Source organism: Cryptomeria japonica, chromosome 8 (genome assembly GCF_030272615.1).
Source record: "Cryptomeria japonica chromosome 8, Sugi_1.0, whole genome shotgun sequence".
NCBI classification, from domain to species: Eukaryota; Viridiplantae; Streptophyta; class Pinopsida; order Cupressales; family Cupressaceae; genus Cryptomeria; species Cryptomeria japonica.
The window spans coordinates 78254962-78399140 of NC_081412.1; the positions used below are offsets into that span (position 1 = coordinate 78254962).

At 37.0% G+C, this 144179-nt stretch overlaps 1 protein-coding gene across 3 annotated transcripts; it reads left to right on the plus strand.

Annotated features, from left to right (window-relative positions):
- The first annotated feature begins 32706 nt into the window (after positions 1 to 32706).
- On the plus strand, positions 32707 to 83590 carry LOC131046345 (nudix hydrolase 23, chloroplastic). 3 transcript variants are annotated; one of them, XM_057980070.2, is made up of 7 exons: positions 32707 to 33208; positions 40560 to 40691; positions 68146 to 68222; positions 69194 to 69329; positions 69454 to 69594; positions 70429 to 70487; positions 82917 to 83590. In XM_057980070.2, the coding sequence occupies exons 1-7, from the start codon at positions 32960 to 32962 to the stop codon at positions 82975 to 82977; spliced, it is 855 nt and encodes a 284-aa protein (XP_057836053.1). In that variant the 5' UTR covers positions 32707 to 32959; the 3' UTR covers positions 82978 to 83590. The 3 variants fall into 3 exon arrangements, with proteins under 3 accessions (XP_057836053.1, XP_057836051.1, XP_057836052.1); XM_057980068.2 differs by lacking the exon at positions 82917 to 83590 and adding an exon at positions 82434 to 82673; XM_057980069.2 differs by lacking the exons at positions 40560 to 40691; positions 82917 to 83590 and adding an exon at positions 82434 to 82690.
- Positions 83591 to 144179: the final 60589 nt, after the last annotated feature.

Here is a 144179-nt window from a genome sequence, read left to right on the forward strand (position 1 = left end):
TTCACAAATGTTTACAAGGAAGCTAACTCGTGTGTTGACTGGGCAGCCAACTTGGCCTGCCAATATGAGAAAATCATTACCATTAATGGGGAGAGTAAACTTGCATGTGAGGCAAAATCCTTGTTCGAACTGGACCGTATCTAGATGAGGCAACGTGGCATCATTAATCATAATTCTTAATGCTTTTCCCCCTTTTTCGATGAAGGTTTACAGCGGCGGTGTTGTGTATTTATTTAATAGTCTATCATATTAACAGGGCACGGATTCTGGGTTGTTTTTGAGAGCAATAATAGAAACCAGAGAGGAAATATTAGAGGAGAGATTAAGAATTCCAGTGAATTTGAGGGAAAAATTGGAGGGAACAAAAAGATGTTTGAACCAACTTCATGTTCGGATTGGAAGAAGAACAAAGAGGTTTGGGAGATTCTACAAGAGGGGGGCTTAAGTGTTTTCATGGAGAGGCTCTGTGGTAAAGACCCAACAATTACCAAGCATTTTATAAAGAATTGGAAGAATCGCAAAGTTCTGGTGGGCACTTAGATGATGATGGTGGACGGAGATATCATTGCAGAAGCTACGGGGATGGTGAAAGATGGTATTAAGTTTTATAGAGATCGAAGTGTCTCTAATAAGGCAGCAGATATATTTCCTATCACGGATGATGAAAAGAAGAAAATGGTCAAGGTGGATAACTCCTACCACTCCCCCAAGTGTATTTGTAGGCCATGGAGGTTCATGTTGTTTGCTACCATAACCTACATTACTCTAGATAGAAGATTCACGAGGGCTTACGGGCACCATTTCATGTTGCTCAACCACTTCCGCCATGGTGAAAAGGTAAGCCTGCCCTATTATTTAGCTTATTCCATGGATCACACCATTAAAGAAATGCAAAAAGACCCTCAGGGGGACCATGCTCTTCATCATGGTCTTATGGTTTTAGTTTACAAATTGTTGAAAGGGAAATCCATAGAGAAACAAATTAGAGGTAAAAATACCAGGGATGATGACATGAAAACTGAGTATAGTGGTTTCAACTTTGACTCGGAAACTGAAGGTGAGTCAGAGGATCTTAGAAAAAAGGGGAGGAATAAGGGGGAAAGAAAGAGGATTTTTGTTGATTCTGATCTCTCGGACTCCGAGGATGATTCCTTTGAGGAGAAATTCATCAAAAGCAAGAAAGGAAAGGGAATGGGAAAACAAACCCAAAGGAACAAGAATACCAATAGGGGAGCTAACAAGGTTAAAAAATAGATTTTGATAGCTTCTGATGAGGATGCAGAGGAGGAAAAAAATGACAATATGAAAGGTAAGGAGGAGGATGAGATTTTGAATGTGGATCGTGGTGAGGACATGAGTACTCAAGGATTGCATAATAAGGGCCAAGAGAATAAAAGGGGAAATCCTAGTGACTATCATGGGGATAATGATAGTATTAAGGGATTTTGTGATACTATCAGCAAAATTGTGAAATATATCAGCAAGCTGAAGAATGATATTAATGATAAAAAAATGCTACGATAGGCGAGAAGCCTCTTTCTGAAAAATGTTAAAGAATTAATGGTTGCGATCAACAATGTTGAAGTTATTGAGGCCATGGTCGGTAAAATTATTGAAACATAAAAAAAGGTTAAGGAAATAGAAGGGAATAGAGAGGTGAACGGGCTGGAAACTACCATGAACAACCTGGTCAATAGAGTCGACAAGATGGAATTAATTGTGAAGAGGATTGCTGAACAAAATTTCTAGATTCTTAAGGCCTCTGTGGATAATATGAATATTTTCATTAACAGATTTGATAACATTAAAGACAAAGAGGGCGACAAGGACCAGATGGAGAAAAAATTTATGAGAAGAGAACTAGGGCCAACACTAGGAATCAAGGTGATATCAAGGGACAAGAGCTGGATGAATTGAAGACCTCTGCGGACAACATGAAGCAGATGGTGTTTCATGCAAAATATATTATGAAAAATATTTAGTTGTCTTGGTCTTTGTCTTTGTCTTTGTGTTGTCTTTTTGCTATCCTTTTGCTGTCTTTGAGCGACTATGTGTTTTGAGTTCCCTTTTTGGTTTGGATGGGAACTGTTTTTTGTTTGGGTGATCAGGCACAATTTTTTTTTGCTTTAATACTTTTTCTATTTCCTGATATGTAAAAAGGTTCGGGTTCCTTTCAAAACCATGTTTTTACTTAATCAAAACATCACACATACAAGAATGAGGGTTCTTAATACAACATAACCCGGTTAACCAAGGTCTCCATTACAAGAATATCAACAACATCAATCTTGCACATATAAAAATCTGAAACATAACAAGAGCCATAAAGCCAATATTTAAATCAAGAGCCTCATGAAACTAAATATACATATAAGCAAGGAGAGGTATAAATCCTCTTGTATAGTCAAATCATAGATCACCTCTACAGCAAGGCACTGGTCCTCTCACTGGAGGAACACATATATCCTTCGCAACAAGGAACACTCATCTTGCTGGAGCAAATATGACATAAACCTCAACAACAAGGTATAAATTCCTCTTGTCGGAGCTAAAACAATAATAAAATAGCCAAAACTAAACTGTAATCCACTCTGAGAATCACAAGGAAATCATCAAATGCATTTGGTATAAGGGCAGAACATAAAACCAACCCAGAAAGCTAAAACCATAAAAAAATTACCATTAGCAGGGAAGTTTAGCGCATCCATAGGAAAGAGTAGTGTATAGAGAACTTCTTTTAGTGCATAGAGAACTTCTTTTAGTGCATCCATGCCAAAGTCTAAAAATAGAAGATAGAGCAAAATGGTGCATATAACACATATAGTGGCACATACAACGCCTAGAATAGTGCATGGGCCTCAACTTTTAGTGCATACAAATCGTCTTTTAGTGTATACGACTTGAATTTTGTAGTTCATCCAAGACAGAGACTAAAAACTCAGGAAAAATGGAACTTAGACAATTTCGATTTATCCAAAAATCTACCAAGACTTAGACATAGCTTCGAATCGACCCAAAAAGGGACGCAAAAATCATTATAATTCCAAGAACATATCAAATAGCAAAATGAAACTCAAAACATAGGAGATTTCACCATTAGAATATGAGCACTACTCACAACAATACTCAGAAAGTCCAAACTCAACAAATACTAACAAAACTCTCAGGCTATGCTCTGCAGAAGATTCAATAGAGGCCAATACAATCTTTGAAAGCACAAATTTGAATCAACAAGAAATCCAAATCCAGCACGATATACACAAAGAAATCACTAAGTCGTTCCCGATAATTTACCAAACAAATATACAAATTGATCTCCAACTATGTAGTATAACTATTCCAATATTCTATTTCAATTTTATTTCTCCCATTCTCGCAAACAATAAACACAGGCACAAAGAATACATTTCTTTTCCAGAAAATAAAATGTACAAAGTGAAAACAACCTAGAACTTGGAGTGATGGTAAAATGTAAATTGAAGTAGAGAAATCCCAAATCAAAATCCAGCAAGTTTCAACAATCCAACCAAGCTCCAAAATGAAACCAAAATCTCCAACAACATTCCAAATTCTCAAAGAAGCCAACCTCCACAATGCACAGGAGAAAAACAATAAATAAAATTTGCATCCCAAACTATAGGAAAATTCCAGCCAATCAGAATATTGTTGTAAAGCGGAAAATTGCTGTCGAACCCTAGTTGGTCTCCCCTCTTCTAACTCCGAGGAGAGAGAAGGGAGGTTCGCTAGGATTTGATGGGTTTTCACTTAGGGGGAAGACTTTACATTCAAAAGAGGGGTTGAAACTCATAAGATCCAATCCCACACAAGGTAAGATTGGATGCTAGATGAATTTCAAGGGTTTGGAAAGCAAAGCTACCCTCTTTTGTAAAGAATGTTGATTAAGGAAATTAAGCTAAGGATGCATAGAAAGTCATAAAGATTCGCTTATAAACTGAGTTTAGGTTATAGGATGAAGCTGCGGACCTGGAATTAGCAGTAAAATGTCGATACGGCGCTGTCCTGCAAATTTGAGAAAAAGTTGTCGGGACGATGGCGCCCGGCGCCACGGTCCTCCGAAAAATCCGCGAAACGAAGGGGGATCGGTTCGTCTCTGCACAAGGATTCCAGATCTTCAATCTCAGCTGCGTACCTGCAACCTACACACAGAAAAGCAAAGACGATGGGGGGTTAGGGATTAGGGGTTTGCCTTTAGGTCAAACCCCGGTTTTGGAATTAACCAAGAAATGAGCAAGAGCTGTAAATGTAAATGACTGTAATGTAAAACAAGTACTAATACCTTGTTCTAAGGATGTTGGTATCCTTATGTGCAAAGGTTCAGATGTTGTATGTTGTAGTATGTAGCATGTAATAAGTGATCTCCTCTTCAATGGTTGAATCCTTGACTTGAATGCAACACTTAGCCTTGAATGGAGACTTGAAATGATCAATTGCTTGAATGCTTGAATGCTTGAGTATAGTTTCCACGCCTTTTCCATCATATCGAATGAGAGAGGAAAATGTAGTTTATATACTTGTCATTTAGGGCTGATAGACTGATTTTCCCGACCTTAGGCCGACCAGGGAAGTATATTTCCAAATTGCAATCAAAAAGACCCGATATCACTTAGGAAACCGGGCCCAAAATAGGACCCAGGGACCAGGGCGCTGGGCGCCTTGGTCCTGAGGGGGGCGCCCTGGTCCTGAGGGACCAGGGCGCTGGGCGCTCTGGTCCCACCTCCGGGACAGCGGGGTGCAAAGGAGGTTCAGGCCAGGGTGCATGAAAAATGCAGTTTTCAGTGTCGTGAGCAAGTTTTGGGGTCTCCATTCAGGTTGCGTGTTGCATCGCCATCGTGAAGACCGAAATGCAGTCGAAATTGCAAGTGTCGCAATTTTAGGATGCTACATTTAGCCCCCACTTTAGCGGGAGTATGTATGCTCATACTTCCGGTAAAGTACAAGGAAACAACATTGAAAGACTTTCACCACGTCAAGGAGGCAAGACACACCAAGCCCCCAGTGGACTAAGGATCTTACAACCTCGATTGACAAAGTAAAAGGGAAGATCACGAGGGAGAACCATGACTGTCAGTAGTAAGGTTCCCTCACTATGAGTCATGCAAAAGAAATACCAAAAATTTTCAAGACAAAGCTAAGTTCGCCAAGAAATTTTCAAGTATCGTGAAGGGATAGATAGGGTGTATGCCCCCCTACGTTAAAGCGATCGCACACGCCTCAACGGGGGTGATTGTTTTAACGTAGTGATACACATAGAAAATGAGAAAGGAAAGGAGCACGTTATCGCAAAGATTTAGCCCCCAAGTATGAGATAAACCTAAGGATAATGAACACAAACACAAAGCACGAGGTGACTTCGCTTTCCTCGGGGTCAGTATGCTGTATGATAAGTCATGTATATATCATATGTATGTATGCATAATTGTTCTTCATTCCCCAATCAAGGAAGGTCACCTAGAAGAAGGGAACACATGTGTCTTTTGAGTCAACATGAGAGAGACCAAAGAGATCTCAATGCTTTGCATCGTCCTCAAGTAGACAACACTAAGGACAACAAATAGAAGAATGAGAATAACATATAGAAGAAGTAACAAAAGAGAGGGGGAGAGAATCTGCCATGCTAATGTAACTAGTCTAGCACGTCATCTACCCCCCGATCTTGCTGATCAATGTTTCGGGAAGGCAGGGAACACGCTAGAGGAGGAACATCCAACACCGCAGATGGAGCTATCACAAGATCCAAACAAGGGCTATGTTCATGTTCCGAGCCACATTGTTCTTGTCTAGGAGCTAGGATAAGTGCTTTAGAAAATTCATTAGATAAATGGTTATCAACATCAACAAGTTCATATTCACTATCAGAAGCAAGAGGAGTAACATTATCATCATGAATAACATTTTCATCTATATCATCATCAAGATTTATAAAAATAGGATCTTTAACTCGCACAGGATCAAGACCATCATGCATCTTATGTTTAGGAGATTTAGGCTCAATATCCGGCTGAGGAGAAAATGGAATAATGCTTGTTGAAGGTGTTTTTGGAGATTGTAAATTTTGAGAAGCAGCTGCTTGAGCCCTAAGACGACGCTTTCGTCGGCGTTCACGTGCAGAACGATTATGTCTAGTCTTAGTAGGAAGTGGAGCAGATTGAGGAGGAGGAATGTTCTCATCCTTAGCACTTGGGTGTTTAGGTTGTGGTCTCTTCGGTTGAATAATAGGAGAAGAAGAAGGTCTCTTCTCTCTATAAAAGGCAGGAGGAGGAACTGCTCCATATAAAGGAGGAATTTTTGGTTTAGGGAGAAGACCAAGTCCATCATGACGAGGAGGTACATATCTACTCTTAAAAGATTTATTAGGCATAGACATAGTTACATCCATGGGGACGGGTTGGGCATCTTCTTGGGGAAAGACATTAGTTTTGTCTTTCAAAGGAAGAATTTCCTTCTCAAGAATGATAGGAATGTCAAGTTTAGGTGTTCTAGGTTCACTTAAAGATAGGATCATATCTGTTTTCCACTTTTGATAAGATTTGAAAAGATGATCACTTCACGGGGGAAGAGATTGGAATTGTTTAGGCCAAAAGTAATCAATAGGAACACTAGAGGTTCTTTCAGCTGGTTTAAAGAGACTATGATTGACAGTAACAACTTCACCATTATGGGGAAATTTCAAACACTTATGTATAGGAGAAGCAATAGCCTTCATGGAAGATAGCCAAGGATAGCCAAGCTTCACACGAAATTGTTCGGAAGAAGGAATAATAGCAAAGTTCACATCAAGGGATTTATTATGGACCTCAATAGGCAATGTAATAGAACCAATTGCAGGAGAAGAAAATGCATCAAATAGTTTCACAATCACATCTGTTTTGTCATATATCACTTGATTCAATTGCAAAGTAAAAAGAAATTCTTCAGTAATAACATTAATCATGCATGAAGGATCAATAAGCACTCCACGGCAAGGTGTATTTTTGACTTTTGCAACTATGTATAAAGGACCATCAGGTGCTCTAATGGTTTCACTAGAATCAAATGTGATGGAAGGTTCTTTAGGGATTTCTTGCTGCTCTACAAAGTTAATCACATTCGGAGTCATAGACACAAGACCATCAGATGAAAGAGAGGAATCATTAGCCTCAATTGCATTAGAGGTATGAGAAGGCAATGGATCAGTAAAAATCTGAAGATTTTGGTTAGGAGGAGCTACAGATGTGTTGCCTTTATCATTCACTCCAGAAACAGAGATAGTATTATTATCAATCAAATCCTGAATTTTACCCTTTAAAGAAAAACATTTTTCAGTATCATGACCAGGCTGATGATGAAAATGACAAAAAGCTTTGTGATCAAAATAAGGGGAAGTAATTTTTGCAGGATCAATTTGTCTTATAGGAGGAAGAGTAAGCACATTTTGTCCCAATAACTTATTCATAATATCATGCAATGATTCATTCAAAGGAGTATACTTTCTTTCTTTCCTGAAAAATTTAGAAATAGGAGGCACACCTGATGCTGCATTCACATTGTTGTTGATGATGTTTTCATTGAATTTGATGGAATCTCTGTTCGGTTTAAACTTCCCAAATGGTTGTTGACTGCTATCACCCTTATCACTCGGAGCCATAGGATGTGATTGTTCCATTTGACTCACAGTCAGTTGATAATTGTGAAGAGTGGCACACAACTGTTGGAAAGAAGTAAACTCAGAAAACAGAAGTTTGTCTCGAATATCTTTTTGCAAATTAGAAATAAAGATTCTTTGAATATCATTATCAGGCACTGGAAAAGAAATTTGAGCATACAAATGCTTATATCTACCAATGAAATCAGTCACTTTTTCTTTAACACCTTGTTTACAATGCATTAAATCAATCAAAGTAACTTTAGGACTTATATTGTTTTGAAATTGTTGAATGAAAGCATTTGCAAGTTGTTCGAAAGAAGTAATAGAATAAGAAGGCAATGAGCAATACCATTGTAGGGCTTTGTCTCTTAATGTTCTAGTGAATAGTTTCGCAAGCAACCTTGGGTCGTAAGCAAAATCAGTACAAATTGTTTGAAAAGTCTTAACATGTGTTAGAGGATCTCCTTTACCATTATAAAGCTCCAGATGCGGGATTTCAACATGTTTAGGAGGGATAGCTCGAACAATGTCAAGAGAAAGTGGGCTCGCAACATCAAATGTGGGCACACTAAACTTAGATTGATTCATAGAGGCAATTTGTTGCTGTAAAGAAGAGACAGTTTGTGCAAGATTGTTAATGGTCGCTTCAGTCGAAGAATTCATATTAGGTGTGTTAGATTGAGATGGAGGTGTTATGTTATTGAAAGAAGGTAGAGAATAAGGTGGTGGGACCCTATGATAGTCAACCATAGGGGATGATTGGATAGGAGGAACACTACAAGGAGGAATGGAATGGTTAAATGAATTGCCCCCTTGCGTCATGTTCATTTGTGAAGATGTAATAGGAACACTCATTGAAGGAATGTACGAAGAAGTTGGATTGAATGAAGGAAGAGGATTACCTGAAGAAGGAGGATTGCCCCCATGACTGGTAATCACAGGAGGAATGTCTTGTATAGAAGTAGCCATGATGTTTGATGTAAAGGTAGGTATACTAGCAATAGGAGTGGTCAAAGGAACTTGTGTAGGAGGTTGTGTATAACCTAAGGATTCAGCACAACTCTTCATAGGCATCACATTCGAATCCACAATGTGTGCAATACCACGCAAAACATCAATTCCATTCTTATCACTTTGAAGCATGCGTTTTAGACCCTCAATTAAAGGAAGAGCTTGACTATCGGGATACTCATGAGACATCCACTGGTGAAAATCGTCAAATTGGTTATCCAATTTGGAAAGTTGTTCAACGGAAACTTCATGGAGAGCTTCTTCATCATTCGGAGGATTAGAGGAATTACCCATGTCCTCGTTAAAAAGGCTACTCAAATTAGGTTCCATCTCCTCGGTAGTTAAACCTTGGAAAGACTTAATTCTACGGCTTCGTCTAACGGGAATAGTGTAAGTAGGACTTGTTGTAAAACTCATGCACTAGAGAGAGAGAAAAGATTTTGAATTTAGAGGTAGCAATTTTCAGTAAAAACAGCCAATCTTCCAGATTTAAGCTGTTAAATGCAATCACAACAGTCTCTCGAAATTTCGAAAAAAATGTTCGGGACCGTGGCGCTCGGAGTGCAACACGGTCCTTGCAACTTTTTTCGAAATTTGCAGGGATGAAAGGTATGATGATTTTAGAGCTAATCTGAAAAAATTGAGGGATTTTACGATCTGTAGATAGGCCAAATTAAAGTTGCAATCTCAAAATTGAACCCTATCAAGATTGTCGAAAAATGCAAAATTTGAATTTTGAAAAAGAGAGGGAAACTGAAATTTTGAATTTTATGATTTTAGAGGGAATGTCAAAAGCAGTGCAAGTTTTGAATTTTAAAAATTGACTCAATTTCACACAAAATTCAATTTTGAAAGCGGAAATCAAGGTTGTTGTAATTAAGCACTTAATTTCAAAAGTCACAAATTGCAAGATTTTGAATAAAGCACTGAAATTTCGAATGAATGCAAACACACTTTTCAGATTTAGGACAGTAAGAACACAATTTTGACACAAAATTTCAATTTCAATGATTTTTGAATGATTAGAAGCCTTAAACCAAGCAATCACAAGACCAACTTTGACTGTAATTTTGAAAGTGTTATAATTGACAAAATCAGCCAAAATTCTGGATTTTAGCAGGAAAATACAGCAAGATCTCGCTCCCAAAATTTTGGAAAAAATGTCGGGGACGATGGCGCTCGGAGTGCAACATGGTCCTCGCAACTTTTTTCCAAATTTTCAGGGATGAAAGATATTGTGATTTTATTACAGAATCCAAAGTTACAGCTGATTTGGAGATGTTTTGATCGGTCAAATTGTCGGACAAAGGTTGAATTAAGAGGGTTTCAAAAATTAGGGTTTTGACATTTAACCACTTAATTTTCAAAATTAAAGGACAGATATGAATTGATAATTTATAATAGAAAAGCAGATCTGAAGCAAGCATTAATAATTAAACATTTCACAAGCTTAATTTTCAAAAAGAAATTTTAGGGTTTTTATGCAATCACCTCTAAAATTTTGCAAAAGATCAAACATGGAAATGTAATCAAGGAATCAATTTTCAGATCTAAGCATGAAAAATCAGAAAGGATGTTCACGTCGGGTTCACCAAAATGTAAAGCGGAAAATCGCTGTCGAACCCTAGTTGGTCTCCCCTCTTCTAACTCCGAGGAGAGAGAAGGGAGGTTCGCTAGGATTCGATGGGTTTTCACTTAGGGGGAAGACTTTACATTCAAAAGAGGGGTTGAAACTCATAAGATCCAATCCCACACAAGGTAAGATTGGATGCTAGATGAATTTCAAGGGTTTGGAAAGCAAAGCTACCCTCTTTTGTAAAGAATGTTGATTAAGGAAATTAAGTTAAGGATGCATAGAAAGTCATAAAGATTCGCTTATAAACTGAGTTTAGGTTATAGGATGAAGCTGCGGACCTGGAATTAGCAGTAAAATGTCGATACGGCGCTGTCCTGCAAATTTGAGAAAAAGCTGTCGGGACGATGGCGCCCGGCGCCACGGTCCTCCGAAAAATCCGCAAAACGAAGGGGGATCGGTTCGTCTCTGCACAAGGATTCCAGATCTTCAATCTCAGCCGCGTACCTGCAACCTACACACAGAAAAGCGAAGACGATGGGGGGTTAGGGATTAGGGGTTTGCCTTTAGGTCAAACCCCGGTTTTGGAATTAACCAAGAAATGAGCAAGAGCTGTAAATGTAAATGACTGTAATGTAAAACAAGTACTAATACCTTGTTCTAAGGATGTTGGTATCCTTATGTGCGAAGGTTCAGATGTTGTATGTTGTAGTATGTAGCATGTAATAAGTGATCTCCTCTTCAATGGTTGAATCCTTGACTTGAATGCAACACTTAGCCTTGAATGGAGACTTGAAATGATCAATTGCTTGAATGCTTGAATGCTTGAGTATAGTTTCCACGCCTTTTCCATCATATCGAATGAGAGAGGAAAATGTCGTTTATATACTTGTCATTTAGGGCTGATAGACTGATTTTCCCGACCTTAGGCCGACCAGGGAAGTATATTTCCAAATTGCAATCAAAAAGACTCGATATCACTTAGGAAACCGGGCCCAAAATAGGACCCAGGGACCAGGGCGCTGGGCGCCATGGTCCTGGAGGACCAGGGCGCTGGGCGCCTTGGTCCTGAGGGACCAGGGCGCTGGGCGCCCTGGTCCTGAGGGACCAGGGCGCTGGGCACTCTGGTCCCACCTCCGGGACAGCGGGGTGCAAAGGAGGTTCAGGCCAGGGTGCATGAAAAATGCAGTTTTCAGTGTCGTGAGCAAGTTTTGGGGTCTCCATTCAGGTTGCGTGTTGCGTCGCCATCGTGAAGACCGAAATGCAGTCGAAATTGCAAGTGTCGCAATTTTAGGACGCTACAATTGTATAAAAATATATTTCATACCAACCTACCCAAAAACCAAGGTAAAATATATAAAATATTATTTAAATATCTTACCCCAATATCCAATAAACACCGATCAAAAAAATAAATTTCCAATAAACACTTAAATCAATGAATAAATATTAGTAAATTTCCCAATAAATAATTAAATAAGAAACTATACTTTAATTTAATTTGTTTAAAACTATATGAATCAATTATTAATTTAAATTTATTATTATAAACTAGATGAGCCAGTTAATTAGTTTATTAATAATTAAATAGCCAATAATCATAACACCTCAAGACAACTCAACAAGGGGTAATACCACACGACGCTATATGATGACTCAACTCAAGATACTAGACTAACAAGGATATCAACTTAAATCTAGAGTGTATAATGAGATTTCATGTCACCTTCGATCAACCTACCATTGGGATGAAGACACGCTTAGACTTGTGAAGCTAGGTGGAGTCGATGTCTAGTACTTACAAACCTGTCACCACAAATACACGTACAACAACATATACCATAACATATATTATGAAATAGACATACAAGTGAAGGGGAATCACAATGTCATATTGTGCTCATGAATGAGTGGTATGACATCGTCCCTATCACAAACATAGTGGAAGATAGTCACAACAATCAAGCACTATCATGGTCACCATCATATCCAATATAATCATGAAATAGGGTTAGTATAAGGTAAGCTACCATTGAATAAATAAAGTAGACTAAGCTATATTAATAAGATCTATTGATGCACAAAAGACAAGATGCAGCAGGGAGAGACACTACATGGTGAATGTTTTATTGTAGAATTAAGATTGTTTGTGGTTGGATCTTTGTGGTTTTACAATAGTTTTTCATCATTATTTTCACCTCACACACACACACACACACACACATATTTACCATTCGAACCAATAGCAATTATCAAGAAGTCGACCTGGAGAAGATGTAATGTGTATTTTGCCATCAGACTGAAAACAATCAAATCCACCAATGCAAAATACAAAATCATCAGGTAGAGATCTTAATACTATCGGCTTCATCATATAGAATAATTTTATTCATTCCACACACTACCACATATCCACAAACACCTTTAAGGGAAAGGTCATTATACATTAACCCTAAATCCAGACCAAAATGTATTCTCCATTTACTCTAGAAACACATAATGATACCCTTATTTGACCTTTTGAATATATTTAGATAGATTCTGATTATCTTGATAATTTCTTATACATATACATATGAACTGAGCTTAATCCAAACCAAGTTGAGTATCACTGGACTACTTTTGGACTTGAGGTTTGACATCAATGACAAGCTGAGGGAATATTTGCAACAATCTCCCCATTTTTCATTGATGGCAACACTATGCCAACAAAACTCAAAAACAGGACATCTTTGAAAAATGTCTCCCAAAATATCTTCCAAAGTCTCTTCCCCTTTGACAATAATGACAAAGGGTGCACTTTTCACCGAACTCTCTCCCCCTAAGGACAATATCCTATCAATAGAAATATTAGAGAAAATATGTACACACCAAAGAAAGAAAGAAATATACCATTGATGTTCAAAGATTTTGTAAGGAAGGAGGAATTATATCTAAATATTGACAAATTTTAATGCTCGCCAGGAAAAAATCCAGTCAACTTCAATCGACGCTAATATTTTAATTTGACTTTCCATTTCGAGAATAAATTATTTTGCAACATTATAGTCTACCAAAACTAAAATAGATGCACATAGATTTTGCGAGTCTTTTAGAATTTTCACCACACTAGTGAGATGCATATCCATAATGTCTCGCAATCTATAGAATTCTTTCTTCACTAGATCTCTTTGGCTTACCAAGTCATTCAATTGTTTGTATAGCTCTTCAATTTCTATTCTTCTATTAGAGTCCTCATCATTTTTTAGATCAATGCCTTTGCATAACTCTAGGATTTTAGCCACAAATGATTCAATTTCCTTTGGAATTTGGCTGGTGGACTTAGGCCATGTATGACAAAATATATAAACTTGGATCACAATGTCCACACTCTATTCAAGCTTTGCAGTGCAATCCTTTACGCAATTATGTGTCTCTGCACACTTATTCTTTAACCACATCAGACAGTTAACTATCAATTTCTTTTCTAAGGCTTTCAAAATTTCCATCTCAAGGCTTGAAGAATGTCCTTCAGTCACTTGAACAACAATTTTAATTGATCTTCATCAATGAAGGAACCATCAATTTGCACACATGGAAGTTTCTCATGGAGAAAATTCAACATATCTTCGACTAACTCTTTAGACACATAATTCTTCTTTGTTGATTCCAAGTGTAGAATACTACTTAGCTCAAGTGTTTGTCAAGGGGATGATTTCCCCAAATCTAATCTTCCTTGAGTAACAGGTACCTGCAGTACCTCAAATGAAATTTCTAGTTCAACGACCACCTTTAGTTTTGTTGTTTTAGGCATGATAAGAGGTTCCTTTATACATGCTTCTTTTGTCTCTTTTCCTTTTTCAAACTGAACATCTTCCAAACCTTTCTCATCCTTTCTCTTCCCTTTGTTTGTAACAAACATCCAATTTACCCTATAACATGCTTATTTTAGTATCCTCTTCGATATTTTCATCCTTATAAGTATCCACTAGTGTTTCCATGGATCACCAGGAACAATCTCTGGAATACCAACATTTACATTATGTTGTTCTGCTTCACCCATCAGCTCTTCATCTATAGTAAACACTTGTTCAAAATGAACTTCACTATCCAAAACTATTGTAGGTTGATATTTATCAATGTTTTATTTTCCTTCTTCCTCCAACACATGGAAATTTCCACTAGTTTCACCGAAACACAAATTTTTACTTTCATTCTCTGAAGGAGCGGATAAGGACTTCACAACCTCCAAAGAAACTTCAGTTGCAATATCATTAGTTTGTCTGATAAATCATTTGATGTCATTCAGGTCTCCACCCATTATTAGATTTACTCTCTCCTTTTTGCAAAATCTAGCATTGAGAGCTAATTGGATTTTGCTTCTTACATCCTTAGACAAAGGGTTGCAAACTTTATCAATAGTAGCAATCTAAATATCATTTTATTTTTGTGTAGCCTTGTTTCTCTTCTTTGTCAATGCCTCATACAAGCTATTAGGAACATAGTCTTGAATATGACATAAGTTTTGATTACATATAATCAAATATCTTACCATTGCATTCTCAATCACTTCTTTATTTGTAGGTTGAGCCTCATCATGGATGTCTACGACATATTTTATAGATTCATTTTTATACATAGAATTAACAAGACTATCCACATTAAAATATGGTTCTACCTTTTGTTCATTTTTCTTTCCACATTTCTTTTGACTCAACTTCTTATGAGCACTCTTCTTTTGTTCAATGGTAGATTGGACTCTAGTCTTCTTGGCAGAGGGGCAACATCTTTTTCTTCAATGTCATCCATTTTAGTCCTTTTAGTCCTTAGATTAATAGAAATTTTTTATTTCTTTGCTTCTTCATCAGTATTGCTACCAACCTCTTCAACATCTTGAATGTTAAATTTTCTTTGACGTTTTCCTTTCTTCCTTGGTGTCTTCCTTTCACTAGATGCAGATAAGGAATGAGTTTAAGAGGAACTCTGTATCACCTAGGGTAGTGAAGATGTTGATCTAGTCAACCTCTATGCACAGATGTCTGCAACTCTAGGGAGCCCTAGGTTATTGAATACTTTCTTCATCCTCTTATCAAGTCTCTTTTTGGACCTTTTCTTCCCTCAAGATTGATTTCAACTCTTCTATAGTCCCAAAGCAAGGTTCATTAGGATCCTTGTCCAATTTGATAATCTCAAAAAATTTAGACTCTGCCAATTCTTCAGAGACATCATAAGGTAATTTTGGAATCCAGACAATTATTGGTTCAACAACCATGATATAACAATTGTCGCAGCTAACTAAGAAGGTAAAAGTCTCATTATATCTCACAACCAAATCTAAAGGAAACCTATATCTTTCTTACATTTTGGCTTTGAAGTTTACAAACCATCCACCAAATGTTCTTCTAAAAGATTGATCATTAAAACCCTTAACATACAATCCTATCTATGCTTCGACAAGTGAGGATTTATCCCAAACATAGTTATCCCTTTCGAGAAGCTCATTTTGATACATGAACGCAAGACAAATTATCAAAGAACCTAACTTGAATGGGTGCTTACTTTTTCTCATTTTCTCTAGATTTTCCATTAACTATTCAAGCAACAGTTTGCATAAGTGAAATTGTTCTCCGCACAACCATTTGAAAAGTAGTGTGAATGGTGATCACAGTCGCGGTACCTTCACAATTTTGGAAGTAAATCTTGTATGAAAGTGTCTAAGTGGTGAAATATTTAACTCCAGGGTTAGGAATATCTTCAACTATCATGGCTCTTCCATCCCACTTAGTACTTGTAGTTCAATTACCATATTATTCTTCACAATCCTTTTTGTCAAAACGATGCCCTTTTCGCATAAGCCAGTCAATGGCCTAATGATATTTTTTATGATATTACAGGGTTTATCTATATACATTGTAACTTTGTGAATTCTGTTTAAAATAACCCTTACCCAATCGACGTCATAAGTAAAATAGGAAACACCCTCCAAACTCTTAACCCTAACCCTACAATATTCTTGTATTCACTTTTGAGAGAAATTCCATCACTTTCAAACATTTTCACCCAGAGGTCATTAAAAATTGCATAACTCACCTCTCCAATTTCTACATGAATGTTTGCTTTAACATCTTTTATATAAAAGAAATGAATTGGCACACTTGAAAACACACCTTCCTTATCCTTGACTATTGCGACAAATGGATATGGCTTCAAAACTGGTCACGACTTGAGATCGGTGTTAACAACAACTAGAATAGACATTGTGCTTGCAACTAGGGTTTTCTTATAACACTTTTCACTCACAAAATGTACACCAACTCTTCTTTGTACAAGAGTTCTCCAAATTGTCAATTTGCAATTTAGCAAAAATAAGTTTGAAAAGTCCAATAAATTCAACTTTTCGTTGTATTGTTAGTCATAAATACGCCAAAGCCAGTTGTGGATCAATCAATTCATTTGTAATCCACAAAAAATGATTCTTTGAACACTTAAATGTTGAAAACTCTTTAGTGTCAAAATGCACAGGGGGTTCGTATAATATTATTTCAAATCTCCCCCTTAGACCTTGTTGTCTGATTAGTTTCTAGAAGAGGTCTCAACACCCTCAATTGGTGTGGATCCTTCTTCTATCTTTTCTTCAATCTTTTCCTCTGATTTCTTTACCCAAGTCATCTTCATTTTTTCTCTTTCTTGATTTATGCCAATCTTCTTTGTCAGACCATGTGTTCTACTTCTGTAATATTTCGCAATGTGACTTACCTTGTTAGAATTATAGCATACCAGACCTCTCTGAGACTTGCCACCATTCATTTTTTCATTTATGAACCTTCATTTTGACATACATTCAACAACTTTGTGCCCAAATGTATTGCAAGCATAAAAAACTCCATTGAAAGACTTAACATTTCTTATGTTTTTGTATCCATTCCTCATCATCCTATTTCTGCATTCTACAACCTTATGCGGGCCAAAATTATTGCAAGAGAAACATCTTATGCTAATTGATCGATTCTTGATTTGACTTCTACATTCACCAACTCTATATCAAAATCTATTGCATGAAAAATAATTGTCATTAAATAAATACCTGGATCCAACCTGGGGAAATCTTCTATCATTCTTCTTGTTGTTCTTTCAGACCATAATGAAGTTAGTATCCTCAATCTTTTCTTTTCCTTTGGAAAACTCACCTTTCTCAAAACCAAGTCCATCCTTTCCATTATTTTGAGCACTGAGCATGGCATCAAGTACTTCACTTCCACCTTTCAACTTTAGATCTCTGTCAATTTACTCTTTTGCCTCTTTTAATTTTTTCCTAAGTTTGTGCACTTCTTTTTCAAGTTTGGAACATTCTTTTTTTTTGTTGTTCAATTTTGTGTCAAGATCATCCATTACTTTTCTTCCATCATCAAGCAACTTTCCCAAATGGGCATTCTTGTCGTCAGCCTTCTTGCACATGAATCTACTTTCATCTATATTCGTCAAAGTGGATCTCAATTCTCCTTCCATATCGACAACACCTTCAACTTCCTAGTAATGATCATGATTTTTAGTATCCATATCAATAAGTGTCCAAATCTCAGATCTACCTCAACAGTTCTCTTTCGGAATCAAAGCTCTAATACAAATTTTTGAACACACAATAGGACTGAGAGGGGGGTGAATTAGTCCAAAACTTCAAAAATAATTTAAATATAAACAACACTCTCTAACTTAGCATCAACACATTAATTATCAACACATAAACATCAACCATCAACACATGAACACTAGATTTACGTGGAAAATCCAAATTGGGAAAAACCACAGTGAGAATCTAACTCACAATATGTAATAAGTATTTACAATGAATATGGCTTTCTTCCTAAAAGCTCACTACTCCGTACTTTCAAACTAAGGTGCACAACCTTAGGCAAGATACAAAAGAGGACTTTCTCAACTAAAGATCACTCCTTCTGGATAAGATACAAACTATTGTTTAGATACAATGTGAGAAAATAGTTTGAACTACAAGAGAAAAACATCTATCAGAATTTAGATAAAAATTCACAAGTCAAGCTCTCATTTAACTGATTTGTAACATTTTTGGATCTTTGTTTAACTTTTGCTTTGATTCAAATTCGCACTTTATGCATTTCTTTATCACAACAACATTTCACACACTCTATAAATTTAACAATTCCAACATATATTGAAACACCATACAAACTAATAACAATTATCAAGAAGTTGGCCTGAAGAAGATGTAATGCATGTTTTGCCACTGGACTGAAAATAATCGATTCCGGCAATGTGGAACACACAATCATTGTGTAGAGATCTTAATACTGTCGACTTCATCATATAGAATAATTCTATTCATTCCACACACTACTGCATATCCATAAACACCTTAAGGGAAAGGTCGCTATACCTGAACTCTTAATATGAACCAAAATATATTCTCCATATACTTCGAAAACATATCATGGTACCCTTATTTGACCTTTTGAACATCTTTAGATTTATTTTGATTATCCAGACAATATTTGAGACATATTGACACAGTCAAGGTGGGGAGATCCAATGAAGGACATTCCCGCCTTGCATCTCATAACACAAAACACCGTACAAGATACCGACATAACACAAAACACTATGCAAGATACCTGCAACCGGTAATAGATCACAAGATATAACCGGTAAGAAACCCTAACCGATAGAAGGAACACAAGATATAACTGGTAACAAATAAATCCATCATTATAATCATTTAAAGAATTACATAAGCCTTCAACGGCTACACATGTTGGACTGCAGCCCAGGATTATAAAACAATCCATACACCACAAATCTAAGATCCATAGATCTTCTGCTCGACAAATAAGCCTCTGGTAACAGTTTGCACTGTTCTGCACTGATCCAAACTTCAATCCTCCCAAACCATAATCTTTCCAGAAAATACATCTTCTCTCGATCTCTACTTTCTCCGACCTCCATCCTGCAAAATGAATCTCCAAACTTTCCCTTTATACCATCTGCAAGCAATAACAACTCGATCAAGTTGGCCAAAGACCAACTAGTTCATGATGAAACATGCAAACGATAACATGCCGGCCCAAATCACCAAGAACATCTTCAAATGCATAAAACTTCACGCGATTCTCCTGGAACATCGGACAAGGCCCAAAACAACATCACTCAGTGATCCACAAGTTACGAGAACCACCCACAACCCAATTCATCTTCATTCCATACACTGCAAAACCAACGAGTAAGAACATACCAATATCAGGCCAATACCAGGATTGATGTCTCACCGGGATCAAATCCAAGGTGCCAGTTTGAACTACTTCGGTGCTCCTACATCAGATTCTCGGGTTTAATCAAAAAGTGAGTCCCATCACTTGATCTGGTTTGGTGATCTGCCAATAGGTACTTGCAACTACCTCAGGGGTTCGATGGTCTGACTATAGATTCCAGTTGCCTCTCCTCAGCAATCTATTGGTCCAACCTGTAGCCTTCCTTGGTCCAATGATATGTTCAAGTCTCCACCCACTAACTGCCTCAAGCTCAAGTTCTAGGTTGGGCGGTCTTCTTGCAAGCCTTGCACTGTCTCACGTTCGGTGATCTGAACAACTCTACATGCTGCCTCAACTTCCTTTCCAACCAACCGATACATAACCAGGTCTTCTCTGATCAACAAGTTCACAAACCAGCTCTGATACCACTTGACACAGTCAAGGTAGGGAGATCCAATTAAGGACATCCCCGCCTTGCAACTCATAACACAAAATATCATGCAAGATACTGGCATAACACAAAACACTATGCAAGATACCAACAACCGGTAATAGATAACAAGATATAACCAGTAAGCAACCCTAACCGATAGAAGGAACACAAGATATAACCAGTAACAAATAAATCCATCATTACAATCATTTAAAGAATTACATAAGCCTCCAATGGTTACACATGATGGACCGCAACCTAGGATTACAAAACAATCCATACAACACAAATCTAAGATCCGTAGATCTTTTTCTCGACAAATAAGCCTTCGATAACAATCTGCACTATTTTGTACTGATCCAGAATTCAGTCCCCCCAGACCAGAATCTTTCCGAAAACTACATCTTCGCTCGGTCTCTACTTTCTCCGACCTCCGTCCTACAAAATGAATCTCTAAACTTTCCCTTTATACCATATGCAAGGAATAACAACTCAATCAAGTCGACCAAATACCGACTGGTTCATGATGAAACATGCAAATGATAACATGTCGGCTCAAATCACCAAGAACATCTTCAAATGCATTAAAATTCACGTGGTCCTCTAGGAACATTGGACAAGGCCCAAAACAACATCGCTCAACGATCCGCAAGTTACAGGAACCACCCGCAACTTGATTCATCTTTGTTCCATACACTGCAAAACCAACCGGTAAGAACATACCAATACTGGGCCAATGTCGAGATCGATGTTTCACTAGGATAAAATCCAAGGTGCTAGTTTGAACTACTTCGGTGCTCCTGCATCACATTTATACATGAATTGTGCTTAATCCAAACCAATATGAGTATCACTGGACTACTTCCGGACCAGATGATTGACATTAATGACAAGTTGAGGGCATATTTGCAACAACTCATTCATGATATTATTATCCTCAAGGCAATGGTCGAGCTGAGTCTAGAAATAAAAAATTGGTATCAATTATGAAATTGATAGTGGATTAAAATCATATGAATTTGCACAAAAAGTTGAATGAGGCTCTATGGGTAGATAGAACCATGCCTAAAAGAGAAATTGGGATATCGCCTTTCATGTTAGTATATGGCATTGGTTCAACTCTACCTCTACCATTGGAGTTGTCAGCCTCTAAGTTACCAACTGTAGTAGAAGAACAACAATTCAAAGACTCATTGAAAAAAATAGTTATGTATTTAACCAAAATTAAAGAGTGGATGGAGGACATGATAGATAGAATCACACTCCATCAAGAAAATGTGAAGAAAATATTTGATAAAAAGGCCAGATTGTTGATGTGTTTTTAATACAATGTTACACAGAACAAAATTCTAGTATCTTATCCTGTCTTGAGCAAAATCTTCTCTTATGTTAGACTTTGCGATCATACGAGGTGACTCCAAGGTTCTGATAGTCAGGTGTTGACCTTATACGTGGATAGACTCAGTGATTGTGATGTGATTTGCTGGAATCACAATGGGACTTAAGTTAATACTTGAATGTTTGAATGCTAATGGAAGGCAGGAATTTACTTGACTTTAAAAAAATGAGCAAAACGATAAAGGGTTTAGCAAGCTAATCTAATCCTAGAATGTAAGGACTATTGACAACTTAGTGAAATTGGACTAGACTTTGATTTGCCATGCAAAGAAACAACTCCACAAAGTCTAGCGTGATCTTCTAGGTGATAAAAATGATGTTCAAATTACTACTAATGGCATAGAAACCATTAATGAAATGCATATCAATGAGTGATTATCTATCAAAGTTAAGCTTCCATCCATCTAACCAACATGAAAATAAATGAGAAGTAGAGATCATGTAAATGTTGAATCAACACATGAAGTTCACCACATCTTCAATGAAAATAGTATGTTTCTTGCAATAAAGTCTTAGCAACAATCTCCTTTTCTCCCACTCTACTCTAGTTGCTATCTAACTATTGACTATTGACTATTAACTGCTACTGAACTATTAACTATTAACCTTTACAAATGAGAAAATTGAGCCTTATATATATATATATATATATATATATACAATGAGTGGCTCAAATTGATTCATGTCTAATGGACAAGATTACAAGATGAAAACCCTAATTAGGGTTTGTTACACCCATTACATAGTATTTAATGCTTGACCAATGATAAATTTACAAAAAAAGAACACATCCTTCCTTGACTGATTGACTAATAAATGACAAGGGTAGCTACATTGACCTTTGTGCCTATATGTGGTAGTTATATGCCTTGTTTGATGAGTTAGGTGCATTAAATCTAGATGCCTTAACTTAGAATGATGTGTGAATTTGAGTTGGTGATGACTGGGCGTCACCTCAACTAGTTGCACACCTTGTAACTCATGACAAGTGTTTACTCTTCCATGATGTTGATTTTGATCTTGCGATGATGAATATTCATTCTTCCCTTGCAGTGTTGGTGAGTTTTGGGGTGTTTATCATGTGGGATAATCAACTTCCCTTTCTTATCTTGATATCTTCTTTTCTAGAATCTTCTCTCTCACATTGTTGTCTTTGTGTTTGATTCCTCGATCCTACTTCTTGCATTAGACCTTGATGCTACTTGTAGCCAACTCCTTCATCTGATCATCTGCACCAATAAACAAGATAACATAAAACATGACTGATACACATAGATTTCATACATTTTGAGTTCTTTAATCTGATATGTCTTCCTAACGAAGTTTTGATTTGTTTACCTCACGTCTGATTTTGCAATGTTGTAAGGCCTAATTCTGATTTGTTTTCCCTTAGTCATGGATTCTAGGGGTCATTGAAAATGTGTGAAGGCAAGTCAAAGATTTTAGCACCAACTAGCAGTCATCTTGAAGAAGTTCATGAATCTTACTTCCTACTGGAAGTATTCATAGATAGATTGAGTTTTTTATATACCACTAGTAGTGACCAAAAGAAGTGGTAAATTTGGAGTGCTACTAGCAGTGGTCATATAAGGTTGTGGATTTAAGCTCAACTGGAAGTCAAGCAAATGAGGTTGTGTTTTTCACTTCCAATTGGAAGTGTTGTTTGCTTCCTTACTCATTCACATCCTTTCACCAACTTAATCATCTTTTACTTGATCTTTGAAATCAGTTCCCTCTTGCAACATAAAAATCATCTACATGTCCTTATGTAGGGTTTTATATGCTCATTGGAAGTCACCAAGGAAGTTCGTGGATTTAGGATCCAACTGGAAGTCATCATCCAACGGATCAAATATTTGAACATGCACTAGAAGTGATAGCAATGAGGTTGGGGATTTTACCATGAAGTGGAAGTGGTCAGCAAGTCATGGTTTTAGTGTGCAAGTTGAAGTGGTCAAGAGGTAGGTCAAAGATTTTGGGGGCAAGTGGAAGTGACTCCAAAGCATGAGTATAACCTACTCATTTAGCATTTCAAGGACTTTCCACTCATTCTTAGCAACTTCATCAATCTAGGACAACAATAACCTTCAAAACCTTAAGCATTCACCTAAATCAACATTCAACTCACCAAAATAAGGATTCATTCTTCCCGATCAGACTTTTTATAGGCAACTAGAAGTGCTTGAAGAGGCTAGTTAGACTTTTGACCATAAACTAGAAGTGACTATGAGATGGTTGGAGATTTTGGGGTCAACTAGAAGTGACAATGAAGTAGGTCGGGGATTTGAAGGGTCACTAGAAGTGACTTGATTTCTTCCATCTTGTTGTTTTATTGACTTACTTCATTCATCTCAAGGGCTTTTATTTAATCGACAAGGTTTATTCAGCATTGTTTATGCCCTGATTACCTCTCCTCAAGCATTCCACTTAGTTTGACAACTCTCCGCACTTAGACTCAGCGATTATATCCTTGATCTTGAAGGCATATGATACTAATGATCAAAATGAAAGGATCATCACAAATTGCTCATTGCCAAGGCCTTGAGAGCTAAATTGACCTCATCCGAACTTACATAGAGAGACATGACTTGATCACTTCTTGACAAACTGAGCCATTGCACCTCCTACAAGTAAAAGGTTAATAGCTAAAGACACTACCAGGCGACTAAACTAAGACAACTAACCTAGAAAGTGAAAAAGTGGGGGTCCGGGGTCCCCATTTGCAATGGGGTGATGTGTGAAAATGTCACAACACAAACCAAGGAAGTTCATGGAAGGAGACATGGTGTTATTATGGGATACAAAAAAGAACCTAATGGCGCCCACAACAATTTTAATTTTGTATGGAAAGGCCCCTTCTGATGGTCTTGAAAAGTATTGAGAGGGGGAGGGGGGTGAATCAATGACACCAAAACAAGCACAACTTTAAACACTGACCGATAGATGAACTTGACTAAGAATTTGAACAAAATACATGCTATCCAAAATGAAATAACAACATCCACATAAATTAGAACATCCACCATAACATAAGTGTTTATACGTGGAAAACCCAAATAGGTAAAAACCACGGTGAGATAGAACTCACAAGTTAACTATCTGTAGTAATAGAAAACTGACCGGTTAAGGTCTTACAAAGTGCTTTGTTAGGAGTGAATCTTGTTAGAGATCCCAAGCTTGATTAGAAGCTTATAACCTGTTAAGAGTAACCTTGCTAGAGGATTTTAGAATCCAAACTAATGGATCACCTTGTTAGAGGATTTGTACAATGAAGCTTGTTAGAGCTTACCCAGTTAGGGGATTCGATTATGTTGTAATGATTAGAAAACAACAAGAAAGATTTGATCTATTCTGAGTAGCACAAGACTTGCTTGATCAGATCATTCTAAGAACATTCAACACTGCTCTCCATCTAAACACTTATCACTCTTCAGCAAAAGTATTTGCATAGATCACCTCTTCTATTTCAGTTCTCTCCTCATCATTAAAAATGATTCACTAAGATTTCTTTAAATAGACATACAAATCTTATGTCGGCCATAGGAACACAATTTCCTAGGTGCAGTGTATCTAGACATTTTAAACATAACTCATCACAAAAATGACTGCCAAACAAACGGTGCTAGTAACTCATCACAAAAATGGATACCAGTTAAAACAGTCAATACCTGTTGGACCACAATATGTGAACCGTTGTCCTAGAATCTTCCACTTGATCTTCATCTTCAACTTTATCTTCATTTTGATGCCGACTTAATGTAATCACAGGTTATCTCTTAGGCACATACCGGTTGACACAGAGTACCGGTTAGAGATAGACCTTAAACATACCAGTTAACAGTGTAAATCAATGAAGTTACACCGGTAGTCAATGCAATCATATGTGTGTGAGAGAGTGTTTCATCAATGACAACAAGTGATGAATACATGATAATCATCATCAAGCCAACACCTTCAAGATAACTCGGGTGTGTGAAAGAAATGCATTTAAATTAGCCTATCCTGATGGAACAATTCTTCCACTTCCATATAATGGGCAAGATTTGAAACTATATCAAATGTAAAGCATGTATCCCCTATTTTTTTACTATAGTTGTTTAGATGGTTTGTTTTAGTTTTGGTTCATGTTCCATTTTTGGTGTGTGTTGGTCCCTTTCCATTTCATTCCTAGACTATGTGGCCCTATATTATTAACCAGAGATCTTGAGTTCTTACTGCATCCTTGTCACTCTTGGTCCACAATGAAAGCCAGATGTTACCATAGTTTTTCTCCCCATGTTCAAAACCATTGCCTCAAGATCATTTATTTTAGCTAAATGAAGGCTTGGAAGTCTTAAGTTCTCAAAGTAATGTGTCTTTGTTCTTAAGAAGTCCTTGTAAACATTTAATACTTAGTTATTTTTGTGTTTAGTTATACTTTGCACATAGTTTCGAAACCATTGTTAGACCTCGACATGGTTTTCACGACTATTTCGAAGCCCAACAAAGTTGTGTCTTCACCTTTGCTTTCTTTTTAAAATTTTTGAGCCTTCATTGCCTTTTCCATTTAGTTTTAAAAGTGTTATCATACTTTGACGGGGTTTACACAACCTACCCAGAGCTTGATGAAGCCTTTGTATTAGTCTTGTCTTATCTTTTCAAAGATTTTAAGTCTTCGCCAACTTTTGTCTATGGTTTCAAAACCACCGTCGGAGCCCAATGTGGTTCTCACAACTTGTCTAGTGCCTGACAAGTCTTTTTTCTTGGAAAATATTTAAAATAATCAAATTTATTTTCTTTCCTAAAGTGGAAGATATAAGATAGGTTTTGAAATAATGGTTGGAGGCCATCGATGTTTTCACAACCTAGTGCTTCTATGAAGGATTTCTTCATTATAAATTTTTTAAATTGAAGGAAAGAAGAAAGAAGGAAATTCACTTCTAAGGTGATGAATATTGGAAGTTTCAAGACCAATGTTGGGGGCTAACAAGGTTTCCATAACCTTGCTAGATTTTGACAATAAATTCACAACTAAAAGAAAAGAAAAGTGAAGAAGAGAATAAAGGATGCATTAAAGTGGGAAAGGAAGAGGTTCTAACAACCTCATTGGTAGATAACATAATTTTTGTAACTTGACCGGTAGCTAGTTCCCAACAAAGAGATTCAACTTCAAACTATTTAAAGAGGACATAATTAAAAGGCAAAGAAAGAAGGTGGTTCTAAAACCTTTGTTGGACCCTTATAAAGTTCCTATAACTCCCTCATTCCTAGTGGGCAGGTGATGTGGTCACATACGCCAATATCATGGAATTTAATTGGAGTATAATCCAAGCCTTGGCAAACTATGAAGATTGCTCATATGTTTAGTACCTAATTTGTTGGCAATATTATGTAGGAGGTTTAATCTTTGTTGGAGCTTTTTTTTAAAGCTTTTGTGAACTACCTGAAAAGGTATATGCATTCCGATGTGGACATTGACCACAAGGTACAAAGCGTTTCATGAGAGCCTTCACCTTTGCCAGAACCTTTTGATAGCTCGCATGAGGATGTGAAGGAGGAAAACATGGATGATGTGTACAATGTCTACACAAAAGGAGAAATATGCCATGTGCTTGCTTTTCCCTGTGGTGTGCAAAGTTGACACATGACAACATGACACATTGCACTAGGAATTTGAGTCTTTGGGCAAGAAAGAAGATGCGTAGGCCCAACACATTGTAGCCTCCACATGAGTCAAAGAGATAAATGCTATTCTAAAGCTCATAATTCCCTAACATGTTCAAATAAATCTACGACTTGCATTCATTGTGCAATTGTGCAAGATCATAAAGGTGATTAAATTGCATGGTGCACAACTATGCACAAGAGGATCTTGATGCAAGTAATTTCTCACTAAGTTGAAAGTGATCAATGGTGAAAATGCATTGCACATGTGCATAAGATCAAAGAGCTACCCAAGTTGTACAACACACACTAGCACACAAAGCAAATATAAGAAACACTTTCCCTTCTCGTAATGGTGCACAAAGTTGCCACGTGGTGTACAATGATGTAATGTTCTAGGAATCTGAGTCTTCGGGCTTTAAAGGAGGTGTACAATTTTGATACATGCCAACTTATACAAAGGAATTATAAGGTCTATGTTTTATTATTTTGATGATTCTTTAAAAGATTCAGTTTCAAGAATGTTAAGTAGTTATGTATCTAGACATTATAAATACTAGGTTGATAGACTAATGAAGGGCCCAAATCTTTGATTCCCATTCCACTTAAATGTAAGAGTGAGAATCAATCAAAAGGAAGATCGATAAAAAATTGCTATTCATTTGGAATGAATATTATTATCTATGTGTATTAAGCGTTGATTAATTTTTCTTTGCTATTCATATTAAATGTATGAGTTTAAGTGTCACACTTATGAATAATAAATATAACTATGATGTTGTGCCTGTGGGGGTCTTTGGGAGTTAGGATTTCTACTGGCACGTACATAAGCTCTATGCATGGCTACATTTCAGTGGTTGATCCACTCGATCCTCCGTATTTTGCACAAATACCATGCCCTCTCCCTACGATTTAGGTGTAGATCGTAAGAAAAATTCTATGGCTATGAATGGTGGCTTAGTGGGTGAATGGCGACACACTAGAGCAGGATCTTTGAATGGTGAGATAGCTGTGGGAGGTTCGTTTTCCTTTGATTTGCTAGGATCAGGTGTGTACTATGTTGGGGTTAAGGTCGAGAATCATCAAATGAAGGTTGCAGTTCGCTTTGGGATTCTGGCTAGGGCTTGTGGAGCAAACATTGATCAAGGGTTCTCATCTAGTTTGACATGGCCTACTTCCAATACAAACAAGGTTCATCCTGTGGCCCTTCCTATTAAAGATATCCTAAATGTGGAGTTGGGCAAGGAATTTTTAAAGGAGGTGAATGAAAGTGAAAGTGTGGGCTTTTCTTTTCTTTTTTCTATTTTCTTTCTTTCTTTCTTTTTTTTTTTTGCCAAACATGGACTGATTGTGAGATTCAAAGGTTACTAGTCGAGTTTGGTTTATTTGCATCAATGGATCTTAGACACCTGGTGTCCTATTCTTTTTGGTGATTTACAAATTTACCCCTATGAGCGGGGTTTCTTTGTTGTGGTTTTCAATAAAGTCAAGGATTGCTGCAAGATCTTGCATGATTATCAATGGAATTGCAACAAGCACTTGCTAATGGTGAAACTATGGCATGCCTCCTTTGACCTAACTACTAAAGTTTTCTTTGTTATTCTGATTTGGGTAAGATTGTCAAATCTTCCTCTTCAATTCTAGTTGGATTCTTGTTTTGAAGCCATCGAAAATTCTTTGGGAAAATTATTGTGGATTGATGAAGGTTCTACAAAATATCTTCACACCACCTACGCCCGCATTTTGGTTGATATAGAAATATCTAAAAACCTCCTTGTTGAGATCTCCCTCAACACCAAATTTGGTTATTGGAATCAAATTTTAGATTGTGAAGGTATATCTTTCCATTGTCACAATGTTACAAAAATAGGCACATAGCTATTCAGTGTGCTAAGAAGAGGCATGGCAACAAGGCTACTTGGTGGAAGGATGTATCCCCTCACCATTATTTAGTAGAAAAAGACGAGCCTAGTGTTGAAGGTCATGCTGACATGGAGGCCTCTAAGAAGATATCTAGAGATGTTCCCCATAATTTGTGACCAAATAGGCTCCAGTCCACTCCCCAGACTCCTACTGCCCCTCCTTTGCCAAAAAAGGATTAGGTCAAGATAATATCATCTCTTGGTAAAAGGATTAGATGAGAATGATCAGAGGGATTTGATTAATTACCCTCTTGAAGGGAAACACAGTGTTAAAGCTGGAATGAAGAAAGATCTAGAAGAGGGAGAGTAGTCAAATAAATCCATAATTATTTTGGATGAGGGCATGGGAGAATTAGCTAAAAAACCAATGGAGAACCAGATTCTCGAGGATTCTAAGAAAAATTAGACACTAGTTCAAAGGAAAAAGAAGAAAAATGAAATTAGCTTTAACATGCTTCTTCTCTCACATTCCAAGAATGGAGTGAAATGTCAGAGCTAATTGTCTTTTTTTTGTTATCCCCCAACTTTGTCTCCTTTCTCTTCCCATTTGATGGGGATCCAAATTTGGTTTTTTGGGGTGTCTTGCTTTGGGGATGAGGTTCCCCCTTTGTGGCCTCACCTAGTACAGGCTAGGCTAAATTTTCTTGTTCTTTGTCATATAATTTAAAGGGTGTTGCCCCATATGCAACTATTAATCTAATAAAAAGAAAATCTATGAGTTTAAGTGAACATATGAATACTGTTACATCTTTGTGAGTGAAGTATTCATTTAAAGAAATACTTTTTTCCTTCAAGAGTGTAGTAAAATATATTTTAATCCTAAGTTGCCTGCTCACATTGATATTGCAATCTATGCATTAGTATCAATAGTGATTCATTTTAGAAGATTGAAAGGTCTTTGAGTCTTGAAGTTAGTAGTTTGTTTCAATACTTCATTTCAATTTTATTTTTCACATTTGTTGCATAAGTGTTGCATAAGTGTTAGATTCTTTTCCTACTTTTTGGTTAAAAGTAGATCTATTTTTAAATATTCAAAATATCAAAAAAATCAATCTTATGAAGGGAGTTGTACCTTTACAAAATTAAAGGGGAAACTAATTCATAGTTTACCTAACTATTGTTAGCAATTTTGACTTTGTTTTTTGGGACAAAAAATATATAATAATTTATTATTTCTAAAGGGACAAATCTATTAACTAACAAGAAGGAAGAAATTGAAATTGAAACACAAGCTATAAAGAAAGAAGATAACATATTTCAAGTAATAATTAAAGATGTACAATAAATAATAAAAATTAATATAAAAATTCTAATTGCAAATAAAATACTCAATAAGAGCAAGATGAAATTGATATTGTCAAATGATACAAGGGCATTCAATAAAAATGAGTGTAATTTTGAAGTAGTCTTTAGTCGAGTTCAAAAGGTTAGGTAAGCTTTGTGATTCTATTTCGATTGACATCTAAGTAAAGTATTTATCTTTTGATGTTGATATTTTATAAGAAAACGAAACTTTCTCATTAGATGTTGCTATAAAGAAGACTTTCAAGGACATGGTTTCAAAATAATTGTTTAAAAGACATCAACAATGGTAACACTATTGCAAAAATAAGCAATATGTCTATTGCTTTACTTACTTTTCAAAAATAAGTTTTTAATTTCTATAAGAGACTTGAAGAAATTAATGGTACCTTAATGACACGAAAGATTCACCTTAACAATATGACAATTCCAAATGGAAAGGCTTCTACTAAAGGGATAGCTAATTTCAAGATTTATATAACCAAAGTTGCTATTACTCAGTCAAAAGTTCCTATGGATGACATAGTTAGTAATCAAAGTGTGGCAACGGATAAAGATGTATCTTCATAATAATAAATGTAACATTTGATGTTTATTTTTGTAAAGTATCTTTTGTAAGTTATTTTTATAAATAGAAAGTGAACTTCATTCAAACCAATAAAAGGAAAAAGAATATAATTTATTTTTAATATATCTTTTTTGAATGAGTCACACAAACAAGTTATATTTGTACAATTATATAATGTAAGTAGGGTGTAAAGGAATGATCTTTCATTTTTTCTTTGTTTCTAGTATTCTTCTTCTTTTAGAGTTATTACTCTTTCATTTTTCCTTCATTGAAGAGTTCTTTTCACACATTCTAAAGAAAATTATTGGAGAAGACTTTGTGCTCTCATATTTTGGAATGACAAGAATATAGATGAGCTTTGGGTCATAGGTTCTAAAGCGTTGTGTATTTTTCTTATGATAAATTGTAGGAACATATTGAAATTTTCTTTATAATTTTGTAAATTTCATTTTTCTCTTTACATGTTGGAATTTGAATGGTAATTGTTTAGATCTTGATCTTAATCTTCTATGTAGATGTTATTTTTTGTTATATTCAAGCAATATTTAGTAGATATATCTTAGATTTATATATTTTAAAACTATTTTCTATCCCATCTACTTCAAGGGTGAAAAACTTTGTGTTCATACTCTTCTAGTTGAAAACTTAGATTTTCCTTTCCTTCTAGTTTAATTTGTACACTTTTCCTACAACTAATATGATTGGACACTAATAATGTAGATGTGAGGGTTAGAAGCAACTCAACAATTTCAATTTGTGACTATTGATTTTCTCTTTTGTTAGTTAATATGCTATGTTAACTCTAATTAAAATAAAACTAAAATTTGAAATGATGATTATATCGTAGAGAGACTTATGCAAGTTTTACTAACATTTAGGATGAATATGCACTTGTAAAATTTCTCCTCTCGTGTAGCTTTGTCTTATGTGCTTATTGAATTCTCTAATCCATTGACATGTGTTTGTACCAACATTTGAAAGCTAGGTTGTGTTGGAAAACATATTTGGGGACTATTATAAACATAGGGAGGACTTCTAGACCTTGATAATAGTTAAGCTCCTATGGTAGTCTACAATATTGAAAACACATCATGCATATGATGATGATGACATATGTAAAAGTGCAAGTGATGATGTTAATGCTTGATGTAAATACTTGACAATACTCTAGATTGTTGATACTTGATTATTTGATCATTAGATTAACCCAAGAGATGAGTGTAAATACAAGTCCTTGGTTGCTCAATTTGAAGTAAATAACATAATGATAATTGTGGTGATATCTAGATTTCGAGAAAGGCTTCCCCAAAAATAGGGAAAATGTTTTTTAATCCTAAAGACTAAACCATACAACAATATTTTTTTGAGGGACAATCTTTTTCTAACAATGTAAACATAGGGGAAACACTTAAACTACAAGTAAGAATGATTAAATTGATTTATAACAACAATTATTGATACGTAATGAAATAAGATTCAAAATACAATTCACATAATTAAATATAAAAATTACATATAATTTAAACCAATTAATTCTTTTTTTTTTTTGATCCATAAAAGGCCAAGGCCAAAGAATTTTATTAATTTAAAAATAGATAGATTTACATTTACACCTCCATTCGGTGTGGGCATCGGTAGGGAAGAATAAACCAATTAATTCTTATTTAATAGAAAAATTATTATTATTTTATGATATAAAATATAAAAATATATATTAACAAATATATAATATTTATTATAATATAAAAAATATCAAAATAATAAATAATAATTTTAAAAAACAAATTAAAGATTACATAAAAATCAAATAATTCATAATTACTAATTAAAATTTATATCTATATATTTGGAAAATAATATTTCCTTCCAAATTTTAATAATAAAAATAGATTATATACACATTAATCATTTGACAACTCATAAGTACGAAACAAAAATTCGTTATCTCCACAAGAAATTCTTAAAACATTTGGACAGTCATCCAAAAACAAAATAAACTCCAAACGTATTCTTCCATATCTTAAGAGTTTTCCTTCCAATACCTACTCCAAACGTACTCCATAAACGCTCATGTAATCCGTGTGCACAAGAAATTCAGCAATGGCCCAAATAAACAGAAGATTGTAAATTCAAATACTTTTTAACAGTTAATTCAGCCTTCAGGGTGAAATATGGGAGGAGCCCGGGACCCTGTGAATTGAAAGCTAATGGAATGCAAGATGATTAATGTGACAGTGATTAGAGGGTGGTGCATTGCAGCAAAACCCTTGAAATCTTTTTTACTCCAACACAAGCCCACAAGACCAATTCATTCGCTTACCCTTTCTATTTATCCTTTGCAAAAGCTGAACCCCTTAATGGAGAGCAGGACCAGAAGATCTTTAAACACTTCCACTCATAGCTCTCTTTCTAAATCAGAAGCAGAGACATCTTCCACCGCTGTGCAGTCGTCTACCGTAAGTTTGACACATTTATCGCACTGGTTTTCTTGGTCACTGATTTTTTTTCGCACAAATAGCAGAGTTTTTTAGTGTTATAAATCGATATTAGTGCTTTTCTTTTAATTGGGTATGCATCTCATTTTGGGGATAAAATGAGGCTTCACTTTGAAAGTCCAATTTGCTTTGAACAATCGAGTTCATTTCATTCGTTTTTTAACAGAATCGTATTGGTTTTCTTGGTAATTTGGGTGGTCCGTAATATCTCGACTAATTACTTAGCCCAACAATCATTATTGAGATTTTCTTGGTGAATTTGGCTATGTCGAAGAGCTTCGGCAAATAATCTAGCTTGAGAGATCTTTTTCTGCGTTTTTCTCTGTAATTTTGGTAATGCAGAAGACCTTCTGCAAATTATTTATCTTGAGAAATCTGTTGCGGTCATTTTCTTTGTCAGGTTGGTTACCAATTTTTTAATATTAATTTTCTTTGTCAGGTTGGTTACCAATTTTTTAATATTAATTTTATTTGGGACTTACGAAACTATTGCAGGGATTTCCATTTTCATTCTGTTTCTTGGGTTTATGATTTAATTTCATTACCGTTGCATAGATTTTCTTGGTTTATTTATTTGTTTATTAGTGTATTTGGTAAATCCCTCAATTCATTGGATGTAACCTTTGTCTTAGATGGTAATATCGTGGAGCATCTCTTCTGCCAAATATGAATGGGATATCCACCCTACCCTGTCGGTTCTGTGATGTTTTTAATTTAAAAAGTATTAAGTTGAAAAGAGATTTTCTTAGCCAATTTATTTATGCATTGCTAAATTTCCCAGTTCTTCTGAGGTAATTCATGACTTAGATGTTATGACTCAGAGGCATCTCTTTGTTTAAAATGAAATAGGACTTGCTTCTGCTACTTTTGGGGTAGCCTTTGTGTATTAGATATTACTACCCTTTTCATTTGGGGTAGCCTTTTTGGTGTAGATGCTATCATGCTACTACTCAGGTGTTATCTCTTCCATCATAGATGCCTGGGACTTGCATTCTACCTTGTCTATTTCGTGATGTTTATAATTAAATAAATTGTGGTTTGGATGGTATGAGTCATGACTGGAGTTGTCTGCGTGATGTCATATGCCCAGGGCCCCAGAGCATTGGATGTGGAGTTTTTCCCAATTCATGTGTCAAACCTGGAGCGTTGGTTTGAAATCTCATTTGCCTTTATCACTTAGAGCTCACTCTTACAATTATATTGCTTCCTGGTCGGTTTGCTGACTGTTTTTTCCCTTTTACTTTTTTTTTCAACTTATGTAGTTTTATAATGTAATACTGCAGTGGTTTCCAAAGTAAATTGGCTATAAAGAAAAATAAAAGAAAGAATTTATTGAACCTTACAATGATTTTCTTGGATAAATTATTAATTTATTAGGTAAGTTCATCTTTCTTTTGGGTCAATCTTTCGCGTATGACTGAGGAGAATCTCTTCTGTCAAAGTCACCTTGAACTTAGACCCAGCTTTGTCTGTTGGTATGGATCACAGCCAATGTGTTGAATCAGAATGTGGTATTTTACACCATTTCAATATTTTATCATGTCTATGGGGTTTGAACCTGGGGCTATACTTTGTAAGCCCATTTTCGTGTAGTGCTTTAGCTGAATGTCTGTTGCAGTTATTTTCTTCATCAATTTGTCAATAAGTCGTAAACTAGTAGAGTCTTACAAATATATTGCAGGGATTTTCTTGTTTGATTTTTTTAATATATTTTTAATTCTTATTTTAAGCTTCAAAATTTAGACTTATGGATCTACATCAGTGATTGCTTGGTTAATCCGTTCATTTATTTATTTTATGAAAATTTGGATTTGCTTTTAAGTTTTAAATTGCGGTACTCTACGTAGATGCCACATTAAAGGGGGTTTCCCTAAGGAGTTTGCCTTCTATTACAGCTATTTTCATGGTCAATTTATTTACGATCTTTTATTTTGAAATTTATATTTATTTATAAATTTTAAGTTGCAACCTTAGTCTTAGATGCTACGATTAAGGAGTATTTCCCTTGAACGTGTTGCTTCTATTGTGACAATTTTATGCTTCTATTTATTTACTATCTTATTTCAAAATTTGAAGTTAGCTATAATTTTGAAATGTGACTTTTGGCTTAGCTGCAACTGCTGAAGGGTATACATTCTATCAAATTCACTTAGGCACCTTCTATTGCAGTGATTTCCTTGGACATATTTTTCATGATTTTAAATTTAAATTTATTTATTTTTTATATTTTTTGAACTGCAAATCTTTTGTTTAGATGCCAAAATGTAGTAGCTTAATGTAGTGTCATAAATTGTACTTCTTTAATTACGAGTCCAATTTCACACTCCGCCAAGCACTTATTTTAATTTTCCCATTCCTCTATACATTATAGGACCTTTTCTAACATTAAATTCATATTTAATTCAAGAATATGAGTTCTATTTTACTTTAATACATCAACACTCTATACGGGCCCTTATTTTAAGTGTGGCCTTTATCTTATATCATTTTAAGCTTATATGGACCCTATCTCATTTTAAAATTCAATGCACTTCCAACGCTTTTTGGCTAAACTTTTGGGAGGATAATGCGTCGGCCTTGCTATTTCCAGATCTATCCTTGATAAGTGAAAATGATTATTTTAAGTTAGCCAAAAGGTGAATTTACCTTGAGAACCCTAGATAAGACATTATCCTTGATTCATTTCATCATCTCATTATTATCTCATTCTTACAATCTAAGAGCTATCATTCCAATTCAAGAGCATATACGAGTTGAAGGAGCAGCAAACTACAACAAGGCATCTTAAATTATGTTTTCATGATGACTTTATGATGGATTTATTATTGTATCAACACATGAACTTATCCTAAGAGAATTCCATCATCAATTGAATGTATAATCGTTTCAATTAAGCATTTCCATTCAAACATTTCATTTCAGATTTCTATTTCCTAATCGTTATTGTTGTAGGGTTAATTCCAGCTTGAGGTTTGACTCAGGGAAGCCCCTATACAGCCCAACACCATTTTTCTCTCCTTTTGTGCAAATCCAGGCTTGAAAACAGGTTACAAGTTCAGATTGAGAGTACTTGATAAGAGTATAGACAAAGATAGAGGCATCAAGACAAAGTTTAGCATGAAAGAGGAGGACTAGGGTACCTAGCTCCATAGTATTCTTGGACTAGGGCACCTAGTGCCATAGTCCATGTGTTTTGACCTGAAAGTTGACTAGGAGGAAGATTGGAAGCTCTTGAGTTCAGTTGGATCCTTGTTCTACACCTGGACAACTGTTGGGACTATGGCGCCTAGCACCATAGTTCACCCATTTTGAGCTCAGATTTCTATGACAGGTTCCTCTCTGCATCCACTTTCTAGATCTGGGTTTGTTTTTTGATTACCAGTTATGTATTTGCTTGTTTATGTTGATTATTACCATTTTGCACTATTTAGTCTAGTTCTTCGCATCTATCTTATCCAATCAATTCAAATCAACAAAAGATGACAATCAACTCAATGTGCCCAGCCCTACCAAGGGTTTGTAGTTGGGCCTATTGGTTGTTCTCCATTGTAATTGATGGGATTGGGTTGGATTCCTAGTTTGCATGCTAGACTAGTGAGCCCCATTTTCCCTACATTACATTTTGGTGGATCTGACATGTCTTACCCTTGCATATTTCTGATTTTTAGTTTTAGATCTGATTTCTTGCATGCCATTTTCAGATTTAGATGCATTCGTTCATTACTTATGTACTTGCATTGCTTCATTAATCAAATCGTTGCTTCATTAATTGCATATATTATGGTTTAGAAATCAAGTTTTGCTTAATGACATTGCTTGTTTCATTGCATTAGACATCATAAACGAAAAAAAGGCTATTTTAAAATCTTTTCATGTTGCAATTTTTTTTTGGGTGACTATCCTGAACCCCATTCCATGACATCCCATTTTGAGATGAAGTGTTAGCCTTCGGCTAACTAGTCTTTGCATTGTGTTTTTCCTAGTAGTACTAAAATGAATAAATGTGATGCATGTGATGTTGCTTTTTGTTAGAATTGTTTGCCGTTGCACCAAAAGCTCGAACTATCAATGTCGATACAAATGCTAGATTCAACCCAACCCAACGACAGATGTAACTTGACCCACGGGAGGTGGTTAAGCCATGTCACGAGTCCCCAAGGAGGTGCTGACCACCAAGTCAACGATCTCCCCCTCAGCATCGACTGAGCCTTCAACATCTACTGAAGGGAGACTCGAACCTGTGACCCAAGGCTTTGATACCAATTGTTGGAATCGTTTGCCGTTGTGCTAAAAGCTCAAACTATCAATGCCCGATACAAACACTAGATTTAACCTGACCCATGAGAGGCGGATAAGCCATGTTACGAGTCCCCAAGGAGGTGTTGACCACCAAGTCGACAACTTTAGCCTCTCTTATATCACCTTACACCTCTCCTAGAGTTTCTCTCCCCAATGAGGATATTTTAGTGCAAGAAGATATTTTTAATACTTCTCTCCTTGGTGATTGAAAGTGTGCAACTTCACTAAGAATCCACTTTTCCTAGCAATAGGGAAGGTGTGTATTCTTGATCTCCTTCCCCTTTCTTAATTTCAAAGATGTCATCAGGTAGATGTCTTTAGGTAACGTTCTCTTCCTCCCTCTTCGATGGTCATGACAAGGATCCCTTTACAGTTGTTGCAAGATATCTCTTTTACAATTATCTCTTCCTTGCTTAAAGAAACGCATCCTTTACAAAAATCGGTTTTCCTAGCTTGGAACATATGCATGTTTGTTGAGGATATCTCCTTGGTGTTGATGGTGTTTATCCTGGAATCCTATCTACCTTAAGATATCACAGGTAGGTATGTTGACATCTTAAGAAGGGGAGGCATATGAGGCCTCCTTTTTGTTGTGATATTTTAATTGATGTGCCTCTAAAGTGGCAGTGTCGTGTTACATAGTTCCCCTCGAGGCGTGGTTCTCAATCTTTTGAGCTTTGTTATTGGTCACCTAGTATAGCATGGATTGCTAGTGTGTTGTTGTTGTTTACGCCTCCATAGGTGTTGGTTATTATTGTTGTTTGTGCTTGGTGTCACCGTAGCACCCATTTTGTAGTAGAGTTTTTAGATTGCTTTGTAAATAGAGGGCTTTGTTTGGCAATCTTTGCGTGTGCACACTGCAATGCCCATTTTGCAGTAGAGTTTTTTAAATTATCAAGCAAACCAAGGCTTTGCTTTGTAATCTTTCTTTTTGCTAACATGACTCATAGTAAGCAGTTCCTTACAAGTCCCATAGGTCATGTCTCTTCTCTTTCTTTCTTCTCATATGCTCATAATAAGTGGATCCTTACTAGACCTAGAAGCCATACCTCATGTCCCCTCAATTGGTGTACGTCCTTGTTCTTTCTATAAGTCCACTTGTGCTCTTGCAATAACATACTGAGAATGATATTAGCGGTTGAGACATTTTGATGTTGAGGTCTCTTCAACTAGTTGACTTGGAACCTTTTGTTTTTAGTACTAATGATGTTTGCTTTATATATGTGAAGGTTATTTGCATTGATTCCTATGCTTGGGGGTTTGTGCATCTCTCAAACTTAGTGTCGTCCTATCCCTAGCTTGTCTTGCTCTTAGATGCTCTATCTCTTCATTTCTACTTTACCATGAGTATGAGTGCAAGTTCATACTCCGCTAAAGTGGGGGCTAAATGTAGTGTCATAAATTGTACTCCTTTAATTATGAGTCCAATTTCACACTCTCCCTAGCACTTATTTTAATTTTTCCATTTCTCTATACATTATAGGACCTTTTCTAACATTAAATTAATATTTAAAACAAGAATGAGTCCTATTTTAGTTTAATACATCAAAACTTTCCTATTCAGGGCCATATTTTAAGTGTGCCCTTTATCTTATATCATTCATATCTCATTTTAGAGTTCAATGCACTTTTTCCTCCACTAAATGTTGTCATTTTTCATATAAATTATATTTATGGTATTAGGGCTCTATTATTTTGCATCCCTAAAAATTTGGGCCTATTTTGTCGGGACTCTGGGGCTTAACTCCATAGTTTGACACTTTTTGGCTAAAATTTCAGGAGCATAATGTGTCGGCCTTGCCATTTCCAGATCTATCCTTGAGGTGTGAAAATGATTATTTTAAGTAGGCCAAAAGGTGAATTTACCTTGAGAACCCTATATAAGACATCGTCCCTAATTCATTTCATCATCTCATTATTATCTCATTCTTGCAATCCAAGAGCAATCATTGCAATTCAAGAGCAGATCTAAGTTTAAGGAGCAGCAAGCTACAACAAGGCATCTTAAATTATGTTTTCATGATGACTTTATGATGGATTTATTATTGCATCAACACATGCAGGACTTATCCTCAGAGCATTGCATCATCGATTGAAGGTATAATCATTTACACTCAATCTTGAGTGGAAATGATTATACCTTGCGAAATGATCCATTCTTCTTAACCCTTGAGCCTCCAATCGAAGCCTTAATTCATCAAAAAAGGAGAAAAGGGGAATCACTAACCAACAGATGAGCCCACATTGTTCCTCGCCTACATCAAGTTGCGCAACAACACCCCCAAAGAACCAACAAAACTAGCAAAAGGAGACCAAAACCCACTGCAACTGATTGCTCCCCCCACACAAAACAACTGCTCCCCAAATGCACCCACAAACAGCGCCAACAGGAAGAAGATAGGTGTGTCAAGCCCTAGCCCGTGTTGCATAGTATAAGTCTCCTCCCATTGCTCTACTCTAGATAATTGCAAATTTGGTAATATTTGAGTATTTATATTTCTTTTTGATAGTTTTTGAAATTGCAAACATTTTGTATCTTATTTTCTATTTTTCCTTTTAATCTTTTTGGGATCATTTACCACATATTGCAGTTGATATTTTAGAGAATATTGGTGTAACGTTTCAATTTTTATGTCTTGTCCAGATTTTTTTCTTAGAATCTGTTTTTGAAAAATTGGCAAAAAATTCCCTTTCCTTGAGAGTCATCCTTTCCTATTAATCTTTCTAAGTTCACATTTTTGATAAATTTTTTAAATTGGGTTTTTGTTTTTGTGCACGTGTTCTTCAATTTTCATAGTTCTTATTTGAAACATTGATAGAATTTTCCCAAATTCTATGCTCCATTTTTCCTAATAGTCTTTTTAGGATCCTTATCCATTTATAACAGTTCACAAGTTTGGGAAAGGTGGTGTAAAGTAGGCATTTTATGTCTGTGAAGATGCTTTTTGTCAACACAATCTTAATGAAGGCACTTATAATATGAACTAAGTCAACAATCTTTCTCACTCTACAGCCACATAAATCAAAAGTCAAATTCTGCCAATCCTGTGGAGGGCCGACTAAGCAAAGTATCCCAGCAGGCGAGGAAAAGATGAGAGCAGTGTGCACACTTTGTGGGAATGTTTTCTATGAGAACCCCAAAATGGTTAGTTTCTCTTTACAATCCCAAAACTGTTATATTTTTTTGTTAATAAATTAAAATTAAAAAAATGGAGCTAATATTCCAAAAAAAAAACATATATGATTAGAGTTACATCAGATGACTGATGAACAATGAATGTACAAGGAACCTCTGAGCCTTTTATCCAAGAGGCATAAGAATTGACATCTTTCTGCTCGTGGCTTTGATATGCATAGCCAAATCAGGATAAATATTTTTAATTCTCTTTATGAGTGTGGAACCATTTTCACTAAAATTTGCCTTGTATATTTTCATCTGAAATAAATATCAAATAAATGGATGACAGCTTTATTATAAGCTAAATTATGCAAATTATGCAATTTTTTATATCTAAAATAGGGAGTTACATAGTCAACAGAGAAGCTTAGCTAGAATAAGATTGCAATAAAATACCATCGCAACAAAGTTCAAAATGCATGCTTATGCTCTGAAATACAATCGAAAAAACTGGAAAAATCCAAATAGTCCAAATTAGATTTTCCTTAAAGGAGTGAATTGAAAGTATTCCAGAGTTGGTATGCACTATCTTAAGGGTTAATGAAAAATAAGTGCATAAACAATTTCGTTGCCCGGGCCCCGGATAAATTCTAATCTATTAAAAATGCCTGTAAACTAAGTGAAACTTTGAAATTTGGAACAAGTTCCTCGAGTTACCTGGGCGGCTGCTAACCTACCATTCAATTTCATCACACACAGCACAAATTTATTGCTTTCAGTGGCAACAGCTGTCATGTTTGTGTATTCATCTTTCCTTTTTTTGTTGTTGCAGAACAATTCTGAGTATATTTCTCATGTTGTGGTCAATGTGTCTGAAAAAATATTGTGAGGTTCAAAGATTCATAACTTTATATAAAAAAACAAAAACAAACTACAAGGTGCTCAAATATTGGACTGAGGATGGCACCTCATATGTATTTTCCTTGCTGGATCTTAAAGATTTAACATACAAAAAGCAAGGTTTGATTCATAAATTGGTATTGATAGTCCATACACCGCTCATCATTTCACAGATTTTTCATTGAGGATAAACACAACTGGAATTATTCTAAGCACAAATGAATTCAGGAAAATGCAAGAACTAGTGAGAGAAAACATCACAAGATTTTAACATGGATATACCCTAGAGGAACCCACATATGGCAGAAATTTCCAGCAAATGTGAGCTACTACTCAGTTAAAGCTTTGCTCCAATGGCAAAGTCCAAGTCTGAGCCTCTTGGGGCTGCTACAGGCAGGAACCTAATCTGATTCGGTGTCTCTGTGGCTTCTACAACACTTTCCCAACCCCACTGCCTTACTCTTGCCTTAGCCCATTCAACTTGGAACTCAGAATATGCTTACAAAATTTTTCTAGATCCCAATGACAGGCCCCTAGAATGTTCAATTTGGGTTAACAATGGCTTATTATAACCTTACAACAGAGAAGGGAATCTGAGGAGCCAAAGAAATAAAAAAATTGGGGGATAATGGAACACCATGGGCCATTTCTTTTGTGTGGACAAAACCATCGCTTCCCATCAGGATGAAATTGCTGCTTTTGACGAGACCACCACCATGACAAAAATGGAACTGCTATAGTTTGCAGTTCTTATCCATATTTTTCAGGAACAATAACTTCTGCATACAGACTCCAAATGAGATGCTGTCTTCTTAAAAAATGCATAATTTTTTGACAGCAATCCAAATATGCAATAATATTCAGATTTTAACACCATTAGAGACCTACTTTTGGACTTGCAACACAAGTGTCCTCACTTTACATTGGAGTCTCAAATAATACCAGATCCATTGTTGGATCACACCTCCCCAATACAGAGGCTTTTGGTCTTTAAAAGCTATGAAGACTCAACAAGAAAGGGAGGATGGACCCCTCAGCTACTAAATTGATTGCCACCTTGGCTTGTAGCATAGAAGAATGATTAACCAAAACTTGGACATGTTGTGACCTATTCACACATCACCCCATTCAAAATGGGGATGCCCTACTTTTTAGGCCCTCTTGGTCTTTTGGCTTTTGTTTGTTGGGTCTTTTCGCGGTAGTCTCGTCAGTCTCCTCGCTTTGCAAGTGTTTGGGGGTCAATTTGATCAAGTTTGTAGCTCGTTTGAGCAAATTTGGCTAAGTTTGGAGCTTGTTTTGTTCGTTTTAGGGTTTCATCCTTCAGACCTGGATTCGAGGTCTTTCCTTTAGGGTTTTGGAAAAATTGAATGTTGCATTAGAATTAGGACCCTTTAAGCAACCTACCTGTGAAATTTGAGCGAATTTTGAGCAACTTTCTATTTTTAGAAAGTTCCTATTTTTTAGGGATTTCATTGCCTCCTAGGTTGGTCTAATTTTGCCAAAACCAAACTTACTATTTTTAGTGTCTTTGTGTCCTATTTTGCCTTGATCTTAACATTTTGAAACACTTACTATTTTGGGAAAGTCTATTTTTGGCAGGATCTTTACAGGTAGACATTGAAAACGAAACATTCTTGAACATTTCTAAATCCAGAAAGTTTGAAAAGCAGGCTAAGTGATCAAAAAGTGGCTAAGTATGGATGCCCATTCCAGAAGTGGAAAGCATTGAAAATCTTCTTACTTTGGCTCAAAGCACTTAAATTCCAAATGTGGCACCTCGAAAACAGTCGAAGAGTGGCCAAGTCTGGATGAAATGCCAAGTAAAAATCCTTCACCAAAGCATTGCATCCAAATACAAGGAGGCACCAAATTAATGTTGTGGAAGAATTCCTTTGCAACACATCTTCCTGCAGGCACATGAATTGGTGCTCGAACAAGGAGAGAGCACTAAAGTGGGGGTGCCATGGAAGGCACATCAAAATCCAAAATTCCTGCAAGTGGGTTTTCTAGCACCCAAGTGCATAGATGGGCACTAAATTGGGGGGTGCTGGAAGGTTGCTCAAACATCATAGTTTCTTGCACTTAGTGAATCAACGCCCAAGGAGAAGCAAGAGTGCTCAAGAAGGGGGGTCATGGAAGGTGGCAAAAACTTCAAAATTCTACCATCATGCCAAATTAGCGCCCAAGATGGTTGAGGGGTGCCAAAGTAAGGATGCCAAGGAAAGCTGGCAAAGTTCGAGAATTCCTTTCCAACATGAATTCCATGCCCAGGATGAATTGAAGGTAAAATAATTCTAAGGCAAGGAAGGAATCAAGGATGAACTGAACAAGAAAATTTCCCTTGGGTAAAAATTTGGAAATTTGTTTTTGGGCATCAAAATTCATCCAAATTTCAAAATGATGATAGATTTGGATTCGTGATAGAATTTTCTCTCTCTTGGACCCTGAAACCCTAATTTTGAAAAATCCCTAAAAAATAGATGTTGAAAATCAATGGGAAATCTCCTCCCAAAGGCAAAGGAAATTCAAAAACTTCAAAGAAAACTCTTCTTGAATCAATTCTCTCTCTTGAAGATTTCTCTCTCCTAGGGTTTCTTGCCAAGTAGTTGGATGGTCAAAATCTCAAGTAAATCTTTTAAATATCCCTCCAAATTTCAAAATGGAAAGTTGGCGACACAAAAAGAAAGAATATTCCAAGTTATGACGCATAACTCAGGGCACTTATGGAAGGTTCCATTTTGAAACTCAATGACGATGGTGGGTCTTGTTTGCATGGCATGTTGAAGAGGAAAGTATGATGCATCAGTAAAACAACTGCCAAAGTTGGTCTTTTGCCAACTTAGCAAGTTGGTGAGAGAATTCTATTTAAGCATGCAAACACAATTCATTTCTCACGTGTGAATTTGGAGAGAGCTAAAGTTGGAGAGAAGTAGCAAAGTCAGACTTGAAGAGTTTCTCGTTCCTTTTCAGAAGTTTTGATCATGGAGAAATGGTAGAATCAAGCAAAGCAGCGGCTATTTCCAGGTAGGCACAGATTAAAAATGAGATGAAGGGATTCCTTCCTGAGTCTAAAATTGTGTCCAAATGGAAGGAAATCAGTGATGCAAATCTAGGAACTTTCAATTTGGCTGCTTTTCAGATCAGGACCTTTGGAACATACGGACATAATCCATCACCTATCTTTGCCAGGATTGTTAAAAGTGGAATTGTTGTAGCAGCAGGTTTCCCTCCATCTATCCAATGTCTAGAGTTGATCTTGGAATGCACAAAACACTACAACCCGAAGAGAACAACTATTTCAACAGAGAGGCAAGCTTTTGGCCAACCTAACTCTTGAAGCTATTGGGGAAACCTTTGGAACCCCACCACATCATTCCATGACCTACAAGACTAACGATAGAGCTGAAGCAGTATATGATGCAAGTCCTGATAGCTATGCTGGAGTAATCAACAAGAACTAGATGCAGAAACCAAGGCCTCACTCCAAGATGCCCAAGCAACTCACTATTTTTGATTTCAAGCAAGAGTATGTGGACTTGTTGATGATGTTAATCAGGATTATGGGGTGCCCACATGCCATCAATTTTGAGACATGGATGTTCTTCTATGTTGGTGAGGTCATGAATGCCAATGGAATAGTGGATTGGGCCAGGTTGATTAGCCATTACATGCACGAGTAGTTGAAAAATCTTAAGGAAAAGAAGACCCAATCCTTCTACATGAGCTCTTATGTGATTTATTCACTCACGAGGATGGGTGGTTTTGATGGCTTGCTAGGAAGTGGGCCCATGGGATGTGGACCAGCATAGTTGAAGGTCCATGATTGTTATCCCCAGCTGCATTGAACCACACTAGTTCATTCAAGTTGGTGAATGATACTTTCACTATGTATTTAACCAGGATGATGCAAAATCAGCTTCATACAAGAGTGTCACCTGAAGGCAGGGCACCCGTGTAGAAGTTTGGAGCCGTGTTCCTACAGTTTCCAAAGTTTACTTGTATCAGGACAAAAGGATTTTCCTCCCAGCCATATAAATTGCTAAGATATCCGTTAGACAAACTGGTCTTGCTGGAGCTAATCAGACAATTGATAGCATATGACCAGATTAAAAAAAAAGAAATTATCCATTGAGTTTCCAATTGTCCTGGGTGATTATGTGGAATTGTGCCCGAACTTGGCAGCAACTGAGAAGGCAGTAGAGGAATTGGCATTCTACCAGTTGCCATTTTACACATCCAGGTCCTACTTTGATCCATATCATAAAATTCAGAAAGTAGCAGGAATAAAGTTTGTGCATAAGTTTCACCTCAAAGATTTATGGGCTAGTGCCAGGGATGACCTTGGGGTTAGGAAGAAAATGTTTTCCAGATTGCCCGTTAACATGATTAGAATTGGTGATAATGCAAGTGTTGGATCAATTGAAAGAGGATCCAAACGTAGTGTAGTTGGAATTTGAGAAGGTAAAGGACCATCCTATACAACTCCCAGATTGGTTAGAACCCGAAGTTGATGATCTAGACATTTTGGCAAGACCAGTTCTGAAGTTCATCAGGCATTGGATTGATCGACATGTCAAGGCATTGAAGGAAAGGAATGTCCACTTGAGCTACCAGTTAATGGGAAATCTGGATTCCCACAGTGAGGCCACAAAAGGTCATTATAGGTCCAAGTTGAGGAAGTAGAAATTCAGCAGGGAAAGGCTAGACCTAATGAAGGAAAGAGCGCTCCAAAGAAGCCTAGGACAAGGAAAAGGAAGGAAGCCAAGCCAAATGTCCAACTAGAAATCCAGCCAGCTATTCAACAGGGAGTCCACCAGGAAGAACCACAACAGAAAAGAGAAAGGATGGAAGCTGTTCAAACCCCAGCTAGTTCTTCTAGCGTGCAAGAGGTGGAAATGTTCACACAAGAAAATCCATCGAATCCACCACAAGGCAATTTTCTTGATAGCACACTTACACAGGATGTTCTTAGCATCAGTGCTGCACACAGGCCAACTCAGCCAGGAAGTCAAAGGCAAGAACTTCCCTCCCATCCAGAAGAGCCATGCTAGGATAGTTTCATAGAAACGATCCTTGGAGAAATGGAGGAAGCTTCACAGGAGTAGGCACAGATGGAAATTCAAAATCAGTTGACAACTGCTCCAGATTGGATGAGAGACCGATTAAGAAAAGAACTAGAATAGGAAGTGGATCTAGCATAGTAGTTGGAAGAACTTCTGAGAAGAATGGATAAACCAACATAAAAGAAGGTTGCTTGGAAGTTTTCCAAGGTCACAAGGGATGAATTTGGATCTAAAACTTTGCATATAGCCGAGCCTACAGTGGACAAGGATAGAAATGAAATCATGCCAGATGATTATGTGATTAGAGAGGCTGATTTGGGGCGTGCTTCCATGATGCAGGTGATGGATGAATTTGAAGGATCTTCCTTGGCTATGAAGGAATAGATGCATAAGCTGAAAGAAAAATGTGTAAGGTTGAAGAGTGAAAACAAGGCCCTATGTGAGTATGTCAAGAGTTTCAAGAAGCCACTTAGAGAGGAGGATCTGTCCTTTGTTCCTCCTTCCTCTCTTCCTAAAGAATCCATTGATGTCGCTGAAAAGGTGAGGAAAATTGCCCAATATTCTAAGGAATGGGTGGAGGATGTTTTCACTGCAACCGGAAAATTCATTGAAGACTTGGCGAGCCTTCATTCTAGATTTGTTACCCTTTTGAATCGGTTGGAGGTAGCGGATGGTGTGTGGGAAGATGTTTACATTTATCAAGACCTAACCATTCCATGACTCAGAGCCTTGATGAAAGTTCCAAAGCAGACATTGATCGAGGGGAAGGTGATTCAAGAGAACGAGATTTATGATTTCCCGCGATGGTTTTACGCTGTCTGCACTGGAAGGGAGGCCTTTGAAAGATTCAACATGGAGTCTTTGACTTTGAAAGACTTAATCAAAAGAGTACATGAGGAAATCCTCAATGTAGTTGAGGCATTATTTGCAAGGAAGTTGAATGAGGGCGGAGTGACAGTAAATTTTCTAAGGGCACAGTTACATGAATTTTTCTTTGTGGGGGCATTTTCCAAGGCACAATTGGAAAATGTTTCTTTATTTTCTAGCACTATGCAGAGGCCACATGAAATGGTAGCAGAATGGAAGATTTTTCTCTCCAAGAGTGAAGAAGAAATTACTTTGATGGAGTTCAGGATAGAAAGTGTGCCAAGTGTCTCCGTAGGAGAATTGGAGGCTGTTGTCGCCAAATTCATCACTTATGCCATTAATAAGCAAGATAATGGTCGTCTATTTCTGGACAAGGATCTTCTAACTGAATGACATAGCGACATATTTATTGCTAGAATACTTTGACCAAGTGGCAGCCAGGTCAATACATGTTGAATTAATGAAGCATCTTTTGCATGCAGCCATCACATTTAAGGCATTATGGCAGTTTCCTTTTGCATGCAGCCGTCACACGTGGAGATGATGGAGCATTTATGGCTTAATGGGGTGATTTTTGCATGGAGGAATATTCAACGCATGTTGGGCAAATTTAGTGAAGAGTGACGCATTTAATGCATTTTGGATACCAATTGTAATAGGCTGAAATTAATTGTATATGGGCATAATGGGCATTTATTGCCGATTCCCACCTTGTTGCATCATGTGTGGGGAATCTTCCAGGGAAAAACCCTAATTAGGGTTTTGCATGTAGCCAAGGCATGAAGCCTATATAAAGGGGCGACCCCCCTCATTTGTAAGGGAGGAGAGATTGCTTTTTGAGATTGTTGCTATAAGTTGTTGAAGCTATAACTTAATACATTGTTCAATTTGATGGTGATGTGTTTTGCAACTTGCATGGTCTCGCTCTCTTCACTTAGAGTAGATTTGCTTTCAGTTGTGTTGTGACCTTTTCACACATTGCCCCATTGCTAATGTGGACCCCCTCTTTTCCAACTTTCTGCGTTGTTAGGTTAGGGTTTTGGCTGCTTAGTGGGCAATTTTGCGTTTCCCGTGCCCGAGTCTCAGAGTTTTGACCATGCCCAGTGCCGTCTAGGGTTTTTGAACTTATAGGATCAAATTGCAAAAGTTGATATTTTAATGATCCTAAGTTTTGTCTAAGTGTAGACCTATTGAGCGTTAACGTGTTTTTAAATACGTGCATCAGTGATTTTAAAGTGCCAAGGTATTCACAGACCTTTTGGAGTTGTTTTCTCGCTCCTAAGGTATTATTTAAATTGATTTCGCACTTTATTCCAATATTTTCCTAGCGTTTCGCTCATATTTTTTGGAAAATTAGCCTAAGCCCAGTTTAAATTTAATGTTTCTAAGTGATTTTGAGTGGTTAAAATGATAAAATCCTAAGGGAAATCCTTATTTCAAGGGTTAAAGGGTCAAATTCCATGCTAGAGGTGCTTTTCCCCCTCACATTCCAGACTACCCAACCCATTCCCCCACTCAAAATCCACACTACACATGGGTTTCCCCTGAAATCCATACTGGCTACTATTTTCCCCCACTGTTTATCCAAACTGCTATCGAATTTCCCCTGGAAGTGCTAAAATTTGGCTAAGTGTCAGGATTTATTCAGACTGCCATTGATTTTCCACCAGGAGTGCGGATGATTCCATGCTTGGGTTGATTTTCAACCAGGATTTTTGTGATGACTAAGTGAGGATTTTTGTTCGGATTTTCATCCAGACAGGGATCGATTTTCCCCTGGGAACATTTTGATGAGTTTTGAGTCCGGATTTTCATCCAAATTGAGGTCGAAATTCCACCAGGGAGGTTTTTTCCAAGTTAAGTGAGTTTTGAGTGTGGATTTTTATCCAGACTGCTATCGAATTTCCCCTGGGGGTGATTTTTTGCAAGTAGAGTGGATTTTTGTTTGGATTTTTGTCCAAGCTCATATCGGTTTTCCCCTGGGAGGTTTTTTGTGAGCATTTTGATGAAGTTATGCATGGATTTTTGTCCAAGCATGGGTCGAATTTCCCTTAAGGGGTAAATTTTGACATTTTAATGATTTTTAAAGGGATTTTTCAATCCCAACCTATATCGATTTTCCCCTGGAGGCTTATTTTGGATTTAATTTGCAATATTTTAATAGATAAGCCCCATTTTAATTGCTTTTAAATAATGATTGATGATTATTTAAAATTTAAAAGCAAAATTTAATAACTTGCAAATAATCATTTAATATTTGAACCTTCTAGAAGCAAGTTAGGTTTTCACCAAGCAAGTATTTATACAAGTGTTTTATCCCACATTGCTTTTGTGGTGAAAGTGAGAGGTGAAAGCAAGTATATGAGAGGAGACTTAGCATTATTTTATTATTATTTTTGCCAGGTGTCTCCATGAAAGCGATTTTTCTCCAAGTTGGGCGAATTTTTTTATCAAGGCATTTTCGTGAAGTGTGGGATTGAGGATTTATTTTCCTCCATTTTTTCCAGCTTGCTGATCTATTCCTCTTGGCTGCCATTAAAGACTAGTTTCAGAATTTCGATTTTGCCAAGTTTGGCGATTTTTTCAAACTTTAGTATTTTTTGGTGAAAATTGGCAATTTCATGTTTGGAGACTTAGGCGATTTTTTCGTCCATTTTTGCTTGCTGTTCAGACCTTCATTGCTGCAGATTGCTGCCATTAACAACATTTTTCAGAATTCTGAAAATTTCGATTTTTGCTAAGGAAGGCGATTTTTTGTGTTTGGGGTATCCAATTCCAACTTGGGGCGATTTTTCCAGATTGCTGCCATCCTTGCTGTTGCAGATCTAAGCTGCCATTGACATCATTTTCAGATTTCCATTTTGGCGCCATACTTGGGAAAAATTCGATTTTGCTTGGGAGGTGATTTGGTGCCACATTTTGACAATTTTCGTGCATGCTTGGTGGCTGCCATCATTTCTAGCCTGTTGATTCGCTTCAGATCTGAGGTTTGCTTCAGATTTTGACCTCCATTAATGGCTGCCATCAATTTTCAGACTTAAGTTTTTATTGCCCAGCCAATTCCAACTTAGGCATTTAGCATTTGGAGGTATTTTATGGAGTTTTCTAGTGCATTTTTTAGACCATTTTATCGCTGTTGCAGGTCTGAAACTCCATTGTTAGGTGGTTGTCTTCAGAAATTTTCATTTTCAGCCACCTAACCATTTTTGGTGATTTTGCTTGGAGATGATTCCTTAGCCATTTTTCATCATTTTCAGGGATTTAAATCACTTTGCAAGGTGTTGGTAAGTCTGAAGTATTCAGTTTTTCAGACTTCTCAGAAATAAATGTTTTACCAGCCATACTTACATTCCTGAATATGATTATTTTCACCATCAGAACTGATTTTTATCAAGATTATGCACATTTTGAAGATTACAACATGTTTTAGAGTTTGATTTTCAGGTTGTCTTCAAAATTGTTGACCTCCATTGTTGACTGCGGAAGGTGTCTTCAGACATTCATTGTGTGAAAACACAACCTTTCACACCTTTCCTTAGTCATCATTTATTTGGTATACTCCTTTGCATTTTAGCTTGCATATTTTCTAAGCATAAGGAGGTATTCAATGAATTTTATGGAAGGCTTCCATGCCTTAGTGTTGTCACACTTTGAACTTAATTGCTAAAATTTACCATGTGTATGGATTATTTTCCTGACTCCATGCTCTAATTAGCTAAACATTTAGAAAGTCAGGAATTTTATAAAGAACATTATTTATTTTCCTAAGTCTAACTTTGAGCTTCGTACAGGTGCGATGTCAAAGTCAGGATATAAGGAAAGGAAATAACTATTGAAGATGCTGGAGACTGGATTTTATCCAGAGTTTAAGATTTCATCCAGATGGAAGGAGATCGCTGATACAAACATGCATTTCCTGGACTTTGACCAGATGTAGCGTCGGATGTTCGGAGTCAGAGATCAGGTTCCTTCCCCAGCATATGCGAATATTATGAAGAGTGGCATTTTCCATGCTGCTGGATTTCCACAGTCCATACAGTGCAGTGAGCTTATCCTAGAGTGTACACGATGTTACGATCTGCTCACAAGAATGATTAAGACTCCTAAGGGCGTTGTCATCGCCTACCTTGCTGAGGATGCCATTGCTGAGGTGTTCGGAATTCCACGCGGAACAAACATGAAGGATGTGACCAAGGAGGATTATGCAGAAAGACACACGAAGAAGATGGGTGTATGCAAGAATTTAATTAACAAAGAGTGGATGATTGAGCCTAAGTCTCATCATTCCAAGGCTACCAAGACACTTATGTGCATAGATTTTAAGGAGGAATATAGTGATTTGATATTCCTACTCAACAGAGTGATGGGGATGCTGCAGGGAGCAATATTCGATGGATGGATGTTCTGCTTCATCCAGGATTGTCTTAGAGGAACACTAATAAATTGGTCAAAGATTATAAGTGACAACCTGGATTTTCAGCTGAGGAATGTAGAGCGGTCCAAGTCATTTGCCATGACTTCTTACCTGGTGTACCTGCTTGCATGATTTGTTTCATATAGAGGATTAATATGCAAAGGTGAAGTCGGGAATGGGCAAGGACAATTCAAGAGTCATGAGTGCTATCCGTAGCTGAGCATGCATAGAATTGAAGATTATAAGAGAGTAAATGATGCATTCACTATGTACATCACACGAATGCTGCAAGGCGGAATCTACAGAAGATTGTCCAAGGAGGCAACAGAGTTAATAGAGAAATATGGATCGTGGTATATACAGTTTCCCACTTTCACATACCTCAGGATTCATGGGTTTCAATCCAAACCCTACAGACTTCCTAGGTATCCAACCGACAGAATGATATTGTTGGAAGTGGTGAGACAGCTTCTAGAGTTCGATGTTATCCAGAGAGAGAAGCATAGGATAGGAATGACATTCCCAACTTCAGTTGGGAAGACGTCAGAGGTTTGCCAGTCCGCCATAGCCGCCAGCACTGCGAGTGAGGAGCTTGCATTCTACCGATTTGCTACATATAAGAAGAGAGAAAGATTTGATCAAGACAAGAAGGTCAGAAGGATCAGAGGAGAGAAGTTCACTCATAAGATTGACATAGAAGATTATTGGGCTAACTTGATGGACGAGCAAGCAGTGAAGAGAAGAATGTGGTCTAGAATGTCAGTGGATTTCATGAGGAAGTGTGGACTTTTCCTCATTCCTGATCAGGTATTAGATGATAGAGATCATACACATCCACAATATGAGAGTGAAATGAAGAAGGCAATCCTATTGCCTAATTGGTCAAAGTCAGAAGAGATTGACCTGAATATATTGATGAGAGAGGTCTTGAATTTCTCCCACCTATGGGTGGATATACAAATGAATAAGTTAGTTGACATGGGTGTTCCCTTCACTTACGAAAAGATGAAGCCGAAAGAGTCTACTTCCGAGGATGATCATAGGATTGTCAGTGATGTCAGGATTCATGCAAACGAAGAGAGTCAAGCTCCCAAGAGAAGGAAGAACACGCCAAGAGAAGTCAAGGCCAGAGGGAAGAAGATTGAGGAGGTGAAGAAGAAACAAAAGACTATCATTCCACTTATCATTCCTTCACCCCCTCCCAGTGTCTCATCAATCGAAGTGATTGAAGTAACAGAACAGAATAAGGAGACTCAGCAGTGTTCCAACATAGTGATACTACCAGAGAATATTCAAGAGTTCCATGCCACAGCAACATCTGCACCTCCTAGTGAGAATAATGATCAGCCGGAATCCCCTACTGTCCTCTTGGAAGTTAGCTTGGGAAATGAGGTATATGATTGGACCAGGGATAATCCTAATGACAATGAGGATGTTATCTCGGCATTAAAAGGACTTGATCGAGAAATATGTCTTGATGATGGTATGGAGATGGCCGCTATTCCTGAATGGCTGATGAGAAGTATGGAGAAAAGTAAACAAATGATAGAGGTATAACCTATTGGTGATATTGATGACTACCTAGCTAGGAGTGCTAAGGGGAAGGAGCCCAAGAGAGCGGAGATTTTGTCGCACATAGCTAGAGATGAGACAGGAATGTGGATTGCGCAGATTGTTGTTCCTATTGCAGGCGTGACAGCGGACATTACTACTCCTATGGATTTCTAGATCACTTCAGTTGCCCTTGGTCGTACATCCAGAGAACAGGAATTCCAGGAGATTGGTGAGAACCTCCAGGCAATCAATGCAAGGTTAGACAGAGCGGTTGCGGAGAATGAAAGGTACGAAGCAAAGAATATTAAACTCAGAGAGTATATTGTAGGGACAAGGCGTGGAGATCCCACGCTTATTTCCCCTATTGCAGTTGACCATGGAATACATTCACATTGTGAGGTAGCGAGAGGTACACACTCAGAGGTGGAAAAATGGATTGAAAGCACAAGAAAGCAGGCAGATGATTTCCTTACTCAGTTTGTCCATGCATATGATAGGACAACAGGGCTTATATTCAAAATCCAGTATTTGGAGGGAGTTTGGGAAGAATTCCGGCCTATTCAAGACAAGACTATTCCACGCCTCCAGGCATTGAAGAAAGTCCCTAATTCTACCTTGGTCAACGAGAACATTGTGCATAGTGGGGATAGATACGATTTCAATGGCTGGTATTGCTCACTAGCCTTGAAGAAATCAACTTATGAGAACGCCCAGTCGAGTTGTAATGAGATGGAAGGATTAATTCAGGACATTCAGATGAAGATCCTTGCCTTGATTGAGGAATTATTGGGTGTTGATGTTAGTGATGCTAGTGGTTTACACTTAGCCGAATTAAGAGACAAGATGAAATTTATGCATTATTGCCAGTTGGACTCTTTGAAGAAGAGTCAGATAGATGACTGGTCTCTTTGTTGATTCATGTTCACAGTTCACAGAAGCTCATGGCAGAATGGGAGAACACTTTGAATGCTTGCTCGGATTCATTGGATGTGATTGATTTACAATAGGATACCTTGCCTAACATTTCCATGGAGGAGTTAGATTTAGTATTGGCTAGATTCTTGGAGTATGCTAGGAGAGAGAGAGATGCAGGGAGGAATCTTCTAGAAGATTCCCTATATGATGACTAGGTATCTTTTCATTGGGCCATATGTTGGTGGCGCCATTTTTGATGTAACCCTTATTAGGGCAATTCTAGGGTTTTGTTGGCATGATCTCGACCGTTGATCTTGGATCAATCTGGGCCATCCATTTTTGTAAGAGACTCTATATATGCCCCCTTGTCTCTCTTTTGTAAGAGAGAGTTTTTGTAGAATTGATGGTATATGCTACAGCTATTTGAATCCTAATCATTGTTCAATTGTTGGTGATTTTGCTCTTCAAATGTTGTATTTGCATTCATGGTTCTCAATTCCTCCAAGTTAAATTAGAATTTAGATTAGAATTTATTTTCATGTATGTTAGATTGAGTGGAAGATTTGTTGAATTCATTTGTGTGGAATCCATAGTCCATACCACTAGCCTCTTGCCACTGGTAAGTGCGCCTTGTGTGGTCAACTGGAATTTGAGTAAGCATAACTTCAGCTATTACGCGTCCGTTGACAAGCATCAACTTGGATGGTGTCTACGTTTGATGGTGATAGCCTAAAAATCTTTGAGTATACCTTAGACGATTGCACTAAGCTTGTGTCAATACCTGATTGTGAGACCTTGCCTGGTTTGATTCCACTAGATCCATTCATCATTTCCTACATTCTTAGGTTTAGAATAGACTTCCTGAACCCTATTCTTTTTCCCCCCTTTTTAGTAAGAAGTAAATCCAGAGCCATATTGATAAATCTGAAGTTGTCATGACACCTATTCCGCATCATTCATGATAATCCAAACATTTGCGTAAGCCCCCAAGTGAAACACAACAATTCACATCAACCACTGAACTTACCCACTCGTCAAGACCTGACATGTAGAAACCTTGGAATCATTTTAGTTGATCTCATTCTTAGCATCTGAGGTGATTTTGTTCAAGAGGGGGTAAATTACCTTGGTACTTTATTCTAAAATGTTTTGTGCACAAAAAACACATCAACAAGTTGTTAGATGAATGGGGATTTGATGAGATTGTTTGTAGTGAAGCCCTTGCTCATACCTTTTGTTAGTAGTTGATTGTTACTAACTTTGCATGGTTGGTCTGAGCCTTTTTATGTGTAAACTTAACTTCGATCAACGAGTGGATATTGTTCTATGATGGTGGCCATTGGTGGTATGAAAAACTCTTGCACAACCTTTGAAGATTGCACCGTCTTTGTGTTGTTGTACAAATTTGGCGAAGTAAAGTGCGGTTTGGTTTCACCCAAGCAATCATTGTCTCCTTGTTCTTAGAGTTAGCGTAGATTTCCTAAACCCTTCCCTTTTATTTTCTGCATTTTAAAACCCAAAAATCCAAAAAAAGAGCCCCCATTGATAAATTATTCGCAAGTGAATTCCTTGAAAATTGCAGAATTGCTTAATCTTCTTCAAGTGTGTGTAAGTCCCCTTGGATTACCGACAAATCACATCAGTCAACTGAGTCACGTCCACTGCGAAAAGGAACCTTGGAGTCAATTGTTTGAACTCACGACATTCTTAGCATACAATCATACTTTGATCAAGAGAGAGTGAAGTGACCGTTAGGCAACTTTATTCTGTGTTAGGCGCTGTCATAGAAAGCACGTCAACAGGACATCTTTATCTCCAATTGTCTATATCACGTGATAAGGTTAGAGTGAAACATGGAGGAACTTGATCGACATTGGTTTTCTCCTAGAGATTCCTTGCGATTCTGCTCAACATCTTCTTAAAAGATTTAGGAACCTTATAGGCTACTTTTTATTGGTTCTGTTAGAAAAAAACATGATGCTCTTTCCACCCTTGATGAGACAGGATTTGTTTTCCCTCTAATAATACATCGCTCTCTGGTCATACATGTAGGGGCTCCCAAACACAACAACATACACATTCAAAGGAGGAACATCTAGAATGCTTTGTCGACAAATTTGGAACCAACATGTAAAGACCCCTACCAATGTTTCACAAACTTGCATTTACTTTCAGCTCAAACATACAGACATTTTGTCAAACAGTTTGTCAGAAGCTGCATCTATGTCTATTTCAACCAGTTCACAGAAATTTCCAGCAATGCTTGACAAAATACCATTGATGAAAAGTTGAAAACACATAACTATGGCAATGATGTTGAATCGATCACTGAATGGCTGATATAAAGTGTACATATAAATGCCCATGCTGATACAACACAATTTTTGTGATGAAAATCATATATATATATCTATATTCTGACCTTCTAGTTGAGATTGGTTGTTGAATAAATCTCATTGAAGACTTTCCATACAATGCTCATATATCATGCAGATCAAAAATTACTATCCAACTGCTCATTTTGGAGCTGTACAGCACCCAAATTTACTCCTAATGGAGCAGCAAACACCTTCAAAAGTAAGTTTTAATCTTCAAGAATGTGATGGCTAGGGTAAATGCATCCAAAAACCATCATAAAGTGCATCGACTCCCTTTTCTAATTCGTAAGTGCCTTCTCAAGACTTGTGCGACAATTAGAAGGTGATGGTACAGTTCAATCAAGGATGTTGTACAACTTTCTTCAAGTGGCAAGGCTGTGGCTAGGTTTTAAAAGGCTTTTAGAGCCTTAAACATTTAGAATTCACCCCCTTTACTTTAATCATCCCTACATGAATATAGCATGACCTTACAATAAATTTCCCTCCATGTAGGTTAGGGCTGGTAAGAAACTGAGCATTGCAATAAAATTTGATTTTTGGTTTTAACTTCCACTTCACACTCAACACTATTAATAATTTTTGATAATTTTCAGAAATATTGATAATGAAATTTATCAAAATTTTGAGATGATAAATTTATCTGTTTATCTAGTTTATACCTAGAAATTGATAATATTTGCTTGCGAATGATAAAGATTTCTTCTCTTCAGCTCCTGCAAATATAAATAAAAATGGAAATATATATATCTCTGTTCCAAATAAATTATTCCCAAACCTATCTCTTTTCAGCACAATCCGTGATTGGATGAATCATGCACTGTTGGCTAGGGAAGATCTTTCACTTCTGAAATCAATCTTTGCCTGAGGGTTTTCGTTTTACGGCAGTAGAAATCTGCTCAACGACACAATTGGGGTTTGAATAAATATCAAATGCTCAAAATGAATTGCATGAGTCTCCTCCACCTTCTTTTATAATCCCTTGTGGAACTTTTTGGAAATTATACTATAAAATCACTTGTGGAACTTTCTGGAAATTATTTTATAAAATCACTTTTAAATAATAATCTTTTTTGCTCTGACTTTATACTCCAATTAAATAATTAACATAAGTTGTCTTTTAATTTTTGTACTTTCAACAACTTAACATTAATCATTTAATTATTAAATTATTTTTCTCACCTGCAACCAAATTTATGAAACATTATTTTGTTTATTAACTTCTTATTAAACATGCACATTAGAACTTGACAGAAGTACAAGGCATGATATATATAAATAATCGAAATGTGAAATGTGTAAGGCTGATAGGCCATTCACACATTTTGATTTGCAGAGTTGGCTAGAAGGAGACCGACTGATGCTATATTCTCAACACCTTGGAGACTATAAACGCGCGACCAAGAAGGGACGTGGGCATTGGGAAGAATGTTGCAGCTCTTCGTATCGCCCAAACTTGCTTCCACTACCTTTGGAGATTCAAAAAAATGACATCAATTTGTGCAAAAGGGTAACACCATGTGGAAAAGAGATTCATGACTTGGACAGGGGACGCATTATCTTTCGATGTCCACACACCAAAGGTTAGAGTCTCCCAATATCAAGAGCTGTGCCAAACAAAACCATGTCCACTTAAGAAAGTGAGCAGCCAATTAATCTCCCACCTCTTCGTCCATATTGTGAAGGAAAACAATTACCAAGTGCCCATATAATAATGTGCTCATAACATTAATCAAAACATCTTTTTACAATTTCATTGATTACAAAATATATCATAATCAAAAGCATCCAGTATTTATTAAATCTCCAAATGCCTAAGCTGAGTAACAATATATCATCCGCATAGCAACAATGTTATTCTTGTAAATAGTAATGGTGAGAGGAGGGTTTTAGGATGGCGGTAGGCGGGTTTCAGTGGGATCTGTAACTGGAGTTTTCCAGGGTCAGTTGAATGTTAGAGCCCCCAAACTAGTTGACAATGCAGAAAAGTAGGGAGAGGCTGACTCGGAAGATGGTGGGGACCTGAATATGGGGTTTCAGGTGGACCTGGGTGATAGGACCCCTAAGGCAGGGTTTGAAAATTGTCCTTGCGAAAATGGGGAGTCATGGGATCCTCGATCAAACCATAAGATCATGGGTGCTATGGAGCGTGCCTTCCTGTCTGGAGTCACGGGTAATTAGTGGGCCTCTTTATTCAGAGTCAAACCGATTGACAAGTCTTCCTTCGCCCCTGTTTATGTTATCTCTGATAAGGACAACGGAAATATAGCTCTTGCGATCCTGGACCAGGTGATTGACCACAACATTGCTTTGATGGAGCTTTCCCTTGTTGGTAAGTTTTCTGGTCCGAGACCTAACATCGATCTGGTTAGGGTTTTTGTCATTAAAAGATGGAAGCTGAAAGGATAGGTTGAGGTCTCTGCTCTTTCAAGGGCATTTTTCTCCTTTGCGTTCTCTTGTGCTGAAGATGTTCTGGTTATTCTTTGCGGGGGGACCATGGGTTTTGGGAAGGTCTTCACTTACCCTAAAAAAATGGGTTCCCAATATGGATATGTCCGATGCGATTTTTTGAAATGGTTCCTGTATGGGTGAGACTCCCAGGGCTTCCTTTGGAGTATTGGCATGAGGATATCTTTAAGGGTATAGTCGGGGTTTTTGGTGAGCTTCTCTCGATTGACCCTATGACTGCTGCAAGGAAGAGAATGGTTTATGCTAGATTATGTGTGGGGGTCGGCTGATCAAAGGATCTCCCTTCCTTGGTTGAACTTGTTTCAAAGTTGGGTTCGCTTTTTCAGGCTATTGAATATGAATCTCTGCCCTTTGTCTGTTTTTTGTGCAAGAAGGCGGGACACTGGGTGAAGAAATGTCCTCAAAATATTAAGAAAGATGAAGAGAGAAATAAAGGCCCTAGGATGTGGAAACCTAAACCTTGGGTGGTTGAAGGTCAGAGCAACCAGGAAGAGAACAAGTTTCCTATAGGACCTAATGAGATTCTAGAGATTGACAAAGATGGGATGGAAGATCATCGGCCTGTGCAGATCAATGAGGCTAAGGAGAAAGACCAGGAGAATAAAGTTGATGGTATAGAAAATTTACAGCAAGTGCAAAACGATGAAGCTAAGGAGAAGGGCCTGGGGGATGATATTCAAGGTGATGCCCCTGAGTAGATTGAAGGAGGAAATAGTTTGGGAGACCAAAGTACTATTATGGATGATAAAGAAGAAAAGTTTAAGGGGGATGACTTGGAGGAAGGTGAGCTTCCGAATAATGCTGGATCTAGAAGTGTTTCGCCAAGTAATGGAAGGTATGAGGCTGAGGAGGGACAAAGTAGCCCTATCTGCACCTTTAAGGACCATCAATCTTCATCGGTGTTAGGCTCTTCTTTTGGAGATATGGTTTTAGGCTTACTGAAGATATCCAATCCTCAGGAATCTTCGACCCAAAACTCTAATGGTATCCTTTTTGATCTGGATCAAAACGTCGTCATTTTGGATACGTTGCAATCTCCAAGGGAAGAGCATAGTAAAGAAGACAAAGAGAACATAAGCCTGGATGAGATTGAGTTTGATGATGACATGACCTATACCAAAGTGTATAAGAAGAAGAAAACATAGTAGAAGTATGATGCTGGTGTTTCTACTCGCAATAAAGTAAAAGCGGATTGTGGGCCTCCTCGGAGTGCGGGCAGGAAATCTAACAGATGGCAGAGAGAACAAGAATGCTTGCAAAATATTGCGGATGGGTCACAAAGGACGATCCATGAAAGTCTTTTTAATTCTCTTGGTAAGAAATGAAGATACTCTCTTGGAATATTAGAGGTCTTAATAGTTGTCACAAACTGGATATTGTTCGTAATTTTGCTAGGGACCATAAATCGGATACTTTGCTTATTCAAGAAACTAAAATGCCAAAGGAGAGAGTTGAGAAACTTAAGTTTTTCAAGTTTTGTGATTCCCTAGGTAGTAGTTCTGATGGAGCTTCTGGAGGTGTTGTTACTTTATGGAATTCGCATTTTATTCAAGGCGTGCCTCTTTGTCATGATGGCAACCATGTTGCTACTTTGTTTAAGCATTCTAGAGATGGTTACTCATGGATCTTATCTAACATCTATGCGCCTAACAACAAGGTCTCTAGAAGGAAATTTTGGGCTAAACTTTCTTCCTTTCGGAGTAACCATCCTAACATCCCTTGGCTTGTTATTGGAGATTTCAACACTCCCCTCCAGGAGGCTGAGAGGTTTGGAGGGTCTCAGATACAACTGGATAGTAAACAGGACTTGACATACTTCATCAATGATCAATGTCTTATAGATCTGGACTTATCTGGAGCTTCCTACACTTGGACTAATTGCAGGGTTGGGGATGAGTTGATACAAGCTAGATTGGATCGGGCTCTCATCTCTACGAAATTGTTACATCTATATTATTGTTCCTTAAATGCTATGATCAGAGTTGGTTTTGACCATTTGCCTATCAGCTTTATGGCTGAACCCAAAGGTGGTAGGAGAAGAAAGTTCCCCTTTAGATTTGAAAAGATGTGGTTGTCTCATCCGAGTTTGCTTAACTGTGTTAAGGAGTGGTGGAATGTTCAAGTTGATGGTACTGCTTTGTTTCGCATTGCTAAAAAGCTTAGGATTGTGAAGGATAAGGTTATAAAATGGAACAAGGAGACCTTTGGTGATATTTTCTTGCTGAAAGCTGCTCTTCAGTCAGATTTGAATATTATTCAGGATAAGACCCAAAGAGAAGGTTATGCTGGTGACAACTTTGCTAAAGAGAGTGAAATTTTGTCTAAATATCACAACATTATTGCTAGGGAGGAGATTTTTTGGAGACAGAGATCTAGGTCTTTATGGCTTAATGACGGAGATAGAAACACTAGATTTTTTCATGTCACCACTCTCAAGCATAGAGCGGCTAATAGAATTGATTAGATCATAAAAAATGGGAGTAAACTTGAGAGGGAAGAGGAAATTACTAAAGCTGGTGTTTAGTTTTTTGAAGATCTTCTGAAGGTTAACCCTATGCTGGATCCGGAGGCCCAAAATCTTCTGGCTGATTCTATTCCTAAGGTGCTGTCTGAAGATCAAAACTGTAGTCTGGCTGCTATCCCTTCTAATGAGGAAATTAAGAATGCTGTTTTTTCCTTTATGTAACATGCTAAAAATTTAAAGGAAACATTTATTCAAAAATGTAACTAACTGAAATGAATGTAACCGTTGCAAATATAGCCGTTAACATAATCATTGCAAAGTAACATAAAGGAAGAGATTTTTTTTTTTTAAGATAACAATAACTGAAAGTATTTCCATTGATCTAAACTAAACATAAACGTAAGATAAAGAAATAAATAACATTACATTAATTGGAAGAGCAAGGGCTGTGAAGCTATGTATCTCTATACATAGAACTATCAGCGTTAAGAGAGTTATAAGTTCCCTTGCCTATCAACCCCTTTCTCACTGAGGTGATATTTACTAAAAGTCTAAGTACTCCCATAATGTTTATTATGACCAACTGCATTAATGAGCTCAGAAATACTATTCTAGTCAGTCTTTTCTAACCAAGTTGAAGATAACTTAACCATCTTGATTGACGCTTCAGTATGAGGATCCCTTTTTCCCAAAAGTTTCCCAATAGCTGCGATTACTCTTGCGAGTGAAATCATAATTACTCCCTTCATGGCTGCAATTAAAGGACTCTAGGGCATAGGTCTAGAACAAGTGGGTTTTAATTTACAGTTGACCATATTTGCGCTCATATCAGCACTTATTCTCTTAAGGAGTTTCTGCTATAAACTATTTGTTCATTTAGCAAAGATTTGTATTGATACAACTAAATCCCTGGCATGGAAAATAGGGGGCATAAGAGCCACCAGTTGTACGTCCAATTCATAAGTATGGAATATAACCATGCCTGACATGTCTCTGCTGTCCTGGCATCTTGAGAGTATTCTCTCCATGGTGATGCTAACTGCATCGGAAGTACAACGATACTCTTCTACCCTCTGCCTTCCTAGGCTAGGGTATTAATTGATTTATAATCTAGAGAGGGTAATCTCTATGAGGCAGGTTATACTTTCTGCTGTTATGGTTTCCAGACTTGGACGTGTCTGAGACAGCCCCAAATATAGATGTAATTCTTCATACTATGGTCTTGGGTGTGTAACCTTACAATTGAATGATATATTTCTGTATAGCATAACAGTACACTCTCTCTTTTAACAAACTATATTGCACATCAATATATATGTACATGTATATTTACATGTGAAGGTGCAAATACGCATAATACATGAAGGTTTATCCCTGCTGTTATATATTTCAGTTTGGTTAATCCAGAGTCGGCCCCTAAATTAAGTGGGTAATGCTTCATATTACCAGCCTTGGGTATGTAAACCCTCCAACTGATTGGTTTAATTCAGCATAACTCACTGGTTTTAACCTTTATGATTTCAGAATATGATTCATCCTCAGATTGTTTATTTCTTTATATTCAGATGTATATATTTATGCTTTCCACACTTATAATTCATTTCCAGAACATACATGTTCAATATTTTCAGTTTTACGATTCATACCCAGCACATACATCTTCAGGATTTTCAGATTTTAAATTGGTTTGAATGATGCATTACTGCTCCTCAACACTGGATATATTCTCTAAGATTTTCAGATTTTAGTTTGACTGAATGGTGCAAGTAAATCTAACTCGTAGACCTGCAGTATGTCTACAACATATAATTATAGACCCCCTGTTTGCTGGTTCAATGCCAGGTTATACTTGCTATACTGCTGAAGAATTTAAACCCCCTGACCAGTATGGTATAACAGCAGTATTTCCACAATAGAGATACCTCATAATAAAAGCATTCAGCGAGCTATACATACACATGTAAATATATATATGTAATATATTAACGTACAGGTAGAAGAACTTGTATAAATCTTTCAAACCCTTCTTAATTTCTAAGAACAGAATTAATTCTGGATTACTAGCAGGATATAGACAACTCCATAGAGAATTGAAAGGAATACCTATGCTTTGCAAAACAATCCTCCGTAGAACTATCCGGAGGATAATAGACACTCCAATTATAGAGGAGAAAGAGGGTGGAAGGAATAACCACAGGAGAAATGATGCAACCTGCTATAACTGTGGTAAAATAGGTCACTTTGCCACATAATGCTGGTATGGGAAGAAGAAAAGTTGTACATTCTATGGTGATGATACACATGATCTATTCAAATATGAAAGGGCACAACAATATTTTCAGAATGCCCCACCACATTCTATGAGCAATGACCTAAAAGGAAATAGAGGAGCAAGAGTTATAAGGAGAATTTCCCTGCAGGGTGTAAGAGGATGCCAAAGAATAGACAACTGGTCATCGGATACTTCAAATGAAGAATATTCCTAAGAACAGGTGCAGATCCAAAAGAATAAAAATCCAAACAAGAAAAAGGACAAAGCTATGGTCCTAATGCACCAAGAGATGGATACCTAAAGGATCAAACAAAAGATTGTTGAAGAAATCAGTGAGGAATCTCTTTATGAAAGAGGATGAATATGATTACTTTTGGCCTAATAAATAACAACATGATAAGACAGTAGAAGATGCTAAACAACATATCATACAACAACAAATGAATATGTGGCTTGTTTTTGTAAAGAAGTAATAATGCTGAAAAGCTTAGCCTCCTTGGCCCAACAAAAAGATTTGCTGGTCAAATTAAAACAACTAGGCAAATATTGGAACAAGCAAAGACAACTACAACTCCATAAAATTAAGAGTGTGAAGTGTTTAGCAGTTGAAGGTCATGAGGCCTTAGGCCTGTACAAGCAAAGAGAAGCTAAATTGATATATGGTAAAAAAGCCTTACAAGAAGCAAACAATTAGGATGTAGTCACTAAACAATTTAGGGAGCATAAGAATAGAAGAGGGACTAAGTAGATAAAGGAACTAGACAACATCTATGAAACCTATGACAATTGTCCCAACGAATCAGCTAATAGAAGTTGGGACCAGCAAAAAAGTAGGGATGATTCTGGAAGCAAGGATAACTTTTGGTTTGTTGATAATCCCTTGTTTGAAGTCAAAGCAAATGCAACCTATGATAGTCAACTTTTTGAGTTGGATAACAAAGCCATTCTAGAATCATGTGATAAGATTGAAGATGATCATAAAACTTGTGATGTGGGAATCTATGTGATGGATAGGTTACATGAGATGCCTCATAATATGAAAGAGTTTAACTTACTTTGTGAGTTTCTTGACATTGGCATGAAACGGGGAATATGTTTTGGAACCTTCTATAGAATTATTTGGGACCTTGGTATTGACGTGACGATGTAAGATTGCTTGTGGGCAATCAATATCAAGGAGGGGAGACTGTAATATCCCCCATTCAATTGCTAAACAGATCGCACAAGGCTGATGTTTTCAACCAAGGCATCCGATGACGTGAGGAACATCAGTAATGAGGATTATTGTTGCCTAAAAGGGAAGCAATCAGTCTGATTAAAGGATTAATTAGTTACTTAATGATATTGTTAACCCAGAATAACTCCGCTTATGGACATGTTTAATTAAGGCTGTTTGAAAGAGTCATGATGGAAGAGATACAACTCACATCATGCCCGCTCAATGACTATTAAAGGAGGTTTGTGATTCGCCAAAGAGGCATCGAATAATTGTTTATTAGACTTGTTTCATACTGCAGTGCTCAGAAGAGCCATTAGTAGAGAGGAAGAGGTGGTACTCCACGATTCCCTTTTGCAGGCTAGACGCACAAGTATAAGGATACCATTCAGGCAGGGCATCAATAAGAAATCGCATAAGGATCAAGGAAGGTGATCAGACAGCCAATCGGCTCTTACATATGCATATTCGCATGATCATAGAGATTACATTCTGAAACAGCGATTGCATATATAACAAATTCACTTGTTCATATACAAAATACATTTCTGATCTACTTCACAATATTTGCATTGAAAGAGGATTGATTTGTAGAAATATCTGGCAGATTTATATCCTACAATCAGTGATAATATCAGACTTCTTAATTTCAGAATCCATAATAAACTTATAAGGGTATTTGGTAACATTACTGGTTAAATTCCACATTCTCTTACTAAACCATTGATATAACAAATATTGACATATCCATATCCATTTGTACACTAAAATACAAAATAATTGGTTCATTGCAGGATTAGACATTTAATCATTAAGAAAATAAGGCAAAGATTAATTTGGCTCCACAAGGGACATTACATATTTTTAACCAAATCTTGCAATTTTTACAATTTTAATAATGCTGGCATTTTATCAAATAGTTTGCATTCAACATTGTTTCATCATATTTTCACAAATAACTAGCACATAATTAAATTTATCAACTGCAAATGCTGAGAACAACTTTTCTTTATAAAATTTATTGATTGATATGGATCTAGTTAACAAGTGATAAATATATGCATCGTTGGTGTAAACTGTAACTTTCAAATCTTCCTTTGAAAACTAATAATACTAAGTAAAATAAAAATATTAATAAATTTAAGTGCTGACCCCTTTTGTACAATCCAATGAGCTAATCCTTTTTTTTTCCAATCAGCAACGGTTCATAATTTTCAAAGCCTCCTCAAGGTTGAATGGCAATTCCCAAAGGTTGTACGGCTCCCTTAATATTGGTACATCAGCTTGTTAAAGGCTGCAATCCATTTTCTAAATGGTGTGCTAGCCTTTTAGAGTCTATTAAAGGCTACAACATAATTTATTTAGTCTTTTATGCCTTCCAAATGAGCATAGATCTCTCCCTTTGTGGTTATTAATGTGGTACGGCCTTTTTTTGGGTCATAATATGGTATAGCTGGGGTAACTCAGTTGCAAATAAAAATATCTTTTTTTAACTCATTCACTTTTGCACACACTACACTTGTAATTTTCTTGATCCTTTCACTAGCACACACAACACAAAAAATGTGATATATGCTCATTTGCACATACAACACTGAATTTCAAATTTATTATTTGTTTGCAAATTTAATAAATTTGTACCTGCAAACCTGTAAATTTGTCTTCTGGAAAGATAATTCTTTTCAAACAATTTCTTGTACAATCTCCTTCAAGTTTGCATCAATCAGCACATTGTTAACTCTGGATGAATTCATCAAGGATTGGTTGGGTAAGTATTCGTCTAGGAAACCAATATTGTGTTAGGGTTTTCGTCCCAGGTTGAATAGCTGAACAATATTTTAAGACTCCCAAAGAGAGCCTCACCAAAATATATCCAAGAATTGAATAAAATGAGTTTCCACATCCTCCTTTTAAAACTCCTTGTGGAATTTTTTTGAATTTTAATTATCGCTTTTAAATAATTATTCGTTTTGCTCCATAAAATTAACTTTATAATATTTTAGTTTATTTTTGACTGCAAGTAAGTCACTTAAAAACACAATTAATTAATTAAATAAAATAGTCAACATAGAAGCACAATTTATGAAATACATGTTGCCCGAAAACATTAGTTTAGACAACTTAATTTAATTAATTAAATGATTTCCTTTCTGAAAACGTTTGCCGAAAATGGGGACATTACAATTGCATCCTACTAGTTCAAACAAAATTCATTTGTTCCATATCTCTATGCTTGTGTAGAAAAGGAAGTACCCCAACGATGGCATTAGAGCCTAGTAAATCCTTTGTTACCGACCAACAAATGTTGTTATCTTAAAATTGGAGAGCCTTATGAACCTACTGTTGTAAGTCATATATGCTAAACCCATCAGATTTATTCCACTGATATCCAATTGTAAGCTATTATTGATAAGGAGCCAAAACTCAGCTTGGAAAACTGCACCTTAGGCCTTCCAAGTTAGATCAGTTTTAAATGTTGAAGATGATTCATATTGATATAAATACTACCGTACTGGGAACATAATTCTACATCTTTCTTGTGCAAGTCTCTTTGGAAAAGATTTCGATTGTTATATTATTATCACAGTAACTTACATTCTTCCACAAATCACACTCCACTGCTTGTCAGTTATAGAGATTGATATGTACAATGAACGGACATTTTTATACTTATCACAAAGGAGCATGTTTTCTTTGTAGACATTTGTTGAAGTATAAATTTATATTAATGGATTTATTTATATTTATGATTGGCAAACGTGATGAACCTACCTTGTTATTTATTTTGATTAATCTTATTGCATAACGGAATTTAATCTTGCATGGATCACTAAGCCCTAGGCATGGCAGCCCAATAATTGAAGATAACACAGAATCTCCTCTTGTGGAAAGGAATTGTCATTTCTATATTTATCCAGTGAATGGTTAGATCAAATTCTTTTCATCTGTTGAAGTTGGATTTTATGTGCCAGGTTGTTGGTTGCCTAGTAGAGCACAATGATAAGGTGCTGCTTTGCAAGCGGAAGATACAACCATCTTATGGCCTTTGGTATGATACTTTGTGAACACTATTATTTAAGTATAAGAGGTAGGAGAAAATTTGCTATCTATAGAATCTCAAACTTAATTCGAGGATACTGGATATGCATGTACATAAGATGATATACTTGTCCTTGAGTGGTGTTTGGCGGACCAATGAATTTTACAGCTTTTTATAATATATGGATAAGCTTTTATAAGTTGCCAAACCATACAAAAATGTCATGTTATACTCAAACAATTAAAAATGCACTTTGGCGTCTGGAAACATTGGAATCAATTTTCTATGCTCCGAATAGGGCTTCTATTTTTCATGAACAGGAGGTCCCATGAAGAATTTTTTTTGCTATGGGATTATTTCAAATCTTTTCTTGGAAAATATAGGAGCTCCTATTTTTTAGGCCTGCATGCTTGAGCGGGTGAAAACGGGGTGGGGCTCGAAATTGCCCGACTAGCTTAGGAATATTATCTGCCACTTGTCAATCATCTAAGTTTAGATTATTGCTAGAAAAAAATTTGGAGGGAAAATAATTTTTTATTACTTATTTTTACCTTTGTATACACTCCATCAACACTGCACAAAGTAGAGGTATTGTATTCATGAGACTACCAGCATCCTTGAATTTTGGATTTTAAAATTTTAAGCCGAACTGTACTACAAAATTCATGAGACCAGCAGCTTTAAAATATTCCCAAAAAATCTCAGCAGCTCCAGCTCTAGTTTTTAGGAAGCCCCCCTCCATGGGACCCCAGCCTAATTGAGCTAAATGTGGGCTCATACTTTGTTTGAGGCTGTAATGTTTTTCCTACTTTAATGGAAAAAATATTGCTATTCTTCTCCTTTAAAGTCGCATCATCAAAGGTCAGGGAGAAAAACTGGTAATGACATGCTCATTTCAGGAACTTGGTATTCCATTATTTAGAATCAAATAATTTATAACAATTCATAGTTGTAAATTGCCTGATATTGGACTGTTACAGGACCCTTCCAGCAGGCTTTCTGGAAGTGGGAGAATCTGCAGCAGGAGGAGCAGCTAGAGAAACACTGGAAGAAGCATGTGCAGAAGTTGAAGTTGTCTCACCATTTGCTCAACTAGACATTCCCTTTATTGGACAAGTAAGGAAACTTCCATCTATAGAGTTATTAAGTGTTGCATACTGTATATTTTTCTATGGTTTTTTGTTTTCTACCTCTTCTTTATTGGCCAAAAACTTTCTGTTGTGCTTCTTATGCAGCACAGAGCTATGTTATTTTTCGAGCCCAATTCAAGATACCTCACTTTTCTCCAGGTCCAGAATCTTTAGAATGTGCAATGTTCAGCTTGGATGAAATACCATTTGACTCCTTGGCATTTTCGTCAGTATATGTGACATTGAAAATGGTGAGTATGTTATAATGTTTTTGCCTTATATTTGAATTTGACATTTGTCTGGCTGCATTAATTTCTTTTCTTTTAAATCATGCGAATATTGAGTAAGCAAAGGGCATAGAATTATGGTAGGGATTATATATATTTCTTGAAAAAAGAAAAGACTTTAACCACCGCTATCCTATTTGAAGCTGAGGAAGAACACATTATTGAGCTTAGAATGCCTTTCATCTTAAAAGACACTTCTGAGGGCATCTATAAGATCAAAATAAACCAGGAGTTTGCATCTAGATATGTTTTTGGCAGCTCCACATTATTTCAGCTGCTATAAGAAGTGGAGTATGTCCATCAGGGCTTGAACCTAGGTCATGATTATGATATTTTTTCTTACTTATCACCAGACCATGGCCCACTATAGGGCTAGGAGAATGATTTTAAACAGCAATGCCAATCTTTACCTACATGCACTGTGAAAGAACCAATTGCAATAACAGGCTTGAATATCTTTATGACTAATAAAACATATTTGACGAACTGCTTGCAACTTTTAAATATATGGTGAAGAGTATTTTGGGAGAAGAAAACATGTTTGATTAGGTTCATCAAGGTTTAGCTATGTCACCCTACGTGGGTAAGGAGCTAGTTCAGATGTTGAAGTTTGTAATCTTGTTATTTTGAAGCATAAAATTAAAACGTAGGTCTGCTACATGGTTTTAAATCCATATGAAACTAATTTTTAAGGTAATGTTAATGGTAGGCTACTAAACTTGTATAATTATTGCAATGTTTCCTTTCATTTTTACTGTTTCTTCAACTCCTCTTATCCTCTTGCTTATGACTTTGCAGTATGTTGAAGATGTTAAGGCTGGAAAATTTTGCTTCCACTATTGCACGATTGAACGAAGGTATGCTCATTAAAACCTGCTTGTTATGATTATGGAGTGTAGATGCTATAATGGTATTTTAGGGAAGTTCAATGGTAGTTAACAAACATTCTAAGAATCAGTTATCTTCTAAAAGCATTGGGAGATGAATTTTTTTCCTCATCCATATAATGTCTCAAAAATTGTTTGGGTCATGAGAGATATCTCAAAAGGAACATGCTTAGAGAACTGTGAGAAGAGAAGTAGGGAGTTCGGTTGGAAATTGTTGTCATTGACGTCAGAGCATTTTGTGGTGTATTTGATGGAAGTTAGCTTGTGCCAAATTTATGGCACTATGATTGAGATGTCATCGAGCAAGGAGGAGATAAATTGCATATCTATTGTTGAGTTCAAAATTGCAACATAATTATTTACTGTTGTGGCCAACCTCCCTCCCTGTGGTGCCCAATTTTGGGCAACTTAAATTTGGAAATCAATTTTCTAAAGGGAGGCTGACCTCTTCCAGCTTAGGCACCCATTTTCTTGGGAAAAAAACTAAATAAATAAAATTGTTTTGCTTGGGCCAACCTCGGTTTGGGCGTCCACTTTGAACATGCAAATAAGAATAAAGTAAAATAATTAAATGCTGTCTTGGCCGACCAGCATGAAGAGAGGTAACCATTTGTGAAGGGGTGCATGTTGCAAGTATAAAAGAGAGGTTATTTGATCAAGTACTGTTTGTGAAGGGGTGCATGCTGCAAGTATAAAAGAGAGGTTATGTGGAATTTATTTGATCAAGTATTCTTTGAATTTTATTCCCATTCATAGTAGATTTTGAGCAGATCTAAAGTGCATATATGAGCAGTTTTCAAGGTAGATTATTGCAGACCTATGAGCAGAGATTTTTGAAGATCACAAGCAGATTTGAAGAAGCATTATTGCAGAACTATGGGCAGAGTTTTTTGAAGATGATAAGCAAGCTTATTGAGCAGATTTGTGGAGGAAGATTAGATCTGATTTAAGAAGATCAAGTTCGTATCACTTTATTATTTTGGAGTTTGGTGCTTCGTTTTAAAGGGGATTGGTGTCTCCTGTGGGTTGGTGCCTACAAAAATGTAAGAAGTTTCTAATACAAAAGCAATATTTTGCCACGATTTTCTATTGCAAGGGTTTTCATGCAAATTGTGTGTTCTTCTTGTGTTTCTACTTGTTAGATCTTGCATTTGTGGTTGATTAAGTTTTGAAATGTAAAAGTTTGTAAATATATTGATTGGGGCACCCTATGCTCTTCAAGAAATCTTGTTGATTAGTGTTCAGAGAAAGTGACAAGAAAACTATTTCTAAAAGAGGAACTTCTCTTGCTATGAAATGAAGAAATAAAGCCAAGCATGAAGCTTGCAATTTTCGAAATGGTAGAGGGATCTCAAAGTATTTGAAGATTTGCTAAAGGCTCGTGCAACCCCAACTATATGTTCAATAAATGCTACAAATGAATTTTGTGGGCCTTGGAATTGTTATACAATTTTTGTGGCTTGAATTTGAAGGCAAACTATACAACAATAATCAATAAATGATTTGGAGCCTAGGTTCATATATCTATTTCAAAAGACAATATGGCAATGATACTGAGTGTCCACATTGAATGCTAACCTCTTCAGAATTTGTCTCAACTCTCAACTATGAAATGTCTTAGACACAAAGGGGCCACTTTGTGTTAGGCATATAGAATATCTTCAAGATTGATAATGCAAAATAATCACTTTTTGTCTTACATGTTATCCTTATTGTTACATATTGTTTAAATTTCTAAATCAATCTTGTTTGTCCCATAAAGTTTCTGAGCACCTTTTGACATCTAAGAGTGACCTTGATTGATAGGATTATTATTGGAGGGGATGCAAAAATGGGTGATGACAAGAAAATTTGGATAACTTCTGGTTTCTCAATTATAATTAGACAATTGAGCAATTGTAAATTGTTTGCTCTTCTATATAATAAAACTGATACTTGAATTAATGTTAGAAATAACAATGCATAATCTATAGATATATCTTTATTTGCACATGAAGTTCTTATAGAAATAGATTAGAGATGGTCAGCCAAGGATCATACTACTTTCTTTGATGACACTAAGGCCACTTAAAGGACTTAAAGGACCTGGTGGTTGGCACATAACACAACCACCTATGAATCAACTCCTATAACTATTGAAAGATGACAAACAATAAATACATTGTTGGATACAACCATATTAACAAAACACAATAAAAGGCAATATATGCTAATTACATCATTCCCCTTAAATGAAAAAGTTGTCATCTAGATAACAAAGAAAACAAATAAGCATCAAGTAACATCAGGTAAGAGTTTCCAAACTTGTGATGATGTTGTAGACAAAGGAGTACCTTGAGGTTGACACTTCTGCTAGTAGAGGACTGACACAGGAAAATTGAAAGTACATGCAAAACCTAATTTGATTGTGCACTAGAGTTGGAAAATGCTTCACCCAATCCATTATTGAACCCAATTGGTATTATAGATATTTCAAGATTATCCTCATCAACAACATCATTCGTATATTTAGAATAAAATTTCTCCCCATTCACCAATTGGTAAGAATCTTTGGTTTTGCCCATTATATATTTTGAGGAAGAGATATTTATAGAGGGCTGATCAAATATATTAGAAAATCCATTGATGAATTTAGCAAGGGCTGTACAAGTGAATGATTGGTATCTTGAACAAATTGTATGGCAGAATATGCACTATTGCACTTTTTTTTGGATAAAACGTATGGTACACAAAAGAAATTGGATGGCTGGACTGAATTTCATTATTGACCAAACGATAGTGTTGTGTAGTCTTCACAAACAACACATCCTATTTTTTTTTGCCCTAGGAAAATGAGGACCCCCTTTTTTGGCTTTTGCTTTTCCTTGTTTTGGTGGTAATGGCAAAATGATCTTGCACCTCTCTTCCCCTATCTAAAGTATCCCATTAGGTTAATTGCCTTTTTAGCTTGAAAGAATATCTTAAAATAACCTAAGTTGCCTTTGGAAGCATGTTGAAATTCGTTGAAATGGAGAAATTATCTTTTGTAGAAATTTTTGACCTATTTGAACCAAACATTTTTGCCAAATGTCTACATCTAATTGAAATCCCTGCTAAGTTTTTGTATTGACCAAGCTACCTTCGAACCTAACTCGATATGCACTTGAACGAGACATGTAACTTTAAGAGAAGATCCCCTTAACTCGTCGGTCACGTCCACACAAAGTTTGACTTCTTGCAAAATTGTAACTTTTGGCCCCATTTGAACTTGACATATTCGGTAGATTTAAATGTCCAGTTGCATTAGCGACCACATGGCTTGCATACAATATAAAGTTTCAGAGAGCTTGCTATGGTGGAGAGAGTGATGCCATCCAAACTCGATGTAATGTTTGGTTGGAAGAAACTCATGAAGAAATGTAACTAGTTTTGAGGACGAATTCATTCCTAATGAACTAGATATCAAATGCAACGAAATTTCCACATCTAGTTAGAATTCACGAAATCTAGAAACACCTTCTTTTCTTGCAAGTGTTTTATATAACAATGTTATAGGAAATGGATGATGTGAAGTGTAACTTGACATCCAAAGAATGAATTTAAATGCAAAAAAAGACTAATTTCACAATATAAGAGAAATTGCAAGAGAAGTTGATCCAATCGAATCTCATACATGTTGAAAACATAAAGTTTATTGGCTGTCCAAATTCTTGCCTTCTGCCATTAATGCTCACCTACCTACTTTCTAGCATTGAATGCAAATTACTTTTATGTTTTACGATTTTCAGTTTTATGATGATATGACTTACTTTGAAATCTCAAAATTTTCAAAGTGGGAATTTGAAAGGAAAGTTGGCAGTTGAGAAGAGATGCATTGATGACCGAACCTATAATTTCATAATTCAAGGAAAATGGGCTTAGAGGGGAAAATCAGACTCGTAGAGAAATGCTGTCATGTCCCCTCTTTAGCTCTGTCTAGCAGAGACATGTGACTTAGCCTATTATGGAGTCTTGTAGGTTGGCAATGGTGGATAGAGACTCAGTCAGGATATTCAGTGTTTGGATTTGGTGTTTCTGGCAGTAGTAGACCAGTTTGGAGCAGTTCCTACTTTTTAGGAGGTTTTGACAGCGTCCAGGGTTGGGGTTCCTTGAGACCATTCCTTGGTTTCAGTTTCAAGAGATTTGGGTGTGTTTCCTAGTTTCTAGGAGCATCCCTAGATTTTAGGGATGAGATTGCCAGTTGATCCATGATTTTCGACATCAGTCACAGACAGGTGGCAGGCTCCGTTTCAGACTTGTGGAGTCAGATGAGCATTATACGGCTATTTGGGATATATTTTTAATATTTCCTAAGTTAGCGTCTTATTAATTAAATAAAGCTATTTATATAGCTAATTGGAGTTATAAGGGGATTTTGGCTTCTTTTGGTCAGGCAGGCATATGTGTTATAGCTCGTTGGAAATGTCTTGAATTATTATAACTTATTTTCATCATCCGGAGACCTTCTGGCACCTTGAGTTTTGTTATTTGACGAAAGGGGTGTTTTCCTATACATAAAGGCCTTTTTAATTAAGAATATGCCATTATTTAATAAAGGTAAAAGCATATTCTCCCTTTAGGGTTCGAGTAACTTTGAGAGGGAGATAAAAGGAGATGTTGGCTCATTATTCTATTATCTTTTTACATCTTCAAATATTATTTTTTTACATCTTCAAACTTGGCATTTGTGAATTTGCTCTGAGGAGCGATTTCTGGAGAACTGGGACGCAAACCCCAAGGCTTGGATATTGGGACGCAAACCCCAATAGAAGGTTTCAACAGCTTCATTTGGTTTCAGACTTTGATTGGAGTGCAAGTTCAGCATTGGAAGAGCTTTGGCTTTGGACGTTGGGTATATTGCTTGGCTGCCTGGACGTGACTGCAGCAGCCGTACGACCTCCTTCCAGTTGGCACGTGGGTTGCTGATTGGTATTCATCAGCCATCTCTTTTCATTGTGCGTGGATGGTCTTTCTTGCAGCTGGCAACATTATTTTGGTTGGTAGATACTTTGCTGGCATATCATTTATGTATTTTGCCTGGTACGATTTGTAGCTATTCTGGATTGGTTGAATATTATATTATTGCATATTATTTTCCAGCCTATTTCATATTTGCTGCTGTTGTTATTCATTGTTTACCTATATCTGGAAAAATACAAACAAAAACAAAAGACACAACCTTTCTGCAACTTCTGTCTCTCTCTGAAAGATCATTTAATAAACAGGACGAATTTATTTTAAAACAAATAATTAAAAATTACAGCCTGTCAGCTTAAAAGATCCATCAGGGATCTTTCAGTATGTAGGGGAGATAGGCCCAACAAGCATGATGATTTGAGATACTCCAAAATCCTGAAATTTGCAAAGTGTAATTTTGGAAAGGAAAGTTGGCGGTTGAGGAAAGGATGCACGGATAACCTAAACCTAGAATCTCAAAATTCATGGAAAATGGAACTTTACAATACCCCTTAACGAATTTTACTAAGGATATTTGATGAACACACTTTGAATGAATACCCTTAGACAATTACTCAACATTGGGGGCCCAACTAAAGGTTTCTATGTTTCAAATGCAAAGAACCATGAAACTATAACCATCAATGCAGAAGAGGACACATACATATGATAGAAGAAGACTGTGATGGAGAAACATCCAGCAAGAAAACAAGGCATTCTTAGTGAATGTCAGGGGCACTGTTAGTGAGTGTCAGGGGCACTCTTAGTGAGTGCTAGGAACATTTTCAGTGAATGTTTGGGGCACTCTTAGCAAGTGCCAGGAGCATTCTTAGTGAGTGCTAAGGACATTCTTAGTGAATGTAGAGGATACTCTTAGTGAGTGTCAAAAACCTAACAATATTTGTTTTTCGTGTGTATGCTCCGTGTTTTGTGTGTATTCTCTGTGTCTGTTTCATATCTGATGTATTTTCAGCATGTTTATTCCATGTGTATTTTCAAATCCATTTCATATTAAGAATCATTTTGAGCACTCCATGATCATTGATTGAGGACAAGCAATCTTGAGTGGGGGAGACTGTAATGCCCCCACTTTGAAATATAATTTAATAATAAATAATGATAATAATATTAAAATACAAAAGAATAAAAATATAATTTAAATTAAAATGTAAAATAATATAGTTAAATATAATTAAAATTTAATTAAGTTAATGAATGGTCAAAAGACATGAAATGAAAAGTTGTGTCTCCCTCAAACATGAGATATAAAAGGGAGAAGATAACCTCATTTGAGGGGGATAATTTGGGAATCAAAAGTGCAGATATGGTTTAAATAAGAAGTGCAGAACTGATTGCGAAAGGTTGTGTCCCTTCCAAAGGACAGAAATAATAAAGAGTCACTCTCTTTTAAAGGGTGCTAAGGGTGAAGGGTGTGTCTCTTGCCAAAGGGCATACATGATGAAGAGGTGCGACTCTTGCTCACATTGGAGGATATAAAGTGGAGAAGTTTTCATTTGAGAAGTAGGGATCCATGGAATAGAAAAAAATATATGAAGCATTAGAAGCAGATTTAGAAGCAGACCTAAGTCAGAATTATAAGAGAATCTGGAAGAATGATATGAACATTTATCAAAGAGATCAGAACACAAATACAAATCTGCAAATAGTAATAAAGTAGGCATTGAAGGAAAAGAAGAGGAAATATTAAATCAATAACCAGAGAATCAGACTTGATGGAATAGAAAGGATTTTTCACACACACACACACACACACACACACACACACACACACACACACACACACACACACACACACACACACATATCTGAGTATAGACAGCAGATCAGATTGATATAAACAACATACCTGTGCATTTAAAGAGGGAAACGACATCAAACTAATCTGTCCAAATTAGCACAATAGACTGAAAATAGACAACCTGCATTAATTCTACAAGTATATTGGGCAAAATTTAGTGTTCTCCCAAAGGGGACATTACATTACTCGAAAGGGTTTTCGCCATGTATGTCTTTTGTAATGTGTAAATTTAAGGTTGTATGGTTCTCATTTTATTTATTTTATATCTTGTTTATAATGATTAGTAGCCTAAGATCCTAATTTCTAATAGTCATGCTATTCAAAGAGTTCCCCCAAGGCATGTTTGGTGGCAGAGATATACATGTGTAGTGGTTGATTGGCTTTAGGTGGCATAAGCATCAATGGGTAGGCAAGATATTGTTTAATGTTGCCAAAAGCTTGTTGACATGAATCATCCCAAATGAAGTCTATATGTTTTTTGAGCAGATGAGTGAATGGCTATCACTTGAGTGATGAACCTTCTAATACACTACAATCTGCCTTCAAGTGTATGAAGTTGTGTGAGATTTCATGGTGAAGGCATATCTAGTGTAGCTTTAACTCTGTCGAGATTGGTCTTAGTCTTGTGTCAAGAGATAATATAACCCAAAAGTTTTCCCTTAGTAACATCGAAGACGCTTTCTTGCATTCAAGTGAGCTTTGTATTCTTTGGGCCATTGCAAATGTGACACAAGATGTGTTAGCAACAATAAAGAAGGAAAACTGAGAGGGGGGGGGGGAGGGGGGGTGAATCAGTTTTCACTGGATTAACAAACTTAACCTCAAATACAGATCTAATAAACTGCAGTAATAACAAAGATAAGCAAATAGATACCACAACACACAACACCAAGATTTTGATGTGGAAAACCCGGTTAAGGGAGAAACCATGATGGGAACCTACCCACTGTAAGATGATACTTTGCAGTAGTATGTGTAAATATTACAATGGGGAATGCACATGCATTCAAGCACACTACCTAGAGCTCGCTGCTCAAATACAGTAACCCGGAAGGCAACAACCCTTAGGGAAGTCTCACTGACTTACAACAAGATTCAAACTACAATCCAGAAGAAATGAACTGCAATAATAGCATCTCCAAATGCCTGATGACAAAAGGCGGGTTAAATTTTGGTCAAAGTCATGGAACGGAGAAAAAGTGCTGATCAATGTTGTCAGATCCATTGAATTGATTCAAGAAACTATTGATAAACATGGAGAGGTTGTGGCGGAGTATGTATGTATTAAAGAGGATGCAGCAGGTATCTCTTACTCATGGGTCGAGATGGAGAGTTTGGAGATCCCATTTGATGAGGTTGCGGCTATTAAAAAATGCCCTGCATAAAAGGAAGATTGTGTTATCTAATGAGGAAGATGAAGTCTTTTGGTGTGGTGCTAGGTCAGGGAATTCGGCTAAACTTGGCTACCAGATTCATACGGTATCTAGTTCTAATTTGGATTGGCCTAGAAGTATTTGCTGGCATTCTTATGTTCTCCCGAAGGCAGGAGCATTCTCGTGGACAGCTTTGCATGGATGCATTTTAATGGGAGACCGATTACAGAAATTGGGGATAATGGGTCAAAGTATTTATGTCCTATGTCTTAATAGTTCTGAATCCTCAGATCATATTCTATTGAATTATCCTTATGCAAATGAATGCTGGGATTAGTTGCGTCTGTCATTAAATTGGATTGGGGTCAGACAAAATAACTTGTTGCACTTTCTTCGAAGCTGGCCAGCTAAGGACAAGAAAAATACTAGAAGTGATGTATGGATCACAGCTCCTTCAATGCTGGCATGACATTTGTGGAAGGAGAGGAATCACCGTACTTTTCAAGATAAAGCTATGTTTGGAGAAGATTTATTTAAGAAGATAGAATTAGCTATTTGCGAAGTAGCGAATTTGAATCAATTGGGAAAAGGAAATTCATATTTCACATTATGGGATTCAAAACTACAAAAGAAATGGTTCAGTCTCAACACTCCTCAGTTAGACCCTAATAAAGGAAAAGATAGAGGGAATATTAAGTGGAAAGCACCGATACAAGGTAGAATGAAATTGAACTTTGATGGAGTAGTGCAAGGTAACCCGGGAGAAACTGGGGCAAGATGTATCATAAGGAATGAAAATGGGAAGTATATTTGGGCTATGGCAAGAAAGGTTGGTTTTGCCTCTAACAACGAAGCAAAATTCGAAGCATTGGCTTATGGATTGGGGCTATGCATTATAAAAGATATTAAAACTATAGATGTAGAAGGGGATTTGTTATGATGCATTAATGCAATAAGCAAGGGCACCATACAAAATTGGAAATTAAAAAAACGATTGAACAGCATTAGAGATCTCCAATCAAATTTGGAGGACGTTACTTTCTCTCATGTATATAGAGAGGCTAATGGGTTAGCGGACAGGCTTGCTAATATCGGTATTGAGATTGAAAGGCAAGAAATACGTTGGGTAACGGAAGATATTAGAGAAGATTTAAAGCTCATCACCTAAACATACTGGCCAGATGGATAAAATTTGGGTTTGATCCCCCAAATAGCAGTAAGCGGTACTTGGTGGCAAATGTTTTTCGAGCATGATGTACTGAGAAGATTTTATACAGATTTGATTCAATCAGAATCGGATGGCTTATTGCAGAAATTAGAAAATATCTCTGGTTATTGCAGGGTGTTGGGATTGGGTGGAGAATCTAGAAAGTTCGATGTTATTATATATGCGATGAAGTGAAGTATTTCTTGCATTATGGGTTTTTGGCTGTGGATTTTCTTGTGTGTGCAGGTAGTAGTGGGTTCAAATGGCAGCGAAGATGTGTTTCGGAGTAGCATGTATTTGTCGGGAAGAGGATTTTGACAGCCAGTTGAAGGGACTCTTCATTCTCAATGAGGAGTCCTTACTTCCAGAGATCAAAAATGTGCTGGGGGAGGTCTGGTATGGGAATGGCCACAAGCACAATGGGGAGATTTTTCAAATTTTTTTACAACAATGGTAGAGGCTACAGGGCTGCATTACATTAGTGCTAAGCTAGCCCATTCGATCCTGCAGGAGAGGTTTTGAGCAGCAATGATAGCAGCATTACTTCCAGTATCTCCCAATCCAAAAAAGGGATATATAGCAGATTTATTTGATGCTGAGGCAGTTGGAAAGAAGAAGAAAATGGCTGAGGCATTGTCTTTGAATAGGGATGGGTTAGGAATGTTCTCTCTCCCCCTTTGTTTCCTTTGTGGTTTAAACGGGGATCTTTTCTTCGCCTCTCAGATGGAGAGGATTTATGTCCTGAGTGAAGGGGTGATTGTAATCACCCATTGGATGTACTAGTTTCTTTGATATTAATGAAAAGGGATCTACCCCAATAAAGGTAGAAACTTGCCTATATATATCCACAAAAATACAAACAAAAAGGCTCTAACAAAAAACCAAATAACAAAGCGAGAAAAGAAATAAACAAAAGCAATGCCAACAAAAATCCAAACTAAGTTCACACGGAAAGGAAAGGAGCTAGGGAGGGACGAGGGAAGAAAAAAGAGAAGGGCAAGGAGTAGAGTCAAGAACATTAAGGTGGGGGGGGGGAGAGAAACAAGAAGAAAAGAGGGACACTGTGACAAAAAAGGAAAAGAAGTGTGGAGGGCGACACAAAATACGAGAGGAAGGACAAAAGAAGGGAATGGGAGAGGGGAGGTGGTGGGCGGGTTCAAGGAGAGAACAAGGGTAAAAGAAGAGGAAGTGGGATAAGGTTTGGGAGGAGGGGAGGGGAGGGGGGGTTAGCTAGGGGGGGAAAATGGGGTGATTGAGGAGGAGGATGGGGTTGGTTTCGAAGGTGGGACAACAGGGGTTGCCAAGAGAAACTAAGGTTCCATCCACTATCTTGCTTGAGATTGGGAGCATGATTAGAGATTTCAATGGCTTCTAAGAGTTTCCTCTTGAAGAAATTGTCTTTTCTAGCTAGGACTTGGGTGTCTTCAACATGGATGTGGTATTTGGTTTTGGCAAAATGCTCGGCAAGTGCAGATTTCAAGACTCTCATGAGTTATGTCAGCTTGATGCTCTTTAATTCTAGTGAAAATCGAGTGACTTGTCTCACCAATGTAGGGGGTGTGACAAGAGCAAGTCACTTTGTAAATGTCCGCATTAAGGAGGAGGTCTCTAGGGTCTTTGGGAGAGGGGATGCGGTTTCTAATAGTCCAATGGGTTTGAAGGTACAACGAAGGCCCTTTTTATGGAGAATCTTGGAGATTTTATTGCAGAGGCCTTCAATGTAGGGGAGGGAGACAATGGGAAGAGAAGGGGTGATAACCACCTTAGGTTTGGGATCACAATGGGATTTGGCTTGTTTGAAAACCCTAGAGATGTATTTTCTTTTGTACCCATTCAATTGGAAGACGCGGGTGAGGTGGGCCATCTCTAGGTCAATGTGATCGCGATCACAAATCCTTGAAGCTCTGGTAGCTAAGGTTTTGAGGATTCCTGATTTTTGGGATGGGTGGTGATAGGAAGAGGCATGAAGGTAGAGATCTATGTTAGTGGATTTGCAAAAGACTTGTTTGGCTATGGAGCCATCTGGCTTTTTGATGAGGAGAATGTATAAGAAGGGGAGCTGGTTGTCATCTTCAATCTCTTTGGTGAAGGAAATGTGGGGAGATAAGCTATTTAAGTGAGAGCGGAAATTGTTAAGCTTATCACGACTGTGGGGCCAACAAATGTTACATTATCTCATACACATTAAAAAATATTCAATATGTGGCAAAGTGCCATCTCAAAGTGGATGCTCTCTTGTCCATGCAGGGACAAAATAATAAATAAATATGGACATTAGAATGCAAGTTTGAGGCACTTTTCCCAATAGTTTGCAAGATCCCATCTACCATTTGCTTGAATGACCACTTGGCACTCATTTCATCGAGGTAATGGACATAGGTGTGCAGTAAATGCTAAAACTATCATCCAACCCAATATGACTCAAAATCAAGCATGCTCATTCGAGGTGTTGAGGTTCTTTTTGCTGTCTCTTCTCATGTTTGTGGATGTTCGTTGTTTTCCTATTTGCTGTAGATGTGTATACAAGTTTTTGTATGACACAGGATCCATGCCACTGCCTTTGCTGGAAACTTTTATTGTGGATTTTCTACAAATTCATTTCAGATCCTTGGTGCAACACAGAAAATTTCTTTCTATGGAATTTATAAAAATGCTGGAAAAGATATGTGGCTAGTCTCGGATAGAGGTGACATTCTTTATGATTCATGGATGTTTTTCCATAATGTGTTGCAGTTTTTGAATTGATACAGTTGTTTAGGATGTTGAGGGAGAGTATCAAGATATTTTTAAAATTTTTATTGCTTACTTGCTTTCATATTTTATGACATATAATTCATAATAAAATTATATGCGATTATCACTGTTGAAATACTGTGGAATTTGAATATATCATTATTGTTCGAACAATGTGGACTTTAATACATTGGTACTGTTGAAATACTGTTTAACTTGAATAGCCATGCTCATAAATATTCATGTTGTGGAAGTTCCATTTAAAAAGTCTTTGAGTGTGTTTCATGTGGCAGACCAGAAGCCAGTCCGTCTGATCTGCAAGGTTTCCTTGTTACCCAAGAAATGTGTTCCTGAATGCCAAGCTTGCTGACGAAGCTCTTTTGAGAAGTGAACAATGGGAAAAATGTTCATCAATCTCTTCTTGGGAAGAGAAATTTTATACCTTGTAGTCTATATCAAAAACATTAGTTAAAGAATAAAGAAATACCAATTGCTATGCTTGTAGATTTAACAACCATGCAACAATCACATCACAAATGTTAAGTACTCTAAATAACACCAGGATACAACCTTGGAGTTTCATATGGTCAAAACAACAGTGGACCAGTATTTTTTCACAGGTTTGTTTGGCTGATTCTAGAGCAATAATTCCGAAAGATCTAGATACACAAATTGTCCATTCATAGTGTAGAGCATGGAAATTTATAATCATAATCATTTGTGAAGCTTAAACTCCAAAGCATTTATTCAGAAGCCAGAAACTGAAATCTAAGTCTGTTTGTAGGTAATTCATTTGAACTTCTAAACTTATGCATCTGGGGTCTGGATTGAAAGTCCTCAGTGCTCAACCTGTTTTGGATCATTCAGAAATCTCTATGCTTGGGCTTACTAGTCTCTTGCAAAAACATTTTCATTTACGTATGAAATATACTAATAGGCAAGATATATTCTCCTTTCAAATTCTTCATTTAAGTTTTTATGCCTATTAGGGTTTATTATGCCACATTACTAAGAATACAAATAAAAGTTCTTTGCACTGTATACATGCTTTCCCCTTTTTAAGAAGTTAAAGTACAGTTTACTATTTGCTAAATGATTTGATATATAAATGGACAAGGGACTCCGTTTAGTGCTTCATACATTTGTGTTTGTTCAAATAGTTGAAAACTATGTCCCACATTCGGCACTAAAAGCATTAGACTGAAAAAACCATTTTGTTCTCTCCTCTGTGCATTTTGGTTTTGTGTTTGATTATATTTCTATACTTCTATTCTGAATCTAAGAGTTTGTATTGTATTCTATTGTATTGGAATATATACTACAGGAAATCTTTCACTTCTGTTATATCTGCATTGAACTTGCTTTAATTCTTACCTTCTCTCCTCACCGAAGTTTCTGTAAGGCACTCCTTTCCACCTTTGCCCCTTAACAAACCCACTGTTCTTATGCCCTGTTCTATGATGGCGTGTGAGTAGTGAATATAGGAAGTGTCGAAAACATATGTATTTTGATCAGATATCTCAAACAACTGCTAGAGTAGTTATAGCATCAGGGTGGGTGAAAGCTAACTCAATCTCTAGGGTAGTGTCATAGTATAAGCAGTTCACCAAACATTGTGGTAGGGAAGATGCTACTTTTGGGGTACACTGATTCCCACAACTTCTTATACTTATTTGAAAAACTTGTGCAACCACTTGCTATGCCATTGCCCCAATCATGTGCAAGGAGGATGAAGTACCATGATCAAACGAGTCAACAGCCAAGGAACTTTTACTAGAAGTTGACCAGTGTAATTAAATTGGCCGAGATTCATTACCTATTTAGTTGAAGGAAGAAAGTGAGATAATTATTCTACGTGTCTCATCAGTGTGCTACTATCTAGGTACCATGACACATATTAGAAGGATTCTTCAATGATATATCAAGGTCAATAAGTATACTTACCTTTTCTTATTAGGTAGACACATATGCCTCTCCCTTTTTTTCTTCTCTTCTGTTCAGAGGGTTTATTAACCATAAAAGCATAACAGGATGGAGATTTAGATGATATTATAAATTTTCTGTCTTCCATTTCTTTGATAGGCTTTTCCATATCAGGATAATCGGTAGCACAAATAAGAATTTTCTTACCTACCTACATCTGTTTACCGTGTTTTTTTATCTCCATTATTGGCATTGTTTTGACTTGAACTTTTGGGGATCTTTTGAACAAACTTTCTCTACAATTTTATGCTTCATCTTAGGAAACTATATATCATTATTGACTGTACACCCATTGTGGAAGGATATTTTTCTGATGCAAATGCCAATCTAGGAGCTTTAATTCTTTCTCCATTTAGAGTTACACGTGTTTATTTGTGCTGCCATAAGGAGAATATGTATCAATGAAATTGCCTCCTAATAGAATGTCAACTGGCATTTTTCTTAGTTCAAAGAAATCAGGTTAACTATTGCCTTCTATAACGATAGTTTCCTAGTGTTTGTGCCTTATTAACAAGTAAACAGTTTACCCCTCTACATCCATACTTTTATATTTATTACGCTCTTTTGGTCCCAAATTTTAAGTACTGGAAATTTGCAAAATGATAGACACACCTATGTCAATTTTTGCATCGAAGAACCCATCATTTATCTGTACTAAAATAAACCAAGCATACTTTCCATGTATTAAAGCAGCAATTTATTCTGGCTTAGGCTATGCTCAAGAGAGGGTAGACATGATATTACCATAGTGTAATGTCCCATTTTGGGATTTACCTTAATTTAGTCCTGAGACAACCATTTCAACTTAAGGTGAGAATTGTAATACTTTTATAAATATAAATCTAAAGACATTGTTAAATTCTAAGAATAGTTCGGAAGGTAGAACTTATCTTGATAGCTTTCTCTGATTTATGTACTTGAGATATGTGCTTCCATATTGTAAACTTCTGCTCTACTAGGGAGATCCAAATCTGAAAATAAATAAGTAATAAAAGTCTTCCCATGTCTTTTTCTTATCTCCCCTACTTCCCCTTTTATATCTCCGAATTAATTGAAGAGTCGCATCCTTATGCAAATAGTCATCTCTTTTAAATGAGACATGTCCTTAGTCGCTGATCTTCAATCTACTATTAATTTCTGTCATTTGTTAATAATAATTATCTCCACCTTGAATGATAATTGCTGCTCATTAATATATCAGCGCTTTCTTTTAAACTTATAACATGGATCGATCTCTTTCTATTATTAACAAACAGATCATTAATAGGGTTGCTGAATATAATCTTTCCTTGAGCACTCCTCAATGTTTATCGCTACTTTGTGATAATCGGTGTCTTTATGCTCCATGGAGCATCTTTCCCTTGCATATGCACTTAATCCTTGCCTTATTACAAATTAGAAATCTGCCATTGTCGATTTTATGCCTCTCATTTACTAATTGTAGTCTTTAAACCTCAACCTTGATCTGGCGATTATGACAATCGCGGCCATTGTTAAACATGCTGCCACTTATGAATTCGCTGTTCTTTAAGACTGGTCAACTCATCATCCTGATAATCATTATGCTAAGGTCTATCTGATTTTTTATTACTCATAGTAATTATTGTTTTGTGCTAACTGTTGTCATTCATACTAATCGCTGTCAACATAAACTCCCTGAAATCGCTATTTGTAATGAACTTACCCCCTTAATCGCATTACTTCATGATTTAAACAAATCACTCCTTAGCCACGTAATTGTGTTTTCTCTTTAATATTGATTTAATATTCGTTTGACTTTGTATTGACCTTCAATAGTTCGCATCAGATAGTAATGGCAGTGATGATATAAGGAAACCCAATAATATAACCATAGCTCAATTTTACAAGAGCCTAAAGTTTCCGGAAGGATTATTATCAATGCAAGATGCTGGTTGTACTAGATGCCGTTGAAGAATAAGGGAATCCACTGAATTATAAGCACCTCCGTTAATATTGTGAGAACTTGATGTTGGTTTGCCAGGTCTTACGCATTTTACTTGTATGAAGCCTCCGCACCCATTCATTGAAAGGAAAGATTAAAGTAATTGCTTGCAGAAGTATCGGCTAATAGCCATATAATGGTGACTACGATATCATCACACTTCCTTAATAGTACGGGGATGATCGATAGAATGGAGTCTTTACTTAGTCATTTTCGGTCATTCTTAGTATGTGCTCATGATGTTTCTGCCTTTCAAACGTATTTCACACTATAGACAACATATCTGAGATCTTTTGATACAATTTGGTCAAGAAGTACTAACGATGTAAGGTCAAAGTTGGGGACATTACACATAGTGCAATTTGTAGGGTCAGGAGCTTTGAATAATTCTAGTTTAGACAAGAAATTTTCTATATCTTTTTCTTCAATCGTAACTATCTTTTTGCTTTAGTCTTGATGATTTAGTAAAATCTTCAATTTGTTGAAATATTACATTTAACAACAAATGTTTCATAGATACTTTCTTCATCAAAATCAGATTCTTGTTTCTATTTAGGAGTCACAACAGGCTTTTGTAGTTGTCTTTTGTAATTCTACTTATCTTGACGTGATCATACTGTGGCAACTATGAATCATGACACAGAGAAAAATTCTGTCCTCCTCCACCTCTAAATGCATACCTTGAATATGGTAATCCTCAACCTTCTCTGTCTTGCTTTGATCTATTCATCATTGTAGCTGGTAATTCTTCAAGATCATCTGCAAAACTTTCTAATTCTAAGGTCACTTTTAACCAAAAAATGAAGGTCATTGTGGCAATCAAAATATAAGACGTCTAAGTACCTTTATTTCATTACTATATTGGGTTCTTTTTATTATTTTGAGACTAACTTCTATTATCGTATTCATGAAGACAAACATGTACACCTTATCCCTAATATCTTCACTTAAAAAATATTATTTTTCATACGATAAGTATTTATTATGAAGAATTTTAATGATTTTTTCACAATCCATTACAAAATTCACATTTTTTTATGAATGTCAAATATGTACCTCTTTTATTACATTAAATGAGTTAAACTCACAAAGTCTTCTTCACACATAGAGTATGCTATAATTTTAATAGTCTTTTAACACAATTATGCTTGACATGTATAAGGAAATATATTTTGTTTCCTCCTCTATTTATGTTATACAATTTACACGTTTTATTTTCCTCATGTTATTGAGATGGTCGATTTGTTACCATAATTGTTAATCATAGAGGTCTTTTTTTCTTCTCTCTAAACCTTACATGATTTTTCTCTATAGGTATATGACGAGGGTATAGAGTTTTTAAAGTAAATATGCACCATCAATGCTAAGTTACTTTGGAAAGAATTCAAAACTGTGATTACTTTAGAGCACATTTTTAGACAAGATGGTCAAAACACTGATCGACAAATTTATCAACTTTTTAACAAATATAAAAGATGCAAGCCCTATATAGATGTTGCTAATGACAAGATCCAATGTAACAATCAATGTAGCAAGCAATGAAGAGTTTGACAATAGTGTTCATTTGTTTTCAACAAATATAAATGTTTACAACCATAACAAAAAAAAAATCATTGGCAAATCTAGTTGCACTTAGTATCACTGCAATTATTGGAAGTGTTAGTACCACAAAAGAAATTTCAAATGATCAGCTTGATATGGGATTATTATTGAATAAGTATGCTAAAGGTAATGTTTGTTGGAGTTATTTGTTCAACTCCACAAGCCCAAGAATTATTAGCAAACAAAACACGGGTCACACAAAATAAATCAAGCAAAGATAATATGCTCCATAACAACTTGAGAATTCTATATTGATTGTACACAAGATTATTGGAGACACAATTACAATGAATGAATGAATCCTTATAAAAGGTTGAATGAAACCCTAGATGCAAAACCCTAATATAATATTAAATTAGCTAGTGCCAAGTGTCACAATCATAATGAATGAGACAAGTTATTACTAGCCTAATTAAATAAAAAGAAAAAAAATTAAGTTTAACTTATGTGAAGAAGTAATTAAATGACATAATTAATTAATAATTAGATAAATGTTCTAGTTACTCCAACACCCCCCTTAAGATTAACTTAGGGATGAGCTAAAGAGCTAATATGAATGCATGTATGGATGAGTACCAACAACTAGGCCTGATCAGGTACTCGTACAAACCAATGTAAAGTAATGCAACTTTTACAAATATGGAAAATGAGAAAAACCCAGTGAGAGAGAACTCCTTACCAAATGGGAGAAAATATGCACTAGTGAAAGAAGGAAATGACTCAATGTGACCCCCAAGGACTACTTTTGTCGTAATAGAACAATGAATATCCCCCATAAGAGAGACAAACTGAGGATAAGAATTCCCCCGATGAAGAAGTCATTCCTATGCTAATGGTGAACGCTTGAAGATCAAACACGATCCATTGCCTACAAACAACATTTCTTCCTTTAGGCAAAATGAAATCTACTAGAGATATGAGAAGCTGCTCCCATAAAGAGGAAGATGTAGGAATCCAAATTCAAATATAGAATTTGCTAAATGCTACCATGTCTATGAAAGATGATGATGCCACAAACTAATCAGGTACATTTCTAATCAATGTAAGAGGTGACAAATTAGGACTCCACGAAAGTTGATGAAGAACAAGTTCCATGGGTGATGAAGATGGGTTGACGACACTAATTTGGCTATCAAGAAGGAAATAAATGTAGTCGGGAATAATCAGTTATGTTATTGTGTCGTCATTATGTTGTGTCATCATTGGTAATTGTGTGTTATGGGAGTCAGTTAGTTCACCCGAAGGGCATTTGGACGTGACGGTTGGTTGCACCCCCTTGGGTATTATATATTGTATCTTGTTCCCTCGGGAAATCATCATTTTTGTAACTGGAGACTATATGAAGGAAAATATACTTGTTCTTTGGAGTTATAACACTTATCTTATGGCATACTAGCATCTCTTATTCTGTATTGTGCATTTACTTCATATGTCTATGAAATAGTTTCCATAGGTGAAACATCTGGCGTAGTTGCCTAGACATACTCGGGAAAGGAAGGAGCGGATGGCCTAATCGTTGGTGAGATTAACCCAGAGGCCGACGATGCATAAACGAAACCCTACGACGGAGAGGACACCGCAACGAGGGAATTCTCAATCCTGCTTCAGGCGGCCATCGAGACCTACGTCCGAAGAGAGGCCTTTGAGGCTGATGTCCCAACAAGTTTTGTGTGGACCGCACTGGAAGTTAGCCCCGCAGCGAATTGGTTGATGAACCACCTCCCTCGGTTGCTTGCACATGCATCACTGGCACAACGAACCTGCCTGGAGGAGATTGCTTGTGAGGAGCGACGCCAACAGGTCCTCCGACAGTACGAAGAAAACAATCGTTGTTGGGAAGCAGAGCGTGATGACAAGAGGCGAAGAGGAAATTGAACCCTGAACCTCCGGGAGGAATAAAACAATACTGTAATAATCCCGACACAATGTTGACATAAATTGTAGTTGAAAGGGAAAATAATAAAAGTTTTTTTTGTTTTGTGTACATGGTGTGTGCTTGCTATGTACGGAAGTGATTTATGCCCAATATACTAAATAAGGTCAAAAATAAAAAGATACAAAGTGACGAATGGGAAGTAGCACAAAGAGCGTTGAATCTCAGACAACAGATAGATTGAAGGCGTAGGCTAAGGCAGCTTGCCAAGGGACCACCAGCCGAGGGGTTGCTCGAAGAGAACCCAAGAGGTGTCACAGAGGTTGTGGAGGTAGAGATAGACGGAGAGAATTACACTCTCTACACTGTCATAGGGTTGCTCGAAGGGAACCTAGAAGGAGTCACAGAGGGTGTTGAAGGAGAACTCTACAGTTCGCCAGAATACCACCGTAGGGTAAGAAGTCGCGAAGAGTTGGTGGAACAAACAAGGCGAAGTCTAAACCTGATCGACGTTACCAGAGACCTACTAAAGAACTTGTCCATTTCGGAGGACAACCGGAGGGAGACAACCGAAGTTAACGGTACGACTGAAGGTGTCGGGGGAGCACAAGGGTACCGTACGAGAGGCAATTTGTTTGGTTCGGAGTCAACAACCTTCCCCAGAGGACTCACGAGTGGAGGGCTAGGTGCAGGAGGGGGAGGTGGAGAATCACTAGGTACAAGCACACAAGGCATCGGAGGAGTGAGACCCAGTGGTGGGATGGCAAGTAATCAGAAATTGCCAAAGTTCATAGGCGATGGCAAGGAAGATCCCGTACGACATTGCCGTACATGTGAAACAATTTGGTTGGCCAATCGAGTGACCGATCATGACGACTGGGTGCAGCAGTTCCCAGCCACACTAAGAGGAGTTGCCATTGATTGGTACTCTGACATGGACAAAACTGAGATTGACACATGGGATAAATTGGAGAAGGCATTTAAAACATAATTTCGGTTGCTTGGAGATGATAACGAAATTGTAGTCGAAATCTACGGTACCAAGCAAGGTACTAAGGAGACCGTCTGCGCATATAGCCCAAGGCTAAAGGAATTGTTGGGAAAGATGGAAAGCCAACCGATAGATGGATTGAAGAAATGGTGGTTTGTGGAAGGATTGAGATCCTCATTGCGTAGAAAAATGAAAATTGTTCTGCCAACGTCATATGAGGATGCCTATAATAGGGCGATGGACTTGGAAAGCGAACATAAAACATCAAAAAAGAAGAAAACTAATAAATCTTCATCGAACGAGGGTGATGACTCTTCCGAAGGGAGCAACAACAACGAGGAGTCAAGTAAGAAGGTGCAAGCGCTCTAGAAAGACATGAAGCGAATGAGGAGAGAATTTAAAGCAATGAGAAGCACGGGTCGGACCGAAGGGGATGTATGGTGCACAGAGTGCAAAGAGGAAGGACATATGAAGGGTACCTGTCCGAAGAAGGTCTTTTGCGAGATTTGCCAAGTGCTGGGAAAGGAGTGCCCATACAACATGAAGACATGGAATGCACAAGTGCTATTCATTGAGCAGGCCACAACATCCGCACCAGCGGGTACGACCCAACAAAACAACATAATGGCAACCTTGGGAGGGTACCGGGACAATAGACGCGGCAAAAGGAATAATAATAATAACAATAACAATAACAATAACCGGGGCCGTATCCAATATGATGCCAAGGGCCGACCTATGATCCAGTGTAGGGCCTGCTGTCAGTGGGGGCACTTCGCCCGAGATTGCACGAAGGAGGCTAACCAGCAGTATCTCTGCCGATGGTGCGGACTGAGGGACCATGAGGATACAAACTGCCCGAAACCCGAAGTCAATCTTTTGAACATTGAACCCACTCAGGCAGAGGTATTGGCGGTTACGAGGGCCCAGGCAAAGATGGCCTCCTACCCAGACCCCCGCATATAAATGGAATGGGTACAGGAAGCAAGGGCGGAGATTACGAAGGAGATGACCGCACAAGAGATAAATAGCGGGGAGACCACAAGCACATCCTGGACTAAGGTGGAAGACAACATCCTGAGGCAAATCCTGCAAATGGAGGTACCCATGAGAGTCCAAGATCTCCTCAAAACCATGCCACACTTAAAAATGACTATCCTAAATGCTGTGCCCGCACAAAGTCACCAAGCAAAGAAGGCTGGAAGCTTTATGGCCGACCCAATGTTATTAGTTGTTAACAATGGACGCCACCCAGCCGTGGTAGAAATGGGCATCCTCGGGACCACCCTGACGGACACCATTGTGGATGGAGGGTCAGGAGTAAATGTACTCCTGGAGGAGACATGGAAGAAACTGGGGAAGCCCACGTTGTGGCCCCCCATGTTTAACCTACTAGGAGCAGACCAACATGGGATTAAACCCCTCGGGACACTCATGACACAACAGGTGATGATCGACACAACCATTCGTGCTGGATTTTGTAGTGATTCTGTTAAAACAGAGAGGGTACGATGCCATCCTCAGACGGGGGTGGCTAATTGCCATCAAGGCAAAGCACGACTGGGAGAGAAATACACTCTTGTTAGAGAGCACAGAGAGAAAGTACGTGATAGACTTTCGAACATAGATGGTGAGTCAGGAGTTGGCATCCTCCTCGGAGTCGGAGTCAGATGGAGACCGGTGGGAGGAAGATGAAGGCCGACGGCGAATGGAGCCCAACTGCGAAGGGGTTCTAGAATTAGAAGCATGCTTGGGAGATGACGGGGATTCTATGAACGGCCTCTACCATTGACAGATGGAGGATTATGACTTGTTCACACCCTCGTGTAATGTGTTGAGCATCGAAGAACAACCACAAATCATGGGTCGATAATTGATTGATGTGGCTCGAGGAAGAATGAACAATAGAGAAAGATCAGGGAGTTGTTGGCGCCTGGATCGAAGCAAGGAAATCGTATTGCAAGAGGACCTCGAGAAGGAAACAATTGGGTCATAAATGAGTCGACCGATTTCAATATCTGAAATCATGGCCGGGTTTGCTATTTTTGGCAAACACACTTTGGACAGATGAAAAACGCGTGATGACTTATTCCTCCAATGCAGGTGTGCGATGCAAGGTGGATCGGATCAGATTGGATGCAGATTTGGTTGGGAGAAGGAAACCCTAGCCACCCTATGTTTGAATTGGTTTTTGGCAGGAAAGCTTCAGTTTAAATATGGTAAACCTAGGACAGATTGTGGTGGTGCTAAAGGGAAAAAGAAGAGTGTGAATTGGCTGTTTGAGAGCCGAAGAGATAAACACTTGAAGTGTTTGTGAGTGAAGATTGTACCATTAAGGAGAAGCAGGGTAAACCGGTGTAAGGAACAAACAGGTAAAGTGAGTATAGAATGCAGATGTGACAAACTGAAAGAAGCAATACCTGATAGAGAGTAACCAAGAGTGATTTGAATTCAACAAAATAGAGGGAGAGAAGATTAAGAAGAGTTGCAATACTTGGTAGAGAGTAACCAAGTGTGATTTGAATTTAGTAGAACGGAGGGAGAGAAGATTAAGCAGAGTTAGAACCAATAGAAAGGTTAAGTTGCAGTGTGTGTTGAGCTAATACAAACCAGTAAGATAGAATCCGATAGGGCAGAGCTTTGAAGGGTTGCAAAACTTCATTTGTAGCAAGGATTCTCATTTGTATATTTGAGTTTTCATATTATTTTCACTAAGTAGGTGCTTAGTGTTGGGGTTTTAGCCTATAAATTGTGTAGGGGTTGGTGCCCCTTTGAGTTGATGCTCATAAATCAGGGGTTGGTGCTCTTTGGGTTGGTGCCATAAAATTTGTAATCAGATCTTTTCATTTTGAGGTTGGATTGGAGCAAAAGATCTCCAACAACTATTCTCATCGAGTTTTTTCCCACATTGGGTTTTCCTCGTACATCTGGTGTTATGTGTTGCATCTTCATGTGTGTGATGTATTAATCCTTTAGCTATTTCTCCTACACACACTGTTTGAATTACTTTGGTAACCTGTCTGCATCTTGTGTATCTCATATTGGACCGGTATAGCTCTGATTAAGTAAAAACTGTTTAAATCATTGATTCACCCCCCTCTTAGTGATCCATTGTGTCCAACAATTGGTATCAGAGCATAGGTATCCTATTTTGTCAAAGCGTTCTCTAGCTTGGGTAGATCCTATCAAATGTTCACAATGGCAAGAAATGAATCAACCTCCTCAAAAGCCCCTATGTTTGATGGTGTCAACTATGCCCTTTGGAGTAGAAGAATGGAAACCTATTTGTCCTCTCTAGGTTGTGATGTATGGATGTTGGTTGTGAATGGGTATACTGTCCCTAATAATCCTCTTACTGATCCAGATGCTAAGAAGGAATATGAAAACAATGCTAAGGCAAAGAATGCTATTCTTAGTGGGCTATCTGATAATGAGTTTGTTATGGTCATGCACTGCTCATCTGCCAAAGTAACTTGGGATAAGTTGCAGAAAATATTTGAAGGCGATGCTAAAGTCAAGAAAGCCAAGTTATAGACATTGAGAGCACAACTTGAGGGTCTGAAGATGAGAGATGAAGAGAAGATTGCTGACTATCTCTAAAGTATTGATGAAACAACAAACACCATTAGAGGGCTTGGAGAAGAAATAAAATATGTGGTGGTACTGAAGAAAGTACTTAGATCCCTTACACCTAAGTATGATACAAAGGATCCTGCAATAAGAGAAGCAAAAGATCTGAAAGTCTTTACAATGGATGAGTTGTATGGTTCCCTAATTGCTTATGAAATGAGGACTGTCGGTATCGAGGCTGTGAAGAAAGAAGCTGCATTCAAAACATCAAGAAAAGGAAAAGAAGAGTCTACTCATGATGGAACTAGTCAAGACTTTGAATGATAACATGTCAAACTTTGTCAGAATACTCAAGACGGGTTCGGACAAATACAAAGGCAAGCTGCCCCTGAAATGTTTCAACTGTGGAAAGATTGGACATTTTGTTGCCAAATGTCCCTATGGTGATAGGAATGCAGATGATCAATCAAGTGGTAGCAAATCATATGGTAAAGACATGAAGAAAAATGTCTACCGGTATGGTAGAAGAGGCAACCGGAAGCAGATCAGTCTGCACACACATAAAAATGATACCACCGATGAGGAAAGTGTCTCAAATGACTCTTGTAGTGAAGATGATGTCAGTGTAACCCTTTTCATGGCCCAAGAGGTTCCGGTACCTGAAGTAGGAGAAAAGGAAGAGCAAGAAGGAGAAGTAGATCTTGAAGCATAGCTCATCAGTGCCTTGGAAGAGCTGAAGAAAACAAGAAGAGATCTGAAGAAGGTGAAAAAGGCTGCAGTTGAAGAACAAGAGATTTTGGAGAAATCTCTTGAAGAGTCCAAGAAAACAGTTGCAAATCTAAAACTTCAATTGGAAGAAGTCAAGAAGATCTGTGAAGTTACTAGCACCGATTTGAGTAAAAAGGAGGAGCATCATAACTTAGAAGAAGAAATTGTCAAGCTCCAAAAGGAATTAGAGAAAAGCAAGGAAGAAATGGAAGTGAGAAGCAAATATGAAGGCAACACTGAAGCCTTAGGCAAGATGTTGAGAAAACAAAGGCAATCTAAGGATATCAGTGGCTTACGATTTGAAGAGGGTCAAAGTTCAAATAGCAAAGACACATCCAGTAAGGAGATACTGTTTACTTCTTCAAATGAAAGCGAAGAGAAGAAGACATTCACTGTAAGCAAATATACCGGTAAGAAGACATATGCAGATGCTGTCAAGAATCGTCACACAAACTGGTATACACAATCAATGAATCGAAGACCATACTCAATGCAACAACATGCAGATCCAAAGAGAAATGGAAGAGCTGATTATGAAGGATTCACCAGAGTTAGCAACATGAAAGGAAGACCCCCGGTGAGGCAGTCATTTGCAGGACCAACTCAATCTAACCGGTATGCTCCAAACTTTCATGGTTATTGTCATCTGTGTAATAAGTTCGGTCATAGAATGGCAGAGTGTAGGAAAATGAATGTAAATCCCAGTTTTGAGAGTAGAAACTCATTTGTTGCATTACAAGGTACAAATGTCACTTGCTACAATTGCAATGAGTTTGGTTATAAGAGTTATGAGTGTAGGAGAAGTGTGTAGATGTCTTACAAGAAGGCTTTGGATACGTCTTTCAATACTAATGTAAAATGTTATAAGTGTCAAAATTTTGGTCACATAGCAAGGCATTGTAAACTGAGAACTGGTGAGCAAAAACAAACTGTACTGAATCAAAAGATAGAGACTAAACTGGAACACAAGATCACATAAGAGGAGAAGAAAGAAGAGAAACATGGCTGGATAGAGAAGGAGAAGAACAAGACAGTGTCAAGCTTGATTGTGCAGTCTTCTCTACACGTTGAAAGGAAGAATTTATGGGTAGTTGATAGTGGCTTCTCAAATCACATGACCGGAGACAAGAAAAAGTTTATCAAGCTTGATGATTCGAATGGTGGTTTTGTCCGTTTTGGTGACGACAACTCCATCAAGATTAAAGGCCATGGTACATTGAATATTGATGGCAAGCTTAAGGCTCATGATGTGTACTATGTGGAAGGACCGAAGCATAATCTGTCGAGTGTAAGTCAGATGTGTGACAAAGGGTACAAGTTCACATTTTACGCTACCGGTTGTCAGATAAGAATGCAGAGTACCGGTTAGGTTGTGGGAGAAGGAAAGAGAACAAATGGCAATGTCTACAATCCGAGGGAATTCTATGAGTCCCAGTGTATGATGGGACAGGTTGGCCATGTGAACTTTGACAATCTGGCGAAGATAAGCAAGAATCGGTATGTAAGAAACATTCTTCAAATAACTAAACCAACAGGTACCTTTTGTGATGAATGCATCAGAGGCAAGCAAATCAGAGTGAGCTGCAAAACAAAAGAGTATAATACCTCAAGACCTTTGGAGTTAGTACATACAAATTTGTGTGGACCATCAAGGACAAGGGCCCTGACTGGTGAGAGACACTTCATGCTATTCATTGATGACTACTCAAGGATGACTTGGGTGACATTTTTGCATGAAAAATCACAGGCATTTGAAAGATTCAAGATTTTTAGAAGGATGGTTGAAAATGACTATGGACACCGGTTAAAGTGTTTAAGATTAGACCGGGGTGGAGAATATTCTTCAAGTGAGTTTATTGATTATTGTGAGAAACATGGAATCCAGAGACAATATTCAACAACAATAACACCACAATAGAATGGTGTGGCAGAAAGGAAGAATAGGACAGTAAAGGAAATGGCTAGAACAATGTTAAATGAGGCTAACATATCGGATACATACCGGAAGGAATCAATTCATACTGCTGTCTATACATTAAACTGAGTACAACTAAGAGTGAACAATAGAATGACTCCCTATGAGTCATGGTACAATCGAAAACCATCACTCAAGCATTTTAGAGTGTTTGGAAGTAAGTGCTTCATCAAGAGAGATGTAGATGGATTATGAAGTTTTGATTCCAGAAGTTATGAAGGAATCTTCTTGGGTTACTCAACTAAGAGCAAAGCTTACAAATGGTACAACAAGAATTTGAGAAAAATGGTTGACAGTAGAAATGTGAGAATAGATGAAGACCTACATAAGAAAGAATCTGCACCGACAACTTATATTGATGTTTCAAATGATGAGCTTTCAGATCAATCTGAAAGTGGACCAATAGAGGAAGCACCAAGCAAGAACTCCAACCGGTATGTGCAGAAGAACCATCCGGAAGAACATATCATAGGAGATAAAAATGAAGGTGTGCAAACCAGAAGAAGACTAGCCCAAAATGATGAGTAGGTAAATTTCTGCCTCATGACAGAACTTGAACCCAAAACTTTTGATGAAGCTAGCAAAAGTGAGAAATGGGTAGATGCCATGGATGAAGAGTTGACACAAATTGAGAAGAATCAAACATGGGAACTTGTTCCTAGACTGGCAGATAAGAATGTCATAGGTACCAAGTGGGTCTACCAGAATAAGATGAATGAAGAAGGCAAGATAATCCGACATAAAGCAAGGTTAGTTTGCAAAGGATATGCTCAAGTGGAAGGTATTGACTTCGAAGAAACCTTTGCACCGATTGCTAGGTTAGAGGCAATAAGAATGTTTTTAGCTTTCTTTGCCTATAAAAGTTACAAGGTCTACCAAATGGACGTCAAATCTGCCTTTTTGAGTGGTAACCTTGAAGAAGAGGTATATATGGAACAACCAGAGGGTTATCTTTTGCATGATGATGAGAGTTTCGTATGTCGGTTGAAGAAATCCTTGTATGGTTTGAAACAGGTTCCCAGAGCATGGTATTCCCGGTTGGATAAATACTTGAAGGAGAAAGGATTCCACAAAGGGAATGCAAATAGTAACTTTTATGTCAAGGTAAATGGATATCACATGATTATAGTGGCTGTATATGTGGATGATATTATATTTGGTGGAGACAAGGACGTCATGTGCAAAGACTTTGCAGATTAGATGAAGACAAAATTTGAGATGTCCATGTTGGGTGAGTTGTCCTATTTTCTTGGTTTGCAGATCTCATAGCAGGAGAAAAGAATTTTCATCTCCCAAACCAAGTATGCGAAAGACATGCTAAAGAAATTTCAAATGGAGGACAACAAACTGGTAAGTACTCCCATGGTTACCGGTTGTAAGTTGAGCAAACTAGATAAGTCATCGGAAGTTGAGAAAACATTCAATAGGTCTATGATTGGTAGTCTGTTATATTTAACGCCTAGACCAGATATTGTACAAGCTATTTGCATGGTAGCAAGATTCCAAGCTGCTCCTAAACAGTCTCACCTAAATGCAGTCAGAAGAATCTTTAGGTATCTGCAAGGAACTATCAGCTATGGCTTGTGGTATCCACAGAAAGGAGACTTCTCTTTGCAGGCTTATACTGGTGCAGATTGGGCAGGAAGAATTGATGACCAAAAAAGTACAAGTGGAGGTGCTTTCTACTTAGGAGACTGGTTAGTATCATGGCACAACAAGAAACAAGACTCAGTGTCATTATCCACTGCTAAGGCCGAATATATAGCTGCTGTTACATGTTGCTCACAAGTGCTATGGATGAAGCAGACATTGAAGGACATATAGGTGGAGATACTGGATCCTATTCCAATCCGGTGTGATAACTCAAGTGCAATCAACATCTCCAAGAATCTAGTAATGCACTCAAGAAAAAAACACATTGCAATCAAGTATCACTTCTTGAGGGAGAAGGTAGCAGAAAAGGAGGTCATAGATGAATATGTTCCAATTGGTGAGTAGATTGCTGACATATTTACCAAGCCACTTCGTTTAGGTCCATTTGAGTACTTGAGACAAAAGACGAGAGTTGTCCCACCATCCGACAACACTTAAATGCGTAGGAGGATGTATGATTCAGGGGGAGTCAATCATTGTTACTATCTTATGAATCTTGAATCATGAAGCATGGACACAGGGGGAGATTGTGTCCTAACTAGGTGTAGCCAAGGGAGAGATTATTGGTGTCAAGATAAGGTTCCCTTTGCCATTGCTGTCAAAGGGGGAGAAAAACCGGAACATACAATGTTGACATCAATGCCAAAGGGGGAGATTGTTGTCATTGAGTTGTCATTGATGTCAATTGGTATTGCAGGCTACCGACAGAGGTATGTCAACCCGGTATGAAGAAGATTGAACCGACATAAGGAAGCTTAACATGAAGGCTTGCCAACGGGTATAGTGGAAGACAAGTAGGTATTGAGTCTGTCAGTGACATCACTGGTAAGAGGTGATATGAAGTTGTGTGTTGGCATGACAAGTTGTAACCGGTATAAATGCTGGTTGTTTGTTTGTGATAATGTTTGTGATAAAGAGGGAGAGTGAGAAAGAGATCACAAACCACCAGAGGTGAATTTGTGCTACTGGTGTAGTGTACACTACTGGTTAGCAGTAGGAGGTCTCACCGGTAAGGGCTTGTGCTGGTATGAGTTTGTTGAATGTTCAAGTTTAAACCAACCTTGTGTCGGTGAGCTGAGTGTATGCCGATGTGATGCCACATGGAGTTGAGGTGGCGAGCATGTAGAGGTCAGTGAAGTTTCCATCAACATGGTTGTTGGGGCAGTTAGTCGACATTAAATGAAACAACCACAAATCACGGGTTGATAACAAATTGATGCGGCTCGAGGAAGAATGAACGACAGAGAAAGATCAGGGAGTTGTTTGCGTCTGGATCGAAGCAAGGAAATTGTATTGCAAGAGGACCTCGAGAAGGAAACAACTGGGTCATAAATGAGTCAACAGATTTCAATGCCGAAAATCATGGCCGGGTTTGCGATTTTTGGCAAACATACTCTGGATAGATGAAAAACGTGTGATGGCTTATTTTGCCAATGCAGGTGTGCGATGCAAGGTGGATCGGATCAGATTGGATGCAGATTTGGTCTGGAGAAGGAAACCCTAGCCACCCTTTGTTTGGATTGGTTTTTGGTGAGAAAGTTTCAGTTTAACTATGGTAAACCTAAGACAGATTGTGGTGTTGCTAAAGGGAAATAGAAGAGTGTGAATTGGCTGTCTGAGAGCCGAAGAGATAAACACTTGAAGTGTTTGTGAGTGAAGATTGTACCATTAAGGAGAAGCAGGGTAAACCGGTGTAAGGAACAAACAGATAAAGTGAGTATAGAATGCAAAGGTGACAAACTAAAAGAAGCAATACCTGATAGAGAGTAACCAAGAGTGATTTGAATTAAATAGAATAGAGGGAGAGAAGATTAAGCGGAGTTAAGAACCAACAAAAAAGTTAAGTTGCAATGTGTGTTGAGCTAATACAAACCGGTAAGATAGAATCTGGTAGGGGAGTGCTTTGAAGGGTTGGAAAACTTCATTTGCAGCATGGATCGCATTTGTATATCTGAGTTTTCATATTATTTTCATTGAGTAGGTGCTTAGTGTTGGGATTGTAGCTCCTTTAGGTTGTAGCCTATAAATTGTGTAGGGGTTGGTGTTCCTTTGAGTTTATGCTCATAAATCAGGAGTTGGTGCCCTAAAATTTGTAATCAGATCTTTTCATTGAGGCTGGATTGGAGCAGAAAATATCCAGCAGCTATTCTCACTGAGGTTTTTCCCACATTGAGTTTTCCTCGTACATCTGGTGTTATATGTTGCATCTTCATGTGTGTGATGTATTAATCCTTTAGCTATGTCTCCTACACACATTGTTTGCATTGCTTTGGTAACCGGTCTGCATCTTGTGTATCGCATATTGAACCAATATAGCTTTGATTAAGTAAAAACTGTTTAAATCTTTGATTCACCCCCCTCTCAGTGATCCATTGTGTCCAACACTCTGCTCATAGTATTTGATTACTGTCATTAAAGCTTTGATTATTTTGGAAAGTTCAAGTTTTTTTTACGACTGATTCATCCCCCTTCTTAGTAGTCCATTTGTGTTCCTTCATATATTGGTTGAATTTGATAGTTACATAGTAATACCATTTGATGATCACCATCCACATATAATTTCAGTTATAACAATATAAAGGGGTCATTCAATACAAATACTATTAAGATTGGCTTGGGCATTAACAATACACTTATAATAGGGTTTGACTCTTCAAAAAGCCATTGTGTACATAGGACTAACTAAAATGACAAGATTGACATTTTTGACAATTTTTTGACTAAAGTTTTATGCCTCCATTCACATATGATAGATGTGAAGAATTGAAGAAGGGTAAGCAAGTTGCAAGGTGAAAAGTAAAAAAAATTATGTTGAAATCCTTGAAAAATAAATGATGTTTCAGTATATTTATAATTTGTATGAACATTGAATATCTATCATAAATATTGAGAATTTAGTACTCAAGTTAAATTTATATTATTTTTTTTTAATAATTTTTATTGTTTTAAATTACAAATATTTTGTTTAGTCAATATATTATATATTATTGGGGTTCCTCCCATAGTGTGTTGGATAAATGGTGGTGTTGTGACCACCGAGGTTCAATTCCCCATTAGGCTAATATGATTGCAGGCTTGTGCCTTCGCTGATCCAATGTGCTCGTGGGTTTGAGCCTTAACATTGTTAAAGGGGATGAGGTTCCCCATTTGTGACCTCATATATATATATATATATTTTAGTACCATTTTAAATTTGAATATATAGTGAGTAGCAATTCACTTTAGTGATGGAACCAAGCTTGATTAGTTAATTTTTTTGGATGTGATAGAGGTAACTAGCCATCTTCATTTTTTGCATGCTAATTTTTTAATAGAAATTTCAAATTGGAAAGCATATTCGGCTTGATGTGGGGATTTAAATTGTAGTTGGAATTGTCTTTATCTAGTATTAATGAATTGTTTGGTAAGAACTTGTTATTTAATGTTCATTATTTTAGGATTTAAAATGTTGCTTTTCTTACATTTATTGCATTTATTAAAATAAAAATAATAATATTTTATAATATATAATAGTGATTTTTTTTGGGTAAGCACTACCAAGGGGGCAGCTCCCATGTATAAATATTGATCAAAAGGAGCTAAAGAAAATCAACTCATAGAAAGGTGCATCAAAGCCTTAAAGGGGTGCATTATTGTTTATATTTGTATCAATTGAAAACAAAATCTACATCAACCCATAAATAGGTGTACATAAACTACATATTTTAAAGAAATTCTCCTTTCTTTGAAGATCTTAATGCTATTAAGTGCTTGAGTTTTGATGGATGGTTTTCTTCTTCTTCACCATGCAAGACTGCCATCAAACCTCTAGATGCTCTTGCATTAGACACCCATGATAGGAAAATTTTGTAAGCTTGGTCTAACAAAATAGAGTTGAATGGTAGAACCATCTTTTTAGGTTGCAAACAACTTTCAACAAATTCCATCACTAAAATTGGTACCTCAAGTGAGTGAGTTTTTTTTTGTGTGTTCTAGCAATGGTTCGGGAAATGCTCCACATTTCTCTGCATTGATGTTTCTAGTGTTGTAGCTTGGAGGACATGTTTACAATATCTGTGTTGTTTATCAATTCAATTATTAGATGTTGTCGTGGTCTGCAAGTAATGATATTGTGTTATGTATTTGACTGGCTCTTCAAAATGAAGTGTTTAATATTAGTTTTGTTGTGCCAGTATGATCTTGATATGAAGAAGTGAAGGAAGGATTTGAGAATGTTATTGGATGTTCATGGAATATCCTAGTGTGCTCTGCATAATGCTAGAAGGTTTGTTTAATGTCTCTTGGTGTTTGGAATCTATGTTTCAGGGCAATTACTTTGGCTTGGCCAACTGTTGTAGCTCCTTGGCATGCAACGAATCGTTAGATGTCTCCACTTGCTTATAAGTTTGTGTTGTATTGAGTTTGGGCCCTACCTTGGCGTGTAAGGATCCACATTGGACTTGCTCATCTAGAAGATATGTTTTGGGCTGACTTGTGGTGTGCTGTTTAATGTTTGCACACATTGCCTTGTTGCCGACCTTTGGAGGGTGATTGATACCGTGTGAATTGTCCCTACCTACTTGGAAAGAAGTGTTGAGATGTTTTAGGTCCTCTCTATCTCTTGGATTGGACCAATTTTACAACAATAATGTTTCAATGGTGGATTTGATATGATCTATGGTTGTCCTTTATTTTGGTTGACCTAATTGATCTTTGCAATGAAGAAGATCGTATATATAGAAGATCAAGTGGATGTTTAAAGAGTGTGTGGATGTGTGAGTTGTATATGGAGAAAGGAGTGTTGTTTGCCTACATGATTATATCATTTGTAGAGGTCGATAGTGACAAAGTAAATGTGTGGTGATTGTTGTGGAGTTGGTAGCTTGAGACATAGATCCAAGGACTGCTTCATGTTTGGAGATAGCTGAAGGCATTATTATTGAAGACCTACTTTTTGCTGATCATATATTCATGTTTATTTTGCATACCGGATGTCTGATCTTCATTTGTAGTATTGGAGCTCTGACCTTGTTCAAATCCAAGTCCTCTAGTGTCTCCCTTGCGCCTTTGATCCTTCAATAGCTCATCAAGTTTAGCAGAACTAACCTTGAACTTATCTTTATATTCATTTGTAACATCCAGATCTCCTCTTAGGATTGTCACCATTCTTTCCAACTCTTTCTCATTGTTCTGTGATTGCACCAATTAAGTTTTCAACATATCATTCTCATTTGCCAACCTAATGCATTCCTCACATATGTCTTTCAGTGATATAGCAAGATTTTCTTCATTCTTCTTCCGGTATTCAATCTCCTTGCACATCCTCATAGTTAGGGCTTGCGTTTCATTCTTCATCACACCATTCTCCTGACTCAGCTTCCGACATTGTTCCTTAAGGGCATCCTTCTCTTCATCATCCTGATTTTACATAAGTTCCTTCCTTTTAGCTTGAGCATTATATAACTTTTCTTGCAAAGTGATAATGAATTCTTTTGCAGATCTAAGTTCATCTTCCAACTTTATGTTCTTAAAAATTTCAACTTCAAAATCTTCAAGAGCAACTTCAAGCTGTTGCCTCAAACACATCTCCATGGATTTCGGTTTCAGGATCTTCCTCAAGCGATTAGGCTTCTGCAAAAGATGACCAGGCACTGATACCAATTGTGGGAAGCTAGGGTTGCCATTGCACCAAAAGATTAACTTATCAATGGCCGATATAACCACTAGACTTATAGAATCCACAGGAGGCTGTAAACCATGTCGCGAATCTCCACGAGTGACGCTGGCCCACTACCAACAATTCATTGTATCTTTATTTGGATAAGTGATCTATAGATTGCAAGATTTGTATCTTGCCTTAGGGTTGTGCACTCTAACCTGCAAGTCTTTCATGGAGTAGTGCACTTCCTTGGTAGTGAGCCTAAAAACTACATTGCAATCTTTTCATATATTGTAAGTTGACTCTCACCATAGTTTTTCCCCTATTTGGGTTTTCCATGTAAATATGGTGTTCTCTTGTGCATGGTGTTTCATTGTTATTTATTTCAATGCTATTGATAAGAATAAGGTTAAAGAGTTTGTGGATTAATTAATAAAGTGCAATTATTAGGTCGAAACTGATTCACGCCCCGTAGTCTTAGTCTTGAAGTGTGTTCAACACCATGGTACAATAATACTCATCTTCAATGCCATAGAATATCATCTATCATAACGAAAAATACATGTCACTACCATAGATTGAAGAGCATAAGATTATACTAAGTGGGGGGCATGCATTATTATAAAATATTTCTTACTTTTTTAAAATATTAAAAATATGCAACACGAGAAACACAATATATATGTGAAAACCACAACAAAATATTTCTTATATGAAGTTTCCTAGGCATGAAACCATAGGAGACACCAATCCCCTCTTAATGAATCCTAGGCACCAATCCCCACAACTAAGGACCAACTCAGTAAGACACCGATCTTTTTGTATAAGAGGCACCAACCTCTAACTCTAAAAATCTTCTCATAAATCTTCTATAATGTTGCTCATAAATCTTCTATAGTGTTGTTCATAAATTTGTTATGATGCTACTCATAAATATGTTGTTCCCTTTGCTCCCAAATCTACTAGTTCGTATATGATATAACCTTTTCTATTCCACACTCCTCTTCTCCACACTTCACAAACTTTATTTGTTGTTTCTCCAAGGGAGCCAGCTTCATGAATGGATATGTCTCTTTGCAAAAGGTGATAACGTGTTGGTTCCCAAATCAATAGATAGTAAAACCCTAAAAAATATGCCAAGTTTTATGATTAGGTTTGATAAAGGATTTGGCCAATAAACAGATTTAACTAAGATGGTTAAAATTCCTTGCTCTTTAGGCTTTGTAGGACCTTGTTGGGTAAGCCAATCTCACTACCAAGGACTTCCATTCAAGTTTATGTAGTGATTTTATTCAAATAAAATTCTCATGTAAATTGAGGTTTTCTTCTAATCACAACTTCAATTCAACTACCATTTATTGTCTATTTTCACACTAGCATGAAGCTGAAAAATAGAAAAAACTAACTAAATTAAAACCTACAACAAAATCCTAAATATGTATTTTAATTTATTGAATTAATTTTGAGAGCAAAATTGACTGGTGCCTTCTCCACAAGGTAACAAAGTCAATCACAAATTGACATGTGTCCTTTCAATGGTTATAATTCTAGTTGTTTGACACATTAGTGTTTATGTCTTGAATAAACGTGCAAGCAACTAAATCAACTAAATCACCAGGTCCTTCTTTTAAATACAAAGCGAATCTTCTGAGTTACTATGCTCTACTCAAATGAATTTAATTCTTTTTTGAAGAAACCAATCAAATAAACCACACAAAAACATGAGTTTGCTCCAACAAACCCAACATATATTTGATATGCTAATTCATATAATAAGAAAGGATGCAAATTAGAGACAACAAAATAATATTATTCATTAACCACTACAAAACAACTGAAACAAAAAATTGGACACCAAATTAATGCATCATCTCCATTACTGCTTCAAAAAATATTTTAAAATGTATAAATTTTGCCCCAAAACTTTCTATAGATGATGAACCCCTACAACAGTCTTGGTTTCCTTATAGAAAAATGAGGGAAGCGAGAAGCTTTAGAACATTGCATTTCAAAAAACCGTTTGAAATAATCCCACCCAAATATGAAAAGCCATAACTACTTGCCTAATTAATATATCATTTATCCTTTTACAACACAATCCAGTGTCACATAATGACGTGGCATAAAAGTGCAAAAGAGCAATAAAGAAGTTTGAAAATAAGATTAAATTGGTAAACATAGAAATGAATGCCCACGATCTTCATTTTGCAGGTAGACTCCCATGACCCAAAGGTCTGGCAAGGTTCTACAATTCTATGGAGCATATCGTATCACATTTACCATTGAATCATTCTGAAATTGGTGTGCTGGTGCTGAAGCAACAAAAACTGAAAGATCATGAAAACAAAGTTTGAAGATCCAAAAACTCAATCGCTCTGCAATAAGGCTAATCCTTAGAGGGAGTTGGACACTTTCGTTCCCATTGGAACATTGTGTAGTCATTTGGCCACTTATATCCTTGAATCTGTGGCACATTTGCCAAATGATCCTTTTTTTTTCCAGTATCCCTCTAACCTTTGTGATGAATTTTGAGTAGCCTGAATCCAATGCAAATATCCTATCCAAAATAAAATTAAAACTTGGAACATTTATCTCTTGATATTTTTGGAGATGAGTAATTACATCGTGGACTATTTGAGTAAATTCCTCCTTCCATTTGTCCAAATCCTTAAGCCGATCATCTCCTCCAAGTATTTTTGGAATAGACCAATGCTTAAATGTGTGGAAGGATTCAATCTTTGCCTTGATTTTGTGTTCTTCCACAAATATATTTTGGTTTTCCTCAATTGCCGTTTTTACCATTCTTTTTGTGGGTTTCAAAGCTGTTGGAGCATCATCACTTCTTTGCAAAACCTTACATAGGGTGACCAAGGCGTGTTGAATGGGTTGCCATTTCTTGAACAATGGGTCTAGGATGGGCACATGTGCCTTAAATTGCTCCAATGCTCATAACAAATCAATATAACATCTATGTACATCTTCTATTTTGTCCACGACATTTTACCCTATGGTCCAAGATCTTTTCAAGTACAACAAAGACTTGGATTCTGACCTCCTTTTGTGTATCTTCAATGAGCCCTTTTAACTCTCCAATCTTATTCTCCCATCCCTATTTGAATGTATTAAATTGTTCCACATAAATTGGATCAACACTAGGGTTCTAGGCTATGGAGGATTAGTAAATGACAAGCTCTTTACATTGAGATGACATTGCTCCTTCCAATTGCTAACTCAATTTCACATTTTCTTTAAATAACCAGTTTATTTCTTTACTCATCCGAATTTGGGCCTTCTCATATTCTACCAGTTTGAGCTCCATACTTTTAATTACAAATTGAGTAAACATGGCTAAGTGCATTGTAATGGTGGCGACTTCCAATGCTGAGGATTCCTTAAGTGTTTTAACCATGGTTGATCCCCTCATTTCTTGGACAATATCTAGCAATTAAGGTTTTTTTTTATATTTTTGCGCGTTACCTACAAAGACAAAGCTTCAATTTTAGGGTTATACCTTGTGCACTCATCCCTTGCTCTGAATCAAAATCTAAAACTAACAGAGGATCCTCCTAATTTATTACTTGATCAAGCAAAAATATTTTCTGCATTTGCATGCTTGGGATAATCAACATGTCACTTTTTAGCACCATTATTCTAGCTTCATTAGGAGTGATGTCAATCTCATTTATCCTGAATTCTTTGAAAGTTTAGGTGACAATCTCTTCATGTTGAGATTCATCTGCTCCCATTTTATTCATTTGCACTCTCTCCTCAAATTCTTTCATTTTCATTTTTAGCCAAAAATCTTTTAACTCAGGTGTTTTTTTATAAATTCATCATCATTTATAAATATTAAGGAAGCTACAATCCTTTTATCCTCGTGTGGCTCTTTCTCATTTTGTGCTTGCATGTACCTCTTAGCTTCAGGCTTAGGAGCCTTAGTTCCATACTTGGGTGGTGAGTTCGAGGGCTGATCAACCTCTACATCATTTCTTAGATTTCTTAGTGCATTGATATCTTCAATTGTATCCCCCACTTCTTCTAGCACTTCATATGGTACAAGGGGCTCATGATCATCAATATTTTGTCTTTTTAGACATTGGTTGATCAGGTGGTGGGCTTAGTGAATACTGTTGCACAAAAATTGCATCTGGGGAAGGCTCAACAAACACAACTCTCTTTGATCTCTTGACAGGGAGCTTTGTAGGTTTGGATGGTTGACTCTCACCTTCCACTATTAATTTACCATATAACTTTTCAAAGTTATCAATCATCAAATTAATCCTCTTACGAGGATTACTCTGTTATTGATAAAATGCTAGAAACTTGTGTATTTTCTCTTCCTTAAGCTTCATTCATATATTTCATTTCCTCTTTCATTAAAAAAGTTCAGGAGCCGTGACACAATTACTTATAGCATCTTCATCATAATTCACCTCATGGGTGATCGCCACTTTGGTCAAGATTTTCTATCTTACAAAATTCATATGGCCTTCAGGGTGAACGTCCCTCTTTACTCTTGATCTACATTCCCTTTAAATAATTTTGTAATTATTCTAGAGTATCAGAAGCAATAGAAAAGCCTGCAAATATAGTCACATGTGGCAAGAAAGTTCCCTTCTTTTGCCTTTCCATAAAATCCTTCTCCATTCACATTTCACATGAACTCTAGAAAGGATACCCTTGCAGAGACCAATTTAGGTAGATGGTGAGGGCTTGAGGGCATCCATAGACTCTAAAGTGTGAACATGAAGAACTAATCACCGAAATTATGTGCATGTCCCTACTTTGGTTTCAGGATGAAAGTCCTTAATACTTCCATTATCTGTGGGGGCAACCTAGGTGAAATATGATTCAAAGTTGCCATGATTGTGACTGAGAAGTCATCACATAAAACCACATAATCGTTATTTCAACATCTGCTGTCTCAAATATAACACCAACCTTGATCTTGCAACCTATTGCCTTGGTTATCAAGCATTCCCAAGTTTTGCCTTTGGCTCCATTTGTTTCTATTCTGATACAAAATTAAATGACAGAACATCGATTAATGTCTAAAGTGAAATGGACTTCTACCTTCCTTCAATTTGATCAATTGCTGATGTATCATCTTCTGAATCTCTAAGGTAAAGTCAAACTCTATATTCACTTCTAAGTTTTGTAACCTCGTGGCCATCATCATCAAGCCAATAGCCATTTTGTTCTCTGCATCCAATCCAAGCACTTGACACAAGGCAAAATATATCATTTTGAAATACACTTGAAAGTCATCCACTGAAAATTGCTCACTATCTAGAATGGACACTGTTTTATTATTCATGCTTCTTCTCCTGTACATTGAGAGATCATCACTCCGATAAGTGTTCCTCAACCTTTTATAATCCTGCTCAAATTTTTGTAGGTCAATTTTGGTGAGAGCTTGTTTATTTAGCATGAAGCATTCAGTGATGGCAAACATGGTCACTACTACCATAGGAGACCAGCTATGCATCCTTATAGTCATTATAACTAGATGGTATTGTTGAGCCAATACCCTAATGAGCTCAACATCAACAAAAACATTGGGCTCTATCAACTTGGCTAGGTCCAAGGTGCCAGGGCTTGATACAAGAACCTTACTAGTTCGTTTATCATAAAAGTACCAGAATAGATCCCAACTATGGCAGCATCCCTACACTATTGAGACTCATCCCTAAAGAATTTATTTGAAGCTTTATCTTCAGAATCCAACAATACATCCAATATGGACTACTGTAAGGGCATTTTCTTCTCTTTTTGAGGACTTCTCCTTTTTCTTTGCAGGCTTAGTTGTATGGGGAATTATAAAAATTCTTGTTCCTAAACTAGTTTCAATCCAATATCACTTTACAAAGTACTTGAATTCGACAATTGATAGTGCAAATGAACTCTTTGAGACACAAAAGTAGGTTACTTGTTCCAAGGACCTTGAACTGATATTGGATTTCTCACTTAGATTGCGTAGAGCTTCAATTGCAACCTTTTCTAAATGTAAAATGACTAGAATGGGATTAACATTCAAAATTATTTATTCTTGCAACCTATCACTTTGCCTACCATTAATGTTTGCTCGTGCCAAGGTGGTTGGCTTAATTGAGTTAAAATCTTCATCATGGATTTCATTAAGATAAACGGTCAAGATTTATTATTAACCCATGCAATTACTAAATTCACTCATGTTTCTAGGTTACCACTAACCCGCAACATGCCTATTGACTAACTCTTTCAACTTGGTGAGCCAATGGTAAACATACTTGCTTATACTGCCACATCACAACCATCACCTCAACCAACTTCTTTCTCCTTGTGGGATTGTGGGGCTTCTTTGATCGATCACTATCCTCTTACTGCTACCTTGCAACAATATTGTAACACCTTTAAATTGTTGTGGGCCTACGGGTTTACTGCTCTCCCACAAAGTCATGCATGACTTATGACATATATCACTTATGACATAGATCATGTGGGGATGCGATGAAAACTATTTAATGAGATTGGCACACCACTATCCCGCAAGTTACCTTTAAAATTAAACTGACTCCTACGCGACTGCGGTAAATGACAACAAGGCATTTCTAAGATCGGAACTTAAGGGTAAGCATAAAATAAGAGAAAAATAAGGAGTGAGGGCACAATAATAGGAAGATTTTGGGCCCTTGAAAACCAATGACAAGACCGGATCTTGGGTTTAGGGTTTCAGAGACAAGTGTTAGTAGGCCAAATTATGCAAAATTTTGTATGTCCTAATTGTGGCTCTAGTTGGGGATGAATGATTTCTAGGTCATTACAAGAATCTATAAATAATCTCCGAGATGCATACCAAAATCATGATGAATAACAAACACCTACTGACACAAACAAAACCAAAAGTGGAAAAAACCTAACCTATTGTACATGGAATTGATCTTCTTTAAGAAAAAAGTGCTTAAGAAATTGTCCATGCATTGGCAATTCTTGATTTTCACCCAACATATTTTGTAGATAGTATGAGTCCTCCCCACATTTGTCTGTGACAACAAATGGACACAACCATAAAACTTCAAATTTGCCATGCTTTCCTTTATCTCGATTCTTAGCATTACACGTAAGAACAAGATCATCAATCTGAAACTTCATGTCATTGGCCTTCTTATAAAAAAGGTACTTCATCTGCTGCTACATTTTTGCATTTTTCCTTTGTTCCTCAACCCTAATCTTGTCCAACTTTTCCAATTGTTCCATCCTTTCCTTCATGGGTTTAAGGATGTCTAAATCCTCTTCCAAGATGAATTTATGCACCGATAAAAGATTATGCATTGGAATTATAGCATGAGTTCCATAAACCAATTCAAAAGGAGACTTACCAGTGACCTTTTTAAAAGTTATCCTATCTGCTCATAATCCCAATCTTAACTTGGAATCCTAGGCTCTTATATTATTCTGAATCATCCTTTTGATTATTTTGATTATTCTTTTATTACTTGATTCGGCTTGAGCATCACCTTGAGGGTGGTATAGTGAGGCATATGAGATTACTATGTCATAGGATTCACATTTTTTTTTGAACTCATCAGATTTGAAACACATCCCATTATCCATGATCAATCTAAGAGGCACCCCTAACCTGGTAATAATATTCTCCAACAAGAAATCAATGACTACTTTACTAGTAGCTTATTTAGATGAGATTGCTTTAATCCATTTTAGTGAAATAATTCGTGACCTAGAATCCACTGGTGTCCTCCACTTGATTTGTTTGTTATTTCACCAATGGAGTCAACACCCCTATTGAAAAAAATCATGCCAACCTTAGCCCTGAAAATTACAGATCTAAGAAAACCCTGTTTAAACTCCTAAGGGAAAACCTCCATGAGAACCCTAAAACCCTAAACCTTAAGGCTTTGTCCTTTTCATTCTTCTTGGGCTTTGAAGTTCTAATTTTATGTTGACTGAATCGATTGGTCAAATCACTTAAAACATACTGGGTGGAGGGTCTTCATGCGTGGTAGGGTAAGTCTCTCTTTTCTCCTATTGGCTAGCGGGTAGACAAGGGTTTTTGTGGCTTTGTGAAGACATAACAGAATTGCGAAGAGCTTGGCGGTTGTCACCATTTTGCAGGGATCTTAATCCTAGGTGGGACTCAACTTGTGAAATGGCAAAGGTCCTTTTCAGCCAACCTAATGAAGGCAACAAGAAGATTTTGTTGCTTGACAACGATACACGCCCAAGGTGGGACCCGACCTGCGAAATGGCGATAGCTTTAGCCTTTTTGTAAAAAAAATTAAGTGATGACTTTCAATGTCCCACAAAATCGCGATAGGATGGTCGGTCCAATCCGATGCGTGGTGTAATGCCCCACCAGGAACCCTAAAGGAAAACAACACAACTAGGCAACTAAAGGGTGAAATAATTTTTTTTTTTTTAAGACTAAGTGTACTAACAATAATCATTGCACGTTTAACAACACAACGGAAGTCTATCATAAGTTTTCCTAAGGGTAACCAACGAAGATTAATTTCATAGATTATATTAACACCACAGTTAATCCATTTAATAAGATAAATTGAACACTTAAGTTTAAAACTACACATACATCCAAATTTCATAATAAAGAAATAAAAGTACTCCAATGTATCCAATTTCCATAACTCATTCAAACATAAGATCAAAACAATAACATCTATTTCACTGACATAATAATATTACAATATCCATAAATACATGGCCTCCAATAATACCACTGGTTACAAAGATACAATATCAGGTTACATAAAAGTTTGATACAATGACCACAAGGTCTCAACTGAACAATGATCTCGAACAAGGCTGGTACATAAACCACGATCCAAGAAACACCAGCGAAGCCTTTCCTCGCCTGAAGATACAATCCAGAACATTCGATGAGAAGTGGCACTACCACCCGACCATGTGATCCCGAAATGGAACCACCCCACTGTGCTAGGAGATAGTAGAAAAACCCTCAAGCAAGCAAAGCAAGACAAGTACAAAAGGACTACAAGACTCTGCAACCATCCATGTAACACAACTCACAAAACACTAGTGACTCTAAGAAGAGAGTGTCATCGCATAGCTTGATGGTTACCATGGTACAGCCTCCATAGGTCCCGGCCCCATACTCAGGTTTCTCCTGGTAACCTCTCTCGAGCCTCCGGTTCCATCTAAGTCTCATGCGGACCCTACCAATCCTTTCGTGAAGACAAGGTGGTAAGTTTGCCATTCCAGGCCTTCTCGTAACATCATGAGCCCTGTACAAGCACTCATCTATGCATGAGGCACATTTATCTTAATTAATATTTAAACTACCCACCCCCTAATCAATTATTAGGTTATCACTTTTTAACTAACTTTCGACGGGTTATCCTGTCATCCACTTTGGGCATGGCCCCCGCTCGAAAGCCACTCTCTCTCTTAGGACACTAACAGGAAATGTTTCTCTCTACGAGAACTCTATGGCGAAACAGGCAACCATAAACAATCCTGACAAGCACAGGTGATGGATACACAAATACCAACCCAAGAATGACCATTTGGACAAAGACACACAATGGCTCTTATCAAATAGGTTATACAACAACACCTGGTCTAGGAGAAATAATATCATAGGACACAATGACAATTTAATCAAAATTGCAATAAAACTTGACTGAGAACACATTATACGCAAGATCCTATTCCAGGCAATCTTTCCTTAAAAACAGTCAAAGCATAAATGACATGCAATTTACAAATTTCCAGACAACAAGAATTTACAATTTTAAAAAAAAAAACATTCACTTTGTCATTTGTCCAAAAAGATTTAAAATACAAATAATTCTCCTAATGTATTTTCAACATATTTATTTAAATTAACATTCCAAACTGTAATTAAATAATAATTTAAATAACATTAAAAATATTATAATAACTACCAAAAGAAATATATATATATATATATAAATAAATAAATAAATATATATATATATATATATATATATACATATACATATAATAATATTTAATTTATTTAATACCCTGGGTACGAAACCTGAAACAGTGAACAGGGTTTTAGAAATTAATTAAAATAAAAAAAAACACTTTAATCACTGCAAAACAGTCCCTGTCACGGTAGCTAGTACTACCGTCCGGTAGCACTGCTACCATCTAGTAGCACTGCTACCGTCGGTAGCTAGTACTACCGTCCGGTAGCACTGCTACCGTAGGTATCGTCGGTAGCTAGTACTACCGTCTGGTAGCACTGCTACCGTCCGGTAGCACTACTATTGTAGGTAGCTAGTACTACCATCTGGTAGCACTGCTACCGTCAGTAGTACTGTGTACTACCACCGGTAGCGGATGCTACCGTAGGTAGTTTGTTTTAATTTTTTTTTTTTTTAAAACAGTACAATAAAAAAAACAATATTTTTATAATTTCATTTTAATAAAATTTTAACAACAATAATAACAAATTTCCAATAATTCCCTTTTTACAAAATTTCAATCCTTCTTCATTTTTTAATTTTTTAAAATTTAATTAACCTAAATAAATTTAATGTATAATTAAATTTATTTCCTTAAGGTAATTAAAATCATTTCTCAAGTAAATACCCCTTTCTCACAAATCTTGTAAATTTCTATGCATCGTAAAATCCGACAAATTATCTATAACAATTTTCCTAATTTTCACAAAATTACATACTTCCCATAACTTAGAAATTCCCATCAGACATGGATTTTAAAACAAACTCAAATTCACTAGAAGAGGGTTTTGAATTTGACAATTATTTTACACACACATCAAGCAGAGACAAATAGAAATATTTTTAATAAAACACACAATTGAGAAATCATCCAACCTGGTATAGCTTTCCTGGAAGAAATCTGTAGAAGAGCCCTAATCCCTTCAATAACTTCCAATAAATTTCTTCACCTAAATTCTTGACTTGTTCCTGTGTGTTCCTGTCTGTGTAACTAAAATAAAGACCTAACCCTTATTTAAACTAAAATTCTAGGTTCAATAGCTTTTTCACAAAAAACCTAAATTTAGAATAATAGTAATTTATTTTATTTTATTTTCTAAATTTATTACATGCAATAATTTAAAACATTATTCTTTCATTACTTTTCTCATGCACATTAATTAATTTTCTAAATAAAGAATTAATACAATATTTTAATTCCAATTAATTAATTTTCTGAATAAAAAATTAAAACAATACTTTTAATTCCAATTAATTAATTTTCTAAATAAAGAATTAAAACAATACTTTAATTCCAATCAATCCTTTTATTCATTTATTTAATTATAACTTTAGAATACAATTAATCTAATTTATTTTTAAAATAAAAATATATTTTTAATACCATGCAACTTAATTTAATAATTTCCTTAATTAACTAAATCTATAATCTCAATGCATAAACAATACAATAATGAGATAATTTCATAAAATTAATTAATTAATTAATTAAATCCACTAAAACACTCAAATTAAACAAATCTCAAGCAATTACCCATAAAAGATAAAATGACAAAATACGAAGACCGAACTAACTGACAAAACGACTAACTGACGACACTCATACGAGTGTAACTGAGTAAAATAGGGTCAACTACTATCTCCTCCACTTCCATCGGAAAATATAAGGCACACTCAGACCTGTGAACCCAAGTGGAGACGATACCCCGTACCTACCCGGTACTTGTACCTGCAATATCCTGCATCACGAACCACACATGCATATATATATATAGAAAGCACGACAAACACACCGATGAAGGAGAATCGCGACGTTCCCTGTCTCACCGAAATGAGTGAAGGAAAATCGTCCCCTTGCATCCAATACACTCGCAAACACACAACATATAATTCCACATTGCATAATTAAAGTAAAATGTTAGTACATAGCAATAATACATAAAATGCCATAAATCACAAGTACTGAAATACTGCAAATAAATTATACATCTCATCTCCAAATAAAGCATAATGTCATAAAAATCTGAATAATATGTCATGGTAATGTATCTACTGAAAAACAACCAATAATAAAATATGTGTCTAATGAGTTCAAACTAGTAGGGGTACTACACGTGGCATGTTCTAGGCTGTTGGATTTTCATAAAGGAGGAATGAAATGGTGATGTTTTAACCTCCTTTGGGCGTAATGGGTGATTATGTGGTGATATCTCGCACATCCATCTTCACGCGCCATGGGGGATGTAACGGCCAAAATTCAAATTTTCAAGTGCAGGGTAGTTTAAATGCTTTGTTCAATGACCGATTGTAGACCTAGTCGGTGGCCGATATCTGATTGGATTTTGATCCAACCACTGGGATTTTTTGCCATTACTCCAGATGGAACTTTGCGGATGCTACCCACACTTCTTCAATATGTTTTGAAGACTTTTCAACCCTGTAGGTGTACTCAGAGACATCCATGCGCAAAGATTTCATTTTTTGCAGGGATTTTTGCTTCTTCCTAGAAGGGATAGACATTTGCAAAAATGATAGACACGCTATCAGGTCATCTCCCTGGTTTGATTCCCCTTTGATATTTTGTAACCTAAACCTAGTAGGGTTATGGTTTCTTAAATTTAATTCAATCAAAGTTATGCCTGAACTACAAAGGCAATTTTGTAACTCTGTTCAAGGATCTTCTTTCTCTCTTTTCAAGAAAACTTATGTTTCTCTGTATTTGTAAATTTGTCTCGCCTTTGCATGAATAAATTTACTTATCTTGTCATATTTCGGTTCTTACAAATTGTGTAATGTCTTTACCTTGTCTAAATACATCTTCATTTGTTTCCTTAGCATATGTGACTGTGTTGATCCCTCTTTGGATGTCATCTGTGAACTAGTTTCAGTTCCTCTTGCTATCTTACAAGGATTCCACCCTTCACTCATGCCATAGGGAGCTGATTTAGGTAGAAGTTTTTGCATCCGTTGGGTAGTTATTATTGGTGTTTTGTGTAGTTATAGACAGGGGAAATTACATATTCAATCCAGGTGCAAACCTTTTCCCTTTCAAACATTCCTTCTTCCCCTTTTCCTCCTTAGATCAATAGATTTGGATTTATATGTGTTTGATTAGATCAACACCTACATCAGATTGATAAGGAAGCCGACATTCTCCAGAGACTCAACCTCACATTTAACAAGGTCCCACACTTGGAGGTTGTTTCAATGTGTCACAGGGTTGATGAGCTTGAGAGTTCATCAAGGGTGCACACTTTTGTGACAACAATTTTTGGCACACTCAGTGAATCCAATTGAACTAGTACTTAGTTCATGCTTTCTTATCTTTTGCTGATGGTTGGCGTGTCTATTAACAAACTTAGCCTTTAGAGGCAATATTTTACATACCTGGCGACCCTACAAGAGATCTATTGATTAAGCAGTCCTAAGCTCAAACCAATTGAAGATTTTGTGTGTTTGTCAGTTTCAAGCCTTTGGAGGCATCATTCTTTCAAGCACTTGGCAAGTCTACAAAATTTTGATGAATCAATGGTATGTTTTTCAGTCTACCCCTTTAAGCATTTGTGTTTAACGGGATCTTTTCCTTCAATGCTTAAAAGATAAATTCACATCATGGGGGTAACTTCTTTTCCCCCCCATTCTATAGGATACAAGTTTTTCCTCTCCCTACCAACAAAACCAAACTAGGACTGCTTCTAGTTTCAACTCAAATGGCTTTGCTCCATCAACATATGGGTATTTTCCTAATGATTACCGCCCACCCACACCTGCTCAACCTTCTTGGCAGCCTAATCAACCTCAAAACAATTTTGGGAACCTTAATCCACAACTGAATAGTATGATGGCATACTTTAATTTTTTTTTGAAGAGATTGATAAAGAGAGAGAGATCGAGGCACATCAGGATCAATGGGCTTATCAAGCCTATCTACATGAGCATAGGTTGTAAGATCAAAGGACACAACATGAGGAGGAAATGCAATAGAGAGATTATCAAGCCCATCTCCAAGATCAATAGTTTGAAGAACAAAAGAGTTGGTTTGAGGAAAGTCTCCAACAAAGGATTATTGTGGCTGAGGATGAGATGAAAATAAAACTTGCAAAGCAAGAGAGCCCCAAGTTTAATTTTCCAAGTTTTGGACTAGATAGGCCTTGTGTGTCTCCCAAGTCTGAAATCCCAAGTTTTAGGGGTCCTTCCTCATTTCAAGAGCTTTTCCTTTAGAAAATTCATCCTTATAAGGAGCCCATTCAAGAGGTCCAATTTGCTCCTTGTATTCTTTTTGAGCTTGTAAAGGAGCAGGTTTGCCATTATTCCTTCTCAAGTTTTAGGATTTACATGCCTTTGCATGATTATGAACTGTGCAAGTCGTAGTTCCACAAGAAAACCAGTCTCAACTTCAACGAAGGAAGTTGTAGATCAAAAATCAACAACATGAGGCCTTCCTTATAGATAAACTTGCTTCTATTAGGCAGGAAGAGATCAAGCAGTTGGCGATCCTTGAGGTTAGGATCATGCAAGTGGGGGCTTCTGTCCCTAAAGCGCCTAAAATAAAAATTCCAAGCTTTAGGTAGGGGAGACCTTCCAAGCCTATGGAAACGCCCATCCAGGAGGCCCAAATAAATCCTTGTACCCGAGATCAACTTGTGAAAAAAAAAGATATTGGAAGATACAAAGGTAGATCATTCACCTGCTGTTATTCTTCTACATGAGGTTACAAATGATGAACCTGATTTGCTACAAGAAATAGTTTTAGAGAGGCAGGGCACAAAGGTAGAAGGAGGTGTGGATTTTCAGTCTTCAACTGATTTTAGGGAGCTTCCCTTAATTGTTAGTGATGAGGTTAAATGTATAAATGAACTAAATTAGTTTTCAGTCATGAGAAGGAAGTGCAGCTTGAAGAGCAAACAAATGAAGACAATCAATTTTTGGAAGGTCAAAAAGATGACTTGCAAGAGCAAAGATCAGAGCTGATTAATGAAGGTAAAGTTTTTATCTTTGATATTCAGTGAGACAGCTATGAGATTGAGGTAGAAAATATTATATATGAAAAAATTGATCATGATCTAGATGACTACATGTTCTCAAACATCATAGATATATTTTGTTCCAAACTTGATGAGGGGTTGTACCTTTAGGAGAGGGAGTTTGTGATCAACATGAGAAATTTGTAATTATTGTAGATAGTTGCCAAAAAGAAGAGACAAAAACAAAGAGACAACTTGAGGATTTTAGATCCTCTTGTGAGGTGTCTCACGAGCTTAAATTTTATGCTGATAAGATAGTTGTTAGCACATGTAATATTGGTATGTCTAGGATCCTCCCTCATGCAGAGCAAGAAGGAAGTATGGTATGCTTATCATGCTCTTATGGATTAGAGGCCTTGTCCTCTAATTTCAATCCATACTTGGAGTAGGACAATTTTAATAGTAGTGTTAAATCTAATGCTGATCTACCCCTTTCACATCTTCCCTTTGTTGCTGAGCATACATTTAATGTGCCTCCATGTGTTGGAGAGGCTTATTTTATATGGATTCCCTGTAGCAACAAAGTAAATGGTGTAGGACAATTGTAATAGTAGTGTTAAATCTAATGCTAACCTACCCCTTTCACATCTTCCATTTGTTCCTAAGCATACATTTAATGTGCCTCCATGTGTTGAAAAGGCTTATTTTATATGGATTCCCTATAGCAACAAAGTAAATGGTGTAGGATAGTTGTAATAGCAGTGTTAAATCTAATGCTGACCTACCCCATTCACATCTTTGCTTTGTTGCTGAGCATAAATTTAATGTGCCTCCATGTGTTGCAGAGGCTTATTTTATATGGATTCCTTGTAGCAACAATGTAAATGGTGAGTTTTCTTTTCATCATAATAGCAACATGTATGCTCTGACGTATGCATGTGGGATATTTCAATTATTGTAGCTGTTAGGTCCCAGAGACAACTGAGAGAGGGGGGGGGGTGAATCAGTTGTTTAATAAATTCAAACCAAAAACAACTTACTCAACTTAATGTTTAATACCAGTAAATTAGTTAAGTATGCTGGTAGACAATGTTAAAAGTTAATTGCTATACCAGTAAAGATTAATGCATGAAACATAAGCACAAAGTCATCCACAACACATCACACCAATATTTGTACGTGGAAACCTTGTAAGGGGAAAAACCACGGTGGGAAACCTTACCCACAATCAGATGATACTACTGCAGATAGTAAGTGTACATAAATGGGGTCTGCACATGCAAAAAGACCAATAGCCTAGAGCTCACTGCTCAATCACAAAAAGGGAGTCACACTGACTACAGTTGGATGGTTAAATCCAATAGGAATGTACTGCACAAAATAGTATCTTCATATGCTGGATTCAATACCGGTGTAATGCTGATACGCTTCCACAAAAACCTAGCTTCACCTTCAAATGATGTCTTCGTGTATAACTCTGCTTAATCTCGCATATACCTTCTCACAATTCTTTTTCGCATTCCACATTCGATCTTACAAATAAGATCTTACATATAAGATCTTACATTTATACCATAACCTAAGACCAATTTTAGTAGGTCGGCTCTACAAGATATTACAATAAAATGTTTTACAAACAATATAATATCTGATGCAATAACCGATTAAACATGTCGACTTAAAGCATTTACAACAATAATTAATCATCTCCATAGCGTGCCATGCTGATTTGGAAAAGATAAACCTGCCGGTGTAACCCTAGGTAACCCTAGACCTATTTGCCGGTAAAAGCAAATATGCAAATATGAATATACCAATGATTAATTCTTCAAAACAAATTGTCCACACGATGTCTTCGACATTACCAAGTGTCTTCCATATCATTCCAAGTGTTGGTGATCATTATATCCTACCGGTGAACCATATACCAATAACTGTGCAATAGTTACTTGCTTGCCGGTGAATGCTGCTGGATCTTCAAAGTGCTAGTGTTTTAGTAGGTGTTGACATCAATGACAAAACCATACCAAAATACCAACAATCTCCCCCTTTTGCATTGATGGCAACACAAGATGGAAAAACCATCAAAGTGCCAAAACAGAAATGCCAAATACCAAAAACCAACAATCTCTCCCCCTGGGAGCAACATGTGTTATCCAAAGTTTTTCAATACCAATCTCTTCTTAAAAGGATAATGTGTTTTTCCATAGATATCTCTCCCCCTTTGACATCAAATGCCAAAGTTAAAATAATAAAATCAAGTTCATATACAAAATACCAATCAATTCAATATACCAACTACTCCCCCTGAGAAGTAGCTTCCTCATCAAAGACCGGAGTAAAAGATTTCTCTGTAAATTCTGCCGGTTGATGACAATCATCAACTGTCTAAGTCTCTACCGGTGGTGGTATGACTCCAAGCTGATCTCTGATATATTCAAAAGTCTCCTTAAGCAAAGGTTTTGTGAAAATATCTGCAAGTTGTTCTTTAGTATTCACATAAACCAGTTTTATCTCTTTTTCTTCAACTTTTTCCCTTAGAAAATTCAGTTTGATAGAAACATGTTTTGTTTTAGAATGTAATACTGTATTCTTAGATATATCAATTGCTGCAGTGTTATCACAATATATAGTAATAGGTTCCTTGCATTTTACCTTTATGTCTTTCAACATTTGCTTAAGCCATTGTACCTGTGTACAGTTAGTTGCTGCTGCGACATATTTTGATTCTGCTGTTGATAAAGATGTACAACTCTGTTTCTTACTCAACCAAGAAACTAATCTCTTTCCAAGAAAGAATGCTCCACCGGTGGTGCTTTTTCTATCGTCTACATCTCTTGCCCAATTTGCATCTGTGTATGCACATAGATCAAAATTTTCATCTCTAGGATACCATAATCTAGGATTTGCAGTGCCTTGTAAGTACTGGAAAATCCTTTTTAGTGCCGATTCATGATTTTCTCTACAATTACTATGAAATCTAGAAACAATACATACTGCATTCATAATATCAGGTCTGGTTTGTGTCAAATACAATAAACCTCCTATCATAGATTTGTATCTAGTTGGATTAACAGGTGTAGATTCATCCCTTTGAGATAATTTATCATTTGTAGTCATAGGTGTGCTTACCGGTTTAGAGTTCTCCATCCCAAATTTCTTTAGTAACTCTTTTAAGTGCTTGGATTGACTCAAAAATATACCTTTGTCAGTCTGTGAAATCTGCAATCCTAAAAAGAATTTTATTTCTCCAATCATAGACATTTCAAATTCTTGCTGCATTTTAATAGAAAATTCCTTACATAATCCATCTTCTCCTCCAAAGATTATATCATCAACGAATACTTCTATAATCAAGATGTTATCATTAGTTATTTTGTAATATAAATTGCTGTCTGCATTTCCTTTAGTAAAACCAATCTTTAAGAGATACTTATCCAATCTTGCATACCAAGCTCTTGGGGCTTGTTTCGGTCCATATAGAGCTTTTTTTAACCTGCAAACCATATCATTGTCATCTGTCAAAGAAAATCCACCAGGTTGATCAATGTATACTTCCTCTTCAAGATCTCCATTCAAAAATGCACATTTAATATCCATCTGATAAACTTTGTAGTTCTTGTGAGCTGCAAAAGCCAAGAATAATCTGACTGCCTCAATTCTAGCTACCGGTGCAAAGGTTTCATTGTAATCAACTCCTTCTTTTTTAGAATATCCCTCACACACTAGTCTTGCTTTATTTCTGACAACCTTACCATCTTCATTAAGTTTGTTTCTGAATACCCATTTTGTTCCAATTACATTTTTATCTTTAGGTCGGGGAACTAATGTCCAAGTATTATTTTTCTCAATTTGTTCTAATTCTTCTTCCATAGCTTTAATCCAAAATTTATCTTCACATGCCTCATTAACAGATGATGGTTCAATTTGAGAAATAAGACATACCTCTTCATTTGCCAATTTTCCTCGTCATAACTCCTTTAAATTTGTTTCCAATTATCTGATCTTCAGAATGATTCAATCTTAGATACCGGGGTGTCTCAGTTTGATGTTGTTCTTCAATTGCTGTGGAATCCTCAGATGGTACCGGGGTAACTTGATCTTCATTCTTTACCGATGGATTTAGTGTAGGTTCATTTGTCACAATTTCTGTTGCCGGTTCATAGTCTATATACCTTGAAGTTCCTCTGAATTGTTCATCAATTTTTACATTTGTACTCTCAACAATTTTCTGCAATCTCTTGTTAAAACATCTATATGCCTTGCTCTTAGATGAATAACCAAGAAATATTCCTTCATCACTTCTAGGATCAAATTTACCAATATACTCATCTCTTCTAATATAACATTTACTTCCAAAAATTCTGAAATACTTAAGAGTAGGAGTATTACAAAACCATAGTTCATGAGGGGTCTTACTGGTTTCACCTTTGATGTGAACTTTGTTGAATGTATAGACCGCTGTGCTGACTGCTTCTCTCCAATACACATGTGGTAAATTTGCTCCAGATAACATACTTCTTGCTACATCCAAGATAGTTCTATTTTTCCTTTCAACAATTCCATTCTGCTGTGGTGTCTGAGGTGCTGATATCTGTCTTCTGATTCCATTCACTTCACAAAATGTATTAAAGTCCTTAGATGTGAATTCTCCTCCTTGATCTGATCATAAACATTTGATTTTCTTACCGGTTTCATTTTCAACCATTGCTTTGAACAGTTTGAACTTTGCAAGTGCTTCTGATTTTTCTCTAAGAAAAGTAACCCAACACATTCTAGAATAATCATCAATAATTAGCATGAAATATCTATCACCTTGTAAGCTTTTAGTTCTAGCTGGACCACATAAATCAGTGTGAATCAAATCAAGAGCATTATTGGATTGTTCTGGAATACTTTTGAAACTAGCTCTAACTTGTTTTCCAAATTGATATTCCTTACAAATTGTATTATGAGGTTTGACAATTTTAGGTAGATCTCTAACTGCCTTAGAAGTACTGATCTTTACCATGCAATCAAAGTTTACATGACAGAGTCTCTTATGCCATAACCAACTTTCATGTATATGTGCAATCAAGCATGCCTTTGCACTGTTATTCAAATGAAAGATATTACCTCTAGTCTGATTACCGGTTGCAATTTCTAAATCAGTTCTATTCATGATTTTGCAATTTCCATTCTTAAATTGTAACTAAAATCCTTTCTCAACCAATTGACCAACACTTAAAAGATTATGCTTTAATCCTTCAACATAGTAGACATTGTCAGTGTTATGCTTACCATCAAGAGATATTGTACCCTTACCTTTGATTGAATAGGCTTTGTCATCTCCAAATCTTACTAAACCTTCATTGTATTCTTGAAAGTTCAAGAATTTACCCCTGTCTCCTGTCATATGATGTGAGCATCCTGAGTCAATGATCCATTCATCCTTTACTTCAACTTTAGCTGCTAGGGCTTGTTCTATTGGTTGAGCAGTAGGTGCTGGTTGATCTTTTGTTATAGCAACAAAAACCCATCCATTGTCTGCTGGATCCTCATCAGAATCATCAATCACACCTTATCAGCAATGTAACAAGATTTGTTTTTGTTCTTCTTAAATTTGTATCTCTGATATTCAGGATTAGGCTTGTATGTTCTTCTAGCTTCTTCTCTTAGTCTAGCATGTCTATCAGGGCATCTCGAAGCCATATGACCAATCTTATTGCAGTTAAAACATTTAAAGGGTGCTTTACCTTCATACTTACTTCCAACTGGACCTTTAGGCATTTGCCTTGCAAATAGTGCTTCAAGTTCTTCATTCTCCTTCCTAGTTTCTTCAAGTTTTCTTGCATAAAAGGCTTTCTAATCTGATTTGTCAAATGATGGAGCAGATGATGTTGATGCTTTAAATGCCAAATCTGTCTTTATAGTAGCAACAGGGCCAAATTCCTCAATTTCAAAAGCTGAATGTTTTCCAATCAATGTATCCCTAGTTATTGATGTATTAGGCATTGTTCTCAACTCATTTATAGTAGTAACCTTCATTTTATATGCCGGTGGCAATCCTCTTAAATTTTTTGAAACAATTTCATGCTCACTCAAGGTTCCTCCACAACATTTAATACCCAAAACAATTTCATTTACTCTTTCCATAAAAGCAGAAATCCTTTCATCTTCTTCCATTTTCAGATGTTCATACCTGACTCGGAAGCTTTCAAGTTTTGCAATCTTGACTATGGAATTTCATTCATTCAGTGTTTCCAAATGATCCCAAATAGATTTAGCAGTAGACCTATCTGATAATCCCATGATTTGTTGATCTGATAATGTGCTCAAAAGTGCTTCTCTTGCTTTGTAATCATTCTCCTCATCTTTAGCTAAGGTAGTTGGTCTGGGTTGACCAACTACATCAGTAGTATAACCTTTCTTTGTAACTTCCCAGATGTCTTTACCAATGCAATTCAAATGTGTCTCCATTCTGATCTTCCATATCCCATAGTTGGTTCCATCAAGTTTAGGATTGTCCTTCGTGAAATAATTAGTAGACATTGGATCTCCTCAAGTTGTTAAACTTCTGCAAAAGGATAACTAGGCTCTGATACCAATTGCTAGGTCCCAGAGACAACTGAGAGGGGGGGGGGGGGGGTGAATCTGTTGTTTAATAAATTCAAACCAGAAACAACTTACTCAACTTAATGCTTAATACCGGTAAATCAGTTAAGTATGCTGGTAGACAGTGTTAACAGTTAATTGCTATACCGGTAAAGATTAATGCATGAAACATAAACACAAAGTCATCCACAACACATAACACCAATATTTGTACGTGGAAACCCTGTAAGGGGAAAAACCATGGTGGGAAACCTTACCCACAATCAGATGATACTACTGCAGATAGTAAGTGTACATAAATGGGGTCTGCACATGCAGAAAGGCCAACAACCTAGAGTTCACTACTCAATCACAAAAAGGGAGTCACACTGACTATAGTTGGATGGTTAAATCCAATAGGAATGTACTGCACAAAATAGCATCTTCATATGCTGGATTTAGTACCGGTGTAATGCTGATACGCTTCCACAAAAACCTAGCTTCACCTTCAAATGATGTCTTCATGTATAGCTCTGCTTAATCTTGCATATACCTTCTCACAATTCTTTTTCACATTCCACATTCGATCTTACAAATAAGATCTTACATTTATACCATAACCTAAGACCAAATTTAGTAGGTCGACTCTACAAGATATTACAATAAAATATTTTACAAACAATATAATATCCGATGCAATAATCGATTAAACATGTCGGCTTGAAGAATTTACAACAATAATTAATCATCTCCATAGCGTGCCATGCTGATCTGGAAAAGATAAACCTGTCAGTGTAACCCTAGGTAACCCTGGACCTATTTGCCGGTAAAAGCAAATATACAAATATGAATATACCAATGATTAATTCTTCAAAACAAATTGTCCACATGATGTCTTCGACATTACCAAGTGTCGTCCATATCATTCCAAGTGCCGGTGATCATTATATCCTACCGGTGAACCATATACCAGTAACTGTGCAATAGTTACTTGCTTGCCGGTGAATGCTGCTGGATCTCCAAAGTGCTAGTGTTTTAGTAGGTGTTGACATCAATGACAAAACCATACCAACAGTAGCTGGTTGGCGACTGCAACCATGGCCCGAGGGAGATAAGATCTTTCAAAAGGGTCATGTTTGAGAGACTCAGAGGCTTTCTTTGTCTTTGAGTTACAATAATGTAAATATTTGTAAATTTTATTCTAGTTTTTTCATAAACTGCACTTGCATAGGCTGTTTTTTCATAATGGTAGAGTTTTGACATCCTACAAGTTGCAAGGGCAAAAAATTTGACTATCTTTTCCCATATTGAATCTATGCCCAATGATATTTAAGGCCTCTGGTCTTATTTTCCAAGCAGGCTTGTCACCCTTCGTAATCGCCAAAAATGTTGACAAAATTTATGTCAACTTTAGCTCTCAAAAATTACTGATCTGAGAAAACCTAGCTGGCTAAGAAAACCTTGTTTAAACTCCTAAGGGAAAACCTCCATGAGAGCCCTAAAACCCTAAACCCTAAGGCTTTGGTGTTTTCATTCTTTTCGGGCTCTGAAGTTCTAATTTTATGTTGACTGGGTTGGCTGGTCAAATCACTTAAAACATACCAGCTGGAGGGTCTTCATGCGTGGTGGAGCCAGTTTCTCGTTTTTCTCCTACTAGCTAACAACAAGACAAGGGTTTTTTCCATTTCGTGAAGACATAATAGAATGGCGGGGCCCTCCCCACAAAATTGTGAAGAGATTGGCGATTGTTGCCATTTCACAACGGTCTTAATCTTAGGTGGGACTTGTCCTGTGAAATGGTGAAGGTCCTTTTCGGCCAAGCTGATGAAGGCAAAAAGAAGATTTTGCTACTTTGCAACAATACAAGTCCAAGGTGGGACCCGACCTATGAAATGGTGATAGCTTTCCCCATTTCGTAAAAAAATTAATTGATGAATTTTCATGCCTTACGAAACCGTATTGAGATGGTAGGTCCAACCCAATGCGTGACACGTTCTAGGCCGTCAGATTTTTATAAAGGAGGAATCAAATGGTGATGTTTTAACCTCCTTTGGGCCTAATGGGCGATATCTCACATGCTCATCTTCGTGTGCCATGGAGGATCTAATTACCCTAATTCAAATTATCAGGTGCAGGGTAATTCTAATGCTCTGTTCAACGACTGATTGCAAACCTAGTCGATGGTCGATATTTGATCGGATTTTTATCCAATCGACGAGATTTTTTTCCATTACTCTAGATGGGACTATGTGGATGCTACCCACACTTCTTCAATGCATTTTGAAGACTTTTTGACCCTACAGGCATACTCAGAGATATCCATGTGCAAAAAATTCTTCTTTGCATGGATTTTTTTTCTTCCCACAAGGGACAAACGTTTGCAGAAATGATATACATGCTATCAGGTCATCTTCTTGATTTGATTCCCCATTGATATTTGCAACCTAACCCTAGTAGGGTTAGAGTTTTGTTGGGTGAAAATTTTGTAAACTTGTTAAGGGTTACAAAACGAGTGTTTGACGACAACACTCAGGATAATATCTCTCAGAAGGCAAGATACACTCCCTCCTAATTATAAGGGAAGGCTCCGTCTTTCTACTGCAACTATTCTACTTTTTTATACCTGCTAACTTTACACTAATCAAAGGTACATCAACCACTTAGTTCTTTTTTTTTTTCAGAACCAATTCCATCTAATTCTCTTTTAAGAACATACTTTTCCCTTAATTTAAATAACTTGAAAACTTGCAGTAATACTTAAACTAATTATTTTGGAAAGTAAAGTGTCCATGAAAGAACAAAGTCTTCCATTACTTTCCTTTTCTGAAAATGAGCTAGGGACATGAACTCATACACTTAAGAACTCAAAGATTATTTTTATGTATTTTAACTCCTATCAACCACTGTAACTCAAATATATTGTTAGCTCAAAGACTGATAAATATATTGAAAGATATTCTACTCTAACTAAATAGTCTGTGCAACACAAAGAATTCACTTTATATCTTTTTAAATTTAACTCAAGGGATAATTTGCAAAAGTACATAGACTTGAAATAATATTATCTTAACCGGATTCCAATTATTGAATCTTGAAAGTAACTCAAATATTACTTGTAAAAATCCAAACTTTTTCAATATCTATCACCAATAACTTTCACCCACTTTAATAAATTAAGAGCATATGATACTAAATGACATAAGAACATCAATATCACATAAAGATTGAACTCAAAACAAACTTTGAATGCCAAGCTTCAATCCTTCTTGATTAAATTGCAAATTCACAAAAAGAACACAAAGTCTCAATTTGTTCTTCACTTGGGTAGAGTTTTGTCGCATAAAATAAAGATGGAAAAAGATCCTTACTACAATAAAAAACCTCATATATATAGGAGAGGGATGCCACATGAAAATAGGAAAATATAACTAAATTATGACTAAGTCAAGTAAGAAATAAAACAACTCTGTCTGCATATGAAAAGATCAGGGAAATGGAACTCAAGAGTAACATATGACAAGGTTTTGAGACCTTCTACACTTTGAACTTATCCAAAGTTCAGGTGGGTATACCTTCTGTGAATACTTTCACACTTTAAAATTGAGATCCACAGTAAACCAATGCTAAAAAACTTGTGGACTTCATCACCTCAATGAAACTAAAACACTAAAAGAAAAATTTGTATTCATTTCAGTATTGACCTTCAAGAAAGATAGAAAGAAATTCTTCAATCTGAAACCAGTGCCTTATCTGGGCTACAGAGTCACCTAAATCAAACAATAATTCTCAAAATGAAACACTCATATACATCTCATCATTTTGGCTTTTATGAATCCCATACATGCTTAACATATATATAGATCCTCTCCCATTCAATTAAAACAATTCATCAGATTCATAGCAACAAACAATAGACTTGCTGACAAAAGTATTTCATGCACATTTAAAACCTCTCCGGAAGAGAAAAGCCAGAAATAACATCTACAAGATTGCCTTACAATCCATGTTCATTCGAAAAACCCTAGATTATCCAAATGAAAGCAGCAAACTAAAGAATGCACACCAGAAGACAAAGGAATTTTAGGCCTGAAACTTTGATCTGTATATTCATATTCATTCTTGAAAAATATTACATAACTCAGAGCAATCTCTTTAAAACTAGAAAAGGTCCTAAATATATTTTGCTAGAGGTTCCTTACAAAATTCTTGTGATTGTTTTTTACACTAGTCCTAGTATCCATTTATAACATTATGGATGCATACAAGCTTCAGACATTCCTAGAAAGGTTTGTTACAAACCGCGATATTCTCCAAGAAACAGTTACAAGTCTTTTTCAATATCAATGGCCTCTTCCATTTGTTGCTTTGCTGTAACCTTTTCTATATGCTCTGGAGTATCTTTTTGTTGTTCGATATATTTGTCCTTCCACTCCTAAAACACATCATCACTTGGCCAAGCAAAGCTAATAATCTTCTGTTTCATCCTTTCTAGCCTTTTCCAAGTGACCCTTGATTGCCCGATTTCTGTTTCTATGAAACCATAATGTGTTTTCACCTTTTCAATCTCTTCAATTGTTTGGACAAATAAGGATGTGTCATCAGTGTTAATGATTTCATTAACCCTTTGGGACAATTTATGGTCTATCTCTTCTAGCCATGCCTTCTCCTCTTTCAACTGAATGGGACCAACAAAACCCCCTGGAAACAAATCATATTTGTGATATGAATATTCTTTTCTATATAATTGGGCTTTTCTTTTTACACCTGCCCTTTCCTCTAAGAATATATTCATTTCTTTTATAAACTCACTAGTAGACCTAAGATTGTCATTGGCCTCTGCATTTGCCTGGGATGAACACATGAGCTCTAACTCCTTACCTCTGGGCATCCACTTATTAAGAATTGGCTCCAAAGTGGTTTCATCCTCTCTTAATTCAATCAGAATATTCAGGATCCTTTTCATAGAAATGTGTACTACAGAGGCCTTGATCGAATCGACAAATTTCAAAATTGTGGCTTTTACCTTTTCTTCATACTTGCTTGCAAACAATGTTTGAGCTTGTTTGAACTTTTTAAACTCATGTTGGATAGTTTCAACTGACTGGAAACCAGAAGGCATAGGAGAAGGGGGATATTCTATAATGGGACTGGTAAGTGGAGGTCTTGCTGGAGAGGAGGCTATCATGAGAGTAGAGGATTCACCTGGATGGTGCTGACATGCCAACTGACTCTGAAGTCTAGCAATAATACTGTCTCTGTTGGCTATTCCTTCTTTGGCCTCATTGTAAGCCTTAAAGACTATTTCCAATTTTAATTGGAGATTGGCCTTTTCTTTTGCCTCTTTTTCTGCTACTGCAACATTGAACTTTGCATTTTCCAAGACTGTGCTTGCAGCTTCCACCACTCCTGTATCTTGGACTCTTTTTAAAATCATGCCTCCTAAGAGACTGGAATCTAATACTCCTTTCCTCCTTTTATTCTCATCTTTCTTCAGTGACCACATGACTAGAGTAGCATTATCCTTGCTGAAGGCCACTCCTTCCATGGGTTTGGTTTCCTTCCTTATTGCTTCAAGAACCAAAGCATCAACTATATCCCATTCAGGGTGGAGTAAAACATGAGCCTTAGACACCATCTCTCTTCCCTTCTCAGGAGTAATAGTCTTAAACTCTTCAATCATTTCTTGCTTCACCTCTTCTTCCACCTGAGTTACATCTCTGTGAGACTATTCACTTTTCCTTTGCTCACATCTAGCTTTGAATTGTTCCATATCTTGCTTCCACACAAATTGCATGAAAGTCCCTAATGTAACAAAATTACTATCTGCCAGCAACTCCTCACTGGCTTGCTTGACATTAAGATCTAACTCTTTGCCCTTTAGCTCACCATCAGTCAAGTTCATTTCAGCACTAGGTGGCTCTTCTGACATCCCCTCTTGGGTCTGTTAGGGTTCCCACAGATACTGAGAGGGGGGGGGGGGTGAATCAGTATCTGACCGGTAATGAGATTTTCTTAAGACAGAACATGCAGAACATAAAGTAACAATATACCGATATGCAAGAATTAATGTAATTAACATAATCAAAAGCATCCACATGAAAAGAACACCATAACACAAGATGTTTAACGAGGAAACCCGGTGTGGGAAAAACCTCGATGGGATTTGTGACCCACAATATTCACTTACTGGCCAATAAGATAATATTACTGACAATAGGGGCCTGCACATGCAGGAAGGCCAACTGCCTAGAGCACACTGAGCAATAAGAAGTCACACTGACTTACAATGTGGATTATACAAATCCAATATTCTGTACTGCTTTACAATAGCATCTTCAATGCCAGATTCAGTACCGGTTCTTGCTCTGTTCTTTACATATACCCTTGACCTATAATTCGCACATTAGGTCTGCCTAATAATTTTCTTTATGCTTCCTATCCATCTCTTACAAATGTCTACAATGATCTCTTTTATATACAAGAGTCATTTTACAAATTGCCAAGTCGGCTTACAATAATAAACAAAATATTACATATCAGAAGTCCTGTCGGCCTCTGTGCCGGTATACATCTTTTCTTCTGTGCCGGTGCCGGTACTGGTGTAGAGTGGTCTTGCTAATGCCGGTGCACTGTTTTGCTTGAATAATGCTTTGCCAGTAGAATGTCTTGCCGGTGCCATAGGATTGCAAGGTTGCATATGTAATTCTTTGTCGGTATAATATCTTGCCGGTGCCATAGGATTGCAAGGTTGCTTGTGTAATGCTTTGCCAGTATAATGTCTTGCCGGTGCCATAGGATTGCTAGGTTGCCATCAATGACGAAACCTTCAATCACACACAATGTCTCATTGGAGTGTTCATATGCCAACAATCTCCCCCTTTGGCATTGATGGCAACACTCATGAGAAATTTCAAAAAGATATCCAAAAATGTGTAGACCAAAAATGTTACCAAAAATGTTTACCAAAAATGTGAGAGCTCCCCCTGAGCATATAATTCCTATGTTTTGAATTTTCTCATCCTACTACTCCTCCTTTGACATCAATGACAAAGGTTGTCAAGGTGTCAGTAGAGTTTGTAAGTTCAGCTGTCCATATCCTCAACCTTGTAGTTGGGTAGTTATTATCTGAAGAAGATCTCCCAAAATTAAGTTTATACCATCCATAAACTTCTTATTGTCTTTTATTGCTGTCTCAGTTCTTTTTACTGTACCAGTGAGATACTGCAAATGCTCTGCCGATGTTTTGCTTCCCTGTGTTAATGCCTCTGAAATTTCCTTCCGCAGAGATGCTAAATAATCCAATCTTGGACTTAGTTTAGATCTCAAATGTTTTGCCTTGTTTATTATTTTCTCTTTCTCTCTTTCCAATTTGAACAATTCTTCCTCAAAATTTTCTATCTTCTCTTCAAAAATTGATAATGAATCAGGTGAGTTGACAAAATTGTCTGCAAGTTTATTTATCTCATCCTGTGCCTTGCTTATTTTCTTGTCAATATCTACAGTCAAAAAGTTTGTTTTACATGTATCTTTATACAGATTCTTGTATTCTTTTAACAAACTACATAGTTTCGGTAGAAGTGTGTCAAAATCTCTGTTACACTTCTGTATTCCTTCCTCAAAGAATTTCTGTTTCTCCTTTTCTACAATTTCCTTTATAGATTCTACCTTTATTTGCTCAAAATTTCCAGAAATGTATTTACATAGTGTATCCAACTGTCCTAAAGAATCTTTATTGTCTATATTACAATTAGGAGCTATTGATTTAAAAAATGGGATTGAATCATCTATTGCTTTGTAAGCTTGTGAGCTATAATCAGTTATTTTCTTGATGGATTCAAGTAATACCTCAGTCACATTTGGTGACTTTGATGGTGACCCAACAAACTGAGTACCGGTGGAAGTGACCATGCTTGTATTGACCTCTGGCAGGTCAGTTTGTGTTTGCATTTCCTTAAGCACTGGTTTTCCTGCTTCATTTCTTACCCGTGGCATCTGTTCTGGAGCCTGTAGCTCTATCAGTTTCTCTGTTTGTGTTCCAGATTCCATCTTTTTCCTTGTATCTGTTGCTGGTTGCTCTGTATTTCCTGTTACCGGAGGCTCTTTGGCTATATCTGATTTATCTGTTGTATCTTTATCTACCACTATGTTGATCTTCTGAGTATCAACATTCACAGTATATAGGACTTCAGGATTAGGATTATTATCCTCTGTATCCATGCTCTTAGCTGCCGGTTGATCTTCAGTAGTTGTTGATTTTACTAGTGGAGTATTTAAAGGAGGTGGGGGTAAGTTGTCTCTAACCTTGATACTTGGTGGTCCACCAACTTTACCTTTCCCCTTGTCTCTATCTTTCTGATAAACTTTTATAGGTTTGGGGTTCCTGAACTCTTCTTGTTTTTCTTTCTCAACCAAGAATATATCCCATCCATCTTCTGTTTCCTCTTTCACTTCATTAACTCTTCCTGCCATTAGTGAAATCTGCTGGTGTGCAGTAGAGAATACTGACCAGTTTGCTTGAGCAATTAGGTCATCAATTTCTTTAGGTGAGTTTACCGGATATACAGCAAGTAATTTGTCAATTTTTATTTTCTTATCCAATTCTATCACTGCCTGTCTTCTTGCCTCTAGTCTTTGAAATAATTCATCTGGAATTTCATTGACTACTTCCATCAAAAACTTCTTGTACATATCCATATGTAATATAACACTATTTTCTACTTGTTCTTTCTCATCAGCTATTAAAGTGTCATATATTTTCTCTATGTTCTTCAATTTACCTTCCTCTGTGATTTCATTTAACAAAATTTCCAGAGGTGCCAAGTCAGTTGTGGTCTTTTTCTTTTTCTTAGGGGTCAGCTTCTTTTTAGGTGTGACCTTTCTGATCAGAGATCTCATAGCTTGTTGCTTCTGCCTTGTCCTTCTAAGTGAAGGAGTGGTTGCCGGTGAGGGATCTCTTTTCCTAACAACTCTTTTAAAGTTGCTGGCATATCTCCTTCTGAGGAAGTACCTACTGGTGATAGATGAGCTTCAGGTTGTTGGGCTGCCAACTCATCTTCAGTTATGCCGGTTTTCTTTAATATATCTTCCTTTATGGCTTTTGCTTGTCTGGATCCTTTTCTCACAAATGCTTCAACCTTTTTCACTCTCTTCTTAGATTGAATTTGACTTTCTATGGTCTCAACACTACCAAATACTTCTTCCTTTGGTTCCCTGGGTGCTTCCAGAAGTGCTTTAGCATAAGTTTCAATGATATGATCATCGGTCTCATAACCCATCTCTGTTACCCAGATTGTCCTAGGGATGACTGCTTCCATCCATATTTCATCCTTTTTTATTACAAAACATATATCATCCTTGTATTTGTTGACAATTTCTTGTGATAGTCTGATTCTTTTCTTCATTCTGACCTTTAGTGCTTGAAAATACTCATTGATATTCTTTTCCTTGTTTTCACCCATATTGTTGAATAAGTCTGATAATTGTTTTCCTACCGGTATGTCAAATCCAAAATCTTTGTTGCCTATACCAGGAACCTATTTGGTTATGTGTAGCATCAGACATACTAAAAGATTTCCAAATCTAAAAGTTCCTTTCTTATCCTTCTTGATTTTGCCTAAGTTATCAATCAACTCATCTTTTAACCATTCACATACATCAATTTTCACATTTTCTTTTACCATATCATGAGCACTCTTAATGCATAGACTGGAAACTAAATTAAGTCTGTTTGCATGAGTTGCTTTGTACCCTAAAATCATGCTAACAAATCTAACATTTATATCGGTCACATCATTAACCCTTAGAGACCTTCTGTCTGATGTTGCACCAGTTAAGTTCATTACTAGGTCATTGGAGACCTTCTTAGTCTTGTCGGGTCTGTTACCGGTGGAAGGTAACCCTGTTACTGCTTTCACTGCTTCCTTTGTAATTTTGTGAACTGAATCAAGCCAAAAGAATGAACCATGTACCCTGCTTAAAACTATCCTAATCACTTCCTTGGGAAATTCAGGAATGCAGAGGATTTCAGTGAATCCTAGGGTTTCAACAACTTTATATTCAGGTTTTACATTTCCAGAATTGTCACATATAACAGTTTTATACATGTTTTTAATTTCTTCATCTCCTAATTCCTCTATGTTGCAATGGATATAGATTCTAGGATCTTCTGCATAAACAACTCCTTTTGGAATTTGGGAAAAAGCACCTATATTGTCATCTTTCTTAGCTACCTCAGGAACTAGTTGAAATACGGGCCTAGGGTGTTTTATAACCTCAACTACTGTAGGGTTTGCTATGAATTCAGGTGTAGAGGAGGATGCCATGATGATAAATACCTTTTTCTGCCTTTGGATGGATTGATTGCTGAAATGCTTTGCCTCTTTTCTCGAAATGCCTTAGCTCTAGAGATTTCGCTCTCTTCGAATGTTTGAATGCTCGGTGAAGTGAAATGGAGCCAAAACCTTATTTTATAAAGTCTTTTCCGCTACCTACCACATTAATTGCTTGCTGGTAATGTATTAGCTTAACTTTATTTGCCGGTTAATGAGTGATTTTCAACTTCTTTTCTCTAACTGAGGGAATAATAGCACATGTGTCATTAGATTACCTAACGCTCAAGATAATTTTCTTCAATTAGATGAAGAACTTCCTGCTGGTGGAGCATTGCTGTGTCCTACTGGTGGAGCATCATATTGTCCTGCTAGTGGAACATTTGTTGGTTCTACCGGTGGAGGAGTATCCCCAATATTTAGATCAGCTTTTCTAATCCATTGCTTTGAGAATTCTTGCTTAACCTCTTCAACCTTTTCTTTACCTTTCAAGCTAGTACTTTTGTTGTCTACCGATGTACTTTTGTTGTCTACCGATGTACCTTTACTTCTACAAAATTTATCAATATGACCAATTTTGTTACATGCATAACAAGTTACATTATTTTTCTGAATAGCTTTCCCATAACCTATGCTGGTTTGTGTTCTGCATTGATTTGATAAATGTCCAAATCTTCCACAAACATAACATCTTACATTCATTCTGCAGTTTTCAGAGTTATGACCAATTTTGTTGCATTTGGAGCATTGACCGGTGGGAGGATTGATATTCTGATAATTCCTAGATCTACATTCATTTGATCTATGACCATATTTATTATAGTTAAAGCATTTTCCATTGAATTTATAAGTATTAGGAGGTCTTACTGGTTTGCTGTGATCCTGAGTATTTGCAGTACCAGAGCTTTCTCCAACTTCAAATCCAATTCCAAAAGTGTCACTTCTGGGTTTTTGATTCTTCAATAAGGTACCAAATTCTTCTGAGCTTTTCTTGAATTTTTCTTTGTGTTGATTTGCAGTTTCCAATTCCCTTTCCAAGAATTCTTTTTGTCTCATTAGTTCATTTGAGTCATTCTGAGTATGCATCAGATATGTCTTTAACATGTCATTTTCATAGCTAAGTCTTGTGTTCTCATTTGCTGCATCACTTAGTCTTCTGGTCAATTCTTCTTCATTGTTCTTTCTGTGCTCAATCTCTTTGCAAAATCTCATAGTCATATCCTGCATTTCATTTTTTGTTGTCATGATCTCTTGTTTCAATTTGCTTATCATATCATTAAGTGATTCCTTTTCATCATTCTCATATTGCAATTTTTCACAAAGTTCTCTTCTCTTATTTCTTGTAACAATAAGATTTTCTTGAAGTGCCTGAATGATATCCTGAGCTGCTTTTAAATCATATTCTAATTTGATATTTTTCAACTTCTCTGCATCATAGTCAGTAAGAGCTCTTTCAAGTTGCTTCATCAGATTTTCTATTTTTACCGGTGTCAAGATCTTCCTCAAGCTGTTAGGCTTCTGAAAATAGAGGACCAGGCTCTGATACCAATTGTTAGGGTTCCCACAGATACTGAGAGGGGGAGGGGGGGTGAATCAATATCTGACCGGTAATGAGATTTTCTTAAGACAGAACATGCAGAACATAAAGTAACAGTATATCGGCATGCAAGAATTAATGTAATTAACATAATCAAAAGCATCCACATGAAAAGAACACCATAACACAAGATGTTTAATGAGGAAACCAGGTGTGGGAAAAACCTCGGTGGGATTTGTGACCCACAATATTCACTTACTAGCCAATAAGAGAATATTACTAACAATAGGGGTCTGCACATACAGGAAGGCCAACTTCCTAGAGCACATTGAGCAATAAGAAGTCACACTGACTTATAATGAGGATTATACAAATCCAATATTTTGTACTGCTTTACAATAGCATCTTCAATGCTAGATTCAGGACCAATTCTTGCTCTGTTCTTTACATATACCCTTGACCTATAATTCGCACATTAGGTTTGCCTAATAATTTTCTTTATGCTTCCTATCCATCTCTTACAAATGTCTACAATGATATCTTTTATATACAAGAGTCATTTTACAAATTGCCAAGTCGGCATACAATAATAAACAAAATATTACATATCAAAAGTCCTGTCGGCCTTTGCGCCGGTATACATCTTTTCTTTTGTGCCGGTGCTGGTACCGATGTAGAGTGGTCTTGCTGATGCTGGTGCACTATCTTTCTTGAATAATTCTTTGCCGGTAGAATGTCTTGTCAGTGCCATAGGATTGCAAGGTTGCCTGTGTAATGCTTTGCCAGTATAATGTCTTGCCGGTGCCATAGGATTGCAAGGTTGCCTGTGTAATGCTTTGCCGGTATAATGTCTTACCGGTGCCATACGATTGCAAGGTTGCCATCAATGACAAAACCTTCAATCACACACAATGTCTCATTGGAGTGTCCATATGCCAACAAGGTCTCCTCCTATGTGTAGGCAATCTCCCCAAGACTCCCTAACTGTAACAATTGTTCGGCCACCGCTTGCTCATCTCCTATGTGGAGAGGGGACTGAGATGGAGAATACAAAGGCTCATTGGTTTTCACTTCCTTTCCTACCCTTTGCCTTTTAGGGGAGTCTTGGATGTCAATGGCATCCTCAATTGCTCTTTTCCGTCTTGAAGTGGAAGGCTCACCTGTCAGTGGCATCATCACACTGTACTTTGATTTCCTATGCATCACATAATCACCAGGTGGGATAGGCTTAACAAAGGCAGGATTAGCTAAAACCAATTTAACCTTGTTAGGATCATTTTGCATTATAACCTCCCTTTTTTCTTTCAAGGTTTGAATGAGGTCTTCAAAATAAAGAACCAAGAATTTGATTTTCTCCTCAAAGGGATTGAAACTAGAGAGAGGGTCATAACTGCTATCAAATTGATGAATGAAATCAAGAGCTCTCTTATATGCAACCCACTTCTCTTTCCTCAGTTCTTGCTCATCCAAACTGAATTCATTTCTAATTAGATCTTTAGGGAACTGAAATTGGTGAGGCCTACCTTTACACACTGCCCTCTTTCTAAACATGTCGTTGAAAAAGTCCTCAGGGTCTGCACATCTTGAAACTACAGTTGACAACTTATATGGCTTAAAGAATTCTTCAAAATATTTCCAGCCACCTTTAGTGATCACAAAATGATGGGCCACAGTAATGGTTGGGAAAATGGTCCCTTACCCATATTTGTTAGCTCTGCCTCTTGTACACCTCCACTTTGCCTCAAGACTTCTGAAATAGGGTACAAATACATATCTCCACAATTGTGAACAATCTTATTACCCTCAACAAACTCTTTAGGCCTGAGGAATTCCAAGAGAGCCTTAGGAATCCTAGGGTTTTCTGTGCACAAAAGAAATCTAATCTTAGATGCAAAGCATCTATCAAATTTCAAATAGCTAGCATCCTCTCTATCCCAGGATAAAACAGTACTCGAAAGTTGAACATGCATTTCTTCCTTATCTTTCACCTTAACCAAATCGATTTCCTTTGCAAAATAATCAACACCTTTGAACAAAAACATGTGCATTAAAAGGTAATACCATCCAAACGGTTTGTCCACCTTACCATTTTTTATCCCTACTAGCCCTGCATGAATTGCATCAGTAAGGTATGGCACATAATTAAATGTTATTGCCAGAGAGGGGTTTAGAATTTGTGTAATCATCAACATGTAATGGGTTGGCATATTTTTCTCAGCATGTTCTCCAAAGATCTGACACAGTGCCCAATACATACCCTTAGCTCTCAGAGTAAACAGATTTAAGGAGAAAGGTTCCATTGTATTGGGGCCTATGACTGTTAACCCTTCTATCTGAACAAAGAACTCTTTCAATGGGCCACTCCTAAGGTGATCCCTTTGTGCATTATAGACCTGGGCTAATGACTCAAAATCAATAGGTTCTAACAGGTTTGAAGCTTCACTGAGCTTAAATACATTTATGAATTCATCATCATTTATTTCAACCAGGACTGATCCCTTCACATTCCTAATACATCTAGCTATAGGGTCATACTTTTGTGCAATCAGAGTCAACAAATCTACATCCATGAACACACCAAGAACAATAAGCTTCCCCACATCCAACTCCCATATGCTATTTAAAGGGGAAAAGGAATGTCTCTGACCAAAACCAACTTTGAACAATCCTAAAGTTGATAGCGCTATTTGAGGATCCCTTAACCAATTACTTTTATCATATAAGCCATCCCCAATTCTCAGACGAGTGTTCTTTGGTACTAATTCTTTAGCTTTAGCCCCGACATTGGTTGACATAGTTAACAGTTCAAAAAAATCATCAGAAATGTTCCTATCCTGGTAATTCACTTTTCCTGTCAACTCCCTTCTTGGTGCCATCTTGATAATGCAACTATATCAATTGAGACTTGCACAGACCTCTAATGAAACAATTGACACAACAATCACCGAATTCAGACCAGAATTAGCAAGAGAAAGCACAAAAAAACCTGTTATTCGCTTGAAGAAAACCGCTCTGCACCAATTGCTCTGCAACAAACTCGTTGAAATGATGCCAACATTCAATTTGATGCGAACTCTAATACGGCAAGTTGGCATTGAATTTTAGAAATTAATTCCACATGCTTTGGTCATCACATCCGAATTGAATTCACAAATCAAAGTAAAAAACGAGCTCCAATGGATCATAAATTCTCTGAGTATTTCCCTTGTTTCGTTGTTTCGCTATTTCATGAAGCTTAAAACCTCCACATTTTTCTTTCGCGAAACAACGACAACCATTGGATCATGGGAACTTGCATTGCCTTTATTTAGTCTGGTTTTTCTGTGTTAGTGACGGGCCCTACCTTCTTTTCGCTATTTCACCAGCCTTAAACCTTGTGCAATTTTCTTTCGCGAAGCAATGCCAACCATTAGATCATGATCTACCTGTCTGGTCTTTATCTCCAACAACAACTGTCAGTCTTATTAACTAACCGCGCATCACCTTGATGGCTAACAGTTTTCACCATTTCATAGAGACTAAGCTTCAGGCATCTTCGAGCTACGAAACAATGACAACCGTTGGATCGACCATGAGATGAACACCTTTTAACATGCTTTAGACCTTTCAAGTGGGCCCTTTATCTCAGAGATAACTTGCTTTATCTTGTCATCGGTTAACAAACGCCACGTGGAGGTCGTTCATTTGCTCATGAAGTTCCATCGGGTTCCATTCTGAAACCGCCACATGCTTTAACTTTAGTATTCCCCACATAACTGCCGGTTGAACCAAGGCGGGCCCTCAGTTGCCCTTCAGAGCCATGCACACTTGACAGGTCACCATTACATTCAATGGAACAAACCATCTATCCTACCATGTCATACCTTCGTGTCTGCCACCTCAGCAGTTTGGTCTTAGTCTTTCGGTGGAATTTCTTCTTCGGCGAGCGGTCTATAGGTCTCATCGAACAGACACTTTCATCGAAACCATTGGGCCCACCTCGAACTGCCACCTGAGCGCCATTGGACCTGCCACTTGTCTTTCGCCATTTCGTGATCGCTAATCTCTATTTGACTTGCGGCTGCGAAACAACGACAATCGTTCGATCAAATCATACTTAATTATTGGTTACCCTTGCTATGACCACCTCGCCGGGGCCCACCACCTTTTCGCTACTTCGCGAAAGGTAAAACACTTGCATCTTTTGGCCACGAATCAATGCGAGCCATTGATCTTTTCAAAACTGATCTTGCTTTAACCAAAGAAGACACTCGCCTCTGGGACCCGCCAAGTCTTTCATTGTTTCGCATAACTTATATCACGTGCATCTCGGGCTAGCGAATCAACGCGAGCCGTTGGATTTAAAGTAAGATGCAGGCCTTTAACCTGACAGTCGATCCTCTGGTCGGGCCCTCCAAGCCTTTTGCTATTTCGCAGAACTTTACTTGCTGGCATCTCTGCCTAACAAGACAACGATAGCTGCAGGATTAACAATGAGTTGCATACTAATTAAGGAGCCCAATAAAACATTATAACAAGACATAGGTGAAGGCGAAAATTTTGAAAATATTAAGGTACCACCTAGGGAAATAACTAATGGGGGGAGACTTTTCATGATAGACCGACCCTTCTTTAAGTGGTAAAAGTAACGCAGAAATAGAACATAAGGGTTTTTTGCAAACATAGGATAGGGTTAAAACTCAAGAACCTTAAACCCTCTTTTGACCCAAGACAATCAGAGGCAACAAGGCCATACTAGACACATTTCTATGCAGAATTCTAGTCAATTATGGAACGGGAATATCCAATTTTAAACAATGATAACAATGGCTTTGACTGGGGATGGTTGATTGCAAGATCAACATAAGAATTTAGAAACTCTCTGGAGAACAGACCAAACACAAGCCCAAAAAACAACAACAAAAACAAACCTAAATATGTACAGACTAAAACCTACTGTGCATGGACATTAAGAGAAGTAATGTTTTAGGAATTGTCCATGCACTGGAAATTCCTGTACCTCATCATTCATATTCTGCAAAAAATATGAATCCTTTCCATTAAGATCACAAACCACAGAGGGGCCTATCCATAGTGACTCAATTTTTTTGTGTTTTCCTTTATCTTGTCCTTTCGCATTCCATTGAAGAACCACATCACCAATTTGAAAATTTCTCAATGACGTCCTTTTGTCAAATAGATATTTTGACTACAATTGGATCTTCAAATTCCTCTTGTGAGCCAAAGTTCTAATTTCTTCTATCTCCACCATCTGAATCATCCGGTCTTCCATAGGTTCAGATAACTCCATGTCTTCAGCTTGCAGGAACTTATACATTGGAAGAAGATTATTGACTGGCACCCTAGACTGCATACCATAGACCAACTCAAAAGGTGAGACACCAATTGCTCTCTTAACAATAACCCTAGCTGCCCAAAGGGCTAATTTCAACTTCTGGTCCCAAGACCTTTTATTTTCCTCCAGGATTTTCTTAATAATGTTCAAAAGGCTCTTATTACTTGATTCAGCTTGCCCATTACCCTGAGGATGGTATGGTGAAGAGTATGACATAATTATCCCATGGCTGGTGCAAAATTCAACAAACTCTTTTGACCTGAAGCTCTTGGCATTATCCATCACTAGTTTTACAGGGACTTCGAATCTGGTTATGACATTATCCATGAGGAAGTCAATAACAACCTTACTTGTGGCTCTCCTAGTGGGTATAGCTTCAATCCATTTGGTTGAATAATTAGTAGCTACTATAATCCACCGATGACCTCTTCCTGATTTCTCAACGATTTCTCCAATAAAATCAATGCCCCATTGGACAAAAGGGGCTTCCACTGTGACTGGGTTGAGGGGTAAAGCTCCCTCATACTTCAATTTTGATGAAAACCTCTGACATGGGTCACATCTTCGAACATGTTCATGAGCATCTTTAGACAAAGTAGGCCAATAATATCCAGCTCGAACTATCTTACCAATAGTTGTCTTGGTAGAGTAATGACCTCCACACACTCCATCATGCATTTCAGTTAACACTCTCTTAGCCTGAGATTTATGCAAACACATTAGCAATGCCCCATCTCTATTCCATGAAAACAAATCACCCTGAATGAGGACTTATTTTTGTGACTTCAATTTAAGAGTTCTTCTTTGTTTATGGGTCATTCCTTCTGAAAAT

Coding starts and splice junctions, on each gene's coding strand:
- LOC131046345 (XM_057980068.2), top strand. CDS start 32,960: ATGGAATGCAAGATGATTAATGTGACAGTGATTAGAGGGTGGTGCATT. Junction 40,692..68,145: donor TCTATGAGAACCCCAAAATG/GTTAGTTTCTCT, acceptor TTTATGTGCCAG/GTTGTTGGTTGCCTAGTAGA. Junction 69,595..70,428: donor TATATGTGACATTGAAAATG/GTGAGTATGTTA, acceptor ATGACTTTGCAG/TATGTTGAAGATGTTAAGGC.